General features: G+C 46.2%; 4 protein-coding genes and 2 long non-coding RNA genes across 10 annotated transcripts in view; all 6 read right to left on the bottom strand.

Annotated features, from left to right (window-relative positions):
* Positions 1 to 6,085: 6,085 nt before the first annotated feature.
* On the bottom strand, positions 6,086 to 22,402 carry LOC115383358 (uncharacterized). The gene is made up of 5 exons (XM_030085547.1): positions 22,351 to 22,402; positions 21,886 to 22,233; positions 21,694 to 21,792; positions 6,369 to 6,403; positions 6,086 to 6,292 (listed from the first exon to the last, which is right to left on the bottom strand). Exons 1-5 carry the CDS (start codon positions 22,391 to 22,393, stop codon positions 6,170 to 6,172), a joined length of 648 nt encoding a protein of 215 aa, XP_029941407.1. The 5' UTR covers positions 22,394 to 22,402; the 3' UTR covers positions 6,086 to 6,169.
* LOC115383400 (uncharacterized) lies at positions 12,799 to 14,810 on the bottom strand. The gene is made up of 4 exons (XR_003930667.1): positions 13,840 to 14,810; positions 13,373 to 13,720; positions 13,182 to 13,292; positions 12,799 to 12,990 (listed from the first exon to the last, which is right to left on the bottom strand). It is a non-coding gene; the product is annotated as an uncharacterized LOC115383400 (long non-coding RNA).
* Positions 22,403 to 28,665: 6,263 nt separating the features above from the next.
* LOC115383351 (uncharacterized) lies at positions 28,666 to 62,635 on the bottom strand. The gene is made up of 5 exons (XM_030085534.1): positions 62,559 to 62,635; positions 62,094 to 62,441; positions 61,903 to 62,013; positions 28,993 to 29,027; positions 28,666 to 28,916 (listed from the first exon to the last, which is right to left on the bottom strand). The coding sequence occupies exons 1-5, from the start codon at positions 62,599 to 62,601 to the stop codon at positions 28,794 to 28,796; spliced, it is 660 nt and encodes a 219-aa protein (XP_029941394.1). The 5' UTR covers positions 62,602 to 62,635; the 3' UTR covers positions 28,666 to 28,793.
* An 8,006-nt stretch (positions 62,636 to 70,641) lies between these two features.
* Positions 70,642 to 70,972, bottom strand: LOC115383407 (uncharacterized). Its single transcript, XR_003930668.1, has 3 exons — positions 70,944 to 70,972; positions 70,752 to 70,862; positions 70,642 to 70,671 (listed from the first exon to the last, which is right to left on the bottom strand). It is a non-coding gene; the product is annotated as an uncharacterized LOC115383407 (long non-coding RNA).
* A 13,775-nt stretch (positions 70,973 to 84,747) lies between these two features.
* On the bottom strand, positions 84,748 to 92,357 carry LOC115383342 (cysteine and histidine-rich domain-containing protein 1). Its single transcript, XM_030085522.1, has 11 exons — positions 92,170 to 92,357; positions 91,050 to 91,099; positions 90,121 to 90,177; positions 89,395 to 89,549; positions 89,097 to 89,200; positions 87,905 to 87,957; positions 87,500 to 87,570; positions 87,204 to 87,306; positions 86,292 to 86,411; positions 85,796 to 85,858; positions 84,748 to 85,298 (listed from the first exon to the last, which is right to left on the bottom strand). The coding sequence occupies exons 1-11, from the start codon at positions 92,231 to 92,233 to the stop codon at positions 84,831 to 84,833; spliced, it is 1,308 nt and encodes a 435-aa protein (XP_029941382.1). The 5' UTR covers positions 92,234 to 92,357; the 3' UTR covers positions 84,748 to 84,830.
* A 4,954-nt stretch (positions 92,358 to 97,311) lies between these two features.
* LOC115381980 (phosphatidylinositol-binding clathrin assembly protein) overlaps positions 97,312 to 118,971 on the bottom strand; it is a 53,053-nt gene continuing 31,393 nt past the window's right edge. For 2 of the 5 annotated variants that reach the window (XM_030083628.1, XM_030083646.1), the window contains 12 exons: positions 116,359 to 116,444; positions 116,142 to 116,265; positions 113,397 to 113,533; positions 111,890 to 111,990; positions 109,927 to 110,037; positions 105,785 to 105,928; positions 104,809 to 104,839; positions 103,697 to 103,829; positions 102,361 to 102,384; positions 100,161 to 100,217; positions 99,928 to 100,044; positions 97,312 to 99,678 (listed from right to left, as the gene is read on the bottom strand). In XM_030083628.1, the coding sequence (XP_029939488.1) occupies positions 99,664 to 99,678; positions 99,928 to 100,044; positions 100,161 to 100,217; positions 102,361 to 102,384; positions 103,697 to 103,829; positions 104,809 to 104,839; positions 105,785 to 105,928; positions 109,927 to 110,037; positions 111,890 to 111,990; positions 113,397 to 113,533; positions 116,142 to 116,265; positions 116,359 to 116,444 (1,080 nt within the window). In that variant the 3' untranslated portion in view covers positions 97,312 to 99,663. Of the gene's footprint in view, positions 99,679 to 99,927; positions 100,045 to 100,160; positions 100,218 to 102,360; positions 102,385 to 103,696; positions 103,830 to 104,808; positions 104,840 to 105,784; positions 105,929 to 109,926; positions 110,038 to 111,889; positions 111,991 to 113,396; positions 113,534 to 116,141; positions 116,266 to 116,358; positions 116,445 to 118,109; positions 118,131 to 118,971 lie in introns of all 5 variants that reach the window. The other 3 variants (XM_030083635.1, XM_030083654.1, XM_030083639.1) reach the window with 3 other exon arrangements.

Below are 118,971 nucleotides of genomic sequence, written 5' to 3'. Positions count from 1 at the left end.
GCAGAGGGAAGAGGGAACCAAGTAGTCTCTCGAGGTGTGGCAGTGCAGGGCAGCGCAGATCACATCAGTGTGCTGTAGCTGCAAGCAGTACATCTGGCCCTTAAACACTTCTTGGCCATACCTGAGGGGTATTGAACATTTCCTTGATGAATAGGGACCCTCCTCTCACTGATTTCTTACTGTTAGTTTAACCAGTAATGTTAGTCACTGTAACTGTGGTGAGGTGGTTGAAGCTCTGTACTTGAAGTCTTGAACTGAACTTCTCACCTACCTGTGGTCGCTGTCTTTCACACCAATCTCCTGCAGAATGGTAGCTTCATGCAAATATGTGCAACTGTCACATGGCACCCTCCCAAACACAGCATTTATCAATTACAAAGACAAGTGCAGGAAAGCCAAACCAACATGCACATTTCATTTATGTAGTTTCATAATTTTAGCGCCTAACCAACAAACAGAAAAAAAAAAAAAAAATGTTATAGTGGCAACACACCCAAAGAATTTGAAGATTGAATTAAAGATACATTATAAGATTACATATTTAGTCATGTTTTAAAGCTAGGGTCGGCGATCTTGGAAAACTAGCATGTATTCGAATGTAGCATCTCCCCAACTCTCCGCCTAGCTCCCAACCCCATTTGAGGAGCTCCCGTTGGCAATGGACGCGGAAGCGCCGCGCACGGACGGAGTTTGAGATCGCCTCCAATGTTATTAACCTTTCTGACTGCCCGTACACAACGCGCATAGGAGTGCAGCGCCCCCGGTCAGCTTCGTTCTATTTTTCACGCGAGCCGCGTGCGCCCAGAGCGCCTTGGCAACGCGCGCGTGCACTGAACCAGGGCGAGTGCACACCATTGAAATGTACGCGCAGGGGGCTGGTAGAACGGCGAAGGGATTTCATTGATTCCTTAAGAGCGGTCTACGCCTTAGGATTGGTTGGAGTTTTTACTGTCCTGTGGCCGCTACAGTTGTCAGATTTTTTCTGCACCTTTTTCCGTCCACATAATGTATTGACTTCTCCCAGGGGGCAAGGAGCATTTCACTCAGTATGACAAAAAGTGCTTTTGGACAACATTGCCTACCCTAGCTTTAATGTGCTAACGTTGGTAATATTGGTAGTATTTCCTCAGTTTGATGAAACATCGACTGAAACCCAGATATTGACCTGAACCCAAATTTTAGCTGCATGTAATAGGGGTGTAACGGTACACAAAAGCCACGGTACGGTATGTACCTCGGTGTAAGGGTCACGGTTCGGTACGTTTTTCGGTACAGTGGGGAAAAAGTAAAAAAAGCTCACAAATGTACCAGAACATTTTTCCCAAGCTTTCCCACGCGACACATTATTGGCCCAGTTTGCATGGTGTTTTTTCAATCCGATTGTAAACAATAGTATTAAACGCCAGTGTATTCATGTACAGCATACAAAGCATCCATGCGCACAAAGTCTCACGAGGAACTTGCAGGTCTTCCTCTCTGCAGCAGCAGTCCTCAGCGCCAAGCAGAGAGTTTTTATCTGCTGATATCTGCTCAAATAATGTCCCAAAATCTCCATGATATGCTGCTGAAGGAGCGGCTGCTCCCCTGACCGCAGCACCGCCGCGCGGAGCAGCACGTCTCGGTGTGAGCTCTGCGCCGCATGCCGATGTTTCGAATTATCTGGTGCCCGTGTTAACTTGTGACCAATAATGACTGAAACATCTAGTCGTTCTGGCGAACGTCGGTTATCGACAGTTACAGTAAGTGTATACGTTTAAAGTCTTTTGTGAGTCTTACTTTAACAACTGCTGTAATCAGCATGTGTTTACACAGACCTCCGCTGTCATTCGTTAACACGGGAACCAGTTAATCCATAACACCAGCCGGCGATCGCTCGTATTCTGCTATAGAGCTCTTTATACAACTCGCTGTTGCGCGATTTGGTTCCATCTCGCCTCTCCAATGTTTTTTATGTCGGGGTTTTGTATTAAAAAAGTGTTTTTCCACCACCGTGGCGTTCTCTGCTGGTTTTTTGACTGTGCTGCTTCCTGTTTACTGGCACGTCACACGTCACTCCGTATGAGGGAACGCACGCGGAACAAATACTCTCCTGTTTAATCCGCTCCGCCACATGCTGCAGCTCTCATTCCGCTTGTACTTTCTTCTTTGTTTGTTCATGTTTGGACCTGCTTGTTCTACTTCTTCTTCTTCTGTGATAATGATGGTTGCCGGCAGCTTTTAGGCTCATTACCGCCATCTAAGGTTGGAATTTTTTTTTTTTTTTTTACTCACTGGTGTATTCGTCGTGTGATTGTGTGTGCCGAACACACACTGGGCGTGCGCCCAGAGCGCCTTGGCAACGCGCGCGTGCACTGAACCAGGGCGAGTGCACACCATTGAAATGTACGCGCAGGGGGCTGGTAGAACGGCGAAGGGATTTCATTGATTCCTTAAGAGCGGTCTACGCCTTAGGATTGGTTGGAGTTTTTACTGTCCTGTGGCCGCTACAGTTGTCAGATTTTTTCTGCACCTTTTTCCGTCCACATAATGTATTGACTTCTCCCAGGGGGCAAGGAGCATTTCACTCAGTATGACAAAAAGTGCTTTTGGACAACATTGCCTACCCTAGCTTTAATGTGCTAACGTTGGTAATATTGGTAGTATTTCCTCAGTTTGATGAAACATCGACTACATTTACATGTCAACTAATATTCGGGTTCAGGTGAATATCTGGGTTTCCGAAACATTAGGAAAACCCGGTTTACATGCTTTAACAGACAGAGAGTTACCCCATTTACAAGTCAGCACATTCAATCGGGATCTCCCTTTCCAAACCACGGCACACGTCATATAAATAAATGAATCGTGTTCTCAAAACAAAACAGCTCTGACCGGAGCGGCTTTGTGTTGCCAGATTGGGTGGGATTTCCGCCAAAGCAAGCTTGTTTTTTGAACACGTTGGACAGGTTGATGAAATGATTATGGGGTTATGACGCGTTTTTTTAATCATACAAATACGGTTTTAACGTGCATTTTCAACTGAGATGGAGGTTTGGGCTGCTTTCTACAGGTTTCATATTGTTTACGGGCTAGATCGACAGATCTGGCAACCTCCTCCAGTGGACTGCAGAGGCAGTGCTGCGGGGATTCCGTTCTGTAGACGGAACATAGACAGAACGGCTGTTCTGTTGTACATGATTTTTCTGCAGGCCATACAAATCCCCGACTTTCAGAAGGAAGCATGTGCGATGTGCACGCTTAGAATAACAGTTCGTATCGTGCGTTACGGAAGCCTCACACGAACAAAAGTGTGGTGAGTTTCGCACCTACTCGTTGCTGGACTCAAAACACCATGATTCATTGCGGATGGGGCATGCGCAGAACCAAAAACAATGTCCCTTAACTCGTTATCTGTTTACAAGGCGGCACTTTTGGGTCTGAAAATGATTAACCCAGCAGTCTTTTTCGAGTTTTTAAAATCTCGAAAATGAGCTTTTTCGGGTTTTTGCGGGTGTTTACGTGGCCACGCGGCCACGCGCTATCGGGTTATTGCCAATATTCGGGTTTGAAAAGGGTTATTGGCTGCATGTAAACATGCAGTACGTTTATATGCAGCCAATAACTCTTTTCAAACCCTTTTCAAACTCGAATGTTGGCAATAACCCAGTAGCGCATGGCCATGTAAACACCCGCCAAAACCCGGAAAAGCTCATTTTCGAGATTTTAAAAACCCGATAAAGACCGCTGGGTTACTCCTTTTCAAACTCGAAAGTGCCGCCTTGTAAACAGATAACGAGTTAAGGGACATTGTTTTTTGTTCTGCGCAAGCTCCCATCCGCAATGAATCATGGTCTTTTGAGTCCAGCAACGAGTAGGCGCGAAACTCACCACACTTTTGTCCGTGTGAGGCTTCCGTAACGCACGATACGAACTGTTATTCTGAGCGGGCACATCGCACATGCTTCCTTCTGAAAGTTGGCGACTTGTACGGCCTGCAGAAAAATCATGTACAACAGAACAATTGTTCTGTCTGCGTTCCGTCTACAGAACGGAGTCACCGCAGCAGCGTCTGCCTCTGCAGACCAGTGGAGGAGGTTGCCAGATCTGTCAATCTAGGCCGTAAAAACATCTGAAACTTGAAGAAAGCAGCCCAAACCCCCATCTTGGTTGAAAATGCACGTTAAAACCGTATTTGTATGTATGATTAAAAAAACACGTCATAAACACATAATCATTTCATCAACCCGTCCAACGTGTTCAATGAAGAAGCTTGCTTTGGCGGAAACTCCACCCAATCTGGCAACACAAAGCCGCTCCGGTCATAGCTGTTTTGTTTTGAGAACAGCATGACATGCGCCGTGGTTTGGAAAGGGAGATACCGATTGAATGCGCTGACTTGTAAACGAGGTAACCATCTGTCTGTTACAGCATGTAAACGGGGTTTTCCTAATGTTTCAGAAACCCAGATATTGACCTGAACCCAAATTTTAGCTGCATGTAATAGGGGTGTAACGGTACACAAAAGCCACGGTACGGTATGTACCTCGGTGTAAGGGTCACGGTTCGGTACGTTTTTCGGTACAGTGGGGAAAAAGTAAAAAAAGCTCACAAATGTACCAGAACATTTTTCCCAAGCTTTCCCACGCGACACATTATTGGCCCAGTTTGCATGGTGTTTTTTCAATCCGATTGTAAACAATAGTATTAAACGCCAGTGTATTCATGTACAGCATACAAAGCATCCATGCGCACAAAGTCTCACGAGGAACTTGCAGGTCTTCCTCTCTGCAGCAGCAGTCCTCAGCGCCAAGCAGAGAGTTTTTATCTGCTGATATCTGCTCAAATAATGTCCCAAAATCTCCATGATATGCTGCTGAAGGAGCGGCTGCTCCCCTGACCGCAGCACCGCCGCGCGGAGCAGCACGTCTCGGTGTGAGCTCTGCGCCGCATGCCGATGTTTCGAATTATCTGGTGCCCGTGTTAACTTGTGACCAATAATGACTGAAACATCTAGTCGTTCTGGCGAACGTCGGTTATCGACAGTTACAGTAAGTGTATACGTTTAAAGTCTTTTGTGAGTCTTACTTTAACAACTGCTGTAATCAGCATGTGTTTACACAGACCTCCGCTGTCATTCGTTAACACGGGAACCAGTTAATCCATAACACCAGCCGGCGATCGCTCGTATTCTGCTATAGAGCTCTTTATACAACTCGCTGTTGCGCGATTTGGTTCCATCTCGCCTCTCCAATGTTTTTTATGTCGGGGTTTTGTATTAAAAAAGTGTTTTTCCACCACCGTGGCGTTCTCTGCTGGTTTTTTGACTGTGCTGCTTCCTGTTTACTGGCACGTCACACGTCACTCCGTATGAGGGAACGCACGCGGAACAAATACTCTCCTGTTTAATCCGCTCCGCCACATGCTGCAGCTCTCATTCCGCTTGTACTTTCTTCTTTGTTTGTTCATGTTTGGACCTGCTTGTTCTACTTCTTCTTCTTCTGTGATAATGATGGTTGCCGGCAGCTTTTAGGCTCATTACCGCCATCTAAGGTTGGAATTTTTTTTTTTTTTTTTACTCACTGGTGTATTCGTCGTGTGATTGTGTGTGCCGAACCGTGACCCCCGTACCGTGACGGTACGGGACGAATACAAATACCGTTACACTCCTAGCATGTAAACGTAGTGATAGTGATCCACTTTGAAAGCATTATTGTCATCCTCTCTGGTGAAATGTAACCAAGCTTTCAGGCGTTTGTGCTGCTGTGTGTGTGACCACAGTGGAAAATGTTTCTGTGGGTAGAGTGTAGTTCATTTATATTTAGCATGCAAATGTAGACAAACAAGTGCAACAATATATGCACAAAACATCCAGATGTAAATGGACATGCATTTGTGGGATGACAGCAGAACTGATGAATGACTTTTTTTCAATGTTTTTCTGCCAAAGTCTAAAAGCTTTGATAAGACTTATAGCCTGAAAGCAGAGTTGCAATGAGAAATAATCTAGAAAACTAAGATATTTTCTCTGTTTGATTTAAATCACCAACAATGAACAGGAGTTGCACAGTTAAAATCAACATTTTCTTTATTGACAGGTTACATATTGTTTTGGAGACAGGACTACAGAGCAAACCTCCACCAACAGGTAAGATTTTCTCTCTGAACTTGCTGCTCTGGTGGCTTCATAGCTTTATCTTGTAGCAGCGTACACCACATGTGTCTCCCGCTCTCGCTCAGCTGTTTGCCTTCTTCCACGGTTTGTTCTGTGCTCGAAACTCACTGCTGCATAGTTCAGGCCATCAGACTCCTGACTCTGTGAATAAAAGCATTGGCAGTTGCTCATCTGATATAAGATCACTCATCATAAGCTCCAGTGTAAATCAAATTACCTGAGTGTTCTGAGAAGTCAGTCTCTTATCTTGAGCTGAAAGACCAACGGTACATCTCTCAGAGATTTGGACTGAATTCTGGCACTACAAGTTAGAATGAAAACAAGAGAAGTACCTGTGTGAAAGCTTCTGATTTTGAAAACCAAGGCAACGATGACCACGAGCAGGAAAACGATCAAACCTCCCAGGAGCATGTAGGTTGAGCTCTGTGAATCAGGAAGCGTTTCTACAACAAAGACATCAAGACCGACATGCTTTTGTTTGAATTCAGCTTGAAAATGATTTAACACTGTAGAGGATTCTCACCTTGTATCTTTAAATAGGTGCGATTTAAGATGTCCACGCTTCTGTTTATGTTATGTCCACAGAAGTACAGGCCGACGTCTGATAAATCCACTGGTTTGATGTTCAGGAAGACGTGACTGTTGTTGGAAGTCATTGTGAATCTTCCATTTTGAAATCCAGCATAGAGCGTTACGTTGCCATCAGAGCTGAGCATAGATGAGATGTGACGGATTCTGGATTCAGTGTTGGTCAGCCTGCACCAGAAAACGTGAGCGATCATTGAGAGACTAGTGAAGTTGGAGCACAGCATTGTGACGTCTTCACCAGGCAGAACCTCAACGGTGCGAAAATCACCAAAGGAGGAAGAGATCCAACCTGCAACAAACAAGTTTTGCTGTTGAAAAGCTCAGTAAGTTCATTCTGTGGACACACAGAAGGAAAGTTTGAAATTTGTTGTGTGTAGTTGAAGTCAATAAAAGTGGATGTACTCACAGAATATAGAAAGTAAAGCTGAGATCAGGGTCAGGGTCTCCATCATTCCGACACTGAGATGTTTGTGACTGATCTGACCGAAGTCTCTCTGACAGTGACTTCCGTATAAAGAGGTGGGGTCGTCTCTGGGTGTCAGGTTGTGTGGGCGCTTCTACGGAAATGGAGACCCTAAAAGAACAGGACAGAATTATCATTTCTGATAATTCTTCTGATAAACTACAAAAATCTTTTCACCAAAAGATAAGTTGTGTGTCTGTCGAACGTAGCAACATATCTTGACACAATAATTTCAGTCAGATCAATATAAATCCTTCCAGACCATCCTGAAGAAATCCTAAAGCAACTTACCTGACAGGTGCTAATGGAGTTCTTGTCAAGAAAGTTTGGATAATAATGTATTGGTTTTATATAGCGCTTTTCTGGACACTCAACATTGCATTATTCATTCATTCCATACTGGGTGGTGGTAAGCTACTATTGTAGCCACAGCTGCCCTGGGGGAGACTGATAGAAGTGAGGCTGCCAATCTGCGCCATCGGCCCCTCCGACCATTCACTCTCACAACTTTCGTACATAGGCAAGGTGGGTGAAGTGTCTTGCCCAAGGTCACAACGACAGCTTTACACCCGCGGGAGCAGGGATCGAACCGCCAACCTTCCAGTTATAAGACGACCTGCTCTACCATCTGAGCTTCTGTCGCCCTGTGGATGTGCATTACAGCACAGCTGGATCTGAAGCTGAACCCGCTGCTGTGAGCTGACATGGTTTAAGATGTGCAGCTTCCAGAGCAACATGCTGGAGACATGAACTCTGTTCACCAGTGTTTGGCTTCACTGTGATGCTTTCAATCAATCAGTAAATGTTCTTCCTTCATGGTGATCTGGGAAACTCCATCAAACAAAAGATATTGTGACTTCAGAGAATCCAGGAGACTGAAACAGAGAGCAGAGTCACTGACTTCACTCTGTCTTCCTGCTTCAAGGCAACAAAAACTCAACAGAAGTGTTGTTCTGTCAGATGTGTCATGAAGACATCGCGATGGCAACAGGAAACAGCAAATTTTCACCAGCAATTAAAAAAAACTCACTGGACACCATTGTGTGGCTTAACAAATACAGTTTTTTGCATTATGAAAACTATGTAACATGTTGATTCCCAGTAAATGAAAAACATTTCGTTTAGGATTTTAAAAGACAGGAGAGAAACATGTGAATCGTGCAGCTTGAGTTGCATGTGGTCGAACTGCAGAGACCTTTCTGTGGCTTCTGCTGTGTCTGATAGGTTGCACTCACCACAGAGCAAAATGATGGGGAAGGAGAGAGCAATAATTAAACTGTGTTGGTCATTCACATTGACATGTAAACATAAAGGAAGAGAAGATAAACTTGTAAATTCAGCAGAAGTTGTTACCATTTTTCAATGATGTTTGTGGTTGTTGACACTTTGGTTTGTCATTGCGTTATCTACTCAGACACTTGTCGGCTGATCAAAGCTTGCTGCAGCAGGAGAATTTGTTCTCATACCACTACTTCCTGTATCTTCCTCCCTGACAGGCCAATTCATCCTTCCTGTTTGTGTTTGTCTGTCCAAACATCTAAGCAGAGCCACTGCAAGTCATTTGGAGGCCCTCAGCACAACTGCTTTAAGAGCCCCCACTTACAAAATATGAGGCCAGAGTCAGTTTGATTTGCTAAAGTCGCTGGGCCTACAACGGCCTACAGTACGAGGTGGTTCCCTCGCAAGACACACACACACACACACACACACACACACACACACACACACACACACACACACACACACACACACACACACATATACACACACACACCACATCCTCCACCACCACCACCACCTCACAGGGATCAGAACTGAGTTGTGGGAGCTCCTGAAGTATCAGCAGGAACAACTTAACCAGATGTCGCAGACTGTAGCTTCTAAAAAGCAGCGGTCTAAAAAGTTGCTCTGATGAACCCTCCTCAGAACAGGCTGTTTCTGAGCCTGCTTCCCAGTATGCACTTGAGCGCGTCTGTCCACACCCACTCTCACAAACACATACGCTGAGGCTGAATAAATCACACTTAGATCGGTGTCTCTGTGTGGTGACGGTCTCTGAATCTTTAATCCCGAGACAAAGCTCCAGTCTGAAACATCAAGATAAACTTCACACATGGAAGTAAAAGCTGTCAAAACTGTGGGTTTGTTCATTTCCATCACTTACTGAGGAAACAGAGAAGCAAAGACACCGTCAAGATCACGCTCCTCATTGTGCAGGTGACACTGAGTCTGTGATGGTTGCAGCTGTGAGTTTCAGAAGAAGGAAGTGAGTTGTTTTTTACTTGGTGTGTTTTTAAATAAACACTTATCAGTAGTGATCTGGTGAGAGGAGGTCCAAACCAAACATGGCGAGTTGGTGACGCTGTGGGACTCAGTGAGGTCTCTGAACCAGGGGATGAGCAGGCTGTTGAGGAAAACAACAGGATGAAGGAGTCCAGTTCAATTTAATTAAATTTTATTTTCATAATCCTTTCAAGACACTTTTACAGAGGAAACCCAACAACCCACCCCAGTGTGTGGCGTTTCCAGAGGGAGGGTAGAAGGAAGAGGGAACCAAACTTTACTGGCCCCGTGGTCTTACACCCCTTCCCTCAGCTTATCACACATAAGAGGTGTTATATCCAGTGCAAGAGAAGGTTCTCACCATTGTGCTACCAGTGGCGCCCTCCTCCAGGACGATGAGAGTGGTTGGGCCTCCATGGTGTCAGAATCGTGGTCCTCATCAGCGGCTCGGAGCTCACTGAGGAAGGCAGTATGACTTGATGCAGACTGCTATGTGTGTGGCCTTAGAGTGTCTGCAGCCATCTTGGTCTGCTCCTGCGAGGTGAGGTGGCCCTCCTCTACGTTTGCTGTTCCTCCTTCAGGAGATTTTGTTTGCCAGCAACATGCTGTTGTTCCGCTTACCATTCAGGCGACCCTGAGCTGTGAGTCCTGTCAGCGCTCTTCTGGGGGCTGGAGGGGCTGGAGGGGCAGAGACTGACATCCCGAGGCCTGCTGTCATTACTCTCCTAAAGGAGGTGGTTGAAAAGATCCGCCTTTGGTACCAAGTGGCATAGTTGCTGGAAGCTCAGGGTGTCGCAGCAGCACCTCCTGGCCCTGGCCTGTGGATAGACAGGATTTCCTGTCGAGGGTGTCCCATTGGGTGTGACCCCAGTCCACCAAGAGACTGTCACCACAGATGCCAGTCTCTCAAGGTGTGGCAGTACAAGGCAGCACAGATCACATCAGTGTGCTGTAGCTGCAAGCAGTACATCTGGCCCTTAAACACTTCTTAGCCATACCTGAGGGGAAGGCACATACTCGTATGGTCAAACTATACGCAATAGCCATCTTCCACATCAACCACCAGGGCAGCACCAGGCCTGGTTGTTAAAGGCCTCCCAGCAACTTAGGCTGCGACCCGTCTGACCAGCCTATTGGTTCTGTATCTGCAAGGACCTGAACCCGCTAGCAAACTCCCTCTTCCATCAGAGTTCTCCCCCAGGACAGAAGTGGTGTCTCCACCCAGGGGTGGTGCACACAATTAGGGGTGTTTTTTTGTTGGAAGGCGTTGCCTCAGAGGAACCGACCCACTGTCTACTTGGTTTTCCCTGAGGGGAACCACCAGCCTCTGGGCCAAGGCGCACTTGCACACCCTTGGTGAAAGGGCCTCCAATATGCCTCTTGGCTGCTCTCTCTGATTGGACAGACACACCAGAGAATTCTGCAGGAGGGCCACATTTCCTTGATGAATATGGACCCTCCCAACAGGTCTGACTTACTGCCGGCAATGCAGACAAGACTCCTACTGCGGTCATACAGAGACCGGACGGCCCTTAACAACGGGCCCCGGACTCCGTATTCCTGAAGCACCCCCCACAAAACACCACTAGGGACGCTGTTGAACGCCGTCTCCAAGTCCACAAAACACATGTGAACTGGTCGGGCGAACTCCCACGAACCCTCAAGCACTCTGTGGAGGGTCTAGAGCTGGTCCAGTGTTCCACGACCAGGACGAAAACCGCATTGTTCCTCTTGGATCTGAGGTTCGACGATCGGTCGAACCCTCCCCACCAGTACCCCGGAAAAGACTTTCCACGGGAGGCTGAGGAGTGTGATCCCCCTATAGTTGGAGCACACCCTCCGGTCCCCCTTTTAAAAAAGGACCACTACTGTCTGCCAATCCAGAGGCACCGTCCCCGACCGCCACGCGATGTTGCAGAGACGTGTCAACCAAGACAATCCCTGCGCATCCAGAGACTTAAATTACTCCGGGGAAATCTCATCCACCCCCGGTGCCTTGCCACCGAGGAGCTTACCAACCACCTCGGTCACTTCAGCTTGGGTGATGGACGAGTCCACCTCTGAGACCTCAGCCTCTGTTTCCTCCACGGAAGACGTGGCAACGGGATTGAGGAGGTCCTCAAAGTATTTCTTCCACTGTCCAACAATCCCCAGTTGAGGTCAGCAGCTCCTCCTCCACAATAAACAGTGTTAGCGGAGACCTGCTTTCCCCTCCTGAGGCGCCGAACGGTTTGCCATAATTTCTTTGAGGCCGACCAGTAGTCCTCCTCCATGGCCTCCCCGAACTCCTCCCAGACCGCAGATTTTGCCTTCAAAACCGCTCGGACAGTTCGCTTGGCCTGCCGATACCTGTCAGCTGCTTCTGGAGTCCCATGAGCCAACAAGGCTTGATAGGACTCCTTCTTCAGCTGGACGGCAGCCCTTACTTCCTGTCTCCACCAACGGGTTCGGGGGTTGCCGCCACGGCAGCACCGGAGACCTTACGACCACAGCTCCGGGCAGCTGCTTCGACAATGGAGGTAGCGAACATGGTCCACTGAACTCAATGTCCCCAACCTCCCTCGGGACATGAGAGAAGCTCTCCCGGAGGTGGGAGTTGAAAACCCTGCTGACAGAGGGTTCCACCAGATGTTCCCAGCAGATCCTCATAATACGTTTGGGTCTGCCAAGTCTGTCCGGTTTCCTCCTCCACCGTCGTGACACAGGTTAGTTTTACCCTACTGATCATGTGTTGTTGCAATAGTAATCCTAACAACACAACAAAAAGAAATAGTGGCACCACAATCAAAAAATTTGCAGATTGAATTAAAGATACAATACTAGACTACATGTTTAGTCATGTTTTAATGTGTTAACGTTGGTAATATTGGTAATATTTCCTCAGTAACATGAAACATCCACTTTGAAAGCATTATTGTCATCCTTTCTGGTGAAATGTACCCAAGCTTTCAGGCGTTAGTGCTGCTGTGTGTGACCACAGTGGAAAATGTGTCTGTGGGTAGAGTGTGGCTTGTTTATATTTAGCATGCAAATGTAGACAAACAAGTGCAACAATATATGCACAAAACATCCAGGTGTAAATGGACATGCATTTGTGAGATGAGCAGCAGAATCGATGAATGATTTGCTCAATGTTCTCTGGCAAAGTCTAAAAGCTTTGACAAGACTTAAAGCCAGAAAGCAGAGTTGCAATGAGAAATAATCTAGAAAACTCAGATATTCTCTCTGTTTGATTTAAATCACCAACAATGAAAGAAGGAGTTGCACAGTGAAAATCAACATTTTCTTTATTAAAAGGTTACATATTGTTTTGGAGACAGGACTACAGAGAAACCTCCAACAACAGGTAAGATTTCCTCTCTGAACTTGCTGCTCTGGTGGCTTCATGGCTTTATCTTGTAGCAGCATACACTACATGTGGCTCCCGCTCTGTCTCAGCTGTTTGCCTTGGTCCACATTTTGTTCTGTGCTGGAAACTCACTGCTGCACAGTTCAGGCCATCAGACTGTGAATGAAAGCATTTGCAGTTGTTCATCTGATATAAGATCACTCATCATAAGCTCCAGTGTAAATCAAATTATTTGAGTGTTCTGAGAAGTCAGTGTGTTATTTTGAGCTGAAAGACCAACGGTACATCTCTCAGAGATTTGGACTGAATTCTGGCACTACAAGTTAGAATGAAAACAAGAGAAGTACCTGTGAGAAGGCTTCTGATTTTGAAAACCAAGGCAACGATGACCACGATCAGGAAAACGATCAAACCTCCCAGGAGCATGTAGGTTGAGTTCTGTGAATCAGGAAGCGTTTCTGCAACAAAGACATCCAACTGGCATGCTTTTGTTTAGAATTCAGCTTTAAAATGATTTCACACTACAGACGATTCTCACCTTGCATCTTTAAATAGGTGTGATTGAAGATGTCCATGCCACTGTTTATTTTATGTCCACAGAAGTACAGGCCGACGTCTGATAAATCCACTTGTTTGATGTTCAGGAAGATGTGACTGTTGTTGGAAGTCATTGTGAATCTTCCATTTTGAAATCCCGCATGGAGCGTTGCATCACTATCAGAGCTGAACATAGCTGAGATGGAACTGATGCTGGATTCATTGTTGGTCAGCCTGTACCAAACAAGAGGAGTGATCTTATTGGTGAAGTTGGAGCACAGCATTGTGACTTCTTCACCAGGCAGAACCTCGACGGTGCGAAAATCACCAACGGAGGAAGAGATCCAACCTGCAACAAACAAGTTTTGCTGTTGAAAAGTTCAGTAAGTTCATCCTGTGGACAAACAGAAGGAAAGTTTGAAGTTTGTTGTATTTTTAGTTGAAGTTAATAAAAGTGGATGTACTCACAGAATATAGAAAGTAAAGCTGAGATCAGGGTCAGGGTCTCCATCGTTCCTACACTGAGATGTTTGTAGCTGATCTGACTGAAGTCTCTCTGACAGTGACTTCCGTATGAAGAGGTGGGGTCGTCTCTGGGTGTCAGGTTGTGTGGGCGCTTCTACGGAAATGGAGACTCTAAAAGAACAGGACAGAATTATCATGTCTGATAATTCTTCTGAGAAACTAAAAAAATCTTTTCACCAAAAGATAAGTTGTGTGTCTGTCTTTTTTAACGTAGCAACACATCTTGACACAACCATTTCAGTCAGATCAATATAAATCCTGCCAGACCGTCCTGAAGAAATCCTAAAGCAACTTACCTGACAGGTGCTAATGGAGTTATTGTCACAGTGACATTTAAACATAAGGGGAGAGAAGATAAGCTTGTAACTTCAGCAGAAGTGGATACCATCTCTCACAAGGTTGAGAGTTTTTATTAGATGTCTCAAGTCACGTGATGTTTGTGGTTGTTGACACTTTTAGTTGTCATTGAGACATGCTAGCTGACCAGAGCTTCAATTGTAGCATGAGAATATATTTGCTCTCATACCAGATAGTGCAGCCACTTCCTGTCTCTCCCTCCCTCACAGACTGATTTTTTGTTCCGTTTTGTTTGTCTGTCCAGACATCTAAGATCCCCTTCTCTTCACGTATTGGATATCTCATTGTGTTTGAAGGATGAAAATGAACTAAGACTAAAACATGAAAAGATCTTTATGACAGAAGGGTGATTTCAGTTCTCCACATAGAAGTAGCAAGGGAAGTGAGCAAGCAATACTTATGAAATATTAGGAACAGCAAAATATACTTGAAAAGCAAAAACGATAATCAATCCCTGAATCCATCCATGCATCCATTATTTACGGCTCCTCTGGGACCGGGTCACGGGGACAGCAGTCTAAGCAGGGATGCCCAGACTTCCTGGTCCTCAGACTCTTCCTCCAGCTCTTCCTGGAGGATCCTGAAGCGTTCCCAGGGCAGGTGAGAGACACAGTCTCTCCAGTGTGTCCACTCAACCACCCTATGAAGGAAGATCATTTCAGCTGCTTGTATCCAGGATCTTGTCCTTTCAGTCATGACCCAAAGCTCATGACCATAGGTGAGGGTGGGAACGTAGATTGACCGGTAAATAGAGAGCTTTGCCTTTCGGCTCATCTGCACTGCAGCCGCTGCACTGATCCTCCTGTCAATCTCCCCTCCATCTTTCCCCCACTTGTGAACAAAACTCTAAGATACTTGAACTCCTCCACTTGGACCAGGGTCTCTCTGCCGACCTGGAGGAGGCAGACCACCTTCTTCTGGTGATGGACGTGGAGGTGCTGATCCTCACCCCCACTGCTTCACCCCATTGCTGCAAATTGCCCCAGTGCATGATGGTCCAGGTTTGATGAAGCCAACAGGACAACATCATCTGCCAAAAGCAGCCCCTGGCTGCACCCAGAAATTCTGTCCTTAAAAATTCTGAACAGAACCGGTGTCAAACGGCAGACCTGCTTTCCTGAGGCGCTGGACGGTTTGCCAGAATTTCTTTGAGGCTGATCAACAGTCCTCCTCCATGGACTCTCTGAACTACTTCCAGAACTGAGGTTTTGCCTCCACAACAACTTGCGTTGCAGTTTGCTTAGCCTGCTGGTACCTGTCAGCTACTTCTGGAGTCCCACGAGCCAACTTGACTTAATAGGACTCCTTCTTCAGCTTGACGGCAGCCCTTACTTCCTGTGTTCACAACCGGGTTCGGGAGCTTTCTTCAACAACATAAATTATGTCTTCCCAGTGTCTGCATTGCTGAGTTGGGCCTCCTCCGGATGCAAGGATTCTTTTTTCAATATTATTTATTCAGAAATTTTCAAATGAAATTGTCAACACATATAAACACAATGGTCACATTATAAGAATCAGTTGCACAATGCCTGATTTAAAAACTATAGTGCATCACACCTAATACAAACAGTGGAAAGGCAATAGGGGAAACAACAGAGCAATATTATGCAACCAGACCTTAAAAAAAGGGAAAATGAATAAAAAAAATAATTTAAAGAAATACAATAATTTGCACAAAAGAAGAAACACGGTATAAATAATATTTGTTAATTTATATCTGTTATTAATTATATCTATCCTAAATTTATATTTAAATATTTAATTCTTCTATGCATGGTTGGGCTTTGTAAATTCTCACATTTCACGTTTGTATTCTATTTATATTTATTTTCTTTTGCTGCTGTAACACTGCAATTTCCCCCTGTGGGACAAATAAAGGACTTTCAATTTCAAGTTCAATAAACTTTGTATTGAGACTTTGCAGGGAGCATCTAATTTTTTCCCGTTTCAAAAAGGTGAAGACATCCTTAATCCACCTGGTGTGGGAGGAAGGGTGGAGGCTCTTCCAAGGCATCAAGATTGCACATCTTGCTATCAAAGTGAGGAAGGCTATAAAATCAGCAAAATGGGAGGGCAGTATCTGGTCAGAAGGTCAGACCCCAAACAGGCCAACCAGTGGAGAGGGAAGAATGGTGACAGGTGTGACGGCAGAGAGTAAAGCAAATCCAGATTCCCAATACTGGAACAGTGCTGGGCAGGTCCAAAACATGTGTGCAAGACTAGTTGGTCCTGTGTGGCATCGATTACAGTTAGGATCGATATCGATACCAGGATGTATGTGAGCTCATTTACTTTTAGACGAATGGGCTCTATGAAGTACTTTTCATTGTAAGACTCTATGGCAGCACAAATGGAGGAAGTATGAAGACATTTCAGAGCTGTCTGCCACTGTACATACACAGGAGGAAACAGCCTCGCCTCCAGCTTATCAACAGAAATTCAAACGTAATTAATTTTAGACTTAAATGGGACATATGATGCTATTATTCAGTCACGACATATAGGTCTCAGAAGCCCAAAAACATAGCATTTAAGTTTGTTTGCTCCAAATTAATCCTTTGTTCAGAGTTTCAGCGGTCTAAAAAGTCGCTCTGACGAGCCCTCCTCAGAACAGGCTGTTTCTGAGCCTGCTTCCCAGTATGCACTTGAACGCATCTGGCCACACCCACTCTCTCACAAACACACACACATGCTGGGGCTGAATAAATCACACTCAGGTCTGTGTCTCCGTGTGGTGACGGTCTTCTGTCACAGCTGCATCATCTAGATCATCCTCGCCTCGCCTCTGTGAATCAGGACATTCACGTCAGCACAGACACTACGCCATGCTCGCCATTGCTGCACAGAGTTAACGCACCAGAGATACACTTGAATTGGTAGAGATGAAAGAGAAAAGCAGCCTAAATACCTGGTGATATGGATTCTGGTACGAATCGCCACGACCTGCCGTGAATAAAAAATATTTAATATCATGTATTGGTACTGGCGAATTTTCCTGTTGTTGTTTTCTATGGAAAAAAATTTCATTTGAGAAAAAAAAAAAGCACCTTTTTGGAGTCTTTTCATCCCAACAACCAGGTAAATGATGGCCATCATGAGGAGAACAGTCACAGCAATCCGGAACCCAATCGGCAAGTAATTTAATGTGCTGAACCCTTAAAGAAAAGAGCTTTTTAGCACAACATTCAGTGCTGTTTGTGGTTGAATCATGACAGAAGTTAAAAAAGGAAGAGGATGTGATGAATGGAACGTGTAAAACTTGGATTTGTGTCATTATGAGGTTCTGCAAAATGAAATGAGGATTCTTACCGTGAACTTCTAAATGTGTTGCTTCAATAATTACAGGACTCCTTGAAATGTAGTATCCACAGAAGTACAGTCCAGAGTCCGATACGTTCACTGTCTTGATGGTCAGAAATACCACAGACATGTTGGAGCTCATTACAAATTTCTCTTTTGGAAATCCTTCACCGTTCTTAATGTCCTCTTGTGATTCGAACATGGAGGCGATATGGTAGAGATGTGATGTATTGGTCACTCTAAACCAGGTTATTTGTACAGGAATAGAGGAAAAGTTGGAGCAGAGCAGTTTGACGTCTTCACCAGACTGCGCCTCCACAGACCGAATCTTTAATCCTGAGACAAGGCTCAAGTCTGAAACATCAAGATAAACCTCAGACATGGAAGTAAAAGCTGTCAAAACTGTGGGTTTGTTCATTTCCATCACTTACCGAGGAAACAGAGAAGCAAAGACGCCGTCAAGATCACGCTCCTCATTGTGCAGGTGACACTGAGTCTGTGATGGTTGCAGCTGTGAGTTTCAGAAGAAGGAAGTGGGTCGTTTTCTACTCGGTGTGTTTTTAAATGAACACTTAACAGAAGTGATCTGGTGAGAGGAGGTCCAAACCAAACATGGTGAGTTGGAGACGCTGTGGGACTCAGCGAGGTCTCTGAACCAGGGGATGAGCTGGCTGTTGAGGAAAACAAGAGGATGAGGGGGTTCAATTCAGCTTAATTTTATTTTATTTTCAAAGTCCTTTCAAGACACTTTTACAGAGGAAACCCAACAACCCACCCCCAGCGTCTCCAGAGGGAGGGTAGAAGGAAGAGGGAACCAAACTTTACTGGCCCCGTGGTCTTACACCCCTTCCCTCAGCTTATCACACATAAGAGGTGTTATATCCAGTGCAAGAGAAGGTTCTCACCATTGTGCTACCAGTGGTGCCCTCCTCCAGGACGATGAGAGTGGTTGGGCCTCCATGGTGTCAGAATCGTGGTCCTCATCAGCGGCTCGGAGCTCACTGAGGAAGGCAGTATGACTCGATGCAGACTGCTATGTGTGCTGCCTTAGAGTGTCTGCAGCCATCTTGGTCTGCTCCTGCGAGGTGAGGTGGCCCTCCTCTACGTTTGCGGCTCCTCTTTCAGGGGATTTTATTTGCCAGCAACATGCTGTTGTTCCGCTTACCATTCAGATGACCCTGAGCTGTGAGTCCTGTCAGCGCTCTTCTGGGGGCTGGAGGGGCTGGAGGGGCAGAGACTGACATCCTGAGGCCTGCCGTCATTACACTCCTGAAGGAGGTGGTTGAAAAGATCCGCCTTGGGTACCAAGTGGCATAGTTGCTGGAAGCTCAGGGTGTCGCAGCAGCACCTCCTGGCCCTGGCCTGTGGATAGACAGGATTTCCTGTCGAGGGTGTCCCATTGGATGTGACCCCAGTCCACCAAGAGACTGTCACCACGGATGCTAGTCTCTCGAGGTGTGGCAGTGCAGGGCAGCGCAGATCACATCAGTGTGCTGTAGCTGCAAGCAGTACATCTGGCCCTTAAATGCATCTTGGCCATACCTAAGGGGTATTGAACATTTCCTTGATGAATATGGACCCTCCTCTCACTGATTTTCTTACTGTCAGTTTTAGTTTAACCAGTAATGTTAGTCACTGTAACTGTGGTGAGGTGGTTGAAGCTCTGTACTTGAAGTCTTGAACTGAGCTGTCTTTCACACCAACTTCATGCAAATATGTGCAACTGTCACATGGCACCCTCCCAAACACAGCATTTATCAATTACAAAGACGAGTGCAGGAAAGCCAAACCAACATGCACATTTCATTTATGTAGTTGCATAAGTTTAGCGCCTAACCAACAAACAGAAATAAAAAAAATAACAATGTTATAGTGGCACCACACCCAAAGAATTTGAAGATTGAATTTAAGATACATTCCAAGATTACATATTTAGTCATGTTTTAAAGCTAGGGTCGGCGATTGGAAAACTAGCATGTATTTGAATGTAGCATCTCCCAAACGCTCCGCCTAGCTCCCAACCCCATTTGAGGAGCTCCCGTTGGCATTGAACACGGAAGCGCCGCGCACGGACGGAGTTTGTGATCGCCTCCAATGTTATTAACCTTTCTGACTGCCCGCACACAACACGCACAGGAGTGCAGCGTGCCCGCTCCGCTTCGTTCTATTTTTCACGTGAGCCACGTGCGCCCAGAGCGCCTTGGCAACGCGCGCGTGCACTGAACCAGGGCGAGTGCACACCATTGAAATGTACGCGCAGGGGGCTGGTAGAACGGCGAAGGGATTTCATTGATTCCTTAAGAGCGGTCTACGCCTTAGGATTGGTTGGAGTTTTTACTGTCCAGTGGCCGCTACAGTTGTCAGATTTTTTCTGCACCTTTTTCCGTCCACATAATGTATTGACTTCTCCCAGGGGGCAAGGAGCATTTCACTCAGTATGACAAAAAGTGCTTTTGGACAACATTGCCTATCCTAGCTTTAATGTGCTAACGTTGGTAATATTGGTAGTATTTCCTCAGTTTGATGAAACATCGACTACGTTTACATGCAGCTAATATTCGGGTTCAGGTGAATATCTGGGTTTCTGAAACATTAGGAAAACCCCGTTTACATGCTTTAACAGACAGAGAGTTACCCCGTTTACAAGTCAGCACATTCAATCGGGATCTCCCTTTCCAAACCACGGCACACGTCATATAAATAAATGAATCGTGTTCTGAAAAAAAAACAGCTCTGACCGGAGCGGCTTTGTGTTGCCAGATTGTATGGGGTTTCGGCCAAAGCAAGCTTCTTTTTTGAACACGTCGGATGAGTTGATGAAATTATTATGGGTTTATGACGTGTTTTTTTTATCATACAAATACAGTTTTAACGTGCATTTTCAACCGTGATGGGGGTTTGGACTGCTTTCTACGGGTTTCATATTGTTTTCGGGCTAGATCGACAGATCTGGCAACCTCCTCCAGTGGACTGCAGAGGCAGTGCTGCGGGGATTCCGTTCTGTAGACGGAACATAGACAGAACGGCTGTTCTGTTGTACATGATTTTTCTGCAAGCCATATAAATCGCCGACTTTCAGAAGGAAGCATGTGCGATGTGCGCACTCAGAATAGCAGTTCGTATCGTGCGTTACGGAAGCCTCACACGGACAACAGTGTGGTGAGTTTCGCACCTACTCGTTGCTGGACTCAAAAGACCATGATTCATTGCTGATGGGGCATGCGCAGAACCAAAAACAATGTCCCTTAACTCGTTATCTGTTTGCACAGCGGCACTTTTGGGTTTGAAAAGGAGTAACCCAGCGGTCTTTTTCGAGTTTTTAAAATCTCGAAAATTAGCTTTTTTGGGTTTTTGCGGGTGTTTACATGGCCACGCGCTATAGGGTTATTGCCAACATTCGAGTTTGAAAAGGTTTATTGGCTGCATGTAAACATAGTGATCCACTTTGAAAGCATTATTGTCGTCCTCTCAGGTGAAATGTAACCAAGCTTTCAGGCGTTAGTGCTGCTGTGTGTGACCACAGTGGAAAATGTTTCTGTGGGTAGAGTGTGGTTCATTTATATTTAGCATGCAAATGTAGTCAAAAAAGTGCAACAATATATGCACAAAACATCCAGATGTAAATGGACATGCATTTGTGGGATGAGCAGCAGAATTGATGCATGATTTGATTTAAATCACCAACAATAAACAGGAGTTACACAGTGAAAATCAACATTTTCTTTATTAAAAGGTTACATATTGTTTTGGAGACAGGACTACAGAGCAAACCTCCACCAACAGGTAAGATTTTCTCTCTGAACTTGCTGCTCTGCTGGCTTCATGGCTTTATCTTGTAGCAGCATACACCACATGTGTCTCCAACTCTCTCATGGCTGTTCTCCTTCTTCCACGGTTTGTTCTGGGCTGGAAACTCACTGCTGCATAGTTCAGGCCATCAGACTCCTGACTCTGTGAATGAAAGCATTTGCAGTTGCTCATCTGATATAAGATCACTCATCATCAGCTCCAGTGTAAATCAAATTACCTGAGTGTTCTCAGAACTCAGTGTCTTATCTTGAGCTGAAAGACCAACGGTACATCTCTGAGATTTGGACTAAATCTTGATATGACAAGTTAGAATGAAAACAAGAGAAGTACCTGTGTGAAAGCTTCTGATTTTGAAAACCAAGGCAACGATGACCACGATCAGGAAAACGATTAAACCTCCCAGGAGCATGTAGGTTGAGTTCAGTGAATCTGGAAGCGTTTCGACAACAAAGACATCAAAACCGAAATGCTTTTGTTCAGAATTCAGCTTGAAAATGATCTAACACTGTAGAGGATTCTCACCTTGCATCTTTAAATAGGTGTGATCGAAGATGTCCATGCCGTTGTTTCTGTAACGTCTACAGAAGTACAGGCCAAAGTCTGATAAATCCACTGGTTTGATGTTCAGGAAGACATGACTGTTGTTGGAAGTCATTGTGAATCTTCCATTTTTAAAACCAGTATAGAGCGTTGCGTTGCCATCAGAGCTGAGCATAGATGAGATGGAACTGATGTTGGATCCAGTGTTGGCCAACCTGTACCAGAAAATGCGAGTGAACAGATCGGTGAAGTTGGAGCACAGCATTGTGACTTCTTCACCAGGCAGAACCTCGACGGTCCGAAAATCACCAACGGAGGAAGAGATCCAACCTGCAACAAACAAGTTTTGCTGTTGAAAAGCTCAGTAAGTTCATTCTGTGGACAAACAGAAGGAAAGTTTGAAGTTTGTTGTATTTAGTTGAAGTCAATAAAAGTGGATGTACTCACAGAACATAGAAAGTAAAGCTGAGATCAGGGTCAGGGTCTCCATCGCTCCTACACTGAGATGTTTGTGACTGATCTGACTGAAGTCTCTCTGACAGTGACTTCCGTATCAAGAGGTGGGGTCGTCTCTGGGTGTCAGGTTGTGAGGGCGCTTCTACGGAAATGAAGACCCTAAAAGAACAGGATGGAATTATGACTGATAAAAATAAAAAATGTTTTCTCCAAAAGATCAATTGTGTGTCTACAGAAGGTGTGTTGGTCAGTTTGTGTAGTCGATCATGAGGAACTCCATCAGATGTGCAAATACTGAGACATGGACACTATACTTTCTACTTTATGGAGAACTTGATTCTTTTATCATTAGTGTAGGTGAAACTAACACTGAGACGCTCATTTAGTTTTCTAGCGTAGCAACACATCTTGACTCAACCATTTCAGTAAGATGCTAACGGTGCTAATGGAGTTATCGTCAACAAAGTTTGGATGTGCATCACAGCACAGCTGGATCTGAAGCTGAACCCGCTGCTGTGAGCTGACATGGTTTCAGATGTGCAGCTTCCAGAGCAACATGCTGGAGACATGAACTCTGTTCACCAGTGTTTGGCTTCACTGTGATGCCTTCAATCAGTCAGTAAATGTTCTTCCTTCATGGTGATCTGGGAAACTCCATTAAACAAAAGATACTGTGACTTCAGAGAATCCAGGAGACTGAAACAGAGAGCAGAGTCACTGACTTCACTCTGCCTTCCTGCTTCAAGGCAGCAAAAACTCAGCAGAAGTGTTGTTCTGTCAGATGTGTCATGAAGGCATCGCGATGACAACAGGAAACAACAAATTTTCACAGCATTTAAAAAAACTGACCAGACACCATTGTGTGGCTTAATAAAGGTTTTTTGCATTATGAAAAGTATGTAACATGTTGATTCCCAGTAAATAAAAACCATTTCGTTTGGGATTTTACAAGACAGGAGTCAAGATGTGTGAATTGTGCAGCTTGAGTTGCATGTGGTCGGCCTGCAGAGACCTTTCTGTGGCTTCTGCTGTGTCTGATAGGTTTTTCTCACCACAAAGGAAAATGATGGGGGAGGAGGGAGCAAGAACTACAGTGTGTTGGTCATTCACATTGACATGTAAACATAAAGGAAGAGAAGATAAACTTGTAAGTTTTGCAGAAGTTGTTACCATTTTTCAAGACTTGTAGTTGAGAGTTTCTTTAAAAAGTCTAAAGAATTTAATCATGTGATGTTTGTGGTTGTTGACACTTGTCATGGCGTTATCTAATCAGAGACATGTTGGCTGATCGAAACTGCAATTGGAGCATGAGAATATATTTGCTCTCATACCAGATTGTGCAGCCACTTCCTGTCTCTCCCTCCCTGACAGACTGATTCGTTGTTCCGTTTTGTGTTTGTCTGTCCAGACATCTAAGATCCCCTTCTCTTCACGTATTAGATATCTCATTGTGTTTGAAAGTTGAAAATGAACTCGGACTAAAAATGAAAAGATCTTTACAGAAGGTTGATTTCAGTCCTCTACATAGAAGTAGCAAGGGAAGTGAGTAAGTAGTACTTTTAAAACACGAGGAACAACAAAATATACTTGAAAAACAGAAATTTTTCGGCCGAAAGAAAAAAATCACTGAAACAACTCAGCCGAAAATAATTGGTGATGACGTGGCGGTAATGCTACAAGCAGTGGTTGCCAACCGCTGTAAAAATCAAGAAGAAGAATTGGTGATGACGCAATCAAACGGCGCAATCAAACGGCGCCGTCAGAAACACGGGAGGAGGGCTGTGTGGTAAGTGCTAACATGTCTGCAGTGTGGACATATTTCACAGTCTCAGAGACAAACCAGCAGATAGCTATTTGCAAAATGTGCAAAACTCAAATCTCAAGAGGAGGTGGATCTACAAAAACTTTCTCCACGTCAGGATTGATTTACCATCGAAAATCCAAACACCCCGATCTCCACTCTGAATATGAGAAGACTACGACACAAAAAAGGAAAATGCAACTGAGCACACCCACTCCATCTGTAGCGGAGGTTTTCGAAAAGGCAAGAAAGTTCTCCAGCGAGTCAACCAAAGCAAAGGGCATAACACAAAAAATTATGGAGTTTATCACCTCGGATGATCAGCCATTCTCTGTCGTAGAAGACGTTGGATTTCTTAGGCTGATAGATCACATTGAGTCCGGTTATGCTGTGCCAAGCAGACGACAATTATCAGACGTGTGTTTACCTGAGTTGTACAATGTTGTTGCAACTCACATCCATCAGCTTCTAGCGTCAGATATCGCAGCCATCAGTTTCACTACCGACATTTGGAGCTCAGACGTTAGCCTCACCAGTATGTTCAGTTTAACAGCGCAGTGGATCGACACAGAATTCAAGCTACAAAAGATTTTGCTCCATTCACAAGAGTTTAAAGGGTCACACACAGCAGCAGCCATTTCTGATGCATTCACCAATATGTTCGACACCTGGCAGATCGACCGATCTAAAGTGCATGCCATAGTCTGTGACAATGCAAAAAATATGGCAAAAGCGATACAAGACAGCGAGCTGAAAGGAATACGGTGCATGGCCCACACACTCCAACTGGCTGTAAAGGACGACATATTGTCTCAGCGCAGCGTGCAAGACGTGTTGGCTATTGGCAGAAAAATAGTTGGCCACTTTAAACATTCTCAGCTGGCCTACTCCAACTTACAGTCTATACGAGATCAGTAGGAGGAGCACAAACAAAACTGTTCCAACAAGATGTGAGTACACGCTGGAATAGTAGCTCCTACATGTTGGAGAGCCTCTTCGCGCAAAAGCGTGTCTTGGCTGCCTACAGCGCAGACTACGAGCTCCACACGACAGTCTCTTAACACCAGTGGGTCTTAATAGAAAACATTCTCTCTGTCCTTGCGCCATTTGAGCAGCTAACAAAAGAAATCAGCTCTTCTAATGCATCAGTCGCAGATGTTATCCCGTTAATTACAGCACTGAAGCGTTTACTAGGTAAAGAAGTTGAAACAGACCAAGGGGTGAATAAGATGAAAAGTACACTCGTCGAGTCAGTCACCAGAGAGCTATGATCTGCACTTCATCGCTACTGTACTTGACCCACGCTACAAGGACCATTACTTAGACGTGGGAAAACAGCGCACAGAAGAAATGATCCAGGCTGAGATGGACGCTGACAACAACCCACCAGGAGTTGCACCAACCCAGAGCGCAGGAGGGGAGCGGAGCGCAGAGAAAAAGACTCGTCTGTCTGGACCAGATCCATGGCTGGCACCTTCGTTGTCTGATATGTTCACGGAGATCATGCAAGAGAGTGTCCCAAACAGGTAGGTCATTTCGGTGTAGAATCTGTGATGCTCTAAGCTTCCTGTTTAGTTCTACTCGTTATCATTAAACAATTAAGTTGGATGATTTTTCTCGGAATAATTCTAGTAGATATTGTTAAAGGATGTTGTCTAGTGCTTTTCGTGGGTGTAAAACAACAGGAAAAGTTGAATTTATGATGAAAATAAATAGCAAACGTTTTGAATCATAACAGTTAAGTTAATACATTTCATTTGTAATGCACCTTACATTTCACTTTGAAATCTCAAAGTGCCATGGAAACGATGCTCACATTCCTTTATGGGCTACATAACTAGCATCAGGAATACTGTGGATATGTGGCTGATTATTTCATTTTTCTGCTACAGTTTTTTTTTTTTTTTTGATAAAAATGTTAATGCATATCCCTCCTCCTGTGGACTAACCGCCTGCAGTGAGACTATGGGGGTTTGGTGCTATGGGAACTGGGTGGCAGCTCTCAAAAAGGGACTGCTATCCCCGCAACCCAGTCATGGAAAAATCGAGATGTAAATGAAATGAAATGTTAATGCATGGCCCTTTCTCTATCTTTCTCAAATGTCAGGCAGCCAACCAGCTCAACCGCTCAACAGTTAGATGGATATCTATCTGAACATATTTTACTGTCACTCAGTTCCTGTACCTTACTATTTTACACGAGTGGGATCAATTTTATGTCAGTGCTGAATAAATATTTTCATACTTTTGTTATTAATATATTGCAATGTCTTGATTTCAATTAGGTTAAATGCCACAGACAGGAACTTTTCCTGTCCTGTCCTACCTAATTGGATGCAGTGATTAATCCGATGAACCTGATCATCCCTGAAGAATCTCTCTGAGGAATATAGACTCATAATTATTCATTTCTTTCGGTCTTTCGGCTTTCGGTTTTCGGCTTTAGTTTCCTCATTTTTTGGCTTCGGTTTTGGCCAAGAATTTTCATTTCGGTGCATCCCTATGAAAAACAACAACGATGATCCATCCCTGAATCCATCCATGCATCCATGATTTACGGCTCCTCTGGGACCGGGTCTTGGGGGCAGCAATCTAAGCAGGGATGCCCAGACTTTCTTGTCTCCAGACTCTTCCTCCAGCTATTCCTGGAGAATCCCAAGGCGTTCCCAGGGCAGGTGAGAGACACAGTCTCTCCAGCGTGTCCTGGGTCTTCCCCGGGATCTCCTCCCAGTGGGACATGCCTGGAACTCCTCCCCAGAGAGGCTTCCAGGAGGCATTCTTAAATAGATACCCGAGCCTCCTCAGCTGGCTCCTCTCGATGTGGAGGAGTAGCGGCTCTACTCCGAGCTCCTCCCTGGTGACTGGAGCGCCCAGCCACCCTACGGAGGAAGCTCATTTCACCTGCTTGTATCCGGGATCTTGTCCTTTCGGTCATGACCCAAAGCTCATGATCATAGGTGAGGGTGGCAACGTAGATTGACCGGTAAATCGAGAGCTCTTCCTTTCGGTTCAGCTCCTTCTTCACCACAATGGACCAATACAAAGACTGCATCACTGCAGCCACTGCACCGATCCGCCTGTCAATGTTGCGCTGCATTCGCCCCCCACTCATGAACAAGACCCCAAGATATTTAAACTCCTCCACTTGGGCCAGAGTGTCTCTGCCAACCTGGAGAGTTCAGACCACCTTCTTCTGTTCAAGGACTGTGGCCTTGGACGTGCAGGTGCTGATCCTCACCCCCATTGCTTCACCCCATTGCTGCAAATTGCCCCAGTGCATGATGGTCCAGGTTTGATGAAGCCAACAGGACAACATCATCTGCAAAAAGCAGAGATGAAATCCTGTGGACCCTGAACCGGACCGCCTCTAGCCCCTGGCTATGTCAAGAAATTCTGTCCTTAAAAATGATGAACAGAACCGGTGACAAAAAGCAGCCCTGCTTTCTTGAGGTGCCGGATGGTTTGCCAGAATTTCTTTGAGGCTGATCAATAGTCCTCCTCCATGGCCTCTCCGAACTCCCACCAGCCTCCAGTTTTTGCCTCCACAACCACTCGGGCTGCAGTTCGCTTGGCCTGCCGCTTCCTGTCAGCTGCTTCGGGAGTCCCATGAGCCAACAAGGCTCGATAGGACTCCTTCTTCAGCTTGACGGCAGCCCTTACTTCCGGTGTCCACCACTGGGTTCGGGGGTTGCCGCCACGACAGGCACCGGAGACCTTACGACCACAGCTCCGAGCAGCTGCTTCGACAATGGAGGTAGCGAACATGGTCCACTCGCACTCAATGTCCCCAGCCTCCCTCGGGACATGAGAGAAGCTCTCCCGGAGGTGGGAGTTGAAAACCCTGCTGACAGAGGGTTCCACCAGACGTTCCCAGCAGACCCTCACAATACGTTTGGGTCTGCCAAGTCTGTCCGGTTTCCTCCTCCACCGTCGTGACACAGGTTAGTTTTACCCTACTGATCATGTGTTGTTGCAATAGTAATCCTAACAACACAACAAAAAGAAATAAAAAAAAAAATAACAATGTGACAGTGGCACCACAATCAAAGAATTTGCAGATTGAATTAAAGATACAATACTAGACTAAATGTTTAGTCATGTTTTAATGTTTAATGTGCTAACATTGGTAATATTGGTAGTATTTCCTGAGTTTGATGAAATATCCTCTCAGGTGAAATGTATCCAAGCTTTCACGTGTTAGTGCTGCTGTGTGTGACCACAGTGGAAAATGTTTCTGTGAGTAGAGTGTGGTTCATTTATATTTAGCATGCAAATGTAGACAAACAAGTGCAACAATATATGCACAAAACATCCAGGTGTAAATGGACATGCATTTGTGAGATGAGCAGCAGAATCGATGAATGATTTGCTCAATGTTCTCTGGCAAAGTCTGAAAGCTTTGATAAGATTTGTAGCCAGAAAGCAGAGTTGCAGTGAGAAATAATCTAGAAAACTCAAATATTCTCTCTGTCTTTGATTTAAATCACCAACAATGAAAGGAGTTGCACAGTGAAAATCAACATTTTCTTTATTAAAAGGTTACATATTGTTTTGGAGACAGGACTACAGAGCAAACCTCCACCAACAGGTAAGATTTTCTCTCTGAACTTGCTGCTCTGCTGGCTTCATGGCTTTATCTTGTAGCAGCATACACCACATGTGGCTCCAGCTCTCTCTCAGCTGTTTGCCTTCTTCCACGGTTTGTTCTGGGCTGGAAACTCACTGCTGCATAGTTCAGGCCATCAGACTCCTGACTCTGTGAATGAAAGCATTGGCAGTTGCTCATCTGATATAAGATCACTCAGCATAAGCTCCAATGTAAATCAAATTACCTGAGTGTTCTGAGAAATCAGTGTCTTATCTTGAGCTGAAAGACCAACAGTACATCTGTCTGAGATTTGAACTGAATCTTGATCTTACAAGTTAGAGTGAAACAAGAGAAATACCTGTGTGAAAGCTTTTGATTTTGAAAACCAAGGCAATGATGACCACGATCAGAAAAACGATTAAACCTCCCAGGAGCATGTAGGTTGAGTTCTGTGAATCCGGAAGTGTTTCTACAACAATGACATCAAGACCGACATGCTTTTGTTCAGAATTCTGCTCGAAAACGATGTAACACTGTAGAGGATTCTCACCTTGCGACTTTAAATAGGTGCGATTGAAGATGTCCACGCCGCTGTTTATGTTTTGTCCACAGAAGTACAGGCCGAAGTCTGATAAATCCACTGGTTTGATGTTCAGGAAGATGTGACTGTTGTTGGAAGCCATTGTGAATCTTCCATTTTGAAATCCAGTGTAGAGCGTTGCGTTGCTATCAGAGCTGAGCATAGATGAGATGGAACTGATTCTGGATTCAGTGTTGGCCAACCTGTACCAGACAACAGGAATGAACAGACTGGTGAGGTTGGAGCACAGCATTGTGGCTTCTTCACCAGGCAGAACCTCGACGGTGCGAAAATCACCAACAGAGGAAGAGATCCAACCTGCAACAAACAAGTTTTGCTGTTGAAAAGCTCAGTAAGTTCATTCTGTGGACAATCAGAGGAAAGTTTGAAGTTTGTTGTATTTGGTTGAAGTCAATAAAAGTGGATGTACTCACAGAACATAGAAAGTAAAGCTGAGATCAGGGTCAGGGTCTCCATCGTTCCTACACTGAGATGTTTGTGACTGATCTGACTGAAGTCTCTCTGACAGTGACTTCCGTATGAAGAGGTGAGGTCGTCTCTGGGTGTCAGGTTGTGTGGGCGCTTCTACGGAAATGGAGACCCTAAAAGAAAAGGATAGAATTATCATGTCTGATAATTCTTCTGAAAAACTACAAAAATCTTTTCACCAAAAGATAAGTTGTGTGTCTGTCTATTGTAACGTAGCAACACGTCTTGACACAACCATTTCAGTCAGATCAATATAAATCCTGCCAAACCATCCTGAAGAAATCCTAAAACACCTTACCTGACTGGTGCTAATGGAGTTATTGTCAAGAAAGTTTGGATGTGCATCACAGCACAGCTGGATCTGAAGCTGAACCCGCTGCTGTGAGCTGACATGGTTTAAGATGTGCAGCTTTTAGAGCAGCATGCTGGAGACATGAACTCTTTTCATCAGTGTTTGGCTTCACTGTGATGCTTTCAATCAATCAGTAAATGTTCTTCCTTCATGGTGATCCGGGAAACTCCATTAAACAAAAGATATTGTGACTTCAGAGAATCCAGGAGACTGAAACAGAGAGCAGAGTCATTGACTTCACTCTGCCTTCCTGCTTCAAGGCAGCAAAAACTCAGCAGAAGTTTTGTTCTGTCAGATGTGTCATGAAGGCATCGCGATGACAACAGGAAACACAACAAATTTTTAACCAGTATTTAAAAAGAACTGACTGAACACCGGCTGTATGCATAAAGATATAGTTGTGGTTGCAGTAAAGTTGTGTGGCTTAACAAATATAGTTGTTTTGCATTAGGAAAAGTATGCAACATGCTGATTGTCAGTCAGTCAATACGATTTTGTACATCATTTCAAATGACAGGAGCGAAGAGCCTGCCACAAGTTGAATTGTGCAGCTTGAGTTGCATGTGGTCGGCCTGCAGAGACCTTTCTGTGGCTTCTGCTGTGTCTGATAGGTTGTTCTCACCACAGAGGAAATGATGGAGGAGGAGGGAGCAAGAATTACACTGTGTTGGTCATTCACATTGACATGTAAACATGAAGGAAGAGAAGATGAACTTGTATCTTTAGCAGAGGTTTTAATTTTTCAAGACATTTAGTTGAGAGTTTCTTTAAAAAGTCCTAAGAATGGAATCACGTGATGTTTGTGGTTGTTGACACTTTGGTTTGTCATTGCGTTATCTACTCAGACACATTGGCTGATCAAAGCTTGCTGTAGCATGACAATTTGTTCTCAGATCACCTCATGCAGCTGCTTCCTGTATCTTCCTCCCTGACAGACTGGTTCATTCTTCCTGTTAGTGTTTGTCCAAACATCTAAGCAGGACCACTGCAAATCATTTAAGGCCTCAGCACAACTGCTTTGTGGGGCCCCCAAATGACAAAGTGGGAACCCAGAGTCAGATTGATTAGTTAACGTCACTGGGCCTACAGCGGCCTACAGTACGGGGTGTTGCTTCAACTGTGGGATTGTAAGCATGAACCACTTTCTGGAGGTGCTCTTTCCACTTTGACTTCTGAGTCTCTTGAAGTGTGTGCAGCAGACCAAGCCAAAGTTCTACTGAAGTGTTCTGCTGGATTTGCTTGAGGGTAGAAGGGAGAGGTACCTGAGTGGTGGATGCCAGAGTAACTTTGGAGCTTACGAAATGGCTGTTTTTAAACTCTTTTCCTTGATCATGTATTCCTCTCCTCCCCTTCTTTTCTCCAAATGTAGAAAATCAATTGAGATCATCTCAAAAGGTGCAGAAGTCTCAGTGCTCTGGATTGGTGTTCTTATTAGTCTGTTTGGGTTTTCTCTCCTTCGGCAGCAACAAAATCTGGTAACATGATGATAGATTTCCTGTCTCATTTTGGACCACAAAAACTGATCTCTGGTAAGAGAAAAAATTCGATCTGCCCCTAAATGTCCCATCTCTGCATGCAGACTAACTGACTCCTGGACGTTGTTTCTCTCCTCATGATCCCATCTTCATTGATCTGTCGCCGAGGCCATTCCCTGAGGAGTTCTCTGACCTTCTCAGTTTCTTCTTGCTTCTGTTTGTGACGCAAGTGTGAGTGTTTTCTCTTCAGGGTTAAGACTCTGCCTATGACTGAGTCTGATGTTTCTGTTTAATATCCTCTTTTGTCAGTGCTTTAATCGGCGCAGAGATGTTGCTCTCTTCAGGTGAAGCGTCTGGCTGCAGGTGACAGCAGAGATCCAGTTAATTTCTCCTCTCTCTTCATCTCCTACACTCAGCATGGCTGATTGATTCCAGGACTTTCTGCTGACACTCCTTCATACACTCTTGCATGAGTTCTTCAATGGGCCTTGGTCTCCTGGACAGAAAATCAGCATCCCTGTTGGATGTTCCAGGTCTGTATTTCAGAGTGAATCTGTTATCGTCCAACTCTGCCACCTCGTGGTGCCCTGTGGCATTGAGTTTTGCTGTCTTGGTGACATATGTCAGTGGATTCTTGTCACTGTATACTGTGTAGTGAGGTGTGTGAAACAGATAATCTCAAAAACATTAGGTCATGATCCATTTCGGTGACAAAAATTCAAGTTCACCAAGAGTATGACTTGTATTTCCTCTCTGCAGCTGTGAAAGTGCTGGAACCATAAGCTATCACTCTCTGTACACACTCCTGCCGTTGATGTAAAACTGCACTCAGGCCATCTTCAGAGGCAGCTACATGCAGTACAAAGAGATTTTCCAGGTCTGGGTATGCCATGATGGGTTGGTTTGTTAACTGTGTGACAATTTTTTCCAGTACTTCCTGATGAGTCTCTGTCCACTTCACTGGATGGGATGGTGGTAATTCAACAGATGTTTCACCCACTTTGTGTGTCTTGAGATTCTTTCTCTGTTCAGACTTGGGTTTTGCTAACAGCTCATACAGGGGTTTGGGTGTTCTGGAGAAGTCTGGAATGTAGGGGCGGTAATATCTGAAAGATCCCATCAGCTTCCTCACCTCTCTAACAGCTTTTGGTGGATCATGTCTCAAGGCTTGGACTGCTTCTGTCTCTTTTGGATTCGTTTGAACCCCTCTGCAGAAACCACATGACCTACATAACAGTCTGTTATGTAGGTCATGTGGTTTCTGCAGAGGTCTGTTATTAACAGACCTCCTGCTTGAAAACGTGTCATTTCTTTAAGTGTAACTTTACAACACACTGCTTTTGATGCAGCAAGACTTGCTGTAGGTTCTCTATCGGCACTGTTCCACAACACTTTTATGAAACTTTTTTATGCAACAAACAAAAACTAATAGTTACTAGATGTAACCACAGTTCTACAAGTGTGTGCGTGCGTGCCCACGTACGGGCTTCGCTTTTGGTAACCTGCTTTGGCCAGACACTGAGACAGATCAAAAGAGTTGCCGTGCCAATCATGCCCGTGTGCTGGCACATGCCCCGCCCTGCCCCACCCCATGGCAATCTTAGCTCTCAAACTCCCTTCTTCGACTCAGCTAACAGGAGAGAGGCAGTCCAGCTGGGCTTGCAGGTAGGTGGGCACGCACACACTTGTAGAACTGTAGTTACGTCTAGTGACTATTATTTCTACTTAATGCCCACCTACGGGCTTCGCTACTGGTAACATACGAAGGTGGAGGCCGCAGGGATAATATGTACCCCCAGCTGGACAGGCTGACAAGATTGGCGTGGAAGAAGGAGCAAAGCAGGCCATACGCCAGGCACCGCCCACCAAGCCCCCAACACTGACACCAAGCGCCCTTGCACCGAGGCGCTGACTGTACACGTGTTGAAGTAAACCCGTGACATAACGTCACCAACCACATGCCGGTGAAGACTCCCCGAGTCACACCCGCCTGCCACAAAAAAACCCACTCCGCAGCCTAAGTCCCCAAGGGACAACAGCAGCCGGCCAGGCCAAAGAACACCGTCCACTTAAGCGACAGGACCCCTGTCCTCGCTTAAAACTGACAGAGCCACTGAATCCGCACACATATCCACAAGATAGGCACGCACAAAGGTGAACACAGAAGACCAGGAAGCAGCCTGGCAGATGTCACCCACAGTGACCCCTCTGCAACAGAGCCGCCAAAGCAGAGACACCTCGTGTGGAGTGTGCCCGGATGCCTGCCAGCGGCGGCGGTTCTGCGCTTCAAAAGCCGCCATAATAGCACCACCAACCCAGTGGGCAAGGCGCTGGGATGACAGCAGGGTTCTCCACGCCCCATGGCTTTAAACCCCACAAACAGCTGGTCCGTAGTGCGGAACCGAGCTGTACGCTCGACATAGCAACGCACAGCCCTGACTGGACACAAAAACCGCAGCCAGGCCACTGTCATGCCAGGCGAGGTGCAAAGTGCCCTGATTGGGATCATCCTGGAACAAAAATCCAAAGTGATAACTGTGGGGTGAAAGGCTGGGTTTGGCCAGAGATTAACCAGCCCACCATCCTGCCTGAAGGACAGGCAGGAGGAGTGGACCAAAAGACCACACAGATCTCCAACCTGTTGTGGAATTTTTGGTGATACAGGGCCAAAGATGATGAGTCAAGGTGTTGACGCTGCACAAGGAGAGTTTATTCAGGATTGCAGAGGAAACACACACAGATCAGCTGATCGAGAACGAGGCTGCTGCTCCGAAGAGGATTCAACCCAGTTCTGGCACGACTTGTGGAGATGCCAGATTATATCTTATGCAAGAAGAACAAGTGGAGACAAACAGGGCGGCCTTGCACATGTCACTGTGTTCCCGAAACCTTGGAACAAAGCATCATTCCATATCACAGCACTCTTGGGTGAGGCCAAGGTCAAAAGGAGAGCAGCCTTGAAGGACAGAAAGCGAAAATCTGCCAAAGGCTTGAATGGAGGTCCCCCGAGGCCCTCCAACATGGTGTGGAGGTTCCACGGGGGAACCACATGTCTAGGGGAGTCCTCAGCCTGAAAGCACCCCTTAGAAAGCACTTCACCAGCTGGTAGCTGCGTGCCGAGAAGCGCCCAAAGCCCTCATGGCCCGTCGTGATGGCCGAGGCAAACACTGCGAGGGTGAATACAGAGCGGCCGCTCTCCTGAAGTCCTTGTAAAAACTCCAAAACCCCGCCGACGGTGCAGGAGCCGGGGTCCAATCCCTTCTCTGAACACCACGACTCAAAGAGGCGCCACCGAAACCTGTAGGCCTTAAAGCTCGTGTTCGGAGTTTTGACAGAGAGAGTTTTTTTTGATCCAACGTCTCAAGGTTCCGCCCTCCCTCTGCTTTCATGAGCGACCAAGCCACGCCCCTGTAATTGTGCACGTGCATTATCTGTCGGGTGAAAATGAGAGCCTCCGACTCCTACAGCATCGTACATATTTAGCTGTTTACGGTGGACGTTCAGCAGACCATGGATATATTCGAGGTAAGCGCGGCGGCTGCTGCGTAGCTAATTCACCTCTGCCTGGGCGAGTGTGCGTGCTCTCTGGCTGCATGCACATGTTGATTGATGGCACGACAAGGCGGAAGCTCGAAATCTATTGGCTGACGCTGACCGGCGCTTTTTCGGATAACATGGGGGTCTATGAGACGAAGGCGGGGCTCATAAATACATTTTTATATTGCTTTATGCTAATATTATATTATAGTATCGAACCAGACTGACTCATTTAAGCTCTGTTAAAAAATGATACATATATTGGAAACGAACGGAAACTCCGGACACGAGCTTTAACAGTGGAGGGGGCCCTGGCACTCTGGATAGTGGACACCACTTGGGGGAGATCTAGCCCAGCTAGTCTCACCCTTTCAGCATCCAAACCAGGAGTCTCCTGCCCAAGAGAGGGTGGGACCGAAGGGCACCCCCCCATGGAAGCAGAGCATCGGGCTCGTCGGGGATCGACCACTGATCCCCGACTGCCATCTGTACCAGATTTGGGTACCACCTGGCGCTTGGGTTGTCCGGGCTACCACCAAAATGTGAAGGCCCTGCAACCTCACCCTGCGCAGCAAGGGAACCAGGAGGCGGGTCGGAGGGAAGGCGTACAGAAGGTCTGAAGGCCAAACCCCATGAGCCAGGGCGTCCACCCCTAGAGGGGGGTCCATCTGACGACCTGAGCGAGAAGCAGAGTGGACACTGTGCGTTCTCTGCACTGGCGAAAAGGTCCCGTGGCTGAACCTGCACTAGATCTGGGTTATCACTTGGGGCGATAGGCACCACTCGTCGGGCAGTGTGCCTCCCCGAGACATCCTGTCCGCGCCGACATTGCGAGCCCCCGGCACGTGTCGCGCTCTCAGAGAGGACAGGTGAGAATCTGCCCATAGCAGAATCTTACCGCCTTGCGATGCAGAGGAGGGGATCTGGTGCCCCCCCCCCCCCCCCCCCCGTCTGTTCAGGTAGGCCACCACCGTGGTGTTGTCTGACCTGACTAGGACATGTTTGCCCTGCAGCCTGGACTGGAAATGAAGCAGTACCTTCTGCACTGCAGTCATTTCCAAAACGTTGATGTGAGAGGGTGTGGAGTCCCAGACACCGCCCACTGCGGAGTGGTCTAGAGTGTCACCCCATCCTGCGAGTGACGCATCCGTGAACACCTCGACGTGATGCGAGATGTAGCCTATGTGTACTCCCTGCTGGAGGAGATCCGGGTTCGACCAGAAAGCAAGATCCTCCTGCGCCGGTGGTGGAATCGAGACTTTCTTGTGCCTATCCCGCACTGAAAGTAGGCGAAGGTGACTGAACCATCTTTGGAGCCCACGCATGTAAAGGAGACCCAGCTGCACCACCGGGTGGTCCGCAGCCATTATACCCAGAACAGCCCTTACCTGGTGGACTCACACTACGGGAGATGCGGTCAAGGTCCGCTGCAGAGACAGGAGCGAGCTCTGCCTTTCCCTGGAGAGCCAAGCCGTCATGGTCACCGAGTCCAACTCCAGGCCCAGGTATGTGGACTGCTGAGCCAGGAGAGGCGCACTCTTGTCTTCGTTCATGATGAACCCCAGTCATGTCACGTGATGACGATCCTGGGCTGTGTGATCCTCGGCCTCTTGCCGAGAGGGCGCCAGTACCAACCAGTCATCAATGTAGGTAAGAATCCTCAGACCACGGCAACGGAGGGGCTCCAGTGCAGCCTTGACGCATTTGGAGAAGGTGTGCGGAGTGAGAGAATAGCCGAAAGAGAAGCAGTTGTACTGAAATCACCGATCTCCAACGGCAAACCTGAGGAACTTCCTGTGCCTCATCAAAATGGGGATATGGAAATAGGCATCCCTGATGTTGATTGACGTCATCCAATCCCCGGGGCGGACGCTTTCCAGGAGGTGTTTGACTGTCAGCATACGGAACCTCATGGCGGACATGTGTACGTTGAGGACACATAAGTCCAGGATGGGCGTTACTCCTCCCTGTTTCTTGGGTACCAGGAAGTAAGGGGAGTAGAAACCCGCGTGCGCCTCCTCCGCATTCAACTCCGTTATTACACCCCGGTGTAGGAGTGAAGGCACCTCCTCCATAAGCGGCTGTCCCCGAGGGGCAATCTAGCCAGATTCCGTTGAAAGGAGGGGGACGGCATGTGAACTGTAGTGTGTAGCCGCTCCTCAGCATCCTGGACAGCCAGGATGAGAGTGGACCCAGCATGTTCCACCATATGTGGAAGTAAAGCATCAGCGGCTGCACCGCGTTCACATCCAGGAGTCCCGGCCTGCCCGTCCTCTCGGGACAAAGAGGCGGGGGGCCCATCACGAAAGGGCCGCGAGCAGCTTGGAGCAGGAGACACCGGGGAAACCAGGCAACCGGCAAATGTAGAAAACAAGTTTAAAAATATATGTACAAAACATCCAGATGTAAATAGACATGCATTCGTGGGATGAGCAGCAGAATTGATGCATGATTTGATTTAAATCGCCAACAATAAAGAAGTGTTACACAGTGAAAATCAACATTTTCTTTACTAAAAGGTTACATATTGTCTTGGAGACAGGACTACAGAGCAAACCTCCACCAACAGGTAAGATTTTCTCTCTGAACTTGCTTCATGGCTTTATCTTGTAGCAGTATACACCACGTGTCTCCAACTCTCTCATGGCTGTTCGCCTTCGTCCACGGTTTGTTCTGGGCTGGAAACTCACTGCTGCATAGTTCAGGCCATCACACTCCTGACTCTGTGAATGAAAGCATTGGCAGTTGCTCATCTGCTATACGATCACTCATCATAAGCTCCAGTGTAAATCAAATTACCTGAGTGTTCTGACAAATCAGTCTTTTATCTTGAGCTGAAAGACCAACGGTACATCTCTCAGAGATGTGGACTGAATTCTGGCACTACAAGTTAGAATGAAAACAAGAGTGTGACCTGTGTGACAGCTTCTGATTTTGAAAACCAAGGCAACGACGACCATGATCAGGAAAACGATTAAACCTTCCAGGAGCATGTAGGTTTAGTTCTTTGAATCAGGAAGCATTTCTACAACAACGACATCAAGACCGACATGCTTTTGTTCAGAATTCAGTTTGAAAATGATTTAACACTGCAGAGGATTCTCACCTGGCAACTTAAGAGGACCATGCCACTGTTTATGTTTTGTCCACAGAAGTACAGGCCGGCGTCTGACAAATCCACTGGTTTGATGTTCAGGAAGAACTGTTGTTGGAAGTCACTGTGAATCTTCCATTTTGAAATCCAGTAGAGAGGGTTGCGTTGTCATCAGAGATGAGCATAGATTAAATGCGACTGATGATGTATTCAGAGTTGGCCAACCTGTACCAGACAACAGGAATGAACAGACTGGTGAAGTTGGAGCACAGCATTGTGACGTCTTTATCTGGCAGAACCTCGACGGTGTGAAAATCACCAACGGAGGAAGAGATCCAACCTGCAACAAACAAGTTTTGCTGTTGAAAAGCTCAGTAAGTTCATTCTGTGGACAAACAGAAGGAAAGTTTGAAGTTTGTTGTGTGTAGTTGAAGTCAATAAAAGTGGATGTACTCACAGAACATAGAAAGTAAAGCTGAGATCAGGGTCAGGGTCTCCATCGTTCCTACACTGAGATGTTTGTAACTGATCTGACTGAAGTCTCTCTGACAGTGACTTCCGTATCAAGAGGTGGGGTCATCTCTGGGTGTCAGGTTGTGTGGGCGCTTCTACGGAAATGGAGACCCTAAAAGAACAGGACAGAATTATCATGTCTGATAATACTTCTGAGAAACTAAAAAATCTTTTCACCGAAAGATAAGTTGGACGGAGCAACCATTTCAGTCAGATCAATATAAATCCTGCCAGACCATCCTGAAGAAATCCTAAAGCAACTTACCTGACTGGTGCTAATGGAGTTATTGTCAAGAAAGTTTGGATGTGCATCACAGCACAGCTGGATCTGAAGCTGAACCCGCTTCTGTGAGCTGACATGGTTTAAAATGTGCAGCTTCCAGAGCAACATGCTGGAGACATGAACTCTGTTCACCAGTGTTTGGCTTCACTGTGATGCTTTCAATCAATCAGTAAATGTTCTTCCTTCATGGTGATCTGGGAAACTCCATTAAACAAAAGATATTGTGACTTCAGAGAATCCAGGAGACTGAAACAGAGAGCACAGAGTCACTGACTTCACTCTGCCTTCCTGCTTCAAGGCAACAAAAACTCACCAGAAGTTCTGTCAGATGTGTCATGAAGGCATCGCGATGACAACAGGAAACACAGCAAATTTTCACCAGCATTTTAAAAAAAGGGAGGAGACCCCGGGGAAGACCCAGGACACGCTGGAGAGACTATGTCTCTCGGCTGGCCTGGGAACGCCTTGGGATCCTCCCAGAGGAGCTGGAGGAAGTGTCTGGGGACAGGGAAGTCTGGGCATCCCTGCTGAGACTGCTGCCCCCGCGACCCGGCCCCGGATAAGCGGTAGAAAATGGATGGATGGATGGATGGATTTTAAAAAAAACTGACCAGACACTATTGTGTGGCTTAATAAATGCAGTTTTTTGCATTGGGAAAAGTATGTAACATCTTGATTGCCAGTAATCAATACCATTTTGTATGTCATTTTACAAGACAGGAGCCAAGATGTGTGACTCGTGCAGCTTGAGTTGCATGTGGTTGGCCTGCAGAGACCCTTCTGTGGCTTCTGCTGTGTCTGATAGGTTGTTCTCACCACAGTGGAAAATGATGGGGGAGGAGGGAGCAAGAATTACACTGTGTTGGTCATTCACATTGACATGTCAACATAAAGGAAAAGAAGATAAACTTGTAACTTCAGCAGAAGCTGTTACCATTTTTCAAGACTTATAGTTGAGCTTCTTTAAAAAGTTTAAAGAGCGGAATCACGTGATGTTTGTGGTTGTTGACACTTGTTCATTGCGTTATCTACTCAGAGACATGTCGGCTGATCAAAGCTTGCTGTAGCATGAGAATTTGAGATCCCCTTACAATGCCCTTACAAAATAGCAGGCCAGAGTAAGTTTGACTAGCCAAAGTCACTGGGCCTACAAGGGCCTACAGTACGGGGTGGTTCCAAAACACACACACACACACACACACACACACACACACACACACACACACACACACACAAACCATCACCACCACTACCTCACAGGGATCAGAACTGAGATGTGGGAGCGCCTGAACTATCAGTAGGAACAACTTAACCAGATGTCACAGACTTTAGCTTCTTTACAAGGTCAAGGTCAAAGTCAAGTTTATTTCTAAAGCACATTTAAAATACAGTTTCCACTTCCCAAAGTGCTGTACAGTACACAGTCCCCAATTTACACAATTTACAGCCCCCCTCACAGCTGTTTTGGCCCAATCGTAGGGGCTCTGATCTGTCGAAGGTGCCAGCAGTCAGGTCATGATGGAGTGAGATGGAGAAACGTTTCCCTCTTCCACTCATGGGGCTGGGTCTTCTCATCCCCCTGCTCAGTCGGAAAACTGAAGCCCACTGAGCTGCTGAGCCTCAGCTCCGGTGGGGAGTCGAACGGGCACACAGGAAGGGACTGTAGGGAAGTTCATGTCACCTACCAATCTGGATTATTGATCAGGCCACAGCGAAAATGCCATCAGGGCATTGAAGGGATGAACGAGCTGTTGCAGAAGTGTGGTTCCTGGCCTGGAATGTGCTCTGACATAAAGCAGTGGGTTTCAGAATGCGACCTGAATGCTATCAGTTTGCCCAAGATTCAGGGCCAAGGTCACACAGCTTATTGGTCCAACTGCTTGTATCTCAGCCAAATGAGATCGTAGTATTCGATTTCACCATGTTAGAGCCCTCCTGGAAATGGCTAGAAGATATCCTAGTGATGACAGATGTATTCAGTAAATATACCGTGACTGTCCCAACTTGGGCTCAGCGTACCTCTACTGTGGCTCAGGTTCTGCTGAACGATTAGCTTTTCAGGTTTGGTGTTCTGAGTTATGTTCACTTGGATCAATGTCGGAATTTTGGAAGCTCCTTGATCCAACAGCTCTGTTGCTTTTGTCCATTTGAGAAATCTTGCACCACTCCATACTACTTTGCCAGTCATGGACAGTGCAAGAGGTTCAGTCAGACTATTCACAACCACGCTCACTGCCAACATCACGAAAACATGATTGGGCCTCCTGCCTTCCACAAGTACTGTTCTGCTGTAATAGCATGCAGCATCAGGCCACAGCTGAATGTACATTCTTTCTGATGTTTGGTATGGAGCCTGGGCTTCTGATTGACTTTTTGTTTGTTCCATATAAACTGAGAAATCAGGTTATCTTGTGATTGGAAGAAAGCCTTTGGAATGAAAACTGGTATACATTCAAAAAGTAAAAATAAAAATTGGGGGAGAACATTCATCTTGAGACAATTTATCCTGCCAGCAAGAGAGAGAGGAAGAAGAGACCAGCATTGGAGATCTTTATTAACTTGAGTCAACAGGGGAGGAAAATTTCATTTAAGCAGATCTGAAAATTCTTTCTTACACAGTAGAGCTGCAATTATTGAGTATATGGAATCGAGTACTTTTTTGATTATTTCTTTGAGTCATCGAGTACTCTGCATTTTAGGTCACGTGGTGCACGCATGCGCACCGATCCACGCATCCTCGGGGAGCTTTTCTGCTGCGCAGACTGTTTATCTGCTCTTTTATTACAGATTATTTGTAGAAAATGAAGTACATACATTGTTAGTCTATTATCATTTAGTATTAGAGTTTATTTAGCCTCTTCTGTTTCTGAATGGCGGGGTGGCACCCGAGCGATTACACTTTCACTTTCATTTCTCTCTTTTCTCGTCCCTCCTGACAGAGGCTGCTCTCTATATCCACCAGTTTTTCATTCTCTGGAAGTTTCTGTAGACGGAGCAAGAGCCTGATGGCTTCAGAGTCACTTTGCTGCATGGTTTGTTTGCTGTGGTGCTCTGACGCAAGCGTATACCGGCGCGACCGGCACATACACTCAAAGCGGTCATGTGCAGGGCTGCGCGCGGACGTCTGCAGATCAATTCCCCGGACCCCAGCGGACAGAAATTCATGACGGGACAGGTGTCAGTACCCGGTCCGACATCGCTTGTCTGTCAATCACAACAATCCGGGTGACACACGCACACACCACATCTCTCTCTCTCTCTCTCTCTCTCTCCCTCACACACAAACATGCGCGCGCACCTCATCGCCACGTGATGTTAATTAAACGAAGCCTCGAGGTATAAAATTTGCCTTGATCATTTTTTGTACTCAAGGTACTCGAGTTACTCAAGTAATAGTTGCAGCCCTAATACCAAGGTATTTAATGTTTTTCTGGAGACATATTAAAGGTGCTGTAGGCAGGATTCCGCATCTCCGCCATCTTGCTTAGGGTTACCTAAGCAAGATGGCGATTTGGCCCATCTAAGATGGCGATTTGAAACCCAGCACAGCCAATCCTGTCCTGTTTTCTCTGACATTACGCCCTTACGCAAGTTAAGCCCCTCCCACAAGAACGTGCGACGAACGCCCCTCGACCAATCACGGTTAGAGCCTCATGGCCTCTTCTGATTGGTCAAAGATACCTGGAGCTGTCGAGATACCTTTTCAGCTCAGAACAGAGACAGATGGAAACGCTGCGCGTTCGCGGTAGTGCAATTATGCTACACTCCTAAAGGATTATCAATGGATATTGTAACATTTAATCCAAAGAAAACACAGAAAAATTAGCATTGACTAGCAAAATCCTGCCTACAGCACCTTTAAATGGTAGTTTTGAAATGGGGTAGGATAAGGCCAAATCATTAACAGGTAAAAGTTCACTTTTATGAAAATTTAGTTTATATCCTGAAATCTTTCCAAATCTCTTCAGTAAAGCTAACAACAGAGGGATAGAATTATCAGGGTCAGAGATAAATAATAAAAGATCATCAGCATACAGGGCCAGCCTGTGTTCAATACCCCCTCTTGAGATCCCATATATTTGATTGGTTCTAAGGGCTATCGCCAGGGGTTCAATTGCAAATGCGAATAAAACCGGGGAAAGAGGGTAACCCTGCCGAGTGCCACAATTAAGGGGGAAATAACTGGAAAAATTATTTGTACACAAGCAAGAGGAGATGAATATAAAAGCTTAGTTCATGAAATAAAGTAGTCACCAAACCCAAACTTCTTTAATGTATAGAATAAATAGTACCACTCAACTCCATCAAATGCCTTTTCCGTGTCCATTCAGATAATCATCTCAGGAGTATTAGGAGATGAGGGTGAATATAATATGTCAAACAGCCTTCTGATATTATGAGATGAATGTCTATTCTTAATAAACTCTGTTTGAGCTTAACATAGTGAAATACTGAGAGATCTAAGTAGATACTCCATTATGTGTCTGCCCCAGAGGCTGGACACCCTTTATTTATTGACCAATACTGTAAGGACAACACAGAGCACACATTGCCAAGTTCAGAATGGTAAGAATGGAAAGGAAAAAGCACATTTGTAATAAATGACCTGAATAGAAGAAAACAATGATAGGCTTAAAAAAAATAAATAAATGAAAACACAAAACTAACAGTGGAAACAATACACCCGAACTCAACAAATCTTCACCTTAGCAACTGCTAAGAACCCCAGTAGCAAACACTCTGATACATTGATCAACATCTCCTATTACGTCCTTATTCCTATCGCTTCTTCACCTCAACTAAAAAGAAAAAATTTAGAAGCGGTAATTCACCCTCTTAAAATAACTAAAATGAACTATGCTAAATGAAGTGTCTGACATTAACAGAATAACCCAGGATAATGGAACTAATCAACACACCAAACCTTTGCAGTTACCCACCAAACACGTAAAGATAGAAAAACAGAGGACAGAGAGAGAAACTGGGGAAGAAAAAAACATGTTAATGAACTACTTAACTGTAATAACAACTAGAGACAATTCCCGCTGGGAATTGTCTTGTTGTTATTGTCGGTTAGTTTTAAACGGAACGCCGAGAAAAGTCATAGCACACTATTCCAGGAAATTGCGCACGTTTTGGTGTGACTTTGGTGGCTCTGCCGCAAACGGCGTGAAACTAGTTACACGCCAAAGTTTGCAACAAGTTGATTAATAATAAAATTAAACCCGGGACCCTGGGTAGGTTAGTAACCTTTGCGTCTTGCTAGAGGCAGGCACAAAGAATAAGCAGATGTACATACATAGGAGGAAATAGCCTCACCTCCTGCTTATTAACAGAAATTCAAACGTAATTAATTTTAGACTTAAAGGGGACATATGCTATTATTCAGTCACGTCATATAGATCTCAGAAGCCCAAAAACAGTATTTAAGTTTGTTCACCCCAAATTCATCCTTTGTTCAGAGTTTCAGCGATCTAAAAAGTTGCTCTGACGAGCCCTCCTCAGAATAGGCTGTTTCTGAGCCTGCTTCCTGGTATGCACTTGAACGCATCTGTCCACACCCACTCTCTCACACACACATGCTGGTGCTGAATAAATCACACTCAGATCGGTGTCTCTGTGTGGTGACGGTCTTCTGTCACAGCTGCATCATCTAGATCATCCTCGCCTCGCCTCTGTGAATCAGGACATTCACGTCAGCACAGACACTACGCCATGCTCGCCATTGCTGCAGAGTTAACGTACCAAAGATACACTTGAATTGAAACGAAAGAATGAAGCAGAGAAAAGCAGCCTAAATACCTGGTGCTCTGGATTCTGGTACGATTCGCCACGACCTGCAGTGAATAAAAGATATTCAGAACTATGTAGTAATATTGGAACTGTTGAATTTTCCTGCTATTGTTTTCTATGGAAACATGTAGAGTTTGAAAAACAAAAGCACCTTTTTGGAGTCTTTTCATCTTAACAACCAGATAAATGATGATCATCATGAGGAGAACAGTCACAGCACTCAGGATCCCAATCGGCAAGTACTTTAATGTCCTGAACCCTTAAAGAAAAGAGCTTTTTAGCTGGTGTTTGAATTATGACATAAGTTAAAAAAGGAAGACAATGTGATGAATGGAACATGTAAAACCTGGATTTGTGTCATTATGAGGTTCTGCAAAATGAAATGAGGATTCTTACCCTGAACTTCTACATGTGTTGCTTCAATAATTGTAGGATTCCTTGAAACGTAGTATCCACAGAAGTACAGTCCAGAGTCCGATACGTTCACTGTCTTGATGGTCAGAAATATCACAGACATGTTGGAGCTCATTATAAATTTCTCTTTAGAAAATCCTTCACCATTTTTAATGTCCTTTTGTGATTCGAACATGGAGGCGATATGGTAGAGATGTGATGTATTGGTCACTCTAAACCAGGTTATTCGTGCAGGAATAGTGGAAAAGTTGGAGCAGAGCAGTTTGACATCTTCACCAGGCTGCGCCTCCACAGACCGAATCTTTAATCCCGAGACAAAGCTCCTGTCTGAAACATCACGATAAACCTCAGACATGGAAGTAAAAGCTGTCAAAACTGTGGGTTTGTTCATTTCCATGACTTACCAAGGAAACAGAGAAGCAAAGACGCCGTCAAGATCATGCTCCTCATTGTGCAGGTGACACTGAGTCTGTGATGTTTGCGGCTGTGAGTTTCAGAAGGAAGGAAGTGGGTCGTTTTCTACTCGGTGTGTTTTTAAATGAACACTTCACAGAAGTGATCTGATGAGAGGAGGTCCAAACAAAACATGACGAGTTAGAGTTGCTGTGGGACTCAGTGAGGTCTCTGAACCAGGGGATGAGCTGGCTGTTGAGGAAAACAAGAGGATGAGGAAGTTCAGTTCAATTGAATCTAAATTTATTTTCATAATCCTTTCAAGACACTCTTACAGAAAAACCCAACAATTGCACATGAGCAAACATAGGAGATGATGGACAGGATAAACTGTCTTTTGACAGGAAGAAAGTGGTTCCAGTTGGGTTACAGATGGAAGAAGAGAATCAAATCGGACAGACAGATTGTGGTTCGGGATTCAAGGCCTGGTTCAGGTCAGGGGTGGTGGTAGGAATTCTCTATTCAGTTCAGTAGACAGACGGAAACAGGAGGCTCAAAATAGACCACCAAGGGCAATCAGTGTTAAATGTAACAAATTGATCATGTGATATGTGATTCTATTTCATCCCTGCTGACCACCAGAATTCGGTGCTGAAAGCACTGAATGTTCCTTTCGCACATGTACAATTCCAGTATGCATACCAACAACATCACTTGTGACCCCTGTGTGATCCCAGAGCAGGGGTGGACAAATTTTTTGATTCACGGGCTACAATGAGTTCTAAAATTTGACAGAGGGGCCGGGCCAGGAGTGTTGGGCCGTTTGGACCAGATATACTAAAGCACTGCATAAAAATATTTTGAATATAGCAATTGATGTGAATAATTTCTGTCATGCCTTTTAAATAACTTTTAATTAGAAATATATATTTTTTAAAATTCCGGTTCATTATTTTTTGGAGAGATGTGAGGACTAAAAGTTGGAGAGGACTATAAATTCCATTTTCCCAGCCCGAATGCTCTTCTGTAGACATCAGTTTGAAGCGTCAGTCCTTTTTGAGAAGACACTGTCAAATATACAAAATAGCCCTTATCAGTTAATAACTTTGTCTCAAGGAATATGCAAGATACGGTGTTTATACACTATTATGCACAATACTGGAAGGAGAAAATGTAAATAGATTGAAATGGTATACGCACTGTGATTTCTAAAACCTGGAGATTATGTATGTTTTAATACGTTTCAATCAAAGGTACAAAGTTAAAGAAATAAACATTTATTGGGAAAAAATAAATGGAATTACTTTCAACATTCAAAACATATTTTCAAGCTCAATAATAGCAAACTGTACACGTCAAGCACACAGATATCAGCTGGATTAAATATCCTACCTGGAGCAGAAACTAGACATTGAAATTAAGACAAATATGCGGCATATTAATGAAGCTGCTGTACCGCTGCTGTGCGTAAATGCACACATTGCTTTTAATTAAAAGACGCTCCTCCAAACTGTCCATATGGATTTTTTCATAACACAGCAGAAAAAATTAGTAATTTCAGTGTGAACAGTGTTGTTGTTGTTAAACACTCGGCAGTCACTGTCCACTTTCCTTCTCTTTGGTCCGCTCATGTTTACAGAGGGGCTCTGATGGTGACGGACGACTTGAAACAAAGAGAGTGCGCCACTCCAACACTGGTCAATGTTTTTTGAGCGCACCATCTATTGGGGAAACATGGGCAAAGGGGAAAGGGGAAAATGAATGAGGCTTTTACTATAATTTGGACGAGTTCGGTGGGCCGGATTGAAAAGCCTGTATGGCTGTATGTGGCCCGTGGGCCGTAGTTTGCCCATGTCTGTCCTAGAAGGTAAGAAGTTCTGATATCAACACAGGCTCAGCTCCTCTTCCTGTCATTACGGGACTGGCCTATACGGCATCATACTGTGTCACTGGCAGCCTTGCGACCATGTTGGTCGGAGGAGCTAAGTTTGCCCTCCAAAGGTTGTGATGTCTCGAATCTAAGGATGGGTTGACTCCACTGTGAAGTCTCTTCTGGTCGAGGGACTCACTCTTAACCTCCTGGCAGTCAGTAAGGTTGCTGAATATCTTCTCTTGATTGAGTGTCAGAGGTGCAGTGGCCTCACTCTCCTCCCCCGAGAATCACTCGAACACCAGAGCTACTAGCGTGCAGCGTTGCTCCTGTTTTGTACTGATTGCCCAATAGCTGAGCATTAGCCGGGCTGCTCAGCTCTCAGATAGCAAGCCAGATCCCCTGTTGGGAGGCCACACCCACATGCTCCTTTCCCCTGGCTTTTTGACATGCTGGCTGTTTCTCGTGACGTGGTTGGTGTTAGCTTAGCCACTGTGATGGAGGCATCATTCGCTTGCCTTGTCAGAATGATCCTGGTTATTTAGCAACGCAGCTAGTGTTAGCTTAACCGCTGCAATTTTCCCCAGGTTATTGGGCCCTACTGTGGCTGTTACCACAAGTACCCGTGACCTCTTCAGTTTGGGCAACTTTGAGTGCTTTAAAAGAAGCCCATTTTTACTTTGGGCTACTTTCTTCGGGATAGAAAGTAGCCCAAAATGAAGTAGGCTTCTTTTCACTCTGGGGCCTCGAGTGGGGGATGGGCAGTGGAGTCAGTCTTCTGTGAGTGAAAACAGAGTCTGCAGGCTGGCTGTAAGAGCAGCCTCCCATCCCCCGCCTCAAAAAGGGGCACCTCACTTCATATTGGGGCACCCTGGCCCCGAACGTCAGGGAAAGCCTCCCGTTGACCCTGGGGGTTGGTAGTCGCCTTTACCCCACCCACTTGCAAGGGCAAGGAGGCCAAGTTGACCCCTTGAGCTTGGGTTGCTTTCTCAGCTTGAAAAGAAGCCCAAATCGAAGACTTAATTAGGGGCTACTTTTTTCCAGGGGAAAGGTTGCCCAAATTTACCTCCTTCGGACCGGTGGTCCCGAGACCCCCGACCTTGTCTTCATTTGAGGCTACTTTCGGATAGGAAAAAGTAGCCCAAACTTACCCATTACCTACGATGGACTTTCAAACACACGTGCGCACAGTGACCTCTTCAGTTTGGGCTACTTCTTGTGGTTAAAAAGTAGCCCAAGATTAAAGTGCTCATTTGCGGCTACTATTTTAACGGACAAAGTAGCCTAAATTTACCTCCTTCTTTCAGGTCTCCCGCAATGACAGGCGCCCAAGTGACCTCTTCAGTTTGGGCAACTTTGGGTGCTTGAAAAGTAGCCCGTTTTTAATTCGTCATTTGTGGCTACTTTCTGTGACGCTTGACAGTAGCCCAAAATGAAGTCGGCCCTCTCTTCACTCTGGGCTCTCGGGTGGGGACATGGGCAGTGTGGCCCGTCTCCCCCGAGCTCATCCGGGCCAAAGTACGTTCCGGAAGCCGTGCGGAGTCGCTCGTTTCACATAAAACCTTGCAGAGGGGCCCTACGCCATCCTAAGTTCCGAATCTGGGGTCTCTAGGGTCACTGGGGGCTTCGGAAGACCCAGAGAGAGTTTTTTTTTTTGCTAAAAGTAGCCCCTTTTGACTTGAAACTGTTAAAAGTCCCCCTATTTGAATCTGAAAAAGGAGGGAACACCAATTATCTCTAATATTTCATCAACGCTTTGAGGTAGGAAGTTGAAATTGAAGTATACGCATCGTGTCGCCGCATGCGTTCAAGTGTGCAAGGTGTCATACGCCTGCGACCTTCCCAAGTACGAAAGGTCAACCATCAGGGCCTGAGAGGTCACGCTTTAAGTTCCTTTTTTTTCGTAGTTCACAAACGCTTTGAGGTAGAAAGTTGAAAATTGAGTATGCGCATCGTGTCATGACGTGTCACCAGTGTGCTGCGTGGCAAACTGCTACGACCTTCACAAGTACAAAAGGCCAACTGTCAGGGCCTGAGAGGTCAAGTTTAACATCCTTTTTGCTCCTGGTTCACAAACGCTTTGAGCTAGAAGGTTGAAATTTGAGTTTCTGCATCCTCAGCTCAAGGCGGACCAGTGTGCCGGGTCTCGGACCAGTGCGACCTTCCCAAGTGGCCAAGGTCACCTCTCCTGCACTTTGGGGGACTTTGAAAACACTCAGAGTAAACCAAATTGAAAAAAAACAACACTGCTCAAAATGGCGTCCTCTTGGAATGTCGACCCAATTCTGGACTATGTGACTTCACCGATGACCCCGTGCGGGTGTGGGTTGGTCCCGTCTCGATATGCCCTCCGCAAAGCTAGTTAGCTTTCCGGCGCGCATATCGAGACGAGACTCAGCACGCTGAATCTGGGTCTGATATGACGCCCAGAGGCCAATATTCAAGAGGTTTGGTGCTACCGCTTGCAAACAGCGAGCCGTGGAAGCTCCAGAAAGGCGATTTTTCAAAGGCCCGCCCACCGAAAAGTCTAGGTCCGATCGGCACCGAACCCACGCCTCTGGACTCGTCCCGGGCTCCTCTACCACATATTAAAAAATCAGCCTCCTCGGACCTTCGCAAAACCACTTGCTCTATTCAGAGCATCACTGTCAGAATGGTGTCTGGGGACATGGGCCTGACAGCCTGCTGAAGCAGCTCTCTGATCCGGGCCAAAGTACTTTCCAAGGGGCGTGGCGAGTTAATTCTTTTGTATCCTGGTAGAGGGGCCCCAAACCCTCCTACACTCCGAATCTGGGGTCTCTAGGGTCACGTGGGGCTTGGCGGGACCCAAAAAGGGGCCGATACCTAAAGTATCCCCTTTTGACCTGGAGCAGTTAAGAGTCCCCCTATTTGAATCTGAAAAAGGAGGGAACACCAATTATCTTTAATATTTCAACAACGCTTTGAGCTACATGGCTGAAAATTGAATATGTGCATCGTGTCACCGCGTGCGTTCAAGTGTGCCAGGTGTCATACGCCTGCGACCGTCTCAAGTATGATAGGTCAACCCTAATTGGCTTAGAGGTCAAACTTTAAGTCCCTTTTTTTTCCTAATTCAAAAACGCTTTGAGCTAGAAAGTTGAAAACCGAGTATGTGCATCGTGTCATCACGTGCATAAATTGTGCCCGATGTCGTGTGCCTGCGACCTTCCCAAGTACAAAAGGTCAACCCTAATTGGCTGAGAGGTCAAGCCGTGAGTCTCATTTTGCTCCTGGTTCACAAACGCTTTGAGCTAGGAGGTTGAAAACTGAATATGCGCATCTTGACCCCGCGCTCAACCAGCATGCCGGGTCTGGGACACGTGCGACATTCCCAAGTAGCCAAGGTCACCCCCTGTGTATTCGGGGCACTTTCAGTCAGTTTTTTGATATCCTAAAATGAAGTGTCAATCGTTTGGGGGACTCGAGTGGGGGATAGGCAGTCGACTCTTCTCTGAGAGAGAACGGAGGCTGCAGGCTGGCTGGCTGTGAGAGCAGCCTCCCATCCCCCACCTCAAAAAGGGGCACCCCAGTTCATATTGGGGCACCTTGTCCCAAAGTCTCCGGTTTCCCCCCGGGAGTGATGTCATGGCCCCTCCCACCTCAATAAGGGGCACCCCAGGTCATTTTGGGGAACTTTGTCCTAAACGCTCCCAAAGTCGCCGGGAGTGATGTCACGGCCCCGCCCACCCCATTAAGGGGCACCCCAGGTCATTTTGGTCTACCATCGAGTATGTGCTGCTGGAGCTAACTTTACTAGCGGTAAACTAGCGCGGCTCCATCTGGAGGCAGCGCGGAGTGATATGAAGGGAGAGAAAATAGTGCCAAGCATTTACGAGGTCTGACTTTTTCTGGAACAACGGTTTTGTGATGTTAATATATCACTCTTTCGAACACATATTGGTTTGAGAAGAAAAACGCTTTATTTTTGGGGCCCCAGAAAACTTGCCGGACTACTTTCATCTTCACCAAAACCGGAGAGGATCTCCGCTCACTGGACGCTGCCAATGGTAAATCTGTGTGAATGCACTGCTGATGGGGATGCCATACAGATTCATGTTAAAAATCCCGAACTACCCCTTTAAATGGGTGTGATTAAAGATGACCATGTCGCTGTTTAAGTAATGTCCACAGAAGTACAGGCTGAAGTCAGATAAATCCACTGATTTGACATTCAGGAAGACATGACTGTTGTTGGAAGTTATTGTGAATCTTCCATTTTGAAATCCAGCAGAGAGCATTGCATTGTCATCAGAGCTGAGAATAAATGAAATGCAACTGATGTTGTATTCAGAGTTGGCCAGCCTGTACCAGACAACGTGAATGATCATATTGGTGAAGTTGGAGCACAGCATTGTGGCTTCTTCACCTGGCAGAACCTCGACGGTCCAAAAATCACAGAGGAAGAGATCCAACCTGCAACAAACAAGTTTTGCTGTTGAAAAGCTCAGTAAGTTCATTCTGTGGACAAACAGAAGGAAAGTTTGAAGTTTATTGTATTGAGCTGAAGTCAATAGAAGTGGATGTACTCACAGAACATAGAAAGTATAGCTGAGATCAGGGTCAGGGTCTCCATCATTTCTACACTGAGATGTTTGCAACTGATCTGACCGAAGTCTCTCTGACAGTGACTTCCAAACTCCATCAGATGTGCAAATACTGAGACATGGACAGATATACTGTCTACTTTATAGAGAGCTTGATTCTTTTTTGACCAGTGTAGGTCAAAAACACTGATACGCTCACCTCATTTAGTTTTCTAGCATAGCAACACATCTTGACTCAATCATTTCAGTCAGATCAATATAAATCCTGCCAGACCGTCCGGGAGAAATCCTAAAGCAACTTACCTGACAGGTGCTAATGGAGTTATTGTCAAGAAAGTTTGGATGTGCATCACAGCACAGCTGGATCTGAAGCTGAACCCGCTGCTGTGAGCTGACATGGTTTAAGATGCGCAGCTTCCAGAGCAACATGCTGGAGACATGAACTCTTTTCACCAGTGTTTGGCTTCACTGTGATGCTTTCAATCAATCAGTAAATGTTCTTCCTTCACGGTGATCTGGGAAACTCCATTAAACAAAAGATATTTTGACTTCAGAGAATCCAGGAGACTGAGGCTATATCTGAATGGGACAATGTGGGACACCAAGATGTCGTGGTTGTCTTTAATAATTAATTTTTTTTTTCGCTGTGGAGTATGCTTAGGGAGTAGACGCGTCCTGACCAGCTCCTGCATATATTTTGTTAAAATAAGTTGGCGAACTACTTTCTTGCTCTCAAAGCCCAGACTTGGTTAGCAATGCCATCGGGATGACAGGGAGAGGCAGATCTCACCAGGAGCGGGCCGAGAGGGGCCGCCAGATGAGGGCTACGGACAAGACCGATGTTAGCCCTGATGCTAACCCGCTACCACAGAACATCGGCGACGACCCGGAGGAGGAGGAACCGTCTCTTACCTCCGTGATGAGATTGATTGAATCCTTCCGAAACGAATCCCGAGCCTCCATCGGTACACTCCAGTCCACGCTTGACTCATACGCCTCTCGCCTCACGGATGTTGAATCGTCACTCCAAGATATTGACGGCAGGGTCGCCGAGCTGGAGGCTAAATATGCGGCGCTGAGCAAGAGCAATGTGATGTTGGTGTCTAAGCCCGAGGACTTGGAGTCCAGAAGCAGACGATCCAATCTAAGGATCCTGGGAGTCCCCGAAGACATCGAGGGGCCTCAGCCAACATCTTTCATGTCAGTCTTTTTTTCTGAGCTACTGGGCATTGATAACTCCGATTCCCTCCCGTTGCTGGATATAGCCCACCGCTCACTGGCCCCTAAGCCCAAACCAGGAGCCCCGGCACGCCCGATGATTGTTAAAGTCCATCACTTCCAGGTTAAACAACGGATCCTCCGGCTCGCGAGAAAGCTCCACTGATGTACCGCGGACAGCAAGTGCGCATCTTCCCGGATTTCACCGTGGACGTCGCTAAACAGAGAGCTGCATTCAGCAGCATTAAGCAGAAGCTCCGAGCCGCTGAAGTCAGATACGGCCTCCTGTTCCCCGCACGTTTGCAGGTCACATTTAATGGCGAGAAGCATATTTTCAATACTCCAGGTGCTGCAGAAACTTTTTATGAGGAGAACATAGCACCAGTTCGACCACAGCGGCCGGGTCCCGCGTCTTCTGACCCGGATGTTTAACTCTTCTCCGGGGTACATTATCTCCTGTACCCGGTCAACCAGGCGGACTCGGATATATTATTTTGGACTATCAGCTCGGTACCACTGTCTCCTGCCTCGGGGTGAGTCGCAGACTTTGAAGATTTGAGCTGTAAAACAATCTGGCCCCACAAACTATACTAAATAATACTGTATTATGTTTACGACTAGGGTTGGTTACAATTTCTCTCCCTCGTGCCTCCTTTTTTCTCTTTTTCTCATCTCTCAGTTTAATTTCACATTTGTAATTTCTTCTTTGTAGTTATGCTAACGCTTATATCCTTTTGGAGTACTGGTCTAGTGCACAGTTTACAGCAGTTTAGGTTTTTGGTGCTTCGTTTGGGGAAGCACTGGGGGGGGGGGTTGGGTCGGGTTTTATTAATATTATTTGTGTTTGGTGTCCATTTCCCACACGTGTGGGGGTTTTTTTCTTTTTCTTTTTTGCTATCTTAGGGATGTATTCAGTTTTTCAAACCCTGTTTGATTATGACTGATGGTTCAGTAATTAAACTCTGCTCATGGAACGTGCATGGGATGCAGAACCCTGTTAAACAGAAGAAAGTTCTTAATTTTTTAAAGAGGGAAAAGGTACAAATTGCTTTCATTCAAGAGACTCATCTGGATAACTTAGATCACCACAGATTAAAGAGGGATTGGGTTGGCCCAATATTTTACTCTTCCTTTACATCGAGGAGCAGAGGTGTGGCTATTCTGATTCATAAAGCCTTACCTCTCACAGAGGTGAAGGTCAGGAGTGATCAATTAGGCCGTTATGTAATGATCTCAGGATGTCTTTATGGTGATAGGGTTTCTTATTTGAATATATATGCCCCACCAATATGTCCATCTGACTTTTACACCAAAGCTTTCTCTCTGTTTTCTGACTGGATTGTCGCTTCCTCAGTAATTGCAGGTGATTTTAATTGCTGCCTCAATCCCCGTCTAGATAAATCCCATACTAGGTCGAGATCTAATAACAGTGCAAATCAGTCACTTCGAGGCTGCTGTAAAGATTTGGATCTTATTGACACCTGGAGGGCTCTCCATCTCACAGATAAACAGTATTCATTCTTCTCTAAAGTACACAATTCCTCTTCAAGGATCGATTACTTCTTCACTCCTAGTCAGGCTCTTTCAAAAGTGGTTTCATGTTCAATGGGTAATATTGTTATTTCAGATCATGCCCCTCTGTATTTAGTTATGCACAGCAAAGAGCAGCGCCCCCCACCACAGTGGCGTTTTAAAAACCACCTGCTTAAAAACCCAGATTTTTTAAAATACTTTAATGAGCAGTTCAAACTTTTTCTGGCTGAGAATGACACCTCAGATGTTTCTCCCAACGTACTCTGGGAGACAGCCAAAGCTGTGTCCAGGGGCATTACAATATCCTTTTCCACTCACCTCAAGCACAAGAAGGAAGCAAAACGGTTAGATCTGGAGCAGAAATTGGAGAAGCTCCAGAGAGAATTCGACCTTAATCCCACCAGCGACTTGAGATCTCAAATTGATTCCGTAACAGTAGCGCTGGACACACTTACATCATCAGAGGCCCAGAAAGCCCTGTTTTTTGCTAAACACAGAATGTATGAGTTTGGAAATAAGTCCAGTAAATACTTGGCAAATTTATTTAAGTTCAAATCTAACTCACAGGCTACTTCTGCTATAAGGGATGAGACAGGTAAATTAATCTATTATAGTAAGGATATCAACAGATGCTTCCAGGGGTTCTATGAATCTTTATATAAATCTGAAATTGAGCCTCAATCTCAGCCCCTGATGCAAAACTTTCTCTCGGTCATTAATTTACCTCAAGCTTCTCAGACCCAGAGAGATTTCTTAAACAGCCCCATTTCACGAGAAGAAGTTATTGCTTCTATCAATAAACTGCAAAATAATAAGGCTCCGGGCCCTGATGGCCTGACTCCTGAGTTTTTTAAATCTTTTCAGAACCTGCTAATTGACCCTCTGCTTAAAATGGTATCATATTCGTTTATTTCTGGCCACCTCCCGAATACCATGATGGACACCAATATTTCGCTGATTCTGAAAAAGGACAGACCATCAGAGGACTGTTCCTCATACAGACCAATTGCTTTGCTCGATGTAGATAGGAAACTTATTGCAAAAATTCTAGCTACAAGATTAGAGCAGGTTCTCCCAAATCTTATCTCTATGGATCAATCCAGTTTTATACAAGGATGTAACTCTAGTAACAATATTAGAAGACTGTTGAATATCATCCAATCCAGCACTAACTTGGAAACTAAAGCTGTCGTAATCTCTCTTGATGCCGAGAAGGCTTTCGATAGAGTTGAATGGCCATATTTACTGAATGTCCTCTCTAAATTCAATCTCAGAGATGACTTCATTAAATGTATCTCTCTATTATATGATTCTCCTCGTGCATCCGTGATTTCGAATGGCTTGAAATGCCCTTCATTTTCAGTTGCCCGTGGCACACGCCAGGGCTGCCCGATTTCCCCTCTTCTGTTTGCACTCGCTATTGAGCCCCTGGCAGAGGTAATAAGAAGTGACCCTCAGGTAGTTGGCATCACTATAAGCTCCCAGAAACACACTATTTCTCTCTACGCGGATGATGTTCTGCTTTTTTTAAGCAACCCTGAATCCTCTATTATTAGAATTGTTGAGATCATTGGAACCTTCGGACAGTTTTCTGGCTACAAGATTAATTATTCAAAGTCAGAAGCTATGCCCCTAACTTCCCATACCTCCTGGTCTTCCTTTAGTACAGCCCCCTTTCGATGGTCACCTTCTGGGTTCAATTATCTTGGCATATACATAACTCCCTCCCTCTCAGATCTCTACAAGGCCAATTTTGTACCTCTAATCCGTAAAATTAAGGAGGACCTGGCCCGCTGGACCAGTCTTCCATTATCTCTTATAGGCAGGGTAAACCTTTTTAAGATGAATGTTATGCCCCGTCTGCTTTACATGTTCCAAATGGTTCCAGCTCTTCTGACCAGAAAGTCTCTCTCTGTCCTAAATAGCTCATTATCGTCCTTTTTGTGGAGGAACAAACGCCCCAGGCTAAAATTACAAAAGCTGCAACTTCGCTTAGGCGAAGGAGGGCTATCTCTGCCAAATATGAAATATTATCAATTGGCTTGCCTTGGCCGTTATCTCTGGGAATGGTTTCGAAATGACCCCCGAACCACATGGTTTAACATCGAAGCCGCCCCTTTGGATCCAATCCCTCTCAAGAATATCATTTATGTTTCTAAAAAATGGGTGTCGAATAAGGTGAGGGGAAATTATCTCCTGCAAAATACTTTGAAAGTCTGGAGGAATCTTAAGAAGATGGGGACTCGAGGGGATTTGCTCTCTCTTTCGGCTCCCATACTTTATAATCCAGACTTTCCTCCCGGCCTTGATGGCAGTTCTTTTCTTCTATGGTCTGAGAGGGGCATCAGTACAATAGGTGATCTAATAGCTGATGGCACGGTCATTTCCTTTAATCAACTAGCTGAACGGCACGACCTTCCCTCCAGACAATTTTTTAGGTAACTGCAGGTCCGGTTACAAGGTTATCCGTACATACATTAAAGCAAGGTTACATCCTGGTGGGTTCTTCTGCTCTCCCATAGAGGAAGTTTTACAAGATTCAGAGCCCCGGAAACTGATTACCAGGTTGTACGGTGCTCTGTCCTCCCCAGCTGATGGCACAGGCCACCTTAAACGGCTCTGGGAGGCAGATCTAGGGGTGTCAATCTCGGATCATGACTGGGGCGATGTATGGTTGGGCTCTGTTGGCTGTCTGTCCACCAACAAAATCATGGAACTTCAATTAAAAATCATTCACAGACTCCAAATCACTCCAGTCTTAAGGAACAAATTCAACCCCACACTCTCCAAGTACTGCAATAAATGTAAGATCTCAGAAGGCTCATACTACCACTGTATCTTTGACTGCCCCCTTATTAGGAATTTCTGGTGCAAGGTCTGTAAAGAAATTTATGATATATTTGGTCGAGACCTGAATTTGACCCCACTGTCTTGTATCCTTGGTTTACATCCTGCTTTGAACCTTAATTCTTGTACGTCGCGTCTGTTGGAAGTCCTTCTGTTTGGTGCTAGACGATGTGTCCTACTGCAATGGATCTCTGACAAACCGCCTAATCTTTCACAGTGGTTGCAGAGTATAAGACAACTTATTCCTTTAGAAGCAATGGCCTACTGGCTAAAAGATAAGCCTCTGTTATTCTATAAAATCTGGCATCCATTTCTGAGTTACATTGGTGTAGAGAATGCTCAGACTCTACAGACTTATTTGGACTGATATCCCCAAAGATAACAATATTTAAGTTGTAAATCAACCAAACTTCTATACCCGTAATACCTAGATTTTTGTTTAAATCCTGGTGAACAAGGTTGAGCTTTTTGTATTGAATGTTTATTTTTTGTTCCCACCGCGTGGGACTGTCCTTGTTCTTGTTTGTTTGTATGTTGGATGTTTGTATAATTTGGAAACTAATTAAAAAAAAAAAAAAAAAAAAATTATTTTTTTAAAATTTACCGGTATTCTGCTCAAGTAAATGATATTTCATTTTAATGCAACTTTCCCGGGTTCATGTAAGATAACAACGAAGCCTTCGCTCAACTCCAAACACCACAACATTAAAGTGTTTGTCCTGAACAATAATGAACCACATATTCAAGTACAAGATGTGGCTCCTGAAGAAGCTCCATTCACCTATAGGCTGAACAAATCAAATCCAACAATCTGAATGAAAAAATGCTGCAAGGAGCTCACCTCACTCATGCAGTTCAGAATAGCAGACTAATTAGACCTCTACCAAATGCATTTTAAATGATGTACTAATCTGTTATTTACTGTGCATCGCCACATTTTATGCCATGCTCTTTATGTTAATTGTCATTTATTTCAAAGGAACCCCTTGAAAACGAGATGGTGCATGTCAAGGAGCTACTCCTCTAGAAATAAAATATAAAATAAATAAAGAAATATTGTGGTACTGAAGGCACAAAAAGATATAAAATGCAAAGACCACACTATTAAAGTGTTTGTTCTCATATTCAAATAAGACGTACTGCGGCTTACTGCCACAGTGTTCTGACCTGTATAAACGGAGTATTGAACATCGTGCAGATGCTCGTTTGTTCAGCTGCTGTTTCTTTATCTGTGTTGGAGTTGTTTGGGTTTCAGCAGGAACGTATTTATGGAATGGGAACTGCTCTTTTGAGCCACATGTTTTTTGTGAGTCTCGGACTGTTGGTGTCGTCTCACTTCATATTCACCTCCATGTGAAACGGAAAAATTGCTCTGACGAACATCACAGAAAACTTTGGTGCAGCTCATTACCATAGGTGAGGGTGGAGACATACACTGACTGTTAAATCAAGAGCTTCGCCTTTCGGCTCAGCTCCCTCTTCACCACAACAGACCGATACAATGACCGCATCACTGCAGCCGCTGCACCGATCCGCCTGTCAATCTCACCTCCATCCGTCCCTCACTCGTGAACAAGACCCCAAGATACTTAAACTCCTCCACTTGGGCCAGAGTCTGTCCACCGACCTGGGGGGGGCAGGCCCCCCTCTTTCGGTCGAGAACCATGGCCTCGGATTTGGAGGTGCTGATCCTCATCCCTGTCGCTTTACACTAGGCTGCGAACCACCACAGTGCATGCTGCAGGTCCTGGTTCGATGAAGCCAAAGGGACAACATCATCTGCAAAAAGCAGAGATGAAATCCTGCGGTCCCGAACCAGACCCCCTCTGGCCCCTGGCCGCACCGACAAATTCTGTCCTTAAAGATTATAAACAGAACCGGTGACAAAGGGCAGCCCTGCCGGAGTCCAACATGCACCAGGAACAGGTCCGACTTATTGCCGGCAATGCGGACCAGGCTCCTACTCCGGTCATACAAAGACTGGACGGCCCTTAACAAGGGGCCCCGGACTCCGTATTCCCGGAGCACCCCCACAAGACGCCACAACGGACACGGTTGAACGCCTTCTCCAAATCCACAAAACACATGTGGACTGGTTGGGCAAACTCCCACAAGCCCTCGAGCACCCTATGGAGGGTATAGAGCTGGTCCACTTTTCCACGACCAGGACGAAAACCACATTGTTCCTCCTGAATCCGAGGTCCAACTATCGGTCGAATCCTCCTCTCAAGTACCCTGGAATAGACTTTCCCGGGGGGGCTGAGGAGTGTGATCCCCCTATAGTTGGAGCACATCCTCAGATCCCACTTTTTAAACAGGGGGACCACCACCCCGGTCTGCCAATCCAGAGGCACTGTCCCCGACCGCCACACGATGTTGCAGAGACGTGTCAACCAAGACAGTCCCTGCGCATCCAGAGACTTAAGGCACTCGGGGCGAATCTCGTCCACCCCCGGTGCCTTGCCACCGAGGAACTTACCGACCACCTCGGTGACTTCAGCTTGGGTGATGGACGAGTCCAGATCTGGGACCTCAGCCTCTGCTTCCTCCACGGAAGACGTGGCGACAGGATTGAGGAGGTGCTCGAAGTATTAGTTCCACTGTCCACCGTCCTATGATATCTCCAGTTGAGGTCAGCAGCTCCTCCTCTACTGTAAACAGTGTTGGTGGAGACCTGCTTTCCCCTCCTGAGGCGCCGGACAGTTTACCAGAATTTCTTCGAGTCTGACCGGTAGTCCTCCTCCATGGCCTCCTGAACTCCTCCCAGACCCCAGTTTTTGCCTCCACAACTGCTCGGACTGCAGTTCGCTTGGCCCGCCGGTACCCATCAGCTGCTTCCGGAGTCCCATGAACCAACAGGACTCGATAGGACTCCTTCTTCAGCTTGAGGCAGCCCTTACTTCCGGTGTCCACCACCGGGTTCAGGGGTTGCCGCCACGACAGGCACCAGGAGACCTTATGACCACAGCTCCGAGCAGCTGCTTCGACAATGGAGATGGAGAACATGGTCTACTGGGACTCAATGTCCCCAGCCTCCCTCAGTATATGAGAGAAGCTCTCCCGGAGGTGGGAGTTGAAAACCCTGCAGACAGAGGGTTCCACCAGACGTTCCCAGCAGACCCTCACAATACGTTTGGGTGTGCCAAGTCTGTCTGGTTTCCTCCTCCACCATCGTGACACAGGTTAGTTTTACCACACTGATCATGTGTTGTTGCAATAGTCATCCTAACAACACAACAAAAAGAAATAAAAAAAATAACAATGTTACAGTGGCACCACAATCAAAGAATTTGCAGATTGAATTAAAGATACAACACTAGACTAAATGTTTAGTCATGTTTTAAAGTGCTAACATTGGTAATATTGGTAGTATTTGGCAGTGAGGTGAAACATCCACTTTGAAAGCATTATTGTCGTCCTCTCTGGTGAAATGTAACCAAGCTTTCAGGCGTTAGAGATGCTGTGTGACCACAGTGGAAAATGTTTCTGTGAGTAGAGTGTGGTTCATTTATATTTAGCATGCAAATGTAGACAAACAAGTACAACAATATATGCACAAAACATCCAGATGTAAATGGGCATGTATTTGTGGGATGAGCCACAGAATCGATGAATGATTTGCTCAATGTTCTCTGCCATAGTCTGAATGCTTTGATAAAGCTTATAGCCAGAAAGCATTGTTGCAATGAGAAATAATCTAGAAAACTCAGATATTCTCTCTGTGTTTGATTTAAAGCACATACAATGAAAGGAGGAGCTGCACAGTTAAAATCCACATTATCTTTTCTTTATTAACAGGTTACATATTGTTTTGGAGACAGGACTACAGAGCAAACCTCCACCAACAGGTAAGATTTTCTCTCTGAACTTGCTGCTCTGCTGGCTTCATGGCTTTATCTTGTAGCAGCATACACCACATGTGGCTCCAGCTCTCGCTCAGCTGTTCGCCTTCTTCCACGTTTTGTTCTGTGCTGGAAACTCACTGCTGCATAGTTCAGGCCATCAGACTGTGAATGAAAGCATTGGCAGTTGCTCATTTGATATAAGATCACTCATCATAAGCTCCAGTGTAAATCAAATTACTTGAGTGTTCTGAGAAGTCAGTGTGTTATCTTGAGCGGAAAGACCAACGGAACATCTCTCAGAGATTTGGACTGAATTCTGGCACTACAAGTTAGAATGAAAACAAGAGAAGTACCTGTGAGAAGGCTTCTGATTTTGAAAACCAAGGCAACGATGACCACGAGCAGGAAAACGATCAAACCTCCCAGGAGCATGTAGGTTGAGTTCAGTGAATCAGGAAGCGTTTCTACAACAAAGACATCCAACCGGCATGCTTTTGTTTAGAATTCAGCTTTAAAATGATTTCACACTACAGACGATTCTCACCTTGCATCTTTAAATAGGTGTGATTGAAGATGTCCATGCCACTGTTTATTTTATGTCCACAGAAGTACAGGCCGACGTCTGATAAATCCACTTGTTTGATGTTCAGGAAGATGTGACTGTTGTTGGAAGTCATTGTGAATCTTCCATTTTGAAATCCCGCATGGAGCGTTGCATCACTATCAGAGCTGAACATAGCTGAGATGGAACTGATGCTGGATTCATTGTTGGTCAGCCTGTACCAAACAAGAGGAGTGATCTTATTGGTGAAGTTGGAACACAGCATTGTGACTTCTTCACCAGGCAGAACCTCGACGGTGCGAAAATCACCAACGGAGGAAGAGATCCAACCTGCAACAAACAAGTTTTGCTGTTGAAAAGCTCAGTAAGTTCATCCTGTGGACAAACAGAAGGAAAATTTGAAGTTTGTTGTATTTAGTTGAAGTCAATAAAAGTGGATGTACTCACAGAATATAGAAAGTAAAGCTGAGATCAGGGTCAGGGTCTCCATCGTTCCGACACTGAGATGTTTGTGACTGATCTGACTGAAGTCTCTCTGACAGTTAGACTTCCTTATGAAGAGGTGGGGTCGTCTCTGGGTGTGCGGTTGTGTGGGCGCTTCTGCGGAAATGAAGACCCTAAAAGAACAGGACAGAATTATCATGTCTGATAATTCTTCTGAGAATCTCAAAAATCTTTTCACCAAAAGATAAGTTATGTGTCCGTCTTTTTTTCAACGTAGCAACACATCTTGACACAACCATTTCAGTCAGATCAATATAAATCCTGCCAGACCGTCCTGAAGAAATCCTAAAATAACTAATCTGACAGGTGCTAATGGAGTTTTTGTCACATTGACATTTAAACATAAGGGGAGAGAAGATAAGCTTGTAACTTTAGCAGAAGTGGATACCATTTCTCACAAGGTTGAGAGTTTTTATTAGACGTCTCAAGTCACGTGATGTTTGTGGTTATTGACACTTTTAGTTGTCATTGAGACATGTTAGCTGACCAGAGCTTCAATTGTAGCATGAGAATATATTTGCTCTCATACCAGATAGTGCAGCCACTTCCTGTCTCTCCCTCCCTGACAAACTGATTCGTTGTTCTGTTTGTGTTTGTCTGTCCAGACATCTAAGATCCCTTTCTCTTCACGTATTGGATATCTCATTGTGTTTGAAGGATGAAAATGAACTAAGACTAAAAATGAAAAGATCTTTACAGAAGGGTGATTTCAGTTCTCCACATAGAAGTAGCAAGGGAAGTGAGCAAGCAATATTTATGAAACATGAGGAACAGCAAAATATACTTGAAAAGCAAAAACGATAATCAATCCCTGAATCCATCCATGCATCCATTATTTACGGCTCCTCTGGGACCGGGTCACGGGGACAGCAGTCTAAGCAGGGATGCCCAGACTTCCTGGTCCTCAGACTCTTCCTCCAGCTCTTCCTGGAGGATCCTGAAGCGTTCCCAGGGCAGGTGAGAGACACAGTCTCTCCAGTGTGTCCACCCAACCACCCTATGAAGGAAGATCATTTCAGCTGCTTGTATCCAGGATCTTGTCCTTTTGTCATAACCCAAAGCTCATGACCATAGGTGAGGGTGGGAACGTAGATTGACCGGTAAATAGAGAGCTTTGCCTTTCGGCTCAGCTGCACTGCAGCCGCTGCACTGATCCTCCTCCATCTTTCCCCCACTTGTGAACAAAACTCTAAGATACTTGAACTCCTCCACTTGGACCAGGGTCTCTCTGCCGACCTGGAGGAGGCAGACCACCTTCTTCTGGTGATGGACGTGGAGGTGCTGATCCTCACCCCCACTGCTTCACCCCATTGCTGCAAATTGCCCCAGTGCATGATGGTCCAGGTTTGATGAAGCCAACAGGACAACATCATCTGCAAAAAGCAGAGATGAAATCCTGTGGACCCTGAACCGGACCCCCCTTCGGCCCCTGGCTGTGTCTGGTGTCAAACGGCAGACCTGCTTTCCTGAGGCGCTGGACGGTTTGCCAGAATTTCTTTGAGGCTGATCAACAGTCCTCCTCCATGGACTCTCTGAACTACTTCCAGAACTGAGGTTTTGCCTCCACAACAACTTGTGTTGCAGTTTGCTTGGCCTGCTGGTACCTGTCAGCTACTTCTGGAGTCCCACGAGCCAACTGGACTTAATAGGACTCCTTCTTCAGCTTGACGGCAGCCCTTACTTCCTGTGTTCACAACCGCGTTCGGGAGCTTTCTTCAACAACATAAATTATGTCTTCCCAGTGTCTGCATTGCTGAGTTGGGCCTCCTCCGGATGCAAGGATTCTTTTTTCAATATTATTTATTCAGAAATTTTCAAATGAAATTGTCAACACATATAAACACAATGGTCACATTATAAGAATCAGTTGCACAATGCCTGATTTAAAAACTATATTGCATCACACCTAATACAAACAGTGGAAAGGCAATAGGGGAAACAACAGAGCAATATTATGCAACCAAAAGGGAAAATGAATTAAAAAAATAATTTAAAGAAATACAATAATTTGCACAAAAGAAGAAACACGGTATAAATAATATTTGTTAGTTTATATCTGTTATTAATTATATCTATCCTAAATTTATATTTAAATATTTAATTCTTCTATGCATGGTTGGGCTTTGTAAATTCTCACATTTCACGTTTGTATTCTATTTATATTTATTTTCTTTTGCTGCTGTAACACTGCAATTTCCCCCTGTGGGACAAATAAAGGACTTTCAATTTCAAATTCAATAAACTTTGTATTGAGACTTTGCAGGGAGTATCTATTTTTTTCCCGTTTCAAAAAGGTGAAGACATCCTTAATCCACCTGGTGTGGGAGGGGGGGTGGGGGCTCTTCCAAGGCATCAAGATTGCACATCTTGCTATCAAAGTGAGGAAGGCTATAAAATCAGCAAAATGGGAGGGCAGTATCTGGTCAGAAGGTCAGACCCCAAACAGGCCAACCAGTGGAGAGGGAAGAATGGTGACAGGTGTGACGGCAGAGAGTAAAGCAAATCCAGATTCCCAATACTGGAACAGTGCTGGGCAGGTCCAAAACATGTGTGCAAGACTAGCTGGTCCTGTGTGGCATCGATTACAGTTAGGATCGATATCGATACCAGGATGTATGTGAGTTCATTTACTTTTAGACTAATGGGCTCTATGAAGTACTTTTCATTGTAAGACTCTATGGCAGCACAAATGGAGGAAGTATGAAGACATTTCAGAGCTGACTGCCACTGTACATACACAGGAGGAAACAGCCTCGCCTCCAGCTTATCAACAGAAATTCATACGTAATTAATTTTAGACTTAAAGGGGAATATGATGCTATTATTCAGTCACGACATATAGGTCTCAGAAGCCCAAAAACATAGCATTTAAGTTTGTTTGCTCCAAATTAATCCTTTGTTCAGAGTTTCAGCGGTCTAAAAAGTCACTCTGACGAGCCCTCCTCAGAACAGGCTGTTTCTGAGCCTGCTTCCCAGTATGCACTTGAACGCATCTGGCCACGCCCACTCTCACAAACACACACTGAGGCTGAATAAATCACACTCAGATCGGTGTCTCTGTGTGGTGACGGTCTTCTGTCACAGCTGCATCGTCCAGATCATCCTCGCCTCGTCCCTGTGAATCAGGACATTCACGTCAGCACAGACACTACGCCATGCTCGCCATTACTGCACAGAGTTAACGCACCAGAGATACACTTGAATTGGTAGAGATGAAAGAGAAAAGCAGCCTAAATACCTGGTGATGTGGATTCTGGTACGAATCACCACGACCTGCCGTGAATAAAAAATATTTAATATCATGAAGTAGTATTGGTACTGGTGAATTTTCCTGCTATTGTTTTCTATGGAAACATGTTTTATTTGAAGAAAAAGCACCTTTTTGGAGTCTTTTCATCCCAACAACCAGGTAACTGATGGCCATCATGAGGAGAACAGTCACAGCAATCCGGAACCCAATCGGCAAGTAATTTAATGTGCTGAACCCTTAAAGAAAAGAGCTTTTTAGCACAACATTCAGTGCTGTTTGTGGTTGAATCATGACAGAAGTTAAAAAAGGAAGAGGATCTGATGAATGGAACGTGTAAAACTTGGATTTGTGTCATTATATTAGGTTCTGCAAAATGAAATGAGGATTCTTACCGTGAACTTCTAAATGTGTTGCTTCAATAATTACAGGACTCCTTGAAATGTAGTATCCACAGAAGTACAGTCCAGAGTCTGATACGTTCACTGTCTTGATGGTCAGAAATACCACAGACATGTTGGAGCTCATTACAAATTTCTCTTTTGGAAATCCTTCACCGTTCTTCATGTCCTTTTGTGATTCGAACATGGAGGCGATATGGTAGAGATGTGATGTATTGGTCACTCTAAACCAGGTTATTCGTACAGGAATAGTGGAAAAGTTGGAGCACAGCAGTTTGACGTCTTCACCAGGCTGCGCCTCCACAGACCGAATCTTTAATCCCGAGACAAGGCTCAAGTCTGAAACATCAAGATAAACTTCACACATGGAAGTAAAAGCTGTCAAAACTGTGGGTTTGTTAATTTCCATGACTTACCGAGGAAACAGAGAAGCAAAGACGCCGTCAAGATCACGCTCCTCATTGTGCAGGTGACACTGAGTTTGTGATGGCTGCAGCTGTGACTTTCAGAAGAAGGAAGTGAGTCGTTTCTATTCGTTGTGTTTTTGAATTAACACTTCACAGTAGTGATCTGGTGAGAGGAGGTCCAAACCAAACATGGCGAGTTGGTGACGCTGTGGGACTCAGTGAGGTCTCTGAACCAGGGGATGAGCTGGCTGTTGAGGAAAACAACAGGATGAAGGAGTCCAGTTCAATTAAATTTAATTTTATTTTCATAATCCTTTCAAGACACTTTTTCAGAGGAAACCCAACAACCCACCCCAGTGCGTGGCGTCTCTAGACGGAGGGCAGAAGGAAACTTTACTGGCCCCGTGGTCTTACACCCCTTCCCTCAGCTTATCACACATAAGACGTGTTATATCCGGTGCAAGAGAAGGTTCTCACCATTGTGCTACCAGTGGCGCCCTCCTCCAGGACGATGAGAGTGGTTGGGCCTCCATGGTGTCAGAATCGTGGTCCTCATCAGCAGCTCAGAGCTCACTGAGGAAGGCAGTATGACTCGATGCAGACTGCCATGTGTGCTGCCTTAGAGTGTCTGCAGCCATCTTGGTCTGCTCCTGCGAGGTGAGGTGGCCCTCCTCTACGTTTGCGGCTCCTCTACGTTTGTGGCTCCTCTTTCAGGGGATTTTGTTTGGCAGCAACACGCTGTTGTTCCGTTTATCATTCAGGCGACCCTGAGCTGTGAGTCCTGTCAGCGCTCTTCTGGGGCCCCTCGGGGCTGGAGGGGCAGAGACTGACATCCCGAGGCCTGCTGTCATTACGCTCCTGAAGGAGGTGGTTGAAAAGATCCGCCTTGGGTACCAAGTGGCACAGCTGCTGGAAGCTCAGGATGTCGCAGTAGCACCTCCTGGCCCTGGCCTGTGGATGGACAGGATTTCCCGTCGAGGGTGTCCCATTAGGTGTGGCCCCAGTCCACCAAGAGACTGTCACCACGGATGCTAGTCTCTCGAGGTGTGGCAGTGCAGGGCAGCACAGATCACATCAGTGTGCTGTAGCTGCAAGCAGTACATCTGGCCCTTAAACACTTCTTAGCCATACCTGAGGGGAAGGCACGTACTCGTATGGTCAGTATATACACAATGGCCATCTTCCACATCAACCACCAGGGCAGCACCAGGCCCGCCTGCTTGGTAAAGGCCTCCCAGCGACTTCTCAGTTAGGCTGCGACCCGTCTGGCCAGCCTATTGGTCCTGTATCTGCAGGACCTGAACCCACTAGCTTTCATCAGAGTTCTCCCTCAGGACAGGAGTGGTGTCTCCACCCAGGGGTGGTGCACACAATTAGGGGTGTTTTTTTGTTGGATGGGGTTGCCTCAGAGGAACCGACCCACTGTCTACTTGGTTTTCCCTGAGGGGAACCACCAGCCTCTGGGCCGCACGTATTTCCTCAGTTTGATGAAACATCGACTAAGTTTACATGCAGCTAATATTTGGGTTCAGATCAATATCTGGGTTTCTGAAACATTCGGAAAACCCCGTTTACATGCTTTAACAGACAGAGAGTTACCCCGTTTACAAGTCAGCGCATTCAATCGCGATCTCCCGTTCTGTAGAAGGAACGTAGACAGAACGGCTGTTCTGTTGTACATGATTTTTCTGCAAGCCACATAAATCGCCAACTTTCAGAAGGAAGCATGTGCGATGTGCGCACTCAGAATAACAGTTCGCATTGTGCGTTACGGAAGCCTCACAAGGACAAAAGTGTGGTTGAGCTGCATATTTCCAGTGAGTTTCGCACCGACTTGTTGCTGAACTCAAAAGACCATGATTCATTGCGGATGGAGCATGCGCAGAACCAAAAACAATGTCCCGTTACCCGACATGTGTTTACTCGGCTGCACTTTCGGGTTTGAAAAGGAGTAACCCAGCGGTCTTTTTCGAGTTTTTAAATCTCGAAAATGAGCTTTTGCGGGTTTTTGCGGGTGTTTACGTGGCCACGCGCTATTGGGTTATAGCCAATATTCGGGTTTGAAAAGGGTTATTGACTGCATGTAAACACAGTGATCCACTTTGAAAGCATTATTTAGACCCTCCAGAAAAACGCAAGCAAAAATTCTTGATTATGTGTACTTAAATCCCAGATTATGCAAGCTAAAATGTTTGATTATGCAAATGAATATGCGGGGTTTTTATGCCGTTTTATGCAGTAAAATTGCGGCCAGTTGTGAAGTATGCTGTGAAATATGCGAAAGGATGCCAGATATGTAGGTTACCCACACTTTCTCTCTCACTCTCTTGTGTGCGCGCGCACACACACACACACGCGCACGCACGCACACACACACACACACACACACACACACACACACACACACACACACACACACACACACCACTAAATCACATTCATTTTATATTAGTTCGTTATTTATTTATCTTAAATTGTTACTCACCAATGGAGCAATTTTGTGTGTGTGTGTGTGTGTGTGTGTGTGTGTGTGTGTGTGTGTGTGTGTGTGTGTGTGTGTGTGCGTGCAATTGCTAAAACCTATGAGAAAGCCGTCGATACGGTGTTTCAAATGAACTGGTTTCTTTGCTAACTGGTGACTGACTTCCTTTAGCGCTTCCTGCTGCTGCTGCTAGTAGCAGCGGATGTTGATGTCGGACTCATTAAAGGTCTGAACGGCTTTTTGTGTGGTTTATAACATCTATCAGCAACAAGAGACGTGAAAGAAACCCAGTCGCCAGTTAACAAGGAAACCAGTTATTCCAAAACACCGGCCCCGCTCCGGTTTCTGGACACTTCTCGTCCGCGAGTTAGCTGCTGCGTTCAGGTGACTGGAGCTGCGGCGGAAAACTGAAACTCGCCGGTCGTTCACATGAAGGCAGCGGTGACAGTTGGACTCAGGAGACACTCAGGAGACACTCAGGAGACACTCAGGAGACACTCAGGAGACACTCAGGAGACACGTGAAGGAAACGTGGACTATTTGCACAAAGGAACGGCTCTCAGACAGCTGTGAACCGGCTCTCGTCGTTCACTTAAAAGAGCCGTTCAAACGAACGACTCGTTCATTGAACGTCACAACACTTCAAGCGAGACCATTTCTCTTTTTTTTCCCGGTAAATGTGAGATTATTGCGGGAATTATGCGCCCTTTTGGAAAATATGTAGCCTCTGCATAATCAGCGGCAAAAGGGTGATTTATGCCTGAATTCATGCGATCGCATTATCGCGTTTTTCTTGAGGGTCTAATTGTTGTCGTCCTCTCAGGTGAAATGTAACCAAGTTTTCAAGCATTTGAGCTGCTGTGTGTGACCACAGTGGAAAATGTTTCTGTGGGTAGAGTGTGATTCACTTATATTTAGAATGCAAATGTAGACAAACAAGTGCAACAATATATGCACAAAACATCCAGATGTAAATGGACATGCATTTGTGGAATGAGCAGCAGAATCGATGAATGATTTGCTCAATGTTCTCTGCCAAAGTCTGAAAGCTTTGATAAAACTTATAGCCAGAAAGCAGAGTTGCAATGAGCAATAATCTAGAAAACCCAGATATTCTCTCTGTGTTTGATTGAAATCACCAACAATGAACAGGAGCTGCACAGTTAAAATCAAAATTTTCTTTATTAACGGGTTACATATTGTTTTGGAGACAGGACTACAGAGCAAACCTCCACCAATAGGTAAGATTTTCTCTCTGAACTTGCTGCTCTGGTGGCTTATGGCTTTACCTTGTAGCAGCGTACACCACATGTGGCTCCAGCTCTTTCTCAGCTGTTTGCCCTGGTCCACGGTTTGTTCTGGGCTGGAAACTCACTGCTGCATAGTTCAGGTCATCAGACTCCTGACTCTGTGAATGAAAGCATTGGCAGTTGCTCATCTGATATAAGATCACTCATCATAAGCTCCAGTGTAAATCAAATTACCTGAGTGTTCTGAGAAATCAGTGTCTTATCTTGAGCTGAAAGACCAACGGTACATCTCTCAGAGATTTGGACTGAATTCTGGCACTAAAAGTTAGAATGAAAACAAGAGAAGTACCTGTGTGAAAGCTTCTGATTTTGAAAACCAAGGCAACGATGACCATGATCAGGAAAACGATTAAACCTCCCAGGAGCATGTAGGTTGTGTTCTGTGAATCAGGAAGTGTTTCTACAACAAAGACATCAAGACCAACATGCTTTTGTTCAGAATTCAAGTTCATAATGATTTGACACTGTAGAGGATTCTCACCTTGCATCTTTAAATAGGTGCGATTAAAGACGTCCATGCTGTTGTTTATGTTACATCCACAGAAGTACAGGCCGACATCTGATAAATCCACTGGTTTGATGTTCAGGAAGACGTGACTGTTGTTGGAAGTCATTGTGAATCTTCCATTTTGAAATCCAGCATAGAGCGTTGCGTTGCCAGCAGAGCTGAGCATAGCTGAGATGCAACTGATGCTGGATTCAGCGTTGGTCAACCTGTACCAGAAAATGTGAGTGATCATGTTGGTGAGGTTGGAGCACGGCATTGTGACGTCTTCACCAGGCAGAACCTCAACGGTGCGAAAATGACCAACGGAGGAAGAGATCCAACCTGCAACAAATAAGTTTTGCTGTTGAAAAGCTCAGTAAGTTCATTCTGTGGACAAACAGAAGGAAAGTTTGAAGTTTGTTGTATTTGGACATACGAACCTTTGATGAGGAGTATTGTTCGGGGGGGATGTTTTTAATCAAGCACCCATTCCAATATGAAGTGTCGCGTGTCTCTCATTCAGCTGAGCTATTTGGATATAAATTCCACATTGGCCAACTGAACAGAAAGCTCAGTAAGTTCATTCTGTGGACAAACAGAAGGAAAGTTTGAAGTTTGTTGTATTTAGTTGAAGTCAATAAAAGTGGATGTACTCACAGAACATAGAAAGTAAAGCTGAGATCAGGGTCAGGGTCTCCATCGTTCCGACACTGAGATGTTTGCAACTGATCTGACCGAAATCTCTCTGACAGTGACGTCCGTATGAAGAGGTGGGGTCGTCTCTGGGTTTCAGGTTGTGTGGGCGCTTCTACGGAAATGAAGACCCTAAAAGAACAGGACAGAATTATCATGTCTGATAATTCTTCTGAGAAACTAAAAAAATGTTTTCACCAAAAGATCAATTCTACAGAAGGTGTGTTGGTCTGATTTTCTAGATTGGCCATAAGGAACTCCATCAGATGTGCAAATACTGAGACATGGACACTATACTTTCTACTTTATGGAGAACTTGATTCTTTTGTCATTAGTGTAGGTGAAACTAACACTGAGATGCTCACCTCATTTAGTTTTCTAGCGTAGCAACACATCTTGACACAACCATTTCAGTAAGATGCTAACGGTGCTAATGGAGTTATTGTCTGGAAAGTTTGGATGTGCTTCACAGCACAGCTGGATCTGAAGCTGAACCCGCTGCTGTGAGCTGACATGGTTTAAGATGTGCAGCTTCCAGAGCAACATGCTGGAGACATGAACTCTGTTTACCAGTGTTTGGCTTCACTGTGATGCTTTCAATCAATCAGTAAATGTTCTTCCTTCATGGTGATCTGGGAAACTCAATTAAAGCAGAACTATGCAAGATTTGCTTTAGCGCTCCCCCTACTGGTCTCCTGTGTAAGCTCACAGTCGTAAACGTCCTCCACATCACCCCCCCTCCCCCACCCCCGCGTGCAGAGAGCGTCCCACTCCCGTTTCCTTTTTTCCGCTAGACGTTTTTTTCTGTCTTTGTGGTTCTGCCATTTGCGAGCACCGAAGGGTGGCGTTGCTAACGCTAGCGAGGGTTTCATGTTTGTTTTACGCGCTTTTGTTAAATCTTCTGCAGCGGCAGTTCCTTGCGCTGCCCGGGAACTTCTTCCGGTTGCTCCCTCTGTTGTAGACATGCCTGGCTTGCACACTCAAACTTATTGGAAAACAAACATTTGGAGATGCTCAGTGTAGCGAACTCACTCGCGCTCACTTCTACGAGAGGAGGTGCCACTCTTCTTTATTTTTCAGTTGCCAAACGGAAATTAGAACCAATCAACACATCATGCAAAGATCGTCTATTGCAACACAATGACAGATATCGCACTCCAACAGCTTTTATACTTGTAATCCTGTACGAGTGCCGTCAAGCAGGTTTGTTCTCGCGAGATGTAGTCGGGTCCGCTCCTCTGAAATTGCAAGCGCTGTTTTCAGGACACAGACCCCGGGGAGAGTGAAGGGACAGACGAATCACTGTGACAAGTCTTTGTTTACCCCCACAGGGATTCTGAAACACATTTATTGAGGTAAAAAAGTTGCATAGTTCTGTTTTAAACAAAAAGATATTGTGACTCCAGAGAATCCAGGAGACTGAAACAGAGAGCACAGAGTCACTGACTTCACTCTACCTTCCTGCTTCAAGGCAACAAAAACTCAACAGAAGTGTTGTTCTGTCAGAGGTGTCATGAAGGCATCGCAATGACAACAGGAAACACAGCAAATCTTCACAGCATTTAAAAAAAAAAACTGACCAGACACCATTGTGTGGCTTAACAAATACAGTTTTTTGCATTAGGAAAAGTATGCAACATGTTGATTTCCAGTAATCAATAACATTTTGTATGTCATTTTACAAGACAGGAGCCAAGATGTGTGAATCGTGCAGCTTGAGTTGCATGTGGTCGGCCTGCAGAGACCTTTCTGTGGCTTCTGCTGTGTCTGATAGGTTGTTCTCACCACAGTGAAAATGATGGGGGAGGAGGGAGCAAGAATTACACTGTGTTGGTCATTCACATTGACATGTAAACATAAAAGAGGAGAAGATAAACTTGTAACTTCAGCAGAAGTTGTTACCATTTTTCAAGACTTATAGTTGAGCTTCTTTAAAAAGTCTAAAAAGGGGAATCACGTGATGTTTGTGGTTGTTGACACTTTGGTTTGTCATTGCGTTATCTACTCAGAGACATGTCGGCGGATCAAAGCTTGCTGCAGCATGAGAGTTTGTTCTCATACCACCTCGTGCAGCTACTTCCTGTATCTTCCTCCCTGACAGGCCGATTCGTCCTTCCTGTTCGTGTTTGTCTGTCCAAACATCTAAGCAGAGCCACTGCATGTCATTTGCAGGCCCTCAGCACAACTACTTTATGAGGCCGCCCCCCCCCACTTACAAAATAGGAGGCCAGAGTCAGTTTGATTAGCTAAAGTCGCTGGGCCTAGAACGGCATACAGTACAGGCTGGCTCCTTCGCAACACACACACACACACACACACACACACACACACACACACACACACACACACACACACACACACGCACAGTCTCGTATTTCTATCCTCGTGGGGACCGTCCATTGACTCCCATTCATGTCTAGCCCCTAACCCTGACCCTTACCCTAACCCTAACCCACACCAAAACAAAGTGTAGCCCTACAGAAATGGTTTTGCACTTTTACTTTTTTCAGTAACAACAACCTGGCCAAGAAAACACTGTTTCCCCTCATGGGGACCCAAAAAATGTCCCCACGAGGCAGGTCGTGCCAGGTTTTCCTATCCTTGTGGGGACATTTGGTCCCCACAAGCATAGAAATACCCATACACACACCACCACCACCACCTCACAGGGATCAGAACTGAGTTGTGGGAGCTCCTGAAGTATCAGCAGGAACAACTTAACCAGATGTAGCAGACTGTAGCTTCTTTACAGTCCCCCTCGTAGCTGTTTTGGCCCAATCGTAGGGGCTCTGATCTGTCGAAGGTGCCGGCAGTCAGGGAGTGTGACAAACAATGGTTTCCCTCTTCCACTCATGGGGCTGGGTCTTCTCATCCTTCTGCTCAGTCAGAAAACTGAACCCCACTGAGCTGCTGAGCAGCGTACCTCTACTGTGGCTAGGGTGACCAGATGTCTGGCTTTGTGCGGGACAGTCCCGCATTTTAAATACTTTTCATGCGTCCCGCAAATTGAGATAATGTCCCTCATTGACAGTGGCATTTGATTTTTTTGAAATGCAGTCTCACCAAGGCTATTATCTGGCGCTGATCAAACAGCTGTGTGTCTGTGGTCGGAACATGGGATAGCCATCCTCAGGGGGCGGGGTTAGCTCTGGGATGATCTGTCAATCAAGCCAGACGTGGGTGTGCGCCGGCTGCCCGACCCCGCCCCGCCACAAACAACAACAGCGTCGCTTCGGCATGCAGCTGCAGACATGGAGGAAAAATAAAAAGACATGACTCGTAAAAAAAAAAAAAAAAAGAAAATGCAGCAAAGAGTGGGACACCATTTACTCCTCCTGGGTAAGAACAGTGCAGAGTGACTGCACCAAAGTTTTCTGTGATGTTCATCAGAGCAATTTTTCCATTTCACATGGAGGTGAATATGAAGTGAGACGACACCAACAGTTCGAGACTCACAAAAAACGTGTGGCTCAAAAGAGCAGTTCCCACTCCATAAATACGTTCCTGCTGAAACCCAAACAACTTGAACACAGATAAAGTGACAGCAGCTGAACTAACGAGCGTCTACACGATGTGCAATACTCCGTTCATACAGGTCAGAACACTGTGGCAGTAAGCCGCAGTACGTCTTATCTGAATATGAGCTTCAGTATTGTTCTGTCAGAACAAACACTTTAATAGTGTGGTGTTTGCATTTTAAATCTTTTTGTGCCTTCAGTACCACAATGTTTATTTATTTAACATTTTATTTATAGAGGAGTAGCTCCTTGACATGCACCATCTCGTTTTCAAGGGGTTCCTCTGAAATAAATGACAGTTAACATAAAGAGCATGGCATAAAATGTGGCGATGCACAGTAAATAACAGGTTAGTACATCATTTAAAATGCATTTGGTAGAGGTCTAATTAGTTTGCTATTCTGAACTGCATGAGTGAGGTGAGCTCCTTGCAGTATTTTTTTCATTCAGATTGTTGGATTTGATTTGTTGAGCCTAGAGGTGAATGGAGCCTTCTTCAGGAGCCACATCTTGTACTTGAATAGGTGGTTCATTATTGTTCAGGACAAACACTTTAATGTTGTGGTGTTTGGAGTTGAGCGATGGTTTTGTTGTTATCTTACATGAACCTGGGAAAGTTGCATTAAAATGAAATATCATATACTTGAGCAGAATACTGGTAAATTTTTAAAAATTATTTATTGAAGACAACCACGATATCTTGGTGTCCCACATTGACCCACTCAGATATAGTCTCTGTCCCACATGTGGTAAATTGGGATCTGGTCACCCTAGAACTGAATGAGTTGTGTGAGCTCCTGAAGCATCAGTGTGAATAACTCAACCAGACTGTAGCATCTTTACAGTCCCCCTCAGAGCTGTTTTGGCCCAATCGCATCGGCTCTGATCTGTCGAAAGTGCCAGTCTCCTGTGGCTCTTCAATTTGTCCCACATTTTACAAATATCTTCTGTAGACTGGGTAAACAGCTGCAGGGTTTCTTTTAGGGGTTGTATTTGTTTCCATGTCCAATGCTTTTTGGAGTAGCGGCTCTACTCCGAGCTCCTCCTGGTGACTGAGCTCCTCAAGACCCCAAGATACTTAAACTCCTCCACCTGGGCCAGAGTCTCTCCACTAACCTGGAGAGGGCAGGGCCCCCTCTTCTGGTCGAGGACCATGGCCTTGGATTTGGAGGTGCTGATCCTCATGCCTGTCGCTTCACACTAGGTTGTGAACCGCCGCAGTGCATGATGGTCCAGGTTCGATGAAGCCAACAGGACAACATCATCTGCAAAAAGCAGAGATGAAATCCTGTGGTCCCTGAACCGGACCCCCTCCGGCCCCTGGCTGCACCTAGAAATTCTGTCCATAAAGATTATGAACAGAACTGGTGACAAAGGGCAACCCTGCCGGAGTCCAACATGCACCGGGAACAGGTCCGACTTACTGCCGGCAATGCGGACCAGACTCCTACTCCGGTCCTACAGAGACCGGACGGCCACAACAGGCATCGTAGACCTTACGACCACTGCTTCGATAATGGAGGTGGAGAACATGGTCTTCTCGGACTCAATGTCCCCAGCCTCCCTCGGGACATGAGAGAAGCTCTCCTGGAGGTGGGAGTTGAAAACCCTGCTGACAGAGGGTTCCACCAGACGTTCCCAGCAGAACCTCACAACACGTTTGGTTCTGCCAAGTCTGTCCAGTTTCCTCCTCCACCGTCGTGACACAGGTTAGTTTTACCCTACTGATGACGTGTTGTTGCAATAGTAATCCTAACAACACAACAAAAAGAAATTAAAAAAAAAATAACAATGTTACAGTGGCACCACAATCAAGGAATTTGCAGATTGAATTAAAGATACAATACTAGACTAAATGTTTAGTCATGTTTTAATGTACTAACGTTGGTAATATTGGTAGTATTTCCTCTGTTTGATGAAACATCCACTTTGAAAGCATTATTGTCGTCCTCTCTGGTGAAATGTAACCAAGCTTTCAGGCGTTAGTGCTGCTGTGTGTGACCACAGTGGGAAATGTTTCTGTGGGGAGAGTGTGATTCATTTATATTTAGAATGCAAATGTAGACAAACAAGTGCAACAATATTTGCACAAAACATCCAGATGTAAATGGACATGCATTTGTGGGATGAGCAGCAAAATTGATGAATGATTTGCTCAATGTTCTCTGCCAAAGTCTGAAAGCTTTGATAAAACTTATAGCCAGAAAGCAGAGTTGCAATGAGAAATAATCTAGAAAACTCAGATATTCTCTCTGTGTTTGATTGAAATCACCAACAATGAACAGGAGCTGCACGGTTAAAATCAAAATTTTCTTTATTGACAGGTTACATATTGTTTTGGAGACAGGACTACAGAGCAAACCTCCACCAACAGGTAAGATTTTCTCTCTGAACTTGCTGCTCTGGTGGCTTCATGGCTTTATCTTGTAGCAGCGTACACCACATGTGGCTCCAGCTCTTTCTCAGCTGTTTGCCTTCTTCCACGGTTTGTTCTGGGCTGGAACGTCACTGCTGCATAGACTCCTGACTCTGTGAATGAAAGCATTTGCAGTTGGTCATCTGATATAAGATCATATGCTCCAGTGTAAATGAAATTACTTGAGTGTTCTGAGAAATCAGACCAACGGTACATCTCTCAGAGATTTGGACTGAATTCTGGCACTCCACCCTGAGCTTCACCCTGGGGGTCGGGGGCGGGGGGGGCGGCTGTTCCGGCGACGGTGGAGCTTCTGATTTTGAAAACCAAGGCAACGATGACCACGATCAGGAAAACGATCAAACCTCCCAGGAGCATGTTGGTTGAGTTCTGTGAATCAGGAAGTGTTTCTACAACAAAGACATCAAGACCGACATGCTTTTGTTCAGAATTCAGCTTGAAAATGATTTCACACTACAGACGATTCTCACCTTGCATCTTTAAATAGGTGTGATTGAAGATGTCCATGCCACTGTTTTTGTAATGTCCACAGAAGTACAGGCCAAAGTCTGATAAATCCACTGGTTTGATGTTCAGGAAGATGTGACTGCTGTTGGAAGTCATTGTGAATCTTCCATTTTTAAATCCAGCATAGAGCGTTGCGTTGCCATCAGAGCTGAGCATAACTGAGATGTGACTGATGCTGGATTCACTGTTGGTCAGCCTGTACCAAACAACAGGAGTGACCATATTGGTGAAGTTGGAGCACAGCATTGTGGCTTCTTCACCAGGCAGAACCTCAACGGTGCGGAAATCACCAACGGAGGAAGAGATCCAACCTGCAACAAACAAGTTTTGCTGTTGAAAAGCTCAGTAAGTTCATTCTGTGGACAAACAGAAGGAAAGTTTGAAATTTGTTGTATTTAGTTGAAGTCAATAAAAGTGGATGTACTCACAGAATATAGAAAGTAAAGCTGAGATCAAGGTCAGGGTCTCCATCATTCCTACACTGAGATGTTTGTAGCTGATCTGACTGAAGTCTCTCTGACAGTGACTTCCGTATGAAGAGGTGGGGTCGTCTCTGGGTGTCAGGTTGTGTGGGCGCTTCTACGGAAATGAAGACCCTAAAAGAACAGGACAGAATTATCATGTCTGATAATTCTTCTGAGAAACTAAAAAAATGTTTTAACCTAAAGATAGGTTGTGTGTCTGTCTTTTTTTCAACGTAGCAACACATCTTGACACAACCATTTCAGTCAGATCAATATAAATCCTGACGACCGTCCTGAAGAATTCCTAAAACAACTTACCTGACAGGTGCTAATGGAGTTATTGTCACATTGACATTTAAACATAAGGGAAGAGAAGATAAGCTTGTAACTTTAGCAGAAGTGGATACCATTTCTCACAAGGTTGAGAGTTTTTATTAGATGTCTCAAGTCACGTGATGTTTGTGGTTGTTGACACTTTAGTTTTTCATTGCATTGTCTATTCAGACAGATGTTGGCTGATCAAAGCTTCAATTGAAGCATGAGAATATATTTGCTCTCTTACCAGATAGTGCAGCCATTTCCTGTCTCTCCTTCCCTGACAGACTGATTCGTTGTTCTGTTTTGTGTTTGTCTGTCCAGACATCTAAGATCCCCTTCTATTCACATATTGGATATCTCATTGTGTTTGAAGGTTGAAAATTAACTAAGACTAAAAATGAAAAGATCTTTACAGAAGGGTGATTTCAGTTCTCCACATAGAAGTAGCAAGGGAAGTGAGTAAGTAATACTTATAAAACACGAGGAACAACAAAATATACTTGGAAAACAACAACGATATTCCATCCCTGAATCCATCCATGCATCCATGATTTACAGCTCCTCTGGGACCGGGTCTTGGGGTCAGCAGTCTAATCAGGGATGCCCAGACTTTCCTCCAGCTCTTCCTGCAGGATCCTGAAGCGTTACCTAGGCCAGCTGAGAGACATCGTCTCTTCAGCGTGTCCTAGGTCTTCCCCGGGGTCTTTTCCCAGTGGGACATGCCTGAAAGTCCTCCCTAGGGAGGCGTCCAGGAGGCGTTCTTAAAAAGATACCCAAGCCTTGTCCTTTCGGTCATGATCCAAACCTCATGACCATAGGTGAGGGTAGGAATTTAGATTTACCGGTAAATCGAGAGCTTTGCCTTTCGGCTCAGCTCCTTCTTCATCACGATAGACCAATACAACCACCGCATCACTGCAGATGCTGCACCGATCCGCCTGTCAACCTTACGCTCCATCTTTCCCCCAGTTGTGAACAAAAGTCCAAGATACTTAAACTCCTCTGCTTGGGGCAGGGTCTCTCTGCCGACCTGGAGAGGACAGACCACCCTCCCTAATCCTCATCCCCATTGCTTCACACTTGGCTGCCAACTGCCCCAGAACATAATGGCCAGGTTTGATGAAGCCAACAGGACAACATCACCTGCAAAAAGCAGAGATGAAATCCTGTGGACCCTGAACCGGACCCCCCTTCAGCCCCTGGCTGTGTCTGGAAATTCTGTCCTTAAAAATTATGAACAGAATTGGTGACAACGGGCAATCCTGCTTTCTTGCGGCGCTAGACGGTTTGCCAGAATTTCTTTGAGGCTGATCAATAGTTCTCCATTACCTCCAGAACTCCTCCCAGACCCGAGTTTTTGCCTCCACAACCACTCGGGCTGCAGTTCGCTTGGCCTTCCGGTTCCTGTCAGCTGCTTCTGGAGTCCCACGAACCAACAAGGCTCGATAGGACTCCTTCTTCAGCTTGACGGCAGCCCTTACTTCCGGTGTCCACCACCGGGTTCGGAGGTTGCCGCCAGGGCAGCACCGGAGACCTTACGACCACAGCTCCGGGCAGCTGCTTTGATAATGGAGGTGGAGAACATGGTCCACTTGGACTCAATGTCCCCAGCCCCCCTCATTATCTGGAAGAAGCTCTCCTGGTGGTGGAAGTTGAAAACCATGCTGACAGAGGGTTCTGACAGATGCTCCCAAAAGACCCTCACAACAAATTTGGGTCTGCGAAGTCTGTCCAGTTTCCTCCTCCACCAGCGAATCCAACTCACCTCCAGGTGGTGATCGGTCGACAGCTCTGCTCCTCTCTTTGTCCGAGTGTCCAAAACATGAGGTCAGAGGCCAGATGACACAACAACAAAGTCGATTATCGACCTCCGACCTAGGGTGTCCTGGTGCCAAGTGCACCTGGACCCCCCCGTGCTTGAACACGGTTATCCTTATGGCAAACTATGAATAGCATAGAATTCCAACAACAGAACACCACTCGGGTTCAGATCAGGGAGGCTGTGCATCCCAATCACCCCCCTCCAGGTCTCACTGTCACTGCCCACGTGAGCCTTGAAGTCCCCCAGTAGAACAATGGAGTCCCCAGTCGGAGCACTGTCCAGCACCCCTCCCAGGGACTCCAAGAAGACCGGGTACTCTGCACTGCTGTTCGGCCTGTAAGCCAAGACAACAGTGAGGCAACTGTCCCCGACCCAAAGGCGCAGGGATGCGACCCTCTCGTTCACTGGGGTGAACTCCAACACATGGCGGCTGAGTTGTGGGGCTACAAGCAAACCCGCACCAGACCACCGCCTCTCACTGCGGGCAACGCCAGAGAAGTGGAGAGTCCAGCCCTTCTCGAGAGGTTGGGTTCCAGAGCCCCGGCTGTGTGTAGAGGTTGTAATGGAAATTTTATGTATCTGATGCATGTGATGGTCATCAACTTTAAGTAGACTCCTTAGCAGACGGCCCCCTGGACTCCTGACACCAAGCAAACCCAAATGGGGGTTTCTTTCCTGTTTGTCCTGTTGCATTTTAAGCAGATGTGTCTCCCCCTGACCGGGCGTAATCTCCAAATGGTATCTGTGGTCTGTATGCTGTTCTTCTCTGATGCATCAGCAGCCACAGGGGGTTGAAGTAGGTTGGGTGGTTGGAGTTGTTCCTTTGTCACTTCATATGTTAAATATGTGTCCCTTCCTATCTGAGGGCAGCCTCTAAGACATGTTAATGACATTAACATGTCTGCCCCTGGCCACAGGGGTTCAGGGCAGGGTATAAATATCAGTCTGTATCACAGAACTTGAGAACTCACACTGACTGAGCAGCTGTGACTTCTCTCCTGTTGCAACTGGAAATAAAGGAACCAATAAGGAACTCATCGTTGGTGCATTTATTAATAGAATTTCCACAACAAGGTGAGCCCGACTATATCTAGCCGGTACCTCTCAACCTCCCTCACAAGCTTAGACTCCTTCCCCCCCAACGCAGTGACATTCCATGTCCTAAGAGCCATTCTCTGTATCCGGGGATCAGGTCACCGGGCACCCTGCTGCCGGCTGCCACCCAATCCAAACTACGCCTGGCCCCTACGGTTCCCTCTGCTGGTGGTGAGTACACTGGAGGTCAGGCCCATGTCGTCCGTTTGGGCTGAGCCCAGCCGGGCCCCATGGGGAAAGGTCCGGTCGAGCCCCAACCCCAGGCCTAGCTCCAGGGTGGGGCCCCGGCTGCGCCACATGAACCGACGTCGTGGTCCTTGTTTTAGCTCTGCTCATACGGGCTTTTTCCCTGCTCTTAGTCTGACCCGTCACCCAGTAACTGTTCACCGTGGGAGACCCTACCAGGGGCATAAAGCCCCCGACAACATGGCTCCTGGGATCATGTGGGACCAACTCCCCCACCACGTTCAGGGGGGAGACAAAAACGATAAGATTATGAGAAAGTTATTCAGATAGGCCTTTGTTTGACCTGTAGCTGCTTGATTTTAGAAGTTAAAAGATTCTGACAGGGTCATTTAAAGGCTCAACATGCTGCTTAACGGCTGGCATTCCCCAGACATGAACTTGTGTTTTGACTTGTGGATGTTTATGTGGCAGGATGGGTGTGTTTAGTGTCGTTCTCCGCCTATTGGCTGGGGGCGCTATAAAAACCCCTCGTACGTCTGGGTTGTCCTCTGGTTCTCACACTTCCGGGTTGGTGCTGGCTGGTAGCGGTGTTTCGTGAGAGCAGTATCGCGATGGCTCCGGGGAGCACGTCAAGCGCATGCCGCAGCAGCTGTAGATCGGGTGCGTGGGTCCCGATAGTCCGGTGCTGGCCTGAGCATTTGCCCCACTAACGGAAGTAGGAAGTGGTCCTGTCCTGTTCGAGCCCCGTTCCCAGCGCAGGCACACCACGGCTGTCTTTGTCTTTGTCTTTGTTCGTCCTGGAGCTGCTGTCATATAAAATGTTGATCCTGAATTGTGTCTTCGATACGGTGGCGTGTTGGTGTGGGCCAGCCCAACCGCGCACGGGACTTTTGACTGAAATGAAGCGCTCGCCTCTGTGTGTACTTCAAAACGATAATTTAAACGAACTCAACTAAGAAGAGAATAAATTATTGTAAACTTGGAACCTTTGTACTCCTTTTGTCAACCGGTGAACCTGTGTGTCCGTCTGTGTCACTGGGAAAGTTGAGGGGAATAATTAAAATCTTCCAAATTGACCTCACACACCACCCTGTTACAATGTAATAGAGTGGTGTGTGTGTGAGGTCAATTCGGATGATTGTATGCTTGACGCGCTCCCCCGGAGCCATCGTGATACTGCTCTCACGAAACACCGCTACCAGCCAGCACCAACCCGGAAGTGCAAGAACCAGAGGACAACCCAGACGTACGAGGGGTTTTTATAGCGCCCCCCAGCCAATAGGCTGAGAACGACACTAAACACACCCATCCTGCCACATTTAGAATGACCAGGAAAAGCTCCAGAGTGTGAAAAGAAGAAGGGTGTTTCTTCATTTCTTTAATCTTGCAGCTGAAGACGTGAAACTGTCCTCTCAGTGCTCCGGCTTTAGCTCGCTGCCCCTTGCTGTTGACTCTTTTTCTATTTTTGGGATTTCTCAAATCAAATCCACGCCCGCCGTGTTGGTCCGCTGTTCACGCTGTTCCAAACCTGTAGGAGATTCTATACGAAGCAGATTGTTTCCATGGTTTCACCGGAGTGAGGAAAACATGGCAGCTTTCTGGCTTTATTCTTTCTCATTTGTCCGTCAGTCAGAACGATGATGGAATTCATCTTTCAGACAGCGTTTGTGTCGGCGTCACTTGGTCTTCGCTGAGTGAAATAAACCAAAGCGATGTGCGCACCGTGAAGAGTGTGTGGGTGAGGTTTGGTTCATATCACACACACACACACACACACACACACACACACACACACACACACACACACACAGTCTTGTATTTCTATCCTTGTGGGGACCGTCCATTGACTCCCATTCATGTCTAGCCCCTAACCCTGACCCTTACCCTAACCCTAACCCACACCACAACAAAGCCTAACCCTAAAGAAATGTTTTTGCACTTTTACTTTTTTCAGTAACAACAACATGGTCAAGAAAACACTGTTTCTCCTACTTAGGACCAGAAAAAGGTCCCCACAAGGCACGTCGTTCCACGTTTTGCTATCCTTGTGGGGACATTTGGCCCCGACAAGGATAGAAATACAAGAACACACACACACACACACACACACACACACACACACACACACACACACACACGTCTTGTTTGGTAACAACAGTCATAATGATAATGACAATAATGTGTCTAAACACAGCCTGAGCGTGACTCATGAAGACTGAACTGTTGTTTACTGCACTTATTACACTTTCAAATTTGTCTTTATTAGATAGACAAAGTGGACTTATTAAAAGTACCAATTTTATACATATAATGATTAAAAAGTTGACCCCCCCCCCATCCACCGCTCAGTGGTTCAGTCTATTTTCTCTCCTGTGACCAAGTCGAGGAAACGTTCAATAATCAGATTCAGTTGTGAGATTTTGTGCTCTAAAGACTAAAAGCTTTAATTCTGCTTAACGTTCAAAATAAAAGAGTCAGATGCTTTTATTTGCTTGAATCTTTTGTGTGAAGGCAGCAGAATCAGAGCCTTAATTGTTGTGTTTTAAAGGTTAGTACACTTTTGTTCACACATCTCATAGATTTATTCTAATTTTCTTTATCTATAGAGAACTTTCTGAATACTGCATCTCTATGGGAATTAAACATATTTGTCAAAACTTTTTATTTTTTATCGATACTTCAGTGTACAGTTTTATCAAAAGTTCATCTGGGTGACATTTATCTGATATTTGAAGAAAGAAGCATCACAGTTTCTGTGGTTTAACTTTATTAAAAACAAAGGATCAAAGGTCAAAGGTCAAGCGGTGTCTCGTGTCCCTGCAGGGAGCTGCTGGTCTGGGGTCAGGCCTCGTCCTGGTCGTGGTCCTCCAGCTCCGGCATGTCCTCGAAGCCGTCCTGCTCCTCCTCCAGCCTCCTCTGCTCCTCCAGCCTCCTCCTCTCCTCCTCCGCCCTCCTCCTGTCCTCCATGGCCCGCCTCATCTCCTCCTCCACCTCCTTCCTCTTCCTCTGCACCTCCTCCTCCCTCCTCTCCTCCTTCTCCTGCCTCCTCCTCTCCTTCAGCTGCCGGTTCTCCTCTGTGTCATAGGCCCACTCCTCGTCCGAGTCGCTGATGTCGTCGTCCTCGATGTCCCAGCCGGGCGCCGCCGGCTCTTCACCGCCGCCGCCGCCCAGCTCCTCCTCCGCCGGCTCCGGCTCCGGCTTGTAGTTGGGATCCTCCAGTTTGCCCCAGGACACCTGGTCGGCCTTCCGGAGCGTGACCTCCACTTTGGAGGGCAGCATGTTGACGGAGCTCTGCTTGGTGTTGATCACCTGCAGGACAGACGAGGACAATTCACAAATAAAACTCATAAAACTTCCTGACTGGACGACTTTAAAAATTGCTGAAAAACGTGGAAATTTTGAGAAATTCAAGAGTGAATTTTTATAATTTTCATCAAAGTCTCAATCAAACTCGAAGCTTTTGGACTCAGAAAGAAGCAGAAGTTTGAACCACTGAACCAGTTTGAGTTTATTTCTGTTTAAAATATGAAGAAATGCTCAAGACGAGAGCGTAACGTTACAAAAGTGAAAATAAAGACTAAATAATAACGTGCGTATTCATTACGAATCATAATGTGTGTAAAGCAGGCTGGATTGTGAAGCAGTGGTTCGCTCTCTCGCCTCACAGCGAGAAGGTCACAGGTTGGAGTGCCAACTGGGCCCCTCTGTGTGGAGACTGCATGTTCTCCCTGTGTGTGTGAGGAGTTTCCTGCCACAACACACACACACACACACACACACACACACACACACACACTGGTACTCACCCCCCAGAGGTGGAAGTCCCTCTTAAAGAGTTTATTATTCTCAAAGTGGATCTGACAGGACAGCTGGAGAGAAGAAACAGAGGATTCACTTTATTACACATTAAACAAACTTAGATTTGACCAAAACTTTATCTGAACATGTTTTCATGATTTTTTTTTTTACTAATGAAATTTAATGAAATTAGAATAATTATTTTATGCATCAATATCGGATGATTTAATGTCTTATTAATCAAGACTAATGAACATCAGTTAATATATAATATTGTCTGACACTGAATGCTTAGCTATGAAAAATTGTACATGTTGTTTTAAATTACTTTATGAAATCTAATAAAGATATTAATGAGCCATAACAACCTTTTTTCACTGATGGTGATCAATTGATTATTTAGGAATTATTTTATAAAAATGACTATAAAAATGACACATTACATTAATGAATTACTGCAAGTATTTTGTGTATATTTGTGTATGTGTGTGTTTTCTGGCTCACCACAGTCCGGTTGGCGTTCACACTGGAGAGCTGTGGGTTTGCGTTCTTGGCATAAATGGTCACGACCACATTGTTTCCAGTCTGATGCCAGTCGTGTCGACACGCCACCTTCTTCTTGTCCTGGACACACACACACACACACACACACACACACACACACACAGAGTATCAGAGGGACGAACAACATCAGAAAAACCTCCTGAAGTTAACAATTCTCTATTTATTATAGTTTACATCAGTTTTTACATTATTAAACATGACTTATCTAACAGAATCCTGCTTTTCTGTCTACAATCATCGATCATTCCTCCTGTTATTATTATTTTATTTGAAAAGAAAGAAACAGCTGAGGCAGGAAGTAACTCGGTTCCCTGCTGGGAACAATGCTGCAGCCACAAGATGATTGATTTTTTTTACATTTTTAATTCTAAATGATATTTTCTCAGCTGTGCACTGTGAACCAGCCCTAGAGGTCAAAATTATATTTATTTATTTTACTTTTCATTTTTTTCTTTCATTATTCATTTCATAATGTTTTTATTTAAATTTGTTATTTTATTCTATGTATGTGCTTTCTCGTCCATATCGGAATTAAGATGAAAATAATCTAAATTGTAGATTCATTATTTTAATTACTTATATTTTACTTTCTTTTATTTCCATTTTTATTCTTTCATTATCTATATGATTCATAATATTTTTATTAGTTTAAAATTTCATTTTGTCATTGTTAACCAGGGCTAAATTTCTTTTTATGTATTTATTTATTTATTTGTGCATTTATTTAGTTTTATCATTAAAAAAAAACACAAACATTCTGTTCCATTTTTTTTACTCCATATATATTATTATTGAATACTTCGTTTTCAAATTTCTTGTTTCATTATTTGACCTGACGGTTGCTGAGTTCACCTGTTTGGGGATCCAGCGGTGGTTTCCGGAGCTGCAGCCCTTCTGGTCCAGGAAGGCGTTGAAGTCTGTCGTCTTTATGCAGCAGCAGCTCCAGTACTTATATCTGAGCACACACACACACACACGCAAATTCAAATAATATGAATTAGATTTCATTTTATTTTCTTATATTAATTTTATTTTATTTTATAATAATTTTATTATTAAAGTCTTCTTTTTGTTTCCGTTTCAAACTATTTGGAAAAAGTCTTTTATTTTGAAAGGCCAGTTCCTGCCGTGTTGGCGGCTCTTCTCACCCCTCGTGGAAGACGGGCGCTCCGGGGTGGTGTGTGCACACCTGGCGGTCTGTCTCCGGGCCTTCATACACCTGAACACACGGACGCAGCATCAGCACCCGGTCAGACATCTGTGAGGTCAAAGGTCACGCTCCGGAGCACCCAGTCAGCTTTTATTTGATCAGTGTCAAAGGTGCAAATCGACCATATTTCCACTTCTTATATGTTCTCATATATTCTCAGGTAAAGTAATAATTAATTTTAAATACCGATCAGTAATCAGTAGTTTCAGATGATTGATAAACGTTGGTGAAGTTTGCATGTTATTGCCTCAGTTCCCCACTAGATGGTGCTCTTCATAAACTTTAAAAAACTCAACAGTGTGTGTGTACGTGCGTGCACACAAACACACTCACACACACTCACTGTTTTGCAGCCTGAGTTCTTGCAGCGGGTTCCTGGGAGGACCGCCTGGCTGTCTGCAGGAACCGAGGAGAAGAAGAAGAAGAAGAAGGAAAAGTGTCGTTAATCAACCAGTTCTTCTCAAATAATCCAGGAACAAATGCTTTTTGTTTTTTTCTTCTGTTTCCGGCTGCAGCTGCAAACCGGCAGTGAGGTAAAGTCATTTACTGCAGATGTTCTGGAAGGTGAAGAGAAACTACTGCACGGAAATGGAACGTTTCTGCACTTTCTTTGCATTTTATAAAAGTCCTATAACACCGTCTGTCATTGGAAAGCACCGTGAAACTTGAATCCCAGATTAGTGTCGGGTAATATTAAAAAAAAAAAAAAAAAAAAAAGAAAGAACAAAAAACCGCCACAAAATTTTAGTGGAAAAGCTGATTCTTTGGTTATGTAATAATAACGTAAAAACACTTCTGTGTAGTTAATCTGCAAAGTGATGTTAAAGTATTGTCTTACAATGTCTTGTTTTCACTAGATTAGACTATTTCACTAGATTAAAAAATTAGTGCAAAGAATATGTAAAACACTATTGAGTTTTTTAAGATAATTTAACCCGTTTTAAAATAATGCAGCTGCATCATAGCACATTAATGCAGCGTTCTCTCTGTTAAATACAAAACTATTGCTAAACTTTTCAACTGCATTGACTGGAAATACATTTACAGCTTTGTTTACAGAATATTATTATATTGATAATGATTATATATATATATATATATATATATATATATATATATATATATATATATATATATATATATATATATATATATATATGTATATGATTATAACCTATAGAAAATCCTTATTGTGAGAAATGATACTGAGGAAGACAAAACCTATGAATGAATGAAAAAAAAATCATTGTTTTCTCACAGTGACCATGAAAATGTAACTCTATAGTGAAGATAATGTAGAATTATTGTATAAAAACACAAATGAAATGTTTAATTTACAATATATTTTTTTTTAGAATTAATGAAAACTGTGCAAAGTTTCTATATGAAAATGCATGTTGAATGATAAAATTCCTGCTTTCTGCAGCACATTTTTCCAAAAAACCCAGAAGTGAATCCGTCTTCTGCTCCTGCAGGAAGCAGAAAGTCCAGAAAAGCTCGGTAACGTAGGTTCTCCTGTTTCTCCTGTTTCTCACCTTTCTTCTCGCTCTCGCCGTTCAGGCTGATGTCCAGCTTCTCCAGCGCCTGGACCAGCGACGCCGACACTTTGTGGGGCAGCTTGGTCATGGGCTCGTCACCCCTGCACACACACACACACACACACACACACACACACACACACACACACAGAGGGAGAGAGAGATAAAGCTCAGTGAGGGGAGTGTGCAGCGGTGTAAAAGGTGTTATCTGCTGCATTATTAATTCCCAGGATGCTGCAAGCTGACCCTGCGCTGACCTCGCAGCACACACACACACACACACACACACACACACCGGGGCCGCTCCTTCTGCAGCGTCTCTGCGGACTTGGGCCCCTGGTAGATGATCTCCTGCTCGCCGCAGGGCCTGGTCTCCGCCTTGTTGGACGTGACCTCCGGCCTCAGGGGCTCCTGGGGCTTCTGGTTGCTGTGGCGTCCGCGGGTGCATCCCTGAGGGGGGGGACAGCGGGCGGGACATGTCTCACTCCCTTCACTGATAAACCCTTCATTTCATGCCTGCAGCGTGCAGAGCGGCTGTTCAGTTGATCTCATCCTCACTTCCACGTGAAGAGCTCGCACCCCAACGCCCAATCAGACGCTTTAAACTGTTTGCATAATTGATTGGGATTGGAGTGGAGGCTCTGCGCTCACACACACTCCTTCTACACACACGTTTCTGCTAATTACATCCAGAAATCACCAATCAGGATCAGTTTCCTGCAGGATGAAGTAGCAATTCTATATCTATACCTCTATATCTATATCTAAATATCTATATATCTACATATATTCACCGTTAACCACAGCACTGGGCTGGAAGGGGAGGACTGGTTTTGTATCGACCGGCTGGATTCCACATGAAAGAGTTTCCACTCCGCAAACTTTCTCTTCCACCTGATTAAAGTTTCATCAAAGCAGCTGAATATTTTTCCAGCTCATTTACAACCATTCAGATTCAGCAGAGAGGAATCACTGCTTCCTCTCTTCATCGTCATCATCATCATCATCATCATCCTCCTACCTTGATGGAGAGGAACTCGGAGAAGTCTGTGGTTCTCTTCCTGCAGCAGGACCAGCCCTGAAACACACACATGTCCGTTAAACTGCAGACAGACTGACATTAATCACTGAACTTATCATTTTATTTACATTTACAGTAAAAACCAAGACTGGGCGGTCAGTCTGAGGGACTCATTTCAAATGCTCATTATGAATGTTATTGATTAAAGAAGAAAGATTATTGTGGGACTTCACCACAAGAAATCCTCAAAAAGAAAAAGAACCAGAATTATAGCGAAGGGAAAGAAAACTGTTTATCATAGTTTGTTTCATTAATTAAAGGTGCTGTAGGCAGGATTCCGCATCTCCGCCATCTTGCTTAGGGTTACCTAAGCAAGATGGCGATTTCACCCATCTAAGACGGCGATTTGAAACCCAGCACGGCCAATCCTGTCCTGTTTTCTCTGACATCACGCCCTTACGCAAGTTAAGCCCCTCCCACAAGAATGTGTGACGAACGCCCCTCGACCAATCACGGTTAGAGCCTCAGGGGCTCTTCTGATTGGTCAAAGATACCTGGAGCTGTGGAGATTCCTTTTCAGCTCAGAACAGAGACAGATGGAAACGCTGCGCCCTCGCGGTAGAGCAATTATGCTACACTCCTAAAGGATTATCAATGGATACTCTAACATTTAATCCAAAGAAAACGGAAAAATTAGCATTGACTAGCAAAATCCTGCCTACAGCACCTTTAATTTAAAAAAAACCCAGAAATATAAAACAGCTGATAAGTCGGAGGCAACATTTTGGGTGGTAAAAATCAAAAACATCAGGTAAATAAACTGAATTCTCATCTTCCTGCATCCTCCTGGACTCACTTCACCCCCTTGTGGTGCAGAGGGGTATTACACAACTCATACTGTGTGTCTGAACCGAGGAGCTTCACTTTACCTTCAGAGCATCGTGGAAGATTGGAACTCCGGGATGGAAGAGACACGAGTCTGTGAGAGACCAGAGACCAGAGACCAGGGATCAGGGATCAGGGATCAGAGACCAGAGACCAGAGACCAGAGACCAGGGATCAGAGACCAGAGACCAGAGACCAGGGATCAGAGACCAGAGACCAGAGACCAGGGATCAGAGACCAGAGAACAGAGGTGACAACAAAGACCAGAGATCAGTGAGAAACCAGAGACCAGGGATCAGGGATCAGAGACCAGAGACCAGAGACCAGAGACCAGGGATCAGAGACCAGAGACCAGGGATCAGGGATCAGAGACCAGAGACCAGGGATCAGAGACCAGGGATCAGGGATCAGAGACCAGGGATCAGGGATCAGAGACGGACAGCCAGGTGTCATGTGGACACACTGGAGTGTGTGTCAGCAGTGTTTACCAGGATTATGTAACAACAGTGTGTACTGACAGTGTGTGTCAGCAATCTTGTACTAAAATTGTGTAGTAACAGTGTGTACCAGCAGTGTGTAACAAGGTTGTGTAATAACAGTGTGAGTCACTAGTGTGTATCAGTGTGTAGCAGTGTGTATCATTGTGTAGCAGCTGTTCCAGGGTCAGTGCGGTGTGGACACACGCCGGACCCTTATAAGGAAGTCAGGCAGGGAAACGTGGCCGCTCGCTCACACTGTCACACACACACTCTCACACACATTATAAAGTTTCACTGAAAACACAACGTATCCACCCAGGAAGCAGCAGTTTCACAGTTTGTTCCTCTGATTTCACTGCAGGTTCGGTGTAATTCTGATGTGAGAAGCTTCCTATGGCTTCCTTCACATGGAGCCATCTGCAGCAGATCTGCTCTCAGCTGATCAAAGTCAAGCTGTCCATGTGGGAGGACATGGGTCTGGAAAAATCTTTTTAAAATTTCACTTAATACTACGACATCTGAGGATTTGATGAGATGTTATAAATTTTCCTCAGAGTGAGAATTCGTCTCGTAAAAACAAAGAAAATACATAAAACTCTGATTGTTTTTGGAGGTTCATGAAGACAGAACCTGAGAGTCAGCAGCGTCTGAGCATCATGGGAAGGAGGAAGGAATAAAGACTGACCGTCTGGGTTCCTGCTGGAGTCAAACTTCTGTCCACAGCCTTTGTTGTAGCACAGCAGAGACATGTCGGCCTCTCGGTTCTGGAACGGCTTCTTCTTCTTCACCCGTAGGTCTGCTTCTGCTTCTGCTTCTGCTTCTGCTTCTGCCGGCCTGTTGTTGTGGAGTTATACTCTGAGGCAGGAGTCCAGAAGTTTCTCCAGGCAGGCAGAAAGAGGAGAGGAGGGGTGGTCGTCTTCTAGAGAGAGTGAAGAGGGGGTCTCTCTCTCTCTCTCTCTCTCGCTCTCTCTGAATGAAGGGTAAAAATAGCGCCTCTCCTCCCCCCTCATTCACAGCTGTCAGGACTTATCTGGAGGTGAGGGCTTCACATTCCTCCGGCGTCACCCACAGGCCCGACTGGATGCTCCTGGTATATCGGACCAATCACAAGCCTCCGACGCGCCACCTGCTGAGGATGCTGACGGTTCGATTCCCGCACAGAGGAGCCAGAATCACCTGGAAGCTTCATTTACTGCATGTTCATCAGAATCACAGCTGATGGGGAGAGCTGAGCAGTTCCCCTGATTTGAAGCGTCAGAATGGAATCGAGTACATTAAGCCATGAGTGAAAACTCATTTAAAGTCCATTTATACTGCTGCTAAATGTTAAAAATGGGAAGATTTCAATTTCAATCACTCTCTAGACTTCAGAATAAAGGAAGGAAGCTTCCCAAGGAAGCTTTTCCTCTCTTTTCAGAAGTTTGTTGGTTTTATTCTTGGTAAAAGTGACAAGATGTTTTGGAGTTGGTGCTAAATTACGAAAATTGATTGGATTTCTTGAAGTTTCTCCTCCAGATGAGTTAAAATCTAATAAATTATATTTAAAGGTACAGCATGTAAGATGCTGGTAATACCAGCTTTGTCCACTGGGAGCAGCAGTGAGTCTTATGATCAGCATAATGAATTAAAAGGCTAATGCTAACCCATGTTTAATCTGTTTTCAGCAGGTTCATGCAAGTTATAAACAATTGTTTACATTATATATCGACTTTTCCTTCATGCTAAGCTAAGCTAACGACCTCCAGGCTTCAGTTTAGTCGTATTTAACTTTATTGCACGGTTTATGTTTACTGGATGTAAATGTTTGCTGCGGGAGACATTTCTCCGCCTGTTCACCTTCGTTTTGTTCACACACACACACACACACACACACACACACAGGCTGCTGTCACACACACCGAGCATCCTCCACACAAGTCAAAGCCGTTTATCAGGCCGGCTGCAGCTCGACTGATAGACTTCCCACTCAGCAGCGCGCCGTCATAAACACAAACACGACGCCTGAAATACGAGGCGCGGCGGCGGCCAGAACTTATCCGCGTGACCGCGGAGCCGATGTGGTGAAAACAGCGTCGCTAATCCGGAGGTGTGTTTAAACCCGCCCGGGCGTGGGAGAGCTGCCGTAATCACAGGTGAGAGGCGAGTCTCCGGTCGGCACAACACGGCCAGACGTCGAGGAAACGGTAAAGGTTTCCCACGAGTTCAATGTGAAACACGACGTTCTCTCACCTGAGCAGCATTCAGATCGTCTGCTTTCAAACTGAAAACTCAAGAAATGAGCCAACAGTAACATACAGAGATTGATTTACATAGGAGACTAATAGTTATTTACTTCACTGCTCCTCCAGAAACACCTACGAACTTGAATTTCTTTGATACGATACATTTATTGTATTGGAGAGTAAAGAGGATGGGACCTTGAACCGAACCCTGAGGGACGCCAGAGGCGGCCCAGGTGAGAAAGGATGTGTTTGACTCAGTTTCTGTGCTGAGAAAGGAACCAAACTGAAACTGTTCACTTCTTCTTTCTTCAGAAAACAATCAGCTGCAGGCCTGAACAGAGAACCCAGAGATATTCAAACGTGTGACTTTTTAAAAAGTATTTATTCTTCTGTTTTCTTAATCAAACCCGGTTGGATTTCATATCAAACACTTGGAATCCCACGGAGAATCTTTAATCATGAGCCGACAGCGTTGAGAACTGTTGCCTCAAGCTGCCAGTTTGAAGAGTAAAAGGAGGAGAAAGTAAAGTTTTCTGCTTAAATGAAGGCAGCAAAAGTGAAAAACACAAATATGCATTTAAAAAACTACTTGTTTTTTTCTCACTTTACCAGCTGAAGGTGTTCAGATGTTTTCCTGCTAAAAAAAATCAATCAGCCTGCATCTTGAATCTCCTCCAGAGAATTTCCTCTTCAGTCCATTGATTTGTTCTTAGTAATAATTACTTTCCTTCGCTGAAAGCGAATTCATTATTGATGTTTCACTGTCAAACGAAGCAGCTGCCGTCATTTCCAACGACTCCGTTTCAGTCCCGCAGTTTAAATCAGCTGCGTTTCCATGTAATCCAGTCAAGGTGAGATCAGACACAAACTTCTTTATGTCGGTTTTACTTTGGCCAATCCACGTTAAACTGGGATTTATTTATTTAGGAGGCTCAAAGCAAGTTCATCAGTCATTTAAATGCTGTGAAATGAATTGTTTTAACTTTAAAGAGCAAAAAATGTGATTTTATCAAAATTTTGAGCACATTCCACAATTTCATACTTCAAAAAAAAAAAAAGGACTGTTAATCAATAATAGAAGTCCAGCTTCTTAAAATAAAAGACTTGAACAATAAAATTAAGCTTTTCAAAGAAACGTCTCCCCTGGGAAATCTCAAACGCTTTATTATAAACTGTTCTGGTGAAAACTGTTAAAATGTGAAGAAAGAAGTCTGGAGTCTAAATCATGAGAACACATGTTGGGTCCTGCGGCGGGTTACTAAAAAACAAAAGACCTTGAATTTGTGACTTTAAGGAGTAAGTGTTCAGTTTCTCAGGCAGTCTGAATCAAAACCAAAGCTTTTTACAACAAATCAAAATAATAAAAACCCTTGAAGACGTTTTTTTTAGGAATGGAAAATGACTTTTTATTTCTTCCAAAAAAAGAGAAAACAAATCCCCAGAATAAACAAATATACTGCTGTAAAATAAACGCCTGTGATTTTTCTCCACCGTAACATTGGTTTTTTTTTTTCCGTTCCATGCTCGATACAATCCATATATTTCTGCTTTAAATAAATAGGAAAAAAAAAAAAAAAAATCAAAAATGTACAAAGAGATGGAGGAGGGAGGAGACAGAAGAGAGAGAGAGACAGACGGAAAGGTGTTCTCTGCTCCAGGGAAACATTTGGCATCGTTGAGAACTGGTGTCTGATCCTGATGTCCGGGCGGTCGGTCTGCGGCCCGCTGGAGTCACGCCAACATCTCCCATCGTCCCAAAAACCAGAGTAAATGACAACGAAGTAACGCAGCTGCAGGTTATGAGAGTACGTCTTTAAGCTCTGTGTGTGTGTGTGTGTGTGTGTGTGTGTTTCTATATACAGTTATAGTGAGGCAGCAATCCGAGGGTTCTCACCAAAACAAAACACAGATGTAGAAAAAGAAAATCTTTGTCTTTGATTCAACACCAATAAAATGAGGAAATCTATCAAACTGCTGCTCTCGCTGTTTCAGAGTCGTCCACTAGGGGGGGCTTTCCGCCCACAACGAGGACGCCTGCTGCCGGTAACAGATCTGAGATCTTTGGGAGAAGAACAAACCAAACAAGAAGGAAAAAAAATAAGAGTTTTGGCGCTCTGCTTTGCTACAGTGGCTCGTTTAACGACAGTGCAAAACATCCATGGGGGGGGGGCGGCGGCGGGGGGAGACCGCGAGGGTCCAATCCGTCCGTCCGTCCGTCCAACCTGACAGACGGTCTTCAAAAACGGGGACAAGAGCGTGAGAATCCATCATCTTCACCACCGTCACATCATGCTTTGGGAGGAAATAAAGGACAACGAACATCGACAACGATACAACCATGCAGTGGCCGACCCGGAGGGTCCGCGCCCCCCCAGTGGCCGACCCAGAGGGTCCGCCGCCCCCCCGACACGCTCCAGGGTTCAAAATGACATCAAGGTTCAGTCCGTCGATCCTTCTCACCATCGATTCATGCTACAACAATGCAAAGAGGCGGTAGCAGCTTCAAAAACAAAACCCCAAAAAAACACACAAAACCAGAAAATGGCTGCTTGGATCAGGTCAACGGGCAAAAACCAAACGGTCTCCTCTTCAGGACTGGAACCCGAGCTAAAGATTCACCAAACAGAGGGAAAACCCAACGCGAAATGATGGGTCTGCAGAGGAAAAGCGGACTGATTTCATCAGAGTGAGATTCTGGGTGACCACGACCCGATTCTGGATCGCCGCCACGCAGAGAGGAAGCAGAGCGGCCCGTCTTTCTGCTAAAGTGTCGATTCATCACATGAGATTAGACACAGTAAGACAGCTGTCCTCGAATAAAGAGAACCTTGATTAGATCTCGGGTCTTTGTGCCAAAAGCAGAAGCATCCATTAACAAAACTGTTTCACGAGTGTCCAAAGGAAGAAAAAAAAGAAGGTACCTTAAAGACCGACCCAGGAGAGGATTTTCAGATGAAAGACAGAGATATGAAGAAGTTCTCACCACCCAGAAATCTGATTTCTGCTCAGTGATATGAAGACACACACACACACATAGAAAGAAAACTGCATATTTTCCTTGAACAGGTTCTGTTTGCTCAGCCTCGAGTGCAGACGCTTCGTCTCGTTTGTGCAGGTTGACGCTAAACCTCGACGGACTCGACCCGGCGGCTCTACACCTCGCGTGGCAGGTCCAGGTTCTGGCGTTTCTCCACCAAATCCACTAACTTGTTCTGCTAAAGCACCACGAGTCTCCACCTGGACATCCGATCCAGCCGGAGACGGTCTGGAGGCCGCTGACATCAATAGGAGAGGCGGAGACGGACGGACGGACGGACGGACGGACGTGAAAAACCGGGAAAAAAGAAAGACGGGAGAGGAGGAGGAGCTCGTCTCCAGAGCGAAGCGCAGAGCCTGAGAGCTTCCGGAAGGTTTCGTCTACGGCTAACAGGACAGAGACACCGAGAGAGAGAGAGAGAGAGTTAGCAGAGCTATTCGATTCTAAACAGCGGCTGAGGAGGGGGCGAGGAGAAGCTACGCTAACACAAGACCGCGACAAGAAGCTTCTACAAGCGGCGTCTATCCAACGGCGACAGTGAACGACGGGCGAGACAGAAACGGTTTACTGCAACTACTGCTTTTTTTTTTTTTTTTTTTTTTTTTTTAATTCTTTTTGCTTTTTCAAACATATCTACACACCGAACAGTGACGGAACAGGATAAAGAAGCACTCTAGAGAGAGAGCGAGGAGACCAGAGCGGTTCCAGAGCGTCACAGCAGGGGGTGGGCGATGGGTTCAAACACCTCCACGAGCACGGATGTCTGGGATGGAGACGCTGGACCGGGACCGGGACCAGGACCGGGGACGGGACTACAAAAAGCTTCAAGTTCAATGAGAGAACGGCGGGAAAACAACTCAGTTTCCCGCCAAAATTGGCGAAAAAGATTAGACAAACTTGCTATATTGCAAAAAACCCCCCAAAACTACCCCGACAGGCTTCTTCCGCCGCGCCGGGACCCCCGGCGGACAGCTGGACCACGGCAGGACCGCCACTTAGAAGTGCAACATGTTTGCATTTTTGCAACGAAATCAAGATTTTTTCCTTTATTTTTGTTTTTTACAAAAAAAACAAAAAAAAAAATCAAATCATTGAAAAACTCGTTGGCTCAAGTTTGGCATCAGATGCGACCCTCAGACTCAGAAATAGCCCTCAATGGAAAAGACACACAGACAATGTGTTAGCATACATGTAAAAAAATGCTCAAACGCGCCCAACAGTCACACTGGAGGGGGACTTGCTGCTTTGGCTGAGGGCCGGACGTGGCGGCTTGAATTTGATCCTTACAGGTCGGGCGACGCGGCGGGATGGCGAGGCGGCGCCGGGTCCCGGCGCCATCGCGGCCCCTCGCTTTGATTCAGTGCAATTTAAAGTGAATTCAACTTTGATTCAGTAACGTTTCACTCACTCGCTCGCTTAGTGCTGCCGTCATTGATCATTGGCACAGAACGCGGATCTGCTGTACCGAATGGAAACGCTCCTGTTTTTTTTCATTAGTTTTTTTTCTTTTTTTTTTTTAAATAGAAATCTTGAAACTCTTAGTCTGGTGGTTGAGTTAATGAAGACAGAAAGAAAAAGAAACAGATACACACAAGATCTCCAGCTGCTGACGCCGCCGTCAGGCAGCAAACGGGCTAATGATGCTAATAAACACTCTGTGGCGCTTTAATTTAACTTTCCTCCAAGATCGATGGCGGCTGAGAAAATGAACATCAGGTTTAGAGCCTCGTCACTCCGGCTGAAGAGACTTTTTCCTCATTAAATCCCTGATTTAAGTCAATATCAACCAACTCCAGAACAAACAAACGACCCCGAGCAGGACTGGGCAGGACGGGGATTTGAAGGTTATCTTCAACTGACTCATGACACCATCTGGTGGCGCGGGATGGTATTACAACAGAGCTAGCTCTGCATTACTGACTGGTGTGCTCTGCAAAAATCTAAAAAATAAAAAAGCTAGGATGCTTTTTGCAGTTATTTTTTCCAAATGGTAAATTTCAATTTCCAAAATAGAGGAAAAAAGTACTCTGTTCAGATTTTGTTAAATTTTAAAGTGTTTTTTGATTCTGATTCTTTAAGTGTTTTGAATGAGCAGAATTTGGGACGATGAGGAAAAGGAAACGCCGCCGTAGACCCATCATTGCTAATCCTGGTCTCTCTTGTGTGTATCTGTGTGTGTATCTGTGGTGAAAACGATGCGGTGTGAAGAACAAAGACTCCGATAACAAAAACGCTCGGCTACTATTAACAAAAGCGTCAACGAATCGCTGTACAAGCCTCCGAAGTTGGCGAGGAAATCAAGACCCAACGGTACAAATTCATCCGAACGGAGAGGAAACGTGACGGGAAACACACTGGAGGGCGGGGGCGGGGTCTGTGGCTGGATGGAGGGCGGGCTCGGAGGGCGGCGTCTGAAACAACTGCTTCGCACACACACACTCACACGGGATGCATTTTCCTGTTTAACACACACACGCTGAACAGACGGCCGTCCTCCGGTGAGTCGCCCCCCTCCAAACAGGACGAAATAGCACCAGTATGATATAAAGCTAATTCTGCAGCAGAGACTCGTCCGGCCCGACTGGAACCCGGAGGTGGGGTCCCCTCCGCCCGCCCGCCCTCCACCTCCCCGCTCCCCCCTCCCCCTCTTTCTTTCTCCCCTCTCCATCCGTAAGATTCAAAAACACAAGTGACAGAGAGAAGCGACACTCGCACACAAGCAAGGAGTTGTTTCAGACGAGCACCGGCCAGGAGGACACCCCCTCCCCTCCCCCACCTCCACCCATCCTCCATCTCATCGTCGTCTGCTCCTCTTTCGGCTTCACGGGATCGCTCCTCCGTCATCTGTGTGTGTGTTTCCTTCTTCTTCTGCTGTTGGTTTGTTTGTCGCTTTTGGCACTCTGCTTCCCTCCTGACTGGATTACATGAACTGCATCTGCACAGAGGGGGGGGAGGGGGACGGGGGGGTTAGAGGCGGAGGAGGCGGCGGGTTCCACCTGTGGTGAGAGCAGACCGAACGCCACTCGCAGTGCAGAGACCACAAAGAGGAACCACACACATCCTTTTCATGTTGTCATTTTGAAGACTGTCTCCGCCTCCCGCTTCAGGCCGAAGCAGGGAAACTGAGGCCGCGCTCGACGGTGTGTATTCTCATCGTGTGTGTGTGTGTGTGAGCTGGGCTCACCTGGGCTCCGGGCATGGGCGCGAAGGGGTTGGTGGGTCTGAGAACAGGCTGGTTGTACATCATTGGCTGAGGAGCCATGACGGGGACTCCGCCCATCTGACCCATCTGAGGAGGGACCTGGAGAGCCGGTCGACACCCGAGTCACTCGCCGGCAGCTCAGAATGTCACGTTTAATCAAACGATGCAGCCTTACTGAAGTGAACCAGCCTCGACTCTTATTTCGTGTTACTCACCATTCCATACACAGGCACTTGAGGTGTGGTCATGGGGAAAGCCATGGGAGCTGGAGCCTGAAGAACAACAAGAAAACAGCTGTAAATAAATGAAAAAAACTAAAAAAAAAAAAAACAACAACATCATAGTCAAACAGTCCACTGCTTGTGCAGGCTTTATTCAGATCAATAACAGTGGAAGAATTGCAACATTTACTACACCATCATCTGCATATAGCAGACACTGAGTGGACTTCTGCTCATATCAGAGAAAGGACGACGACTGAAGGCAGTTGGAAAGATTCTTCCTGTTCGTCTGAAGGAGTAACTCTTCTAGAAACGGATCATCTCCAGCAGATTGTTGTCGTGTAAACTGGAGGGATGCGGTGTTTAAGGCTGCTGTGCGTCCCGGCACTTGGTGGACCCCCCCCCCCCCCCCAGCGGGCGTGGTCATTAGCGAGGGGGGCAGCGGTCGGCCGTGCCCGGTTCTCGCTCCACAAATCAAATCCGGTCCGACTGAACCGGCTTCCTCTGCTCGTGCCGCAGGATTTAAATTGCTCTGTATTTCCCTCCGTTCGGACGCGGAGACGCTTTGCTCGGCGGCGGCTCGGCCTCCTCACTCGGAAGTCCCGCCGCCGCCGCCGCCGCCGGGGAAGCCATTAAAAACAGCGTGCAGGAAACACACCGCTGCCTCCGCCGCTCTAATCCATCACGGCAAATGAGACGACTGTGGCATTTTAACATGGCTTCATCCTGCCGGCGCCGCTGCGGCTGTATTAAAACCGCCGCGGCTCTGCCAGCGCGGAATATCTCCGGCCGGATAGCGCCAGCGGAGCGAAAAACACTGCATTAAACGCCAGTAATTAGGTGTATTACCTCGCCTGTCTTACGGGGAAATGATGGATGGCGTTCACGGAGGCGGTGGGTTTCGTCGATTAGCCGAGTGTCTGCGAGACGGCGCCGTAGCATTCTGCCAACATTCCTGAACCTGACAGACTTTCTGTCGGAGCAGGTGAGGAGCTGTTACAGATTCTCCGCCAGTCCTCCGCTTCATCTGTGTCGGCGCCGCTGTCGGCCTTCCATGCATCATGTTTTACCTCCGCCGGTTTATATCCGTCTTTTTATGCCGGAGCCCGACGCCGCCCGGTGCTACCGTCTCCCTGCGCCTGTCTGACTCTTCTCTTTCAAAACAACAAGGAGCTTTTGAGCATTCGGAGCCGAACTCCTGCTCTTCCCGCCGCCACTGACAGCAGTCAGACTCCTGACCTTAAGCGACCTGCGGGGTTCAGTAAGGGATGAACAAGTGAGATCCTTTTCCTGTCTGGCGTTGTGCGTTATCGAGCCGGCGGAGGCTGCTGCAACCTTCGCCTGCTGGCGAGAATCGGAGATGTGGGAGTTCCACTTATCATGCGTGAAGCGTGACAGCCTACTTATCCGCCGCCGTTACCTGTGATGCCTTCTATATTCCGAACACTCGCCGCCATGACTTATTTATTATGTTTGCCGCTTCTGCACGCATGCATATTTACAGCGGGCAGAAGCCGACGTGTTTCCCGTTTCGGGGGGCGATAATGAGCTCCCCCATTAGCATCGCCCTCGTCTGGAAGCCGTTTGTTCCCGGTCAAAACAGAGGCTGGCGCTCTGGTTTCTGTCTCTGCTGGACGTACAGTGAAGGCCTGACCAAGGCCGCTGCTCATCACGCAACCGAGACTTTTATTTATGTGACAGGATAAAAAAAAAAAAAAAAAAAAAAGCATTTCAGTTTGCTTTGCAAACAGAAAGTTGATGAAACTGAAAGCTGATGTTTCACACAGGTCAAACGAAGACTGGGAATCTTTTGAAAACACTATTTTTTCTTATAATCGAGAGGAAATGAAGCTAAATAAACGAAGAACGTTGCGGCTGCTGCGGACACTGAAGTGACACACGAACGACCCTGAAAAGAAACGCAGCTCAGCCTTCCTGTGATGAGTCAGCGGCCTTATGTAACACACACACACACACACACACACACACACTATTAGCTTCAAGCACGGAGGTGAGAGGGTTATTTGTAGAAATTGGGTAAGAGCAGAACAGAATCCTTCCGAGACGAGTTTCTCCCAGGAAGCGGCAGAAGAAAAGGAGAGGTGACAGAGGAGGAGGCAGGAAGCCGGAGACACACTTCTGTTTCTCAGCAGCTCGTTAAGACTCGTCTTACTAAACAGAGATAAGTACTTACATAACTAGTATAGAACATTCCATTCTGCATCAGGACGCAACAGGGAGGAGAGAGAGAGAGGGAGGGAGGGAGGGAGGGAGGAGTGTGACAGACGGGAGAAATGAAGGAGGGAATCAAAGCAAACGAGAGGAAGGTGATGAAAGACGGAGGCAAAAAGGTATCAGAGGAAATGAAGCGACGGAGCGAGAGATGGAGGAGGAAGAGGAGAAAGAGGGAAATCAGAGAAAACAAAAAGAAGACGTCAAGAGGAGAAAACAGGACGAGTCGATGACGAGGAAGGAAGACGAGTGGATGACAGAGCAAAACAGGAGGACAGAGAGGAAAAGAAGAGGAGGCGGGGTGAGGATGGACGGGACAGGAAGGAGAGAGAGAGAGAGAGAGGGAGAGAGAGGATGGACGGGACAGGAAGGAGAGAGGGAGAGAGAAGGAGGAAGCCAAGGGTTAGTGACAGTTTGTCCTCGTCAGCCAGAAACTACAGTCCACAGATCAGGAGGATCAGCACACACACTAACACACACACACACACACACTAACACACACACAGGTCATGCACACTCAGCACAAAGTTACCATGCTCACAAACAAGACAACAAAGAAGACGAGCCGCATGCAGACGACAGGTGGCGTTTCCAGCGCGTCGAGTCGAGAGGAGACGTCTGTGTTTCACGTATGATTCATTCATTAGAGAAATAGATCTGAAACTGTTTGATTTTAGCAGATTCTTTCTAGATTTCTGAGTAGAAAACCGCTAACTTACTTTAAAATTGGGAAAAATGTGAAATAATGTCAAAAAATGTTTCATTTGTTCAACTTACATGAATAAAGACGAATGTACTGAAGCTCGAATGTGTGGAGAAAGTCATGCTTTCAGCTCTAAATTCAGAATCCAGTCTGATTTTACTGTTTCTTTTGTTAATAAAATAATTTTCCTTCAACCACAATTAAAAAGGAATCAAAATTTTATGATATCATTACTTTTTCCCAGACAGTTTTTCCTAATCCCGCTCTTAATGCAGCAGTGACGATAATGGTAATAACAAACAGAGCGGAGGAAAAGCTGCTGTTTAAAGTCTTTAGGCGAAGTTAAACAGCGGCTGGCTCCCAGCCCAGAAACACTCCGTTACACCAGTCTGCAGAAAACTGCACGATTATCGCCGTTTCCCCTGCTGATCGCACAAAACACCAAACTACTGACCGATCATGAAACCTCTCAACGCCGCGCTCACCCTCACCTCACGGGCCGGTCACTCTGGAACTGTCTGGTTTCATTGTAAAAACTAATAATCAGGCCATTTGTCTGATAGCGAGCGTGTCTGAACTCTCGGCGGCGGCTCACCACGTGCGGCACGGGCATGGGCTGGGGGGCCATGGGCGCCGGGCCCCACTGCGTGGTCGACATGGTCTTGTTCTGCCAGTTCTGGCCGCCCGTCAGCTTCTTCTCTCCGGGCTGGTTCCACTGCATCTCCGGCCTGCGGACGGACGGACGGACGGACGGACGGACGGAAGGCGGCTGTCAGCAGGATCTTTATTCCTCTAATACGTTCCCGTCCGCTCTGCCCGGGGGCCGGCTCGGCTTCGCCGCGCCGCGGTCCCGTGTGGGCGAGGCAGAGCGCGGCACGGCGGATTCTTTCAGTGACTGGATGTTCTGGGAGACGCTTCACTGTTTACGTCCAGGAAGCTGCTGCATTAACCTTTATCATCCACTTCCCACCACATGAATCCATCTCAATGCTAGAAATCCTCCATATGTTTAACGGAGCTGCAGTTTATGTTGCATTTGTGGAGTTTAATTATTGTGTTTGTGCACAACTTGAGCTATTTCTATCTACTGAAACCTAGAAATGGTGAAATGTGTCAGTTTTTTTTAAGCAAAATATTCATTTACTGCCATGTTTGGGGAATTTTGTGGGTGTTAAGACTCAATTAAAAAAATAATCTAATTATTTGGAGCTTTGTGCTTAAAGACTTATAATAAATCCTTTAATAGCATCTCAGTGTTTTACACAGGAAGTAGAATTTGCTCAAATAATGCTTACACAGCAGAAATGATTTTTGTTATTATAATGAGAATTAACAGTTTGCTCTGGACTTCAGAGGAAACGGCTGGAGATCTGCAGCTTGAAGCTTTCAGCTTCAGAGAAGAAGAACTCTAACTCTAAACTCAAACTGCTTTCTGCTGATTCTCATGGGTTTTTTATTTTAGTGATGAGTAACTAATCAATAACTAATTCACAGCAACACGCTGCATGGCAGGTTCTTTTATCGAGGAATAAGTGTCGCTTCCATCACCAGCTGATATAACATATTTCTGTGTGTGTGTGTGTGTGTGTGTGTGTGTGTGTGTGTGTGTGTGTATAAAGTGTGCAGAGTTCACCCTAATTGAACCAAACCGGACAAGTTTGAACGCAACCTTCAAAAAAACAGTATCGTGTTTTGAGGATAACTTACTTCTTGGCGGGGGTCCCGCCAAACTGCAGATCTGAGGAGTGACAGAAACACACAGGAGAAACTGATTGATCACAGTTAAAAGAGAGGAAACAGTCAGGTAACTTCTCTTTTTCCCTCCCTCACTGTTTTTTATTCAACTTTGTTCTCTTGAAACTGTGCAAGTTAATGAGCCTGACTTCTCAGTAAAAAAAAAAAAAAAAAAAAAAAAAAAGGTACCGGAACCCACTTATTGTTGAAAAAGCAAAGGAAATGAATGCAGCGTCACCACAATAAAAGTATGTGTGGTTACAGGGTGTTTTTAATTCGGAATTGCTTTATTTTGAATTAAGCAATTCAGAATTATATTCATTAGCTTCGTGTTTACATGGGAAAAAAAGATTAACTCCTCTCTTACGCCGGGGTCTGTGAAGCGTTCTGATTGGACGGGGCAGACGTGACGTAATGACGCCTCCCGGAAGTAAAAAGCATTTTCCTCGTCTTTCTTTCTTCATTAGCTTTGACGCTGAAGCTTTAAAAATGTCCGCGTTGTTAGGCGCCCATCGATCCGCACGTTTAATTTTATCCAATTCTTCTAAAACCGTCGTTAAATAAATCGTCTCCGTACGAGTCGAACCGCGCAATGCGGGCCGCCATCTTGGAAAATTGCGTCGTCACGACAGAGCATGCGCACAACGACCAGAAGGAAGTCGCGCCTAATTAGCATAAAATTCCGCTTCCAAAGGAGAATAAACCCGACGGTCCAATTTTAAATAAAGTTTTTAGGCGTTTGAATGGTCTATCTGGAGCAGAATTAGGCTTTATTCAGATTTATAGAGGAATTAAAAAGTCCCACGTAAACAGATTGTTCTGGCTGTGTGTTCAATAAATCAAGGATTTCAATAGAAATGTGGTTAAACGCTGAGTATCGATACATTAGAGGTCAGTTATGTAACCGCAGAAACTTTCCCTCCTCTGCAGCCGACACGTCGACACTCACTGCCCACGAGGTTGGCCAGAGACGAGTCCAGGTCGTTGGCGAGCAGCTTCCCCCCGGGGTGGATGGCCATCTGAGGGGGCGGCGGCGGCGCCGCGGTGTGCGTGGGAACGGTAGGCTTCAACAGGTCTCCCAGAGCATCGAAACCTGGAGGACGGAGACGGAAATGAGCCCATAGAACAAGGGAAAAGAAGAAAAAAAACAAACTCTGCATTTCTGATTGCAGGGGTGAGGAGGGATCAACAGGATGGAGACCAGAGTCGCCGAGAACCAGAATGAAGCAGAAAGCATGTTTCCTCCACGGCTAATCCTGAAATGGGAGCCTGTCAGGAGCAGCTCCTGCCTCCAGATTAGCTGTGTTTGTTTAGCCGAGACCTTCCTGAACCATTTTCACAGGGAAGCTGCTGGAGGTTTGGATCGCGTGGCGCTCTGCAGGTGTTCACGGTTAGGAAGCTCAAATCCTCAAAAACTCTCTCCATTACTTAAATTTCTATACGGAATCAAGTTAAATTGCATTAAAAATACCAAAAGAAAAACCCGAGCCTAAACTAAAAGTGGCTAAACGGTAAAAAGGGCTAAAACGCCAAAACAGTTGAAATCTGTAATAAACAGTCATTAAACCTCATAATTGCAGCAGAACCAGTCATTTCAGTATTATCAGCTTGTCTGTAATCTCAACTGAGCGCTAACAGCTGAGAGGACGGCGCTGTAATTGGTGTTTTACGAACTGAGAAATTAACAAAAAAAAAAAAAACACACAAATGATTAAGACAGACAGAAAAGGGAAACGGTTTCCTCATCGGCAAGAAAACTTTAGAATCTCATGAGAACCGACTTGAATTTCCCCCAAATGTGTGACCCGATGGTCAGAGGGAGGCGGAGCCGGACGGCTCTGACGCCGCTGCTCTTTAACGTTTCCCTTCCTGAAGCTCTTTCTGCTCTCCATTTTTCCTTCGTTCCTCCGTCGGTTTCCGGCCAACAATCCCTGACTCAGGAGCTCGCAGCGGCGGCTGCGGATGATTGATTTATCTGTTCGCAGCTGTCATGTTCACACTTCCACTCCCCACCGGTGATTAGCCTGGATGCTGAGTATGTGTGTGAGTGTGTGTGAGAGTCGGAGTAATTTCCCATGTTGGGGCGAACATGAGTGTGTTAAAATTAACAACTCTGAGCTAATGGCTACTCTGCTGGCAGCGCCGTGTGAGTAACGCCAACAGGGCTGCAGATCGATCGTCATCTGAATGTTATTAGCCTGTGCCTTCATCAGAACGGGGAAATAATCTACGCCGTACCTTCAGCTAAACTCAGGAGGAAACTTTAAAAATGTCAGAAAACCAAACAAGCAACCACCGGGGAGCAGAAGGAATATCAGCAAGTTACACAAATCTGCAACAAAATGCAAAACGTTTCAGCAAAATGTACAGAGAGGAGGAGGAGGAGGAGGAGGAGGAGGAGGAGGAGGAGGACCGCTACAAAAGAAAAGAAGGCAACCGATGCTGGTGGGGAGAGAAAAGAGAAAAGGGAGGAATAATATTTAGTTAGGAAGTGGTGTGCAGGCCTGACAGCGGTGCTGACACAAGAGATTCAGAAAACACTTTTCCTGCTAGCTTAGCAGATGGAGGAAAAGAGGGAGAGCAGGAAAAAACAGACAGAGAGGAAGACGAGGACAAAAAAAGGGAATTATGAAAGAGTGAAATGCAGTTCGGCCGTTTGAGCTCCCGTCTCCGGGTGGAGGCGGCGGTATCGACCGGGGAGGAGCCTCGGTGTTTCGGCCATGGATTGAACAGTCGATACGGTTTAAGATGGAGAGAGGAGAGCAGCTAATCCATGTCCGGGGCGCTCTCCCCCAAAACACCTAACAGATGCTATCTGAAACACTTCTCCCACACCGCACGCTTCACGCCGTGTGTGTTAAAGAAACGTCCCTCCTGGCTTTGTTCAGATCTGACGGGATGCGGACGACGCTCGCTGTGTAATTGGCGCCTGGTGTGCGGGAGAGAGCGGAGCGGCGAGAGAGAGGGACGTGATCACACGAATCTGATTCAGCTCGATAAGGAAGCATGGCTGAGGCCGTCTGTCCTCTCAGGTAAATCCAATCCAATACATATAAGATCCAGAACAGTTCAAGCCAAACGGCTAGCCTCTGCAGATCGGTCTGCAATACCAGGTCCTGCCACCAGATGGTGCAGTGAGTCGCTGTTTTCCTGCATTCGGTCAGAATGGAACGAGCAGACCGAGTCATTATGAACAAATTCTCTTAAAATAACTAAATATTATCATGAGCTGTTTGCTGCAGGAGTCGTTTCTCTCGTCGGCTTCTTCGCCTGCAGATTAAAGCGAACTTCGTCAATCCCCCGGAGGATCTGCTGCGCAACACGACCCCAGCTGATCGGCAGGCCCTCGGCTTCTCACCACCACGTGTCAAGTCATATCAAATAATACATCTGCTGTTACAAACTGCAGGTAGTACACATTATTTGCTGTTTAAACCATAAATAATCAGCGCGATGCCGTCAGATGTTTGGATGGTAGAGATAAATCCAGCAGTGGGGGCTGGCGATGCTTCCCGAGCCAGGTGTTGTTTTCTGTTTTAATAAAGAGAAGCTGGGTCGAGCCACAGAGGGACGGGAACTGGATTTAAAGCCGCTTCTCTGTCAGGTTTGTTCAACACAGCATGAGGCAGCTGTTGGAAATGTGTCAGTTTGACTCCAGGAGAGAGAGAGAACGACACAGAAAACACAGAAGAATCAGTCTGAGGGTGAAGACGAGGACTCAAATCGATCTGCCCGTCACAAGAACACCTCAAAACACCCCACGGCTTTCACTGGGTTGCTAATAAGCAGCTAATACGGGGAACCAGATACAGTAAACACGCTAATGTGAGAGACAGAATACAAAAAGAGGAACGAGAGCCTGAAAGACACAACATGAAAAAATGCGAGTTCTGTCAAAATGCAAATGTGAAAGAATGACGGAGGAGTCGGGGAAACTTGTGGAGTCGACAGAAGGTGAGCAAAGCTTTAGAAACCGAAACGAATCAGCCAGTCTTTCAGAAAAATCAACTTCTGACAAGAAAAGAAAAAAAGCAGCAGAAATACGGGTAAGGAGTGGACAAAAAAAAAAAAAAAAATGAAAACTGGGTGCAGAATGAAGACCTTGCAGAGGAGACAGAGGGAAGAAAGAGGAGTGTGTGTTGTGGGAGAGAGCAGATGGAGCGGAGTTGCCTGGGTGATTCTCGTCCTGTGAAGTGTGATGGGAAGACAACGAGGCAAACGCAGAGAGAGAGAGAGAGAGAGAGAGAGAGAGAGAGAGAGAGAGAGAGACAGACAGAGAGAGAGACAGAGATGAAATATGAGGGCGGAGGAGGGGGGGGGATCGGTGTGAACAACAACAAAACAAAACCGGCTGCTGGTGGAGGCAGACAGATGGGACGGAGCCAAATGACACAGGACGAGCAAACACACACACAAACACACACATACAAACAGTAACAAATATGCAAACACACAGATAATGCACAGGCAGGGACATACAGTGGCTGCACACACACACACACACACACACACTTTCAGTGAGGTGTTGCCAGCGGTCCAGATGGTGTGTTGCTGGTTGTAGCTGCAGCTCTATTAATAGCAGGAGGTTAGAGCGTCCAGAGCAGGACCGACCGCCAGAGCAGAGCGAGCCAGAGATCAGCAGCTCCCCCACCCCCCCCTGCTCCACCCAGAAGACAAAGAACGCCGCCGATCGCTGGAGAACGTCTCAAGAAGCCATGCAACAGCTGCGCGAGCGTTAATGACGACGGCGGTCGAACCCGACCATGGAGGAAAACGGTGCTCAGAAGTCATTTTCCTCCAGTGTAATGATTATTGATCGGGCTGTGCATGGTGACTCTGCTCTGATTGAGACGTCCTAACCAGCCACAGCTGGGCCTCAAACAGCTGGAGAAGATGAGGAACGAGGCGAGAGCGAGCCTCATAGTCTCGCACGTTACTGTGTCGCCGTATCAATAAAGCTGGGCTGAACAGGAAGTGCAGGACCGATACGCCCAGGAGTCAGAGCGAGCAGACGTTAGCAGGAGGTTAGTTCAAAGCCGCGCCGCCGCCAGCAGGAGCCCAGAGGTTTTAGTGTTTCAGGTCCGTCTTTACCGGCTGCAGGTTGAGGGCCGTTGTTACCGGGCGCGGCCTTACTCCCGAACACCGCATCGAAATCTACAGCCATGGCGGATCCGGGCGGCTGCAGCGGCTGGCTCTCCAGTCCTGAGGAACGCAGTCACACGCCACCCGTTAGATCCTCTCCCTCCGTCTCTAAACCCCGGCTTCTTCTGACACACTTTGGCATAAAGAGACACACACATCAGGCCGAGGTCTGGGTTCCTCCTCCACCTCCTCCCAACTAATCCCATTAGATTAGGAACAGGGACATCGCGGCGCTCGCCGCTCCGCCGTTGTCGTTGCTTGGTAACTTGGGATTGGCGAAGCGCTGGAGGAAATGTCAGCGCTAAGCCCGCGCACGGGGAAATCCTCCGACGCACCTTTTGTTTCGGGTTTTATCTTCATCCCCGGTGGGGATTAGGACGACCGAACTCAACGACTGCCGAGTAAAAGACGCCATATCTGATCCGAGCAGCATCTCGTCTTCTCTGAACTACATCGTGAAGTCCTGCTGGTCTCCATCCAGAGCTTAATTCAATCAGGGAAAGAGTTTTTCAGCAGAATATTTAATAGAATAGATTAAATCAGACTAAATGTAGTTTTGTTGCTTGAGTTTGCATAAATAAACTCCACTCAAAATAACTTTAATGAATATAAAGTAACATTTATTTCAGACATGTCTCCTCCAGATGCTTCCAGAGTGCGCCCGTTAGCTTTAGCATGTATACTTTGTGGTAATCCTCAGTAAATTAAAGGAGTAAGTTATTTCAGCGCCTTCATAGCTCTATGAATGGCTTCGGCGTAATCCTGACATAAAGTCTTCCATTCTTCCTGCTAACCGAGGCTGAAGATGCCGTTTTCTGCGCTGCGCTTTGATTCCGACTCCCGATTTCAGGCTGAAATGTCAGATCTGCTCTCTCTGCCCGGTAGCATATCGAGGGTTATTGTCCAGGCAGGAGCGACTGACTGTGTTCAGCTTTTCTGACGCATTTTCCAAAAAATCAGACGGGCGGACGACTGAATCTGAATCTGACTGCTGCAAACAGACGATGACAGGATCTTTATACTGTTGTTTCATAAAAGAAACAGCTGAATTTAAAACTTATTCAACTGTTAAACACCGGCGAGGGAGAGAGACAACAAGAGACAGAGAAAGAGAGAGAGAGGGGAGGAGAGAGAGAGAGAAACAGTGAGAGAGAGCGAGAGAGCGAGAAAGAGGAGAGAATGAGAGCGATGATGAGAGAGAGCGCGAGAGAGAGAGAGCGAGAGAGGACGAGAGAGAGAACGAGAGAGAGAGCGAGAGAGAGAACGAGAGAGAGAGAACGAGAGAGTGAGAGAGAGGACGAGAGAGAGGAAGAGAGCGCAAGAGAGGACAAGAGAGAGAGCGAGAGAGAGAGAATGAGAGAGTGAGAGAGATAGAGTGAGAGAGGACGAGAGAGAGAGAGAGAGAGGACGAGAGAGCGAGAGAGAGTGAGAGAGACCGCGAGAGAGAGAGAGAACAACAGAGGGAGAGGATGAGAGAGAGCAAGATAGAGAGTGAGAGAGAGGAAGAGAGACAGCGCAAGAGAGGACAAGAGAGAGATCGTGAGAGAGAATGAGAGAGGACAAGAGAGCGAGAGAGAGATAGAGAGAGCGTGAGTGAGAGAGAATGAGGGAGAGAGGACGACAGAGAGCGAGAGGACGAGAGAGCGAGAGAGAGCGAGAGAGAGAGAGAGAGAGAGAGAGAGAGAGAGACTCTGGATGGATGCGTCTCATAAAGATTCTCATGACTGGAGGACAGATGGACGAGCAGACAGCTGAGCGACCGGCCACAGGGAGAGCAGCGCAGATAAATCCACTTCTCCGCATCTGTGTGTCTTATTTGCATGTCTGGTAAACGCAGGAGTGTGTGTGTGTGTGTGTGTGTGTGTGTGTGTGTGTGTGTGTGTGTGTGTGTGTGAGAGAGAGAGAGACGTACCTCCCCAGGCACTGTTGGCGTTGGAGATGGAAGGAGTGCTCTGCACAGCGGGGATGAAGGCCGGCTGAAGATCAAACAGGTCACTGTTCAGATTGGGAACACTGAGGAAGACGAGGAGGAGGAGGAGGAGGAGGAGGAGGAGGGACAAAGGCCAGAACGAGTCCGAGAGATGACAGAGTGAGAGAGGTGAGGCAGAGAGATGAAAGCCAGAAGTGAGATGAGTAAATTAGCAGGAGAGGAGGGGAGAGACAACGGAGAGATGTGGGAGACAGATGGAGACGAGGCATTAATATTTAATCCACCCAACATAAATAGCTTTAAAGAGAAAAAACCTTCATTTGTCAGACAGTGATTGACCCTCTCTGCCTCTGATGGGCGGTAAAAACGTCCACAGAGCAGCAACAGGATCATCAGACCTGAATGTGAACTTCAACAAGAGCCGAGCAAACACTTGTGGCAACAGAGTCTTGATGTGGAGATCATCTCCTGATTCAGTTAGCGGATCAATCCCATCATGCTCTGCACTGGGACATTTGCGACACCCAAATGAAGCGAGATGGATTTATTAGCTTGAGGAGATTAAGCGTTTGGGATTATCGTCTTCTTAATCCACCAGTTGTTCCCCGTCACTGATGTTTCCTTCAGAATAAGAGCGTGCCGAGTGTCGTGCACGGTCCGGATGCTCAGCGCCACTCCTGGGCCTTTAGGCCGCTGGATACACTCTGAATTCAACCACATGTTGGTGATGCGTTCACTGGCGTGGGACGTTGGAGATTCCTGCCATTTGGCTAAACCTCGTCTCTTCTGCGGCCTGGCAGCTCCGCCCGTGGTTTCAGGTACACGCGGCGAAAGCCGTCCATTGTTCTGCAAGTCTGGACTGATCTGGCGAGCCGCCAGCGCCTTCCGTCTCCACGTGGCGGAGCTTTGTTTGTTCCGAGTGCCAGCTTCTCTCGTCTTCAACGCTCAGGGTCTCTCTAGCAGGAAAGAGCCGGATGCTTCAGGAGTCAGAACCTTGATACCCACGGAGATGGAAGAGGAGTCTGTTCTAACAATGAGAGCCAATCACAGGCCATTTGGTTTTTTTTTTTTTATGTCTAAATCATAGAGGAGAAAGAGAGCTGCAGTTAACCACCCATCGCTCTTTGTTCGCACTGGCATTTCTATCAAAACTGATTTTAGATGTGTGAAGTGAAGGGATGCTCATCCCGGGTCTGGCTCTTCCACTACGTCTGTGAGACTCCAGAAGCCGTGCGGGACATGGCTGCCCGATCTTGTCTCGTTTCCTGTCACTTCCTCGTTTGATCTGGTTTCAACGCCCACTCCCGGTTTATTCCCCCCCGTCTGGAGCTTGGCTGTGTTCTGGTTCTACTTCTTTCATCCTTAATCTTTAATCCTGGCCTTGAAACGCACTTGTGCTCCACGTTCCGCGATTTGGATCAAAGTTTCACTTCAGACTTTGTTTCTGGACTCGGGTTCTCCGTTCCGAGCGCCGTGTGAACCGCGGTACCTGTTGGTGGACAGCGTGGAGGCGAACAGCTCCGGGGTCTGTGCGATGTGGTTGTTGTTGTTGGCGCTGCCTATCGACTGGCTGCTGGGCGAGGCGGAGGGCGGAGTCTGCATGCTGATCTCCTTCAGGCGCTGGTCCTGGAAAAGAAAATAAAAAAATAACAAAAACACACTTTTTAAAATGCAGTTCCAGTTTGTGCCACAAGATGGTGCAGTGAGTCAACATTACAGTGTTTGCTTTAACTGAAGAGTTTTATAGGATTCAGCAAACAAATGATCAAAAACACTGACATAATTGAGGCAGAAACTGTTTTAAAAACAAAAAGTAGGCTGTCCTTTGGCCATTTCTTTCTGAGAATCTGAGAAAGACGTCTCCTGCACTGCGTTTGAACGCCGTGGCGCTCAGACTCAGGTGCTGCTGCCTCTCTCTCCGGTGACAGAAACACAAACATCAGCAGAGTCCGGCCGCTGCTACCGTTCAAACAGCCCACAGCTTTGAGCTGATTCAAGGAGATCAACAAAACACATAAAAAAAAAAAAACAACAATATTGAGACGGAGCTGCTGGAGCTGCTGATGTCTGCACAACGCCTGCAAGCTAACCAAACAGGAAGTCAGACAGTCCAGCAGGAAACCTCCAGTGCTTCCCGTCACATTCACCGCTCTCCTCCAGACCGGCCACTTCCTGCGTGAACCGGCGCCTCGGGGTCGGATCTCCGAGCGCTGACACTATCCTGCATGACGAGTAGACAGCAGGTGACGGACCCGAGGAAACGTCCCTCTCAGCTCTTTATTGAATCTCTGGAAACTGGACATCACCGTTTTCTCTTCCCCCACTGATGGATTTTATTTTCATTTTCCCCTCGGTTCGCGCTGTTCCGCTGCTTATTTCTCGTGCTTACATCCCATCTGCCTGCGTTTCCCCGCTAGATCTCGTTATTTTCCTTGCTGCAACGACCTAATTCCTCCGCGGGGATCGATACGCTGGTTGCTGCATCTTGTGGGAATCTGCTGCGAGGGAGAAGCCGCTCCCTCCCTCGGAGTCCCCCCCGTTCAGATCACGCTCTGTTTGGTAGACAAGCAGAGCGATTTACCGTACAACACCGAGCGCAGATTATTATTATGGACGGTGGCAGAGGGGAGCCGGGATCAAGGCTTCCCACAATGCTTCTGTCGGGTTTATTTACACCTGGCTGCCCAGCTGTTTTCATTCAAGGGACACTCCAATTCACTTTACAGCCTCTTCTCCCGCCGGAGGCTCTCAGGCGCGCAGGGGGATTATGGGGCAGTAACCTGCACGTTAGTGAAAATCTGGGCTTGATCACAGCGAGACGTCACTCTTTTAAACGTATGTGCCATAAAATCTGACTGGCAGCTTGGTTGAATTTCACTCGGTATCAGCCGGTTGGAGGGAAACGCTCCGGAATCACTATTTTTAGGACGCCGATTCATGAATACTAATGAGGAAAAGGAAAAGTAACGGCTAAACTGCTAATGCCTCGCTGCTGCTGTGGATACAGGCTAATGCTAACGTTGCTACGAGCAGGTTTGGATCCAGTAATCAGGAGATGAATGAAATAATAAAACAGCAAACAAACATCACAGCAACTGGATTTATAAGACAACCACTGATGCTCACCAAGAGAGACAGCAGCTCTGCAACGGTTTCGATGTCTGAAAACTGTATCAAACAATAATGTGCTCAGAGAAACTTCAGGAACTGCTCCAGCGTTAAAGGTTTTTAAAGCGTTACTGCTGAAGCGGCGGCGTTACTCTAAATAACCGGGACCCCCTGCTGAGCAGGCACCGCCGGGTCCAGGCCTCTTCATCTTCATTCAGACGGCGCCGCAAGGAACAAACGGGAGCCGCTGTTCCTGTCTGAGCAAAGAGCCAGCTGGACAGTGGCTGAGAGTAAGAGTCCGTGTGCGTGTGTGTGTGTGTGTGTGTGTGTGTAGTCCATATGGACCCCGGCGAGCGCGGACAGCTGGACTGGAGTATCTGAACGACCCCGCTGACCCCCCGGCTACCCTCGCTCCAACTCAAAGGTAATCAGCGGACCTCGGCAGAAACCGACGGCGCGCTGGAATCCAATAAGACGCACGGCACACACACACCGCGATACACACACACACACACTGCAGCTTTTCTGCCAGGGTGTAAGCATGCCTAACGTGCACTGCAGCCGCTCTGACTCGACTCCAGTGCGCTGCGAGGCGGGACTCCCCGGGCCGGGCCGCGAAATGTCAACACGCTCCGCACTCGACTCGCCACCGAGGATTCTGGGCCTTTATCCTCGGTTGGAGTTCAGCGGCAGGCTGAGACACAAAAGCGGAGCAAGAATGCGTGTTTATTTCTGCAGTTTGCGCCGTTTCCGCCGCTCCACGGATCTGCAGCTGATTCCCCGTTACCACGGCCTCAGACCGAGGTCGGTGACCGCGGAAACGCTCGCCATTTCCAGATGAAGATCGGTTTTTCAACATAAGGCGCAGTCGTGAACACGAGACCTCGAAGTCAAGACCTCAGCCTTGTTTGTTTTACATTTAGAATCCTTCCCCGCGGCGGCGGAGCGTCGCTTTAGCTCCAGGTGTTTGTGTACAGGGCAAACACACACTGCGGAGTGTTTCTGTAGACGCAGGGCTGAACCAACACACCGCTGCACACTCCTCGCTTTGATCACCCGCTGCACTGGAAGAGCCTTTCAACACCGGCAACGCAAATCTGCCGCGCTTCCAGGAGAACGGTCTCACCTTCAGGGCCTGCAGCCGGGCCTGCTCCTCCTCCAGGGCCTGCTGCTTCTCCTTCTCGTCCATCCGGCTGAAGGACATGCCGGTGGAGGACAGGGACGAGACGGCGCTGGACAGGGTGGACGCCCTGCGGAGGTCAGGACAGGACGGCAGATGTTTTTAGAGGAGATCCGTCGCTCGTTCCTGAGAACGTGTGACGCCGGCGGGAGGAGACGTCTACCTGGTGTCTGCGTTCAGCTCCTTGGTCTTCTTGCCCTCCAGGGAGGCCAGGTGCTGCTCCAGGGCCTCCAGGAGGCTGCTGGGAGCCTGAGGGGCCAAACCGGGAGGGAAACCGCCGTCATTCACACAAAGCTTCCTCCAGACAGAGAAAACCCGCCTCCACACACAGTAACACACACACACACACGCACACACATATATATGTGCAGCAGCATCCAGTGTTAGTTGGCCTCACAGGAAGGGAGCGGAGTGCAGGAGTCTCCAGGAAGAGCCACGGCAGCATGCAGCAACACTCACACGGTTAGCGGGAGAACAGAGGAGGAGGCTGGAGGAACGGGGAGCGACCGGGGGAAACGAGGAGAGCGGGGGAGAGGGGGCGCCGCCATGAGGTCCTGTCCTCCCCGAGCAGCGACCGGCAGGCATCACTCTGCAGCCTCTGGAGTTCGTCTTTGATCTTTACCTTTCTAATTATTTGCCCGGACAAACGAGCTCCGCCTCTCGACAGCGAGATGCCGCGGCTCAACGGCTCTGGACCGAGGCGGAAGGCAACTCGGGGACAGTTGCTAAGCTACGGCCGATATGACACAACTGGAGCTCGGCCTCAGCTGTCGGCGGCGGCGGCGGCGCACAGACACAGCGTCTCCCGAGCTCGTTAGGTGCCTCATTAATGCCTGCAGGACCTCGAGACGGACGAGACGGACGAGAGGGCCGAGAGACCGGCCGACAGCTGCTGCTTCAAGACAACAACCGCGCCGAACCACAGTCCAACCCTCAGACACGTCCTCAGCAAACAACACTTGACTTTCTACCAAATGGCGTGACTGCTCCTTTCCTACCTACAACACGTCTTTCCTCATGGGGACTTGCTTTTTTTTTTTTTTTTTTTTTTTAATCCCCACAGGGATATTAAGTTCACACGGTCCGGGCTATTAGGCAGAATCCACTCCATCACACACAAACACACTCGGGAGGCGCTCTGGCTCGGCTCTGTGGCCGACTAGACGGTGGGTTCTAGCCAGAGTGCTGCCTTGTGGGTAAAGAAGCAGCGGTCACACCAGAGAGAGTGAGCGAGGGAGCATTCTTTAGCTGTCAGAGGGTGTGAATAGGTGAGGAGGTGGCCGTGTGTTTGCCCAGTCAACATTAGCTGCGACGCCTCTCCAGCGAGACTCCCCGCTCTCGTCTCCAGACGGTCTGCAGCGATCGCTCCATCTCCGGAGGAGACGGAGGAAACCCAACGAGGCCGACCCCCCTCTTCCTCCTCTCTCCTGTTCTCCACAGTAACGCCGGGGTCCTTCGCCACTGAAGCACCTGCGCCATGCATGTGAGAGCGGCGATGCTGCGCGTGTCGAATATGGAATAAACAACATCTGAGGAGGAATTCAGACGAGCGAGCCGAAGCCCCGCGCAGATCCTCCCATGCAGATGAAGACCGAGGAGGAGGAGGAGGAGGAGGGTGAAGCCTCATTTTCTATTCATGAGGTTTCATGGCCTTTTGCTTGTTGTGCCAGGGCTCCGTGCATGTGTGTGTGTGTGTGTATGAGTGCTACAAGCGAGCCACCTGAGGCCAGCTCACACAGATTGTACCGAGTCAACACCGGGAGGGGGATGAACATGAACATGCCTCTGACGGCTCAGGGCGCACGTGTGTCTGGCTGCACGCACGCACGCACACACACACACACACGGCTAACAAGCATGGTGCTCATGCAGGGGGGGGGGGGGGGGGGCTACAGTACACAACCCACCACCTACAATGTAAGATCCTTTTGTTTTCTGCGACAGAGGAGGGGGGGGAGGAAAAGACGAGTGTTTAAAGACAGAAAGCAGCTTCACACACACACACACACACACACACATTTCACACGCTCATTCCAAATGCAGTCAACTCCCAGCATTACTCTGGTTTCTAATGGTGACACGCGGCCCCCGGTCACGGTCTGAGTTCGGGCTGCTTTTGTTTCGGCGCCAGACGAGGTTTGGAAACACTTTTTTTTTTTTTTTCCCAAATGATGACGGAAAAGTTGAAACTTTAATTCAGAATTCAGTGGGAATTCTGCTGGACTTTTTAAAAGCTGAAACCATCCAATATTCAACTGTTTTGCTGGAGAGACAGAATTATTTGGTGATCTTTCCAGATCAAAACATTTCTATAATTAATCAACGGACTGAAGTGCGGATGGAAAACATTCTGCAGTTCCAGCATTTTCCAATAGAAAAAATCATCTTCTTCTGTGTTTTCTGTCACCGTTAAACTTATGTTTGGAGGATTTGATTGGAAAACAAAAAAAATGAAGGTGCCACCTCGGGCAGAATTGTGCTTCATTTAATTAGAGGAACCAGCGAGCGAGTGGATAAACGAAAACCGTGGTTCCCCGCAGCCCCGCTGATCAATTCCAGTCGAGCAAATCCAAATCCAAGGACACGGCTCCGGTTTTTAATCGCTTTCTGATTCTCAAGAAGATAATTCACACTAATTGACAAATAAAAGGTCATTAAAGCTGAATTTTAAACGTCTCCGAGGTCCGGAACAAAGAGGATCAAAACCAGCTCGATCCCTCACAAACAAACTCAGAAACCATGGAAGTCCTGTCTTCTTCTTCTTCTCCTCCTCCTG

This window comes from Salarias fasciatus, chromosome 3, assembly GCF_902148845.1.
Source record: "Salarias fasciatus chromosome 3, fSalaFa1.1, whole genome shotgun sequence".
Taxonomy (NCBI): Eukaryota; Metazoa; Chordata; class Actinopteri; order Blenniiformes; family Blenniidae; genus Salarias; species Salarias fasciatus.
Note: the sequence above shows the minus strand (reverse complement) of the source record. Positions and strands in the feature narration are given on the sequence as shown.

Excerpts from the sequence above, each read along its gene's own strand:
- LOC115383358 (XM_030085547.1), bottom strand. The coding sequence starts at position 22,393 with ATGGAGACCCTGACCCTGATCTCAGCTTTACTTTCTATGTTCT. Across the intron at positions 21,793-21,885 it reads CACCTATTTAAAGATGCAAG|ATTCACTGAACTCAACCTAC; the intron begins GTGAGAATCCTC and ends AAACGCTTCCAG. Across the intron at positions 6,404-21,693 it reads AATCAGAAGCTTTCACACAG|CTCAAGATAAGAGACTGACT; the intron begins GTACTTCTCTTG and ends TTGGTCTTTCAG.
- LOC115383351 (XM_030085534.1), bottom strand. The coding sequence starts at position 62,601 with ATGGAGACCCTGACCCTGATCTCAGCTTTACTTTCTATATTCT. Across the intron at positions 62,442-62,558 it reads AGCTTTACTTTCTATATTCT|GTTGGATCTCTTCCTCCGTT; the intron begins GTGAGTACATCC and ends TGTTTGTTGCAG. Across the intron at positions 29,028-61,902 it reads AATCAGAAGCCTTCTCACAG|CTCAAGATAAGACACTGATT; the intron begins GTACTTCTCTTG and ends TTGGTCTTTCAG.
- LOC115383342 (XM_030085522.1), bottom strand. The coding sequence starts at position 92,233 with ATGTCTCTGCTGTGCTACAACAAAGGCTGTGGACAGAAGTTTGACTCC. Across the intron at positions 87,958-89,096 it reads CGGCGAGAGCGAGAAGAAAG|ACAGCCAGGCGGTCCTCCCA; the intron begins GTGAGAAACAGG and ends CGGTTCCTGCAG. Across the intron at positions 87,571-87,904 it reads AGAACTCAGGCTGCAAAACA|GTGTATGAAGGCCCGGAGAC; the intron begins GTGAGTGTGTGT and ends CCGTGTGTTCAG.